Source organism: Chroicocephalus ridibundus, chromosome 6 (assembly GCF_963924245.1).
Source record: "Chroicocephalus ridibundus chromosome 6, bChrRid1.1, whole genome shotgun sequence".
Classification (NCBI taxonomy): domain Eukaryota; kingdom Metazoa; phylum Chordata; class Aves; order Charadriiformes; family Laridae; genus Chroicocephalus; species Chroicocephalus ridibundus.
The window spans coordinates 55,334,595-55,475,836 of NC_086289.1; the positions used below are offsets into that span (position 1 = coordinate 55,334,595).

Sequence of the window (141,242 nt, forward strand, 5' to 3'; positions counted from 1 at the left end):
AGCATCAGGGGCAAAACCCAAACCATCTCTTTCAACTGCGTTTAGGAAAAAACATTTGTGAAAGAAGAAAACAAAAGCAGATCCCCAGTTATTGTTTATTCAGAGCAGACAGGACGAGGCTGGGAGAAATATCAGTCGTTACCTTCCAAATGTTTATTTAGAACTTTTAGTTACAAACAAAAAAAATAATCCCTAAATTTAACTATATGTAAGATACATATATACACGTAGGTCACTAGTTTAACAGCCGCGTCAGGATGTCCTGGCGGCTGGGAACAGCACAGCCACCAAGTCTCTCCCTTTCTCTCTTTTTTTTTTTCTAACCACTGCAGCATTTTTACAAGAATCTGAACTGGAATCTCCGACAGCTGCACAGGGATAATGATAAAAATAAAAAGCAGAAGGGATCGGCCATTTTTCCAACGAAGTGATCTCAGTGGCATACGTGAGATCTGGGAGGTAAGCTTGATGCCAGAGAGAGTCACTGCTTGTTGCCTTGCATTTTTATTAATAGGAAGTTAATTATTTTAAGAATGTAAGACAAGAAAGCTACATAATTAATATACACTAAAGAGCATGAGAGGTGTCTATACAATAATTTAGATGTATTAAATAAATAAAAAATAATAGCAGCCTTCTACAATGCAGGCTACACATAGGTTTACTTCGGCTTGAAGTACCCTGGTCTTTAGTACACCTACAGGAACAGACTTGCTCCACAAGTGTTTTAAAGAAACATATCTATAAGATACATACGTAAGAGTGTCTAAGGTTAGGATAAACATTTTAAAATACACTTTACCACGGTCTCCACATATCTAATGACCCCATTGTAGGGTTGTTATGGGAAAAATTTGGCTGCAGGACCTGTCTGGGAGGCGCAGCATCGACCTGGCTGAAAACTGCCAGCGACGGCAGCTGGAAGGAATTTTTCAAAGCCTGCTTGTTCTCCGCTGGGTAGAAGCGCTCCTGTGAGGGGTGTGTGCCCCGAGTGCTCCCCTTCGGGCTCAGGGGGCTCTTGGGGGTCAAGAGAGGCTGCTGAGATGGGCTTGAAGACCTCAATGCCGCTTTGCATGTGTCTTCTCCAGACCTGGGTAAGGATTTCAGCAGGTGGTTTAGCAGGCGCGCCCCGAGGGTCTTGTCCATCCACTCGCAGGTGAGGAGGAGGTTGTGCACCTCGTGCATGCACTGGATGTACCCGGTGCTGTACCTCTGCTGGGCTTCCAGACCCACTTTGGAGTCGGCTGTGTTGGAGAGGAGACGAGGGGAGTTGGTGAGCGAGTAAAAGCCACCCGGCACGTTCCTGCTGAAAAGCATTCACCAGGCATGGTCTCCCGGGGGGCTCGTTGACTGGGCTGACTATGGGCTGACTGGAGTTTACTATAAGGTGAATCCAACCAGGGGAGTGGTGGAATCCCCATCCCTGGAGGTATTTAAAAAATGGGTAGACATGGTGCTTAGGGACGTGGTTTAGTGGTGGCTTTGGCAGTGTCAGGTTGATGGTTGGATTCCACGATCTTAAAGGACCCTTCCAACCTAGATGATTCTATGATTCTATGAGTCGCCTGCAGGGCACAGGGGGAAGGTGGTGCAGGACATGAGCCACCCAGGCAGGCAGCCCCTGTGTCCTGCTGCCCACTGCCAAGGGCAAAACTAGACCAAAAATCAGAAAGCGGCTCCGGAAGGAAAAGAAAAGTCCTTCTGTGGGTTGAGCAGTGCCCAGCTCCATCTCCCCATCTAGTGGAGAAAGCCAAACCCCAGCAGCCCGGGCCTCAGCAGGTTTGAAAGATGCTTTTGCCAAGCTGCCAGTGGATTAAACCTGCTGTCAGCATCCTGCCCCGCTGTCAGCATCCTGCCCCGACCGGGCACTCACCCATCAGCTTGTTGCTCTGGATGTTCTGGAGGTGCTTCACCGTCATTTCGAGGATGTCTGCTTTTTCCAGTTTAGACTGCTGATAAGGAAAGAGGGCAGCGGTTAGAGGCAATGAAGGGTTTGTACCTTTTTCCCAAAAGAGAGAGACACACCCCTCAAAAAAAACCCAATCCCCCACCAGCAAAAGGACAAAAAGCAGCATAAAAATGAGCACTTACATCCAGGTGAAACGCACCCACAACGGTCTCCTTCAGCTGGTCCAAGCAGTTATTAATCCTTTCCCTTCGCTTCCGCTCAATGAGGGGTTTCCTTAACTGGCAGAGAAAAGAAAAAGAGGAGGAAAAATTGCAGCTGATTTTTTTTTTTTTTTTTTCCTTCCTCTCCCTGCTGCAGTTCAGCGAGGGCAGAGCGCCCCATCCCCTGCGGGAAGCCGGGGCAGGGTGAGGGGACGCTCGGCAGGGACAAGGCACGGCTGGAGAGTGCTCTGTCTCCAGCTCTGGTCATGGCCTGATGTCCCTTAGATGGTACCAGCTCCCAGTTCTCTCACTTCCACTCTATTTTAAGCAGAGCTTACCCCAACGAAACACAGAGAAGCCTTTCTAAGGCGGAGAAAAGAAGCAGAAAAACCACCCACACGGCTAAAATTCAGAGAAAGCACCTCTATATATATAGAAAAAAAATTGTCCCCTTTCTTTATCCCAGCATCAGCCAGCGCCCGTAGCCCTGGCACTCGGGGTTCAGGTGCCACGCGTGGGGCTGCCGTCGGAGGGGACCTACCTTTCTCTCCTCCTTGGTGCTGGCCAGCTTGTGGGTGGCTGTGGCCGTCATTGTAATCCAGGCCGCCCGCCCCACGCGCCGGGAGGATGGGTCGGGAAGGGAAGGAGGCACTCGGGCAGTGGGTCGCTCCCGTTGTTCCCCCACGGGCTCTTTGCTGCTCGGCTGCTCCTCTGCTGTATTTATAACCCAGAATTAGCATGTGAAAGGGGACTTTCCTTGGCGGGACTTCTTTTCCCACACGAGGGGTCGAGCCCGGAGGTTTGTGGCCATCAATCAAAGCTGACAGGTCACTGCTTCTTTTCAATGACCACGCCGGCCCCCCCAAACGGCGACAGATGTCCAGCCTCTGACGCCGGGCTTTGCAGGGATCTTTTGTTAGGGAAGAAGGGAAGGAAAATGGGCCCGCTCTGAGCAGCTTGCATGGCTCCTTGCTCAATTTGCACAGATTCCCAGGGAGGGAAACAATAGCCGGGAAGCGGTTGAGTTACACCTGGGAAAGTGCCTTCTACCCATCTTTTTTTCCCCTCTGTCTCCTCTTTTTACCTGCTAAACCCAAGCCCCGGCCATTTTGCATCTTTGAAGCAGCCTCTTAATTTAATAATAGTGTACTTGAGCGAGGAGTTCCTGCTCCCAGGAATTATTATTACAAGGTAATGATCATCGATTAAAAACTGTTGACAGCAGACGCCCGTAGGAGCATTGTTTCCATTGCAGAAATCCTCTAGGGAAAACACGGGAACTTTATTTACCTCTTGGGAACGCAAATGCTCTGTTGCACACAAATGGATGTAGGAAATATGCAACTCTTCTAGTTTTTGGCTGATATGTAGAATTTAATATTAAACTTAGAGGCTGTTGCAGATGCAAACGAACCTAGAGGTGAGTTAGTCCTATAGGTTTTTACTCCTTTGATTTCCCCCCTGCCCCGTGCTGCAGGGAGGCTTGGGTGGCTTCGGGGGGAAGGGTGTTTTTGTGTTGGCTCCTCTGAAATGCTGGTGCAGGAGGAGCCGGGCCTTTGGAGGAGACTTGGCACAGGATGAGAATGCACTTTTATGCTTCCTCACTTCTGCCTGGTCTGGGGGGGTCTGGAGGGGGAGAGCACGAGGGCGTTTTTCATGACCGTGCTTTTGCTTTCTGACGGTCGCTTTGCTAATGAGCAGGATTTGGCAGTGGCCTGTTGAGCGCCCCAGGTGAAGCCCTTTGGGTTGGTGTCGAATGTGTCACCTTATTGAAGTGGAGAGGAAGCGGCTGCAGCGGTTCAGAAGCACCGCGAGCCGGCCCGATCTCTGTCAGTGGGATTTCCCAGCACCGCGGCTGCGGAGCCCTCTCCCCCCCTCCCCGGCCGTGGGTGGGGATGTACCCCGGAGATAAAAGCGAGGACATTGCGTCCCTTGCTTCAACGACGCGTGGGTGGGTGTTTGCCTGCGTGTAAATGCAAACATACTTGCAGCATGTCTGTACGCCCCGTTGCCGGGGCTCGCTGTGAAGTGGTGTCCACAGACGTGGCATCTTGCAGGCGGAGGTGGTTTTGGGGTGCAGTTACCTGGTTTTATAAGCGCCCTACTTGGCCAGGGCCTGATTCGGGCTGGTGTGGTTGTTGCACTGGGAGAGGAGGGTTTGGGAGGGGAAGGTTAATAACGTGTCCTTTGTGCCAGGAAAAGGGAGCAGGGATGGGCTCCCCGGCTCAGGTGTGTTCCCTGCCCAGGCAGCGAAAGGAGGTCCCACTGCTCCATGCAGGAGCCCCTCGTGCTGGCCAGCCCTGGCTGCGCACAAGCGAAGACTCCTTTGGTTTTTCAAGCTTTTTCCAGCCCAGCCGGGGAAGTAGAGTGTTGCTGGTATTTGAGGAAGGCGTAGCTGAGGCATCCGTATTGCCACTGACTCCATCAGCTTGGGGCGCAGGAGGCAGTGGGGGGCTGGGGCAGGGCTCTGCCCCGCACAGGGTAGGGGGGCACAGAGTGGGCGCACCCCCGGCTCTGGGCACTTTGCTGGTGCTGGAAACGTCTGCCCATCACCTGGGCACACAGCTTCTAGCCGGGTTTGGCTTGGGCGGTGGGTGGGGAAGAGAAGTCCACCGTTCCCCTGCAAACACCACTCCACCAGCACCTTGCGCAGGAAGAGGCACCTTCCCAAGGCAGGCAGGGCAGCAGGGGGAAGCCTGAGACTTCTCCTGGCCCAACCCAGCATGGCAGAGGTGTCAGCAAATGCAGAACTGCCTAAAAGATCTGAAAAACACCTCCTGTGCCCGTTGGCATCCCTCCCCAGCCGGGCACGGCTGCAGGGTGCTGTGTGTGTCCCCCATGTTGGTGGCCCAGGGGCTGGCCGGCCCCAGCTCCAGCAGGAAAGGTCTCTCTGGTCTCTGTGGTGGTGGCACCTCCTCCCTCACCCTCCTTTTCTTCCTTGGCCTGGACTTGCTGCTTCTGCCTTACCCTCCCTCCGGCTTTTCTTGCTCTGTGAGGCGCTGCCAAGCTCCCTGGCGAGGGGGATGCTCAGCAAGAGGGTCATGCACAGGCTCCCCCAGCAAAGCGGCTTCCATGGAGCAAGCAGGCAGGGGGGGCTGGTGGGGAGGCAGTGGACGGCCAGGTGTGATGGGGGGCCAAGAACAGCATGGTGGCCCCCAGTTCCCAGCCAGGGTCCATCGTGCCCAACCCACCCAGGGCAGCTGAGCCCCCGGGCTCGGGGGGCGAGAGCCTTGGCTTGCGCACTGGCGTCTGCTCTGGGCGAGCTCATTTCAAGGTTCATTTGTAAGACAGCACGGCCGTGAAAAAGAAGAGCAGCTTTTGCTGTAAACAGTTATTTTACACCTCTCAGTCAGGGCAAAGGCCTTTATTTTGGAGGCGGCGGGGGGGTGGGCGGGAGAGCTGCCCTGGCTTTGGGGGAAGGCTGACATCTGTGCTGGGGATTGTCGGGACCCAACAGGCCAATGCAAATGAGCATTAAAGGGAGCTTTCTGCAAATTCCCGCTTTCCTTTTGCATTGCCCACTGCCAGGTTTCATTGAAAAGGGGATTCTCCTTCATAAACAAAGCCTCCCTTTTTCACTGGGCTTTCCAAAAAAAAAAAAAAAGGGAAAGAGAAAGGGGTTAGCGCTGCTTGGAGTTCTCTTTTTTGCTATTTGTCTACACTTCACACCCTGGAGAAAGAAAACAACTTTTAACATCTGTTCCTGCACTTTTTAAGAGGGAAAGAAAGGCTCTTGAAAAGGGGGAAAGTGTGGCAGATGTTGGCAGGTTCCCTCCGACGCAGATGTCTTGCTCCGAAGAAAACTTTCTTTGGGGACTGGCAGCCAGGGCTCCTCTTTGACTCGGGACACGCGACTGCCTGGCGAACGAAGGGACGTGGGAAAGCACCAGCGAACAAAAGGGCTTATTCAAACAAACCTGAGAGCCGTGAACAATCTAATAACCAGCAGAGAAATGGTCAGTGGCCCCCGGCCCCGCCGGGGAGGGGTTCAGGGCAGCTGGGGGCCACGGGACCGGGGAATTTCCCCGCGTCCCCACGGCTGTGAGCAGGGGTGTCCCCTCCTTGCCCCCCGCCTGCTCCCTCTGGGGCATCCATCGTGGCGCTTTGGCCAGGGACCGTCCTTCTGGAGGTGTAAATGGTCTCAGCTGGCCGGCAGCCCCAGCTGTGCAGGAGCTGGCTGCCCCATGGCGGCAGCAGAGGAGGTGGAGGGCAGGTACCGGCCAGGCTGGGCTGGGCTGGGCTGTCCCACACCCCTGGCCAGGGCACCCGCGAGCCCCTCACCGGCCAAGGCAGCAGGAGAGGAGCAACCAGGGGACAGCAGGGATGTCTTTAATTAAGCTTTTAAAGAAAAGATTCTGCCAAGGTAATGATAAAAAAACCCAAACAACCCCACCCAACCCTATTGATTAGGGCCAGTTGAAAGATCTTTGCGAAACTGGTTTTGAGGAAAGAAGATTTTTTTTTTAATGGAGAGAAAAAATTTTGAGAGAAAAAAGTATATTTTCTGCGAACCTCTTGTTCACCCTTTCCCCTTCTCTCGGGCTGTTGAAATAAAAAGATTTAAAATAAGTTTTTGCCATGAAAGCTGGTAATATTTCTGTCTAGGCACTTCATAGGAACAAAGTGAAAAGCCTAGAGAAAAGGGAGCAGAGCCAAGAAAATTCCCATAAGAAAGTAACTAATTCTGGGTAGCCGTTAAAGCTGAGGAACTCTGTGATTATTCGTCTAATTCCCCCAAGTTTTGTTCTGCCTTATCTCTATCCCAGTCCATTTTGTCCAGGCTGTGGGCAGGGCAGAGCTGCTCCTGCCGGCGAGGGCAGCCTTGTGCTGGAGGAGAAAGCCTGGTGAGATGGAACTGTGTTGCCTCTTTGGAGGTCGAGCACTGGTGCGAGCACCCCAAACCCTTGCTGTGGGTGTCCCCCATGTTTCTCCTATCAGCAGAGCCCTCCCTGGATGGCGGCTGGAAGCCTCGGTGGGGCTGAGGAGCCCCATGCTGCAGGAAGGGTGCTGCGTGTCCCCAGAGACCCGTGCACCTGCCCAGGCTCGTCCCTCTTGCGACTTGGGGTGATGCTGTGGGCACCAGTTCACAACCTGGCAGGACTCACCAGGAGGGCTGTGCAGCGCTGGGGTGGCCTCTGGGTCCAACCCAGGCCCCTGGCTGGTTAATGAAACTGCCTCATTAACACAGCTGGGCCTTTTGCAGGGATGGATTTGCCATGGGAGACTGGGAGGAGGGATGCCACCTGCTCTGGTGCACGTGCGGTTCACAGCAGGACCATTCCGTCCCCTCTCCTGTCCGGGCTGAGGGTGCATCAGGACTGGATTTGTCCCCAGTTAAGTGCTTGCCCCTCTTCTGAGGTGCCTCTGCTGGCTGGGGGTGGGAGCGTGGGTCCCTGGCCCGCAGGAGGTGCCGGCAGGCAGGGATGCTCGGGGTGTCCTGCCCCATCCAGCACTCCCAAGCTGTGTGTGGGTTTGCTGGCTCTGCTTTTATTATAGCAGCTTGGCTTTCCGCACAGGCGGTACCGCGGGGTTTGCGTGGCCAGGAGCAAAGTGCAGGCTGGGGAGCGGCGGGAGCGGGCAGGGTAAGGCGGGGGCATGGGCACGGGGAGCAGGTCGGCCCCAACGTGCAGCCTCCGCACCCACGCTGCCTCCCTCAGGGACGGGCTCCCCACCCGCCCCGCCGTAAGCAAACACTCACCGAGGAGAGGCTGTTTTTACAGGGGCTTTAGTCATTATGAATAAAGAAAGAGGGGTTTGTCTGGGTTTTTCAGAAGGTCAGTTCGGGTCCAAGGTTGAGGTTTAAAAATGAGGGGTAAAGCTCTCCTTTAGAAGGTTTAAATCTGGAGGTTTCTCGAGAGCTGTAAATCCCGAGCAGCCCGTCCCGAAGCCCTGTGTCGCCCAGGGGTGGTTTTCTCCCAGAATGTTACAGCAGGAGAGGAATGCGCGGAGCAGCAGGACGTGCCAGCGCGGTGACTGGCTGCGCCGGGTCCAGGGGGTGCAGGCGGTGCCTGGGCGGGCAGGCTGGATCCCGGCACACAGGCACCTCGACCGCAGCTGCTCGGAGATTACTCATGGTTGGATTGCCCCGGGGGGACCAGGGCTACGTCTCCAGACTGGCCTCGGTTCGGGATGTTGTACCCGCCACGTCCCATCTCAGGCTGGTGCAGCGGGAGCCACGGCAGGACTGCATGTCCTGCAGCCCGGCCAGGACAGGAGAGCGCTGGAGATAAGCTGGGGCAGTAAAGCAAAGGATGATTTAGCTATGCTTGGGGCGTGGAGAAGAGCGTTTGGAGTCATTTGCTATTATAAGGAGAGCCGGCTGAGAGCACAGCCGCGATGCAACAGACGCCATCCACGATGGGACGCGGAACCGAAGGCACCAAACAGCTTGCGGCTGTGATGGGAAAGCTGCTCCAGACACCCTTTGCATTGGAAGGCTGTATCGGTTAAATCCTTGGGGCTGGGGTGACGCTGTCTGTACCAGGAAACCGTTTTTGGCGGAGAGCTGGGAGGCACTGGGGTTTGTGGCTGGGTGAGAGTTGTGTGGCAAGCGGGGAAGAGGCAGAGGGGATCTGGGAGATGAGTCTTGGTGTCTATGGTCAAGTGGTGGCCTGTCAAGGCAATGCCCTATGCAATTCAGCATGGTGTAGACAGGGCTAGGAGCATAGCTGGAGGCTCACGTGCTCCAAAGACATTTCCAGGTGGAGAGAGAAAGGACATATATGGCATTGGACAGTGCTACCTGCCGTATTTTTGCCGTAGGGGAAGTCCAGCTCCAGAAGCAGCATTGGGTGTCTTCTGGAAATTCTATTGAGGTTTCTCCATCTGGCTCCTTTACTGCGTGCACCAAACCTCGCTAGACCCCATTCAGCTTCCTCGGTACCAGCTGGCTCTACCATCTTTGGGAGTGGACTCCTGGGATAGGAAATAATTACAAGGCTGGCACCAGCTGAGTAATTCTCAGCTTTTCTTTCACACACCCCCATCTAGCCTTCATGTTAAGGATCAGCTGATGCTTAAGACGTCTCCTGTCTGGCGGGTTAGTAGCGCTCCCGGCCCCGGAGGAAGGCTTATCTGCTGCCTCGCAGCCAGAAAGCTGCTGCTTGCAACACAGCTCCTCGGCCAAGAGCACCTTATAGGAAGAAGAAAATCTGATAAGTCATGTGGGTGGTGACAGGCTGATAAAGGTTAGCCCCTTGCCTGTGCCGAAGTGGTGGTATGAGGGGTCGGAGAGATCCGAGCTTGATGAGGAGAGTGTAGGGGGCTTCGAGGGAGCATTCTGGGGGCATTCTTGAACTTTCCTCATGGGGCATTCCAGGAGTTGTTTCATTCAGGAGGGCAGCTCTGGGCTTTCTCACACTCCATGTGTGTATAATGTTACCAGATGTTCCCTGATAACAAGCCTCATTTATAATGCAGCAAGTGTTTAGTTTATTCAGTAAGCTTTACTTTCACAGCAACATGGGTCCCTGGCTCCCCAGGCATCGGAACCCAGGGCTCAGGACCTGTATCCCATCCCCTGCCCATCCCATATTGCAGCCCCTGCACACCCCATGTACCCAGCCCCTGCACAACCCGTATCCCACCCCCTGCCCCATCCTGCATCCCATCCCCTGCACACCCCATATACCCATCCCTTGCACATCCCATATCCCAGTCCCTGCCCATCCCATATTCCAGCCCCTGCCCATCCCATATTCCAGCCCCTGCACATCCCGTATCCCAGCCCCTGCCCATCCCATATCCCATCCCCTGCACACCCCATATACCCATTCCCTGCCCATCCCATATTCCAGCCCCTGCCCATCCCGTATCCCATCCCCTGCACACCCCATGTACCCAGCCCCTGCCTATCCCATATCCCAGCCTCTGCACATCCCGCACAGCCTGTTTCTTCTTAGCTTCTCATTTCTGGAGGCCACTGGAAGATCTTCAGTGTTTCACCTTTGTGAGACAAATACCTCTTCTGCAACTGTGAGTAAATGTGGCTTTCGTCACGGCATGGCCACGTGCCAGCAGCAACTTTCTTTTTATAGTAGGTGCGTATACGTGTGCTGCCACCACATCCTGACCCCGTGTCAGCACGAAGGAGGCCGGTCGTCGCTGATGCTGTGCAGGGAGAGCGACGGGCAGCCCTCCTGTGGCATGTTGTCCTGGCCCGTGGGTACTTCGGCTGCCGCTGCGGGGACAGCAGGATGGCTGGGAGGGCACCAGGCTTTTCAGCGGTGTTTCCCACGTGCTGCTGGTTTCTGGTGCTGCAGGGCTGGGGTTGCAGCACCCGAGGAAGTGGGGAAACACTCGCTCCATTTTTTTTGCGCTTGCTGGTTCGGTGTCGGCGCAGCCCGGCTGCTGCTGGGACAGCAGAAAACACAGGGGTTTAGGATGGGAGGGCACGAGCCGCAGGGGCTCTGCTCTTCGTGAGCCAAGTCTGGCCGGGATTGTACATCAAATCACACCCTGCTCTCCAAGCTAATTTTTCTGTATCCATATTGTTGTATCTAAATTCTTTAACAATTAAAGCAAAAAGTTTTATACTGATTTTTTGTTTTATAAATACTGCCTGGTTTTAAACATGTCTCTCTCCTCTTTAATTTATTCATATTTTTTTTCCCTTTCCAAATATATCCAGGAGACCATCCTTTTTACAGGGATGAGGATTTCTTATTCCTTTGGAGGGCGTAGGAAGTCCTGCTAGCTCTTGGGTCGCAGCCACTCGGTGGAGGGATGCCCACAGCCCCTGCGGGGTGAGGAGCAGTCAGGAGCCACGAGAAGGTGGGTGATGCTCCACAAGAAGGTGGGTGATGCTCCACAAGCCAGTCTGGGATGGGGAAAAGCAGAGATTGCACTTGTTTCAGCTTCTCCATAATGAGGCATTTAAAAAATAACAACAAACCCCCACTGTCACAAGCCTCTTTTTCTTTCTTGTCTGTTTTTAACATCAGGAGTTGTGCCCTGGGTTTGCTCTTTTTTAAAAAGCAAAAAAGGCCACAACACACAGGAGGGAGCTCCCCAAGGAGTTTTCCAGAAGAATATCTGTGATCAGATGGGTGTTTTGTTGTGCTTTAAAGGTGACGTTTCCTCCCATTTCCCTGTTCCTGGTTTGTACGTATACACACGTGCAGACAGCGACTCATTTGTACACCTGAACACGTGAGATTTTCAGAAGATACAAATTTCGCCATAGAATTGAGTAGATGATGTTGTTTTCGAGGGTGCCCAGTGAATCCAGCTGAGCTGGGGAGAGGGGGCTCAGCCCTTCCCTGAACCAGCGCCTGACTTTGAAGGTGGGGGACAGGCAGAGCTCTGGAGTGTCCCCCTCCACATGAGCCAGGGTTCCCGTTGGGAGGAGGAGGAAGAGGAGGAGGAGTGGCACAGAAAACCTTTGGAGAGTCTCGGGGAACGTATTTGCTAGAGTTGCTCAACACAGATTTAAGTGTCGAGCGGCGTTGCAATGGCTCCTGTGTTAAGTCAGCCCTGAGACGGAACCTGGCTGAAGAGCAGCACCCAGCCCGTGCCATTCGCTGCAGCAGTTTTCTGCTGCAAGAGCCGGTAGTCTGATTTCTGCAAAGTCCTTTGAAGGGGTAAAGCGCCAAGTAAGTGCCTAGCAGCGTTATCCAGGGGCTGTGGGCTTCCAAGCTTAAGGGGCGCTACTTAAGTATGAACTGGGTTAGTAAACTTGGTTCATAATTTCTTTAAAATGTAAAAGAACAGGGAAAGCATCGGAAAAACCCCTCCACCAGTCGTTTTGGTAATGCTGAGCCTGAGGAAGAGTCACTGAAAGAAGGCAGCTCCCCGGAGGATGAGCAATTGGCTTCCAGTTCCCCGGCTTTCAACCTTAACCTGCCACATAACCAGGGAACACCTTTCTCCTTCAACAATTTTCTGGTTTAGAACTGATTTGGTAAAAGCAGGAGAATAAAAGTGCTGAGAAATAAGAGAAGAAAAGCAGTCCTTTCGGAGAGATCAGTGGGTAAATGCAGGCCGGTAGAGAAAGCTCTTCTTCAGCGTCTCTTCTCCCAGCGCCTCGGGAGGGGGTTAGGTGGCAGCTGGCCCTTGTGGGGACACGTGGAGGGAGGCCGGCTGGCGGGGATGATGGCCATGCACCCGTGTCGGGTGACCGTCGCCCACCGAGAGCACCCGCGTGGGCTGCTGGCCTGGGGGCACACGCGTGGGTTCCTGGAGCGGGGCTGGCTCCTGCCATTGCTCACAGCGCACGTGTTACAAGGGTGAAAACTAAAGGCTCCTGCCAATAAATCGAATATCCTTTTTTAATCCTTTCACCAGTGTTCACAGCCTCATGTCTTTCTTGCATGATTTGGGATTCGTAGATGTATTTGCTGCCAGTTTTATTGAACATAAATAATATATATTGAATATATATAACCAGTTCTTAGCCTTTTTTTTTTTAACTCAGAAAGTACATTATTTTACAGCTCTGTTTTTCAGGGTGACTTCTGTTATTTCCTTTGTTGTTTACCATACTGATGGAAATCTAGTTTTAGCTTTACTAGTAGAAGCTGGCTGGAATGGATGCTGCGCTTTACAGATAACTTTCAATGGCTCCACACTAATAAAAAGTTTATTAAAAGGACGTGGTTCTGCAGAATGACACGCTGCTCTTCTTGCTGTCTAGGAAAGGAATTTGCAACAGATTTTTTTTTCCTTATGATTCTTCTGGCAATTGTTTTTCTTTTCTGGTAATTGTTACATGCTACCCTTAGTTCTTCTGATTTGCAACAGTATTTTTTAAATGTGTTTTAAATCTGACATGGCACCTTGAATTGAGGATAAATCATAGCATCCCTGTGAGAAAAAAGGAAAAACAACCCTGAAGCTGGTATGGATGACATTTGCATTTACTTGTACTTTCTACTGTAAATAGGATTGGGGTGGGGGGTAGAGTTTGTTCATTACGTATTAATTGAATGAACTGAAAGGTAACAAAATGCTCACAAAGACGTTTCTTTGAGGGAAGCTTCCAGAGCCTGCAACGCACATCCCCAGCCAGTAACGGGTGAAAGGCAGTTTCAGGAGCCGTCACGGGCACTTGTGAAACCCGGGTGATTAAATTCAGCCACTTCAGCTCGGTCCAAAGTCCGTGGAAAGACTCGGGGTTCTCATTCTTACAAACTTTAAGTAGAAGATATTCGGCTTAATTTAGAAGTTACTAGTCCTAATATTTCCTCCCTAAAGCTTTATCCCTGAAACACTTTCTCAGGGACCAGGAACACGGGCTCCAGGCTCTGAATCGCACCAATTCACGCCCAATTTAAACATAAGCTGGATGGTGTTATGTTCTTTCCTCTTTGTGTGTTTGTAAAGGCAGCTGACAAGAAGACCCAGATTATTTTTTCAGATGGTCTGTGTCGTGCTGATTGAGCTGGCAGGAACACCTCCATCCCACCCCATGGCCAGGTGGTGAGATGCCCGAGGTCCGGGCAGTTATTTCTGCCTCTCTGCTCCCTGACCCCCTTTCCTAGGATGATTTGGGCTCTTTGTGCAAATTGGGGTTCGGCCGGGGAGCTCTCACGTGTTGCGCCATTGCCAGGAAAAGGCGGCGTGGGGCTTTTTCGTAGGAGGGACATTTGCCTTGCATGGGATTGTGCCCGTTTGGGTGGTGACTTCCAAAAGCACGTGGCGGGCTGCAAAACCTGGGGGGATGCCGTGCGAGACATGACGAGGGGCACCAGGACCTGCCCCGAGGGTAGTGTAGTGGGAGAGATGAGGAAACATCCTTCAAAGGGAAAGGGTGTTTCTATCTACTTCGTTGCAGCCCTGGAAAAGAGATAAACTAGGTGATGAGTTACTTCCCCTGTGCAAAGTGGTGAGGAAGAGGAGGGTGCAACAGACGGATTTAAGAAATAAGCCTCGAATCCCCGGCAGTGAGGTGGGACAGAGTCCCCCGGGGTTGCTGGGGACCTACTTTGAAATCACATTTGAATCGCCGATCTCTGGAGGAAACCAGCCCACCGTGAGTGACATCCTGCGGGCGGGATGCTGTCGCAGGGATGTCTGGGCCCCACCTGGATTTTGGCTGAGCCTCAGGAGCCCGTGGTGCTCTCGGCAGCCTCCATCGGCTCTTGGGATCCAGGACAGGGGAGGGATGCCGGCCTGGGAGATCCGCCGCTGCCATGCAGGGGCCAGCATCCCCCACGGGGCACCGCGGCCCTGCGTGGGGTACGGGCAAGGGAAGAGAAGGGGTGGGCAAAACAGAGCTGCTCAAAGGAGGATTAGTTTCTCAGGGTGGCGTATTATTTTTCCCCACCATTCGCTGGTGTGGGATGGTGGTTAGGGGAGCTGCACGCGGGTTGCAGAGCTCACTGGGAGCCCAAACCAGCAGCAAAAAGCCCTGGGATCCCCCCATTCAGCTGGCCGTCCCTCCTGAGCACAGTGCCCCAGGACTTGCCTTTCCAACTGCCTTTTTTTTTTCCAGTGAAGCAACTGGGATTTTTTGATCCTGTTTATTCACTTCCTAATTTGCAAGAATTAATTAATTCACGATGGATGTCTCAGTCATGGCTGTGATTTACCGAATTGCTAGTGTACTAAGAGCTCTCTCACATGTTGAATTGAATTCCTGCTTCTAAGAGCTTAGGAAAATCACACTCTCTCTGCTCGGGGATTTCCTTGCGGTATACTACACAGGGATGATAATTACACTGAACTTGCATGAATTATTTTTTTCCAATGGTCATTTGTGAAGCAGTAGTATCTATTTTCCAGGAGCTGGTGTTGAATCCCTGTATACCGGCGCCTGCCTTTAATTCTTTCCTCTCACTAGTCAGTACCCTGAGTATTATCTGTTTAAACTTGAATGTTTTTAGCATAATTAGTGGTTAACAATTTGAACTCAGACGTACACACCCTTTCCACGTTGGCTTTGGAAACAATTATTCCCAGCTGACAAGCGGGATATACAAATGCCCAGCGTTTCGCCGGCCGCGTGCCCTGGGCCCAGGCTAGCAGGGAGAACCATTCCCCTCTGTCACCCTGCACAGGCAGCGCGTCCCCCTGCCCGCTCTGGGTCCAGAGCCGCTTCGTCTCCTATGTCTTGATGTAAGAGCAAGTATACATTTGGGGGATATAAGCAAGGATATATAAATATATATATATAAAATTTTCTCTTATATCTATGCTGTCTTCAGCTAAAGATAGAAAAGGAGGAGTATATACATATATAAAAAATATATATATATAACTTTCTCTTATATCTATGCTGCCTCTAGATAAAGATATGAGGAAGAGTATATCTATATATAACGTTCTCTTATGTCTCTGCTCTCTCTAGATAAAGATATAAGACGAAGAGTGTATATATATATAAAATATATATGTTTCTCTTAAATCTCTGCTCTCTTTAGATAAAGATATAAGAGGGAGAGTGTATAAATATAAAAAATACATATAAAACTTTCTCTTATGTCTCTGCTTTCTCTAGTTAAAGATATAAGATGAAAAGTGTATAAATATAAAATATATATATGTATAAAACTTTCTCTTATGTCTCTGCTCTCCCCAGATAAAGATATAAGAGGAAGAGTGTATATATATATATAATATATATATTATATATATAAAATATATATATAACTTTTTCTTAAATCTCTACTCTCTCTAGATAAAGATATAAGAGGAAGAGTGTATATATATATATATATACATATTTTATTTTTTTTTATATACTTGCTTATACCCTGCCCGGTGAGGTGCTGAGCGCGGTGGGGCTGGCGGGGGTAGCCCCATCACGCTGCTGGGCTGGACCTGGAGCCCACGGGAGCTCCCAGGGTGGAAACTGGAGAACAGGGGGACTTTGTGCAGGGAAGCCGAGGGGATGTTGCAGGCGGTGATGTGCACAGGGGCCAGGAATGAGAATGCTTCTCACAGGGGTGAGAAGAGGGACTGTGAAATACTGGAGGTTGCTGTCAGGCTGCTAAAAGACACAGCTAGCCCGGAGTATGGGGGATATGCATTAAAAAATATAGCCACAAATACAGGTCAGGCAGAGAATGGCTTGAGAGCAGCCCTGAGGAGAAGGACTTGGGGGTGCTGGTGGATGAGAAGCTCAACATGAGCCGGCAATGTGCGCTTGCAGCCCAGAAAGCCAACTGCATCCTGGGCGGCATCAAAAGCAGCGTGGCCAGCAGGGCGAGGGAGGGGATTCTGCCCCTCTGCTCTGCTCTGGTGAGACCCCACCTGGAGTACTGTGTCCAGCTCTGGAGTCCTCAGCACAAAAAGGACATGGACCTGTTGGAGTGGGTCCAGAGGAGGCCACGAAGGTGATCAGAGGCTGGAGCACCTCTGCTATGAGGACAGGCTGAGAGAGTTGGGGTTGTTCAGCCTGGACAAGAGAAGGCTCCGGGGAGAACTTATAACAGCCTTCCAGTACCTGGAGGGGGCCTACAGGAAAGATGGGGAGGGACTCTTTGTCAGGGATTGTAATGATAGGATGAGGGGCAATGGTTTCAAACTGTAAGAGGGGAGATTTAGATTAGATATTAGGAAGAAATTCTTTCCTGTGAGGGTGGTGAGGCACTGGAACAGGTTGCCCAGAGAAGCTGTGGCTGCCCCATCCCTGGAGATGTTCAATGCCAGGTTGGACGGGGCTTTGAGCAGCCTGGTCTAGTGGGAGGTGTCCCTGCCCAGGGCAGGGGGTTGGAACTAGAGGATCTTTAAGGTCCCTTCCAACCTGAACCATTCTGTGATTCTATAAAAATGCAATGCACAGGGCGGCGCAATGGCCCAGCACGCTGCTCGGGCACGGCAGCTGCTGTGTTTTCTGGGATGGCTGGGGATGGCATTTATTGTCTGTGTATGGGACTAATTTTGCTTTTGCTTGACTTTGTTTTTTAAATTATTTTTAATTTCGTAAACTTCCAGCTTGGGGGAAGGGAATGCCTGCCAGGCATGGGGGGAGAGGTGAGACCCTGCCGTCCCCAGGGGGGTGTGACGGGGAAGGGCAGGAAAGGGACATGGGGACGCGATTTTAAGGAGATGGAGAGGGGAGCCTTTGGCTGGAGCTGTACGGTGCAGCAGAGCATGAGGATCTTGTTCCATAAAAACATCTTTTTCCGCTTTAAAATCACACTGTGCATTATACAGCACTAATGGACGATATCAGCTTCATCTACGCGGGGCGAGATGTGGTGTTTTTTTGCGATTCGGGCGTTTTTCACGGCGAGACTAATTTATGAGTATGACCTGCCAGGGACACAGAAAGAGCCTGAAGCCTTTCCACGCCACGATGGGAACGAGCAGAAAACCTTTGGACTGCAATTCACCCGCAACCCGGGGCGTGGGACCGGCTGAAGTCCGAGCCCAAGGCGGACGTGCGGCACAGCCCCATGGCCGAGCCCTCGGGTCGGGGGGAGAAGGGGTTTTCTGACCGTGCGGAGGGTGCAGGAGGTCAGGGAAAAGGAGAGTGGGGTGGGTAATAATAAGAAAAAATAAAAATTTTAAAGCAACGAATAGAAATAATGAATAATAGAAGCTGAATAATAAAGAAAATTGAATGATAATAAAGAATTAATGATAAGTAATAAAGAATAAAAATAATAAAGAACAAAAGGAGTAACGAATAATAAAAATTAAATAATAATAAAGGGAATAATAATAAATGTTAAATATTAATGGCATTGACAGCTCCGCCCCCCGCCCGCTGCGTGGGTCCCGCCTGGGCGCCGCCCTGGGTCCTCCGCTCCCGCAGGGGGCGCTGTCGTGCGGCGGCGGGCGGAAGCGTCGCCGCGCTCCGCCGCCCGCTGCCTCCGCCGCGCTCCGCCGCCGCCGGGCTGAGGGAAGGGCCGCTGCGCCGCCGCCGAGCGCGGGGCGGGGGGGGGGAGGGGGCCGGGCCAGCCGGGGCAGCGCCGCAGCCTCTGCCTTGTAGCCGTCGGAGCCGCGCCGACAGCCGCCGGAGCCGGGGCGGTCGGGCCGCTCGCCGGGACACGCCGCCGAAGAGGCGCCAGGCCGCGCTCCGCACCGAGGTACCGCGGCGGGGGAAGCGGGAGGCCGGCGGCGGGTCGGGTCGAGGTGAGGCGGGGGAGGGGGGTGGCGGCGGCGGCGGCTGCCGGGCGCGACGCGCATTGTCCGCCGCTGTCCCCGGCGCGGGGCCGGGAGGCGGCGCCGCCACGGCCGCTCGGGGCAGGGCCGGGCCGCGGAGGCCGCTGGGCCCCGGTCGGTGCCCGCCGCGTTCCGGCCCCGTCTCGGCGGCGCTGGGAGGGCCCGGTCAGATCGGCCTCCTGCCTCCCCGGCGGCCTGGGGAGTGGGCAGCTCCCGGCCGGGACCGGCTTCCCCGCGGTCTGGAGAAGCGGTCGGCGGGAGGGGGGAGACGCGGACCGGCGTTCCGCTGGTGGGCAGCGCTTTTTGCCCCGGAGTTCCTCAAATTGACGTACGCGGGTCACGAATGAACGTGGGGTTCACCTCAGCGGGGCCGGGCCAGGGTGTGTGTGGGGGGGGGCTGCACGGCAGCCCCGGGGCGGCGGGGAGCGGGGTGTCGCGGGGGAGGGGGCGGCGGGCACCGGGCAGCCCTCGCCTGCTGCCTGAAGCCCTCCTCTTTGTTGTGTCCTCCGTTACGCGGGGCGGCCGGGGGTGTGGGGCCGGCACTGCCTCCCGCAGCCCTCCCGGTGTCCAGCTCTGAGGCCTCTTCCTACTATTGTTATTATTCGTGTTCCTAACAGGCCTCTGTGCAGAAATAACTGCATCTGGGGGCTCTTAAGATCCACCCCCCCCTCCTTTTTTTTTTTTTTTTTTTTTTTGGCGAACTACCCCCCAGAAAACTAGTACAGCTCAGCGTTCCATAAAGGAAAAAAGTTTTTTCGTTGCTTTTTCCTACAATTCTGTGAAATACTACTACTAGTATTGAAACTGGGAAGTATTCATTATTTTGCCGCTTTAAAAATAATTTTCTTTTTTTAAAGGAAATTTAATTGTTGGTAGGTGATCCTGTAGGTGCATAGGATTTATTTAAAACCTATATGCTCTCTTAGGAGAATGGTGTGATTTAATTTGCATGATGAGTCAAAGATTAAATTACATGACCTAGGTTCTTTAGTTTCAGGGAGGGAAGTGACAATGCTTGGAAGAACAGTTTAAAAGTAGATCAGGAATGATACTTGGTTAGCGTCAAAATATTGTAAAGTTTTGTGTGTGTGGTTTTTTAAGCTTACCTGTCAGAAACTCTAATTCAAGGCCCTGTGTTTTCTTTCAGCAGCAGGAAATGTGTCTTCCTTTTTAATGCAAAGAGCTCATGAAATCGTATACTGTCAGAGGAAATTTAACATTCTGAGCTTGCGCCTTGGCATCTAGGCCTTTAAATAATAGATTTTTACTATTTAAAACACTGTGTATCTTTAGTTAAGACCTATTACCTAATACCTGTTGATGTGGCACATGCCTTTAACTGCAAAGAAAAAAAAAAAAGGCCAAGAATATTCTGTGAATTAGAATAACCATGGTACCTGTTTCGGGGTCAGAAATAACTTGCTTTTTTTGTTCAGTTGTCCTGTACGAAATGGCAGCTTACCTGGTCTGTAAGGGTGGCATGATGCCCCATGGCACTGTTGTCTTGGTAGGATTTTGTCTGTCGTTGACTAGCGGTTGGGAGAATATTGTATTTTACAATTAGCTTCATGGTTGTCTCGTGACGTGAGAAACTATTGAGTCAGCCAGCTTGTATACGCTTGGCTTACTTGTATTTAAACTGTAATCTCGACGGTAGTGTGATATACGTGTCGGTGGGGACTTTCCTCGATCAGACAGAAGAAATACCATAGTACAGGAGGAGATTTTTGTCTTGCGGTGTTGGGAGCGAGCAGAAAAAGGGTCTTGTAATGTAAGTTTGTATGTATGGACCAACACGCTGCTGAATATTTCTAAATGCTGATAGCATTGATTTTTTTCAAGTTAATTGCGGCCTCGCATTTACGTTGATGTGGAGTTCTGAAACTTTGATGCGTTCTGTAGTGCATGATTGTAGATGGAGAGTTATAAAACAATTTCTGTTTTTTTTTTTTTTAAGATCTATGTATTTATACAAATAAAGTAGACTAAATAAAAGCACCAGTTAAGTGATACTTTGTGACAATATGTCTTTGAAAGATAATTATGCTCTTTGGGTATTATCAAGTACAGGCAAATGTGTATTCCCAGTGGGGTGTGATAATAAGAAAACTCCACCTCTTGGAATTCCTTGATTGCTTTTATGAAACATTTATTCAGGAGGGAATGGTGTCTCTTTTGCATTCTATCGTGGAAGTTAATGCGTTAGTGTCTTATTAATTAATGGACGGTCTTCGAATGAGACCTTACTGTTGCGCTGTACATGCTGCTCTTACTAGGTTTTTGTGGCATTTTTGTGAACGCTAGAATTACTGACCAACGTTCTCACTTCTGAATCAATTCTCTATGGAGTTTTTGCAGTTTTTTTTTTTTAATAAGATGTTTGCAGCCTTAATTTTTGTGTAAAATCTTTCTGAAAGCTTTGATAATCTCCGCTATGTGCTTAGGGGCTTTACGAGTCCTGCTAAAATGATGTCTTTTTTTGTACTGAAGGTAGAGTTTTGGCATGGCGCACTAATAGTTGGAGCTGGTTTGAAGCAGGGGGCAGGAAGGAGCCTAGATGACCTTTGGAATTCCCTTCTGGCCCTGCTTTTCTCTACTTCTGACACTTTATAATATGCTTTAATTATAAAAGCAGCTATTAAAGTATGATTACCTTTGTGTAATTGGAGGCATCTTGCAGCTTCCTATCAAAAATAAGATTTGACTCATCTGCTCCTCCAAAATTACTGGTACCACAACAGCCTGCAGCTATTTTATGTGAATAATTTGCAAAGCAAAAGTATGAGTTGAAGTTAGAATATCATATTTTCTGCGTTGTACAGTTGAAATCTTGTCAATGTGGCAATTCTTGGTAAGGAAATAGTGGGCTATGTGCACTTCTACCACTTCTTCTTAGCTGCAAGTTGAAGCCAGATATTAATCCCATTGGACAAAAACATTTTAAGTTGTTCAGTGATCCTAAGTCATAGCGTTCACTGTAACTGTAATTTTGTAGCGGTAGATAAGCCTCAGGCAAGGTGAAAAATTCTTTTTGCTATTAGTGCTCAAGATTGCGCTGTTCTACCAGGAGGAGAGCTTTTAAAATGTTACTTCCCCAATTTGTTGTCTAATTTAGGGTGGTTGGTTAGTCTGAATTGTTCGGCAGTTCAGCTCTCATTCCCTTCTGTCTGGGCTCTCTCTTTCCCTGTGTTTTCTCTCAATATTGTGCTTCTTGCAGTGCAAGATGTAGAGGTGTGAGCCAGAAGGAAACAGAATGTCTTCAGTTAGAAGGTGAAACTTTACGCTGAGGTCCCTCCCCACCCCCCCCACTCCCCCCACAAGTGCAAACACAAAGGCTAAATTAGAAGATGATGCTGTCTTGAATTATTTTAACGAACTTGAGCTAGGCTTTTAACTGCGTGCTTCAGGAGTACCTAAGGCTTAAACTGGTGTCATGTGAGTTTGGTCTTTCTTAAGCCTGAGCAGATTTATGCGCTTTTGTTATTCCACCTGATGATAAAATGACATGTTCATTTGTCCCTATTTAAATACTCCTTATAGAGGATTGAATTTGGGACTGACCCAAACTGGAAGCAGCCAAAATACTGTGTGTTAACAGGAATAACTGGGGGCTTCCTCAGCAGCCTTCATGGCCTGTCTTTTTTTTTTTTTTTTCTGGAGAACGTTAATTTAGGAAATAAAATGCTTAGGTTTAAATAAACAACTGCAATTTGCTTTCTAACTCCCTTGTTTTGAGTATTCTAGCTAATACTTCATATAGTCAAAAGACAGTATGAAAAGTTTCTGTCTGTAGACCTCCAATTACGCTAAAAGGAAGCAAGTTTTAAGCCTATCCACAGGGGCATAAAATTATGGGGGAAATCGCTGAATGTTGTAGCTAATTGTAGAATCATGGAATGGTTTTGTTTGGAAGGGACCTTAAAGATCATCCAGTTCCAACCCCCCTGCCCTGGGCAGGGACACCTCCCACTGGACCACGCTGCTCAAAGCCCCATCCAACCTGGTCTTGAACACCTCCAGGGATGGGGCATCCACAGCTTCTCTGGGCAGCCTGTTCCAGTGTCTGACCACCCTTCCTGTTTATTGGAAATCTGCTGCTTCTAATGAAATACCTAGATCCATTATAAAGATCCGTTTGCTCTCCAATTCTTCCCTTTCCTTCAAACCCTCAGATAATTCATCACTAAAAGGTTAAAAATAGCAAGAAGGTTCAAATATTGGGAAGTTATAATTAGTAAAGAACTGTATTATTAGTGCAACATGTATTTTCTAAGTTCAGAAACATCTTTGGATGAAGTTATTTAGGAGTTACTACTTAGAGTTCTTTAGAATGTTCAGGTATACTGTCAAGTGTTTCACAGTGAAATGGCTGCGTCAGTGAAAAATTGCTGAGTGCTGCTTTTGATCCTTACCCTGTTGTGTATTTTTTAAAAAAATCTATTTGTATTGACAACAAATTCATTTTTCTTACTAGAAGAATGTAACTAAAAGTTTTAACTGGAAACCCTACAAGATTTGAAATGTGACCCTTAAAAATAGCCAAGATAGAACTTGGCTATAAATTAAATTGAATTAATATGTCAACTTTTCAGGGAGTTGAATATGCATGGTTGTGAGACAAGTACTTATGTTCAGTCATTCGTGTGTGTGAAATGCCTGGTCTCCTTTGAAGTTACCTGTGCTAAAACATATAATGAAAAAATTGAGAAGCATTCCCAGAAATGCGGAAGGCGTAATCTTTTTCTGGCTGCCGGGGTGCCCAGGCAGACAGCTGACATCTGAAGAAGCACCTTTCTGAAAAGTTTTTATTGTTTTATTTACTGACTTTTAAGTAAAATATACTAGCACATAGAGATATGAAGGAAGCCTTTTGAACAGGCAGCTGTGGAGGGTCCCCCCGGTCCCTCCAGCCAGCTTTCGTGTCTGGTGCTGCTTTGGGTTTTGCAGACTGTGCCATTTTCACTACTATTTTTCTCTTTACTCCCTGACCAAGAGCTCACCTGAGAAGGCTGGTGATCCACCATGGGTGGATACCTTTTTTTTTTTTTCTCCTTTCCTTCCTCCCACTGTTCATTCAGAGCCATGCTAGTTGATCTGCTGAGGCGGTTGCTTTAAAAAAAAATATCTGTAGACATTGAATTATCAGTAACATCTTGGTGTGGTGTGGTAGATGTGTGTGCTGATAGCAGGCATTCAGAGCATCCTGCTGCAGTGAAGTCTCTGATCTCTTCCTCCGGGTAAGCAGTTTCAAGAGTTTTTGCTACAGTTGTAGAAATCGGGTGAAATTCACTTGTGTCATTATATTTTACTTTGACTATTACGTGTAAACTATGCACTTTACTGCTTCAGCAGATCATACTCCTTTTAATATAAGTCAAAAGATATTTTTGCCTGATGTATCGTAGCAGTTTATAAAATCAACCAGCATATAACATTTTGACTTAGTTAAACATTGTGCTTGGACAAAGAAAAAGCAAAAGAAAAGTTTGTTCACAGAGAAGTAAGATTTTAGGAAAGAAAATGTAGGGGATTTTAGTCTACCTAAATGAGACCTCAGTGATACAGACATGCAGGGAGCGTAACGCAGGTGAGCACTGAGAAGTCTCTCCCACACAGTTTATGAAGGCATCGTTCTTCTAACCTGTAACACCTGCTATTCAAGTCCTAAGTTTCTTCTGACCGGAGGTTGGTAGCGATGGAGAAACTTTACAGGGAAATTTAAAGAGATACCGTGTAGCGGAAAGAGTTGAGGCACAGTTCTTGATAAAGGCTTTGTGTGTGCTTGGTACTATATTAGAAAAATGTTGAGAAAGCAAAGTTAACCTTTCAAAAGTTAACAAATACTCAGAACCTCCCTTTGTTTATACCGATTTCATACAAAAAGTTGCATTACGTGATTGTTTTTGGGTTTTCTTTTTTTTTTTTCAGCAGGACCTTTTGTTCAGTGAGTGCACAAGAGAATGCTCAGGAAGGGGCATCCTTTGCATATTCTCGTTTGGTCTTTTGCCTTATTGCATAAAACTGAGTTTCCTGAAGACAGGAGGATTCAGGTCATTGTGGGTTTTTCATTGGCTCACAGATACTGATGAACATGCATTTCACAGTGTTCTTCAGCAGCATGGTGGTTCTCCCCCTTTTTTTCAGCTAGCGATGCTTAAGCACAGAGAAATTTCTCCTGTGTTTGAGTGTGTGATGATGTGTGTGTCATCCGGTGGAGCACTTGTGAGCTTACACTTGCAGAGGTTTTTTTGCAGTGGCATTCATTCGTAGTGTGAGATTCAGTTGCCTAAACATAGGTACCTAGTATTAATTTTAGATGCTCCAAGGCATCTGCCCAAGACAGGTAGGAGATTTGTGATTTTTCTGAAGGGCCAGCTGGAGACCAGCTGTGCTGTTGTAGTGCATTCGCAGTTGCATTTGTCATTTCGGCACCTGAATTGCTGCCATGGTATTAGTTGTTAGCCTCAGAATCTCATTTTGGGCTCCCAGAAGGGAAAAGATACTTAAATAGTGACCACTTGGTAGGCACTTGGTTTATGTGTTGCCTAATGAGAAAGGAAGATTCGGGGTAGAATTCTGCTGTCTGGGGCAGTACGTGAGAGTCTCGACTGAGGGACCTTGTTTTGCATCCTCTGCTTTGTTGCATGCTTTCTGACTTCAAAATCAAGTAAGGAAAAGTTCCTATGGAAAATTACTCTTTTTTGAGTCTGGTATAGTTTGTCAGTGGAATGAATGAAGGCTTCTCTTAAAAAAAGTACAATTGAGGAAATCTAAAATAATCAAGATAATCAGAAAACCATAAATCTCGATGTGTTGGACTTGAGGGCCTTGCGACTTGAACATGAGAATTTCAGCTTGTTTTAAAACATGGTCTGAAGGCAAACACAAGCTCCAGAGACCAGGTGAAATGGTCTTTTTCCATGGAATTCACAGATAATGATCAACAATGAAGGACGCTTCTTGAAAATATTCTAAGTGCTGTTCTGGATGTTATTGTTTAGGTTTTTAATCTCTAAGAAAAGCAGTGTATTGACTCATCAGTATTGACTAACATAGTTCCGCTTTACATCTGTAATTGACATTGAGCAATATTTAAACTCTGTAATAGGGTGGAGCTGGAGTAAACAGTTTTTCTGTTAGGAACTGCATCCATTCACAGAGAATTTGGGCAGTCCTGGCATAGCTGTGCAGTCTGACTGGTGTTACTCTTAACCCACGTGTTGTGGTGAGTGGATTAACGTCCTTAGATCCAAAAGAGTCTCTTTATTTCGGGGTTATGGATTATTTTCCAAAAAAAATTCGCAAAAAGCTTCAGGGTGCCTGTGCATGATAACAAACTTAGGAATGCATTGAAGTTTTAAATTCTGTGGAAGAATTGCCTGTCAGTTTTCTTCATCACTTCAACTTGGAAAAAACAAACATTGTAGTTATTCCTTCCTAACTGTATATATATAAGTTTATCTGTCTTGTAGAGAAATGAAGTCTGTTTAGTGAGCTTTCATTCTTGTTTGTGAACTTATATGTATATATGGGGCTGTGCATATATATAAATAAAAAAATGTTAGCAGCCGTATAAGTATGGATTTACAGTGTACATCCAACAGAAGGTGGATTACGTTTTTTCCTTTGAGACTGACCATGCAAGGCTTTTTGCTTCCCTTAGGAATCGCACTGAAGAAGGTCTCAGCGTTGCTGCAGTTGAGCTGGTGGAGTGGAGTGTGAAGAGTAGCTCTGCTCTCCCCCTGGCATTGGCGGTTACCCGTGTGTGTTTACGCAGGTTGAGGGCTTAACAGTATCAAATCTAGGAAGAAATGTTAAATCTGTTTTTCAGAATTAGCTGTTCTTGAGCTCCTTAGCGAACAAGGAGAAGGATTGCTGGCCAGAAATACAGCATCTTTCCTCTCTAAATGGGCTATTTTTAACTTTCAGAATTACTTACAAACATTGAAAAGTCTTAGTAAGTACAGCAGAAGTTTCTGTAACTTGTCATTTCTGTTTATTATGGTACTCTAACTTTCAGTGTTGTGGATTCATACCTCCGAGACTTATAAAAAAACTGAGAAAATCTGGCCTTTCATCAAGTCCCTAAATTAGGGAACCAAACTAAACTAATTTAAAAATGGTGTTGAATGGGAAAATTAAAATCTTTATTTTAGGAGCTGTAAGGGAAATCTGGATAGTTTGAAAAGCAATGAAGTATAGTGTCTTTCACATTGTTTATTTAAGTCTTGTTTGACTTTGTAGCGGAAAAAAAAAATATTTTAACAGATACTTGATTTCTGTGAAGTCCCCTAATTTACTTCTGTATCTAATGAGTGGTTGGTCAGATTCCATAATTCACTGCATGGATTTTATTTTTGTTATTTTCAGAAATTTTAAAGATGCCATTACAGGTTATTTTACAGAATTTATAACCACTAATACATTTTGACTGCAGTCAAACCTTAGGTTATAGTTTTACACCGGAGTCTTGAAAGCATAACCTTACCTGCTCCTTCTTAAATTTAGCATTTTCCTAATATGTTGATTACTTTTGTTGTTGAAAATGGAACTGCAGTACAGAAAAAGTTTTTGAGAATTATGATTTCTTTTGGCTTGCCTTCGTGATTAGAACAAGTCTTTTAGCATAGAAGATATTTTCTTTTGAAATAGTTAAAGCTTTAGAATGACTTCAGAGTTTACCAAGGCTGTGAATTTTGATAGTTGCAAATTTTTATTTCTAGAGTATTTGATTGTTTGATTTAAGGGCTCCTGTTTGATTGAAGCCTATTGGTGATGCAGAAAGCAATGACGTTATAGTGTTGTAAACTCCTATCAAAGTAATTTTTATAATTCTGTATTTAAATAAAACTAGCATTAAGCTGGTGCACCAGTAACAATTTTAAAGGTTGGGTTTGGTGAGGTGTTTTTTTTCCACATAGCCCTAACGAAGAGAAGGGGTTGACAGGATACTGATGTAGCTGGAATAATTAATACTGTACAATGTAGGAGTGTAAGTATCAGCTATTATAATGCAAGCATTTCCACCTTAGCTTGGTGTCAGCCTTTTGGAAGATCTGCTGTCCTTTGAAATTATTTTTTTCAGTAGTTACAGAGATGGCGTCTGATCATTTGTTGGGTAAACTTGTAGAGGTGATAACATCTTCTGGTAGTGTTCAAGTTTGGTTTGGTAGCCTTAGACAGTAATTGCATTAGAGGAAACTTGGGAGCTCTTATTTTAGTATTACGAAACAATTTCATAGTTCCTTTTTCCAGTCCAACTCTTGTTAGCAGATCAGATAAGGGAACTCTGTCCCTCAGAGATGCTTCAGTTCTTCCACTATGTTAGTTGGCCTAATATTAGCCACTTCTTGTTAAAAGCCTCATTTTTTACTCGCTGTCTCTAGACAGGTAGCTCTGGGACATTTTTGGTTTGTGGACCTATAGATGTGTTGCAGGAGAGATGCTGACTCCTATATAGACAATATCAGCAGCGCTGGTTTTAGTTGCATTTTGTGAAACCCCTGGACTGTTCTGCCTTGGAGAATCACATCTACAGCAGCTATTGCTAGCTGCTTTGAAGTAAAATCAGTTGGAAAGCTTTCCTTTTAGAAAGGTACCTTCTGCTGTGGTATCCCCTCCCCTTCCCTGCCCCCCTCCTTTTTTTTTTTAATGCAAAAATGCTCTTTGAAACTTTGGGGCAACTTGTCTTATTTCTAATAAGCAGGAAATGTAAAGTATTTTGCTCTGAGTATTGGCTGGAATAAATTTAAATGCTCAACTTTTTATGAGGACTTTCTACCCGTCTGTCCCAAGGTTATTTTCTTGTATTTGTTATTCTGATTGAAGCAGAGAAGTTCGCTTGCCGTGATGTCATCTACCTGGAAAAATACCTCAAGTGTCCCCAGAAGGGAAAGCCAGATGAAATGTAGCGTGTATGTATATCCGATGGGTCACCACAGGCATCTGCCACGTTGTTTCTATTCTATTTCCGTTTAATGTACAAGTAACTTGCCGTAACTGGAACCCTCAGCTCTTGTCAGGAGGGAAAAGGGCTTCCACGTGGGTTTTTCAGGAATATCTGGCTTTTCAGAGTGTGCATGCTGACACTTCCTGCTGTATCTTAGATCTTTGGACTGATGTCTTGTGAGTCATCAGAATGACTCTTAGGTTGGCATGGCAAGAGGTTAGACGCATTTTGCGGGACAGTCTAGATCATTCCCCCATCTTGATTCCGATGCTGCAGAGCATTTCATAGCGTGAAGTGGATTTCGGGGTTGAGTTGGAACTTCTCTCCCTCTGCCTCAAAAAGAAAATACAATGGCATGGTGTTAAAAGTTCTGGCTCTCACCTCATCTCTCTTGAAGATTTGTGCCGTGGATAGTTCTCCCAATCCTGGTATGCATCATCTCTGCCTTTAAATATATCTTTCTGTGATCTGCCTTGCCCCAAAGGAACACACCTGTCTTGGCGGTTGAGGTGCGATGTGGTTTATGTATCAGAAATTGAATCCATTAGTGACTTTGAAGATTTGAACCAAACGTGTGAACTGGCAGGAGAAATGGAGCTGGTTAGAGGGAACTGTGTAAATAGTTTTTATAGCCACTTTAGATGTATTGTGATCTTGAAATTATTTATGCAGAATTCCTATATCACTGTGGCTGGTTCTTTTCTTGGGAGAATGGAGCGAATTATCCTTTAGGGTTTAGTTTTGTTTGCTTGTTTGTTTTTTATTATCATGGCACACAGTTTGATCATCAATTCAGTAATGAGTTCTGGACTTAGTTGAAAAGGGAGATAATATTATCAATGTATTTTCTCTTTCCTGAACCCATGGCTGTTCTGTTCGGGCTAAACTTCAGCCAACTAATTCTCATAAGTTCATTTCTTACAAACACAATGATGTCTTGGTAGCAATGAAATGTACATGTGAGTATTACAGATGTGTTCTAGCCTATAGTGTGTCTTGATTATTTTGCTGTTTTAGGTGATGCCCATGAATCTAATGCTTGATCCTGAGTATTCGGGGGAAAAGAGCAGTTCCTCTTAGTTAGCCCCTGTTTTTTGCCGATTTTGGTGCTGTTTTCCCATCTGCCACATTGTCCTTGGTACAGCGTACCCGAGAGGAAGCAGGGATTTTCATCTGAGGATAAGCTGGGTGAAGGTTCCATACTGAAAGATACCTCTGTACAGCTAACTTGGGAAAATCAGCCACGTGATTTATGGTGGTACCCACGCTGGTTAGCAGTGTAAAGGAAAGAACACTCTTACAAAGGTACCTAACCAGGAAAGCCCTAGCACGGTTGCACTTACCATGGTCAGAGATTGTGCTTTTTACTAATATTAGCTGTATCTGCACTAGTAGGATTTGCCAGCAGAGCTGTGTCAGTAAACCCTTTGTATTGTCATCCAAACTGTGTTTTAAGTGCTAGGGACCATGGCAAAAAAGTAGTTCTACAGAACGCAAAATTGTCAAATAGATAATGACCTTATGGATCAGCTCAAATAATTGCCTGTACATCAGCTCCTAGTACTAAGGGAAGAGATAATTAAAGGGAAAAAAAAATTAACTGAACAACTTTTTCCTTTTACTGAATGAGCATGTAATGAACTAGAAGGAAAGGATCCACAGTAATGGTGGGGTCATGATTCTGAGTCGTTTATTGATTGCCCTCTCCTGCTTTCGCTGTGACTCAGTACGTAACTCCCATAGGTTATTTGTCAGGAACTCCCTTTTGCAGAGGAGATATGTAATCATTGAATAATGTGCCAAGTTCCCTCGGTTTCGCGTAGCAAGAATCAGCTTGGATTTATGAGAGTTGATCTCCAAGTAATTTACATTTTAATCTTTGTGTCACGGCAATGAGATCTCTCAATAGAGTTGCAAATGGCAGAATTGAGGAGTCATCCGTGGTCTCAGAGTCACCTCTCAGGGTTTTGACCATCGATGTCTTTTTGTGGCGCAGCTTGCTGTGCCTGTTGGTTTTGGGTTTCTGCCCTAGTTAAGTGGAATTAATGCACAAAAGTAATCCCAGAGACATTAAGCTATGCTTGAATACGTGTCGTCTCAGCTAGTTTCTAAGGGGCTGTTGGCACTGAGGTGAATTGTACAGTAGTCTAACATAAATAGTCTTTAATTGTGAACTCTCAAATTGATTATTTTGGAAGGGAAGCCTTAACAGATGTAATATGTCAAAGCAGAGACTGATGTAGTTTATTATATTCTGCCTATGGCAGGGGCCAGTAGTAAGCAGTTAGGGAAGATGGATACTCCTTGATACGCATTCCAGTTCTTAAGCCAGTGTTTTTAGGATGTTCCTGAGCTACGTCAGGGTCATTGTTTAACAGCCTTTCAACTTCATGCTTTAATGTTGTCGTTCCTTAGGTGATCTTGTTCTTTTGTAGGTTATGTTTATTAAAGATCTGTTGTTCTTCAGATAAATTAGATGGAGAGCTATGATGTGTTGAACTTAGATAAACTTAGATTGAACATTAGAAATTCCTAGCAGGCCACAGAATTGGGTCTCCAAAGAGAGTAAAGGAACCATGGGAAAAATATTGGGTTTCTGAAACATTATTTTAAAAACGTAATAGTATGACATGGTTCTTATTGAAACTACATTTGGGTAAATATCCATTTTGAATTTTTTTTATGAGCTTTGTTACTTGTTCTTCAAGAGAATGGCTTTACTGAGTGCAGTTTTTTGTTTCTTGAGAGAATATTCTCTAAAGAAAATTACACCTTCGAGGATTGTACCTGGAGCGATCCCAGGACCATTCTCGCAGTCAATTGTTCTCAACTTCGCTTCAAAACAAAACGCTCAAAAAGCGCCCATGTGTTTCCCTTCCTATCTCATGCTAGTACTTCTGATTCTCATCCTCCTTCCTTATGTAACTAATTCATATTTTAGATAATCTGTTTTTCCTCTGTCCGTTGCACCGGCTTTCTGTTTAAAACTAAATGCTGATGTTGTGTTGCGAGTGGGGTTTCCTGTCCTTCTCCTGTGCAGTTTCTGATGTTCATACAGCTGTCTTTAGTTATTGGGACACATTAACTGTAGACCATATTGCACTATGCAAAATGAAGTCAGAGATTAAATTGCAGCGTATTTTCTGCCTCCCCTTTTGACACTTCTTCACTCTCAAAATTAACCCTTAGATGTGTATCAGAAATCTGATGCAAAGAGCAAAACTTGTGGAAAGGAATGGGAATAATACATACCAAGGAATAGAAATAGTTACGAAGGGGACTCTCTTGCTTTGCATTTTTGCTTCCAAGGGTGGGTAGAATGGCACATGTAATTGCAGCATTTTTTTGTCATGTAACAAATATTCTGGGTTTTGTGATGATGCGGTAAAGGCATCTGGGCCAACTGGGGATTGACTGTAATGCCAGGTTATGACAAAATTATTTGAGCTGCAACCTGGCCAGAAGTGGGCATATCGTCTGACAACATTTCTTGAAGCTTGAAGTAAGTTCACTTTTGTGCACAGTGTGTTAGATGTAGTAGCTACATTTTGTGGTGAAACTTGTGATTATTGTTTTTTAAAAACATATATTTACCAAGGAATGGGTGAGGCATTTACATGCTTGTCTGTATACCATATTGCAATATAGTAGTAAGGGTTGTGGGGAAATGAACGGGTGGGGTAACTCCAAACAGTACACCAGGGAAAGGAGCTGAGTCATAAGATTCCCTTGAATATGGAGAAAGAGGTGGGATCTCAGACACTGAGCATTAGGATTAACAAGCTTTTGTGCTTACGCTGGATCCCTGAAGCCCCTCAAAAGCAGCAGCCTTGTTTAAAACCAATTTCTACTTAAGTTCTGCAAAAGCTCTGTAGCTGTGTGTTAAACTGCAATGAATATAATAATGTACAAATCACAAAATATAACATAGTTTTAGGAAGCTGCAGTGAGCTAGTCAAGCCAAATGGCAGTAGCTGCCCCTCTCTTCCCCCAGCACAGTGCAGGTGCCTGCTGGAGGAGGAGGCTCTTGAAGAGGCAGAAGGATCAGTAAAGTAATTAAATGGCAAGAGAGAAGCCTGCTTAATGAAAGGAATCAACTGGCATTTGGTGCTAAAGAAACAAGCAGGGCTGTGGACTGCTGGGGACTTAATTGCTCTGAAATTTTCAGAAAGCAAGAAGCTATCTCATATTATGTGCTTCATTTTTACTTAGGAATTTTGTTTCCAGTTTTCCTTTTTTCTGAATCCATTGAATTAATCTCTTTTGTTCACTTGCTCACCTGTGTTACAGCAGAGAATTTTTTTCTTCATGATTTTAATTTTTCTCTGAATTAATTTACCATTCTTAGGTATGGGATATTTTTTTTTTTTCATTTTAATCTTGAAGTGGGTCACACCACAAATAATTCTGTGATGCAGAATTGTGAAACTCCCTTTGAATCGGATTAAAGCTTTTGTGTGCTGCAGACTTGATAGAACAAGCTTATAGTGAATTTTAAGGAAGAAGCTAGTGTTCAGTGGTGGGTGGGACGTGCCAGGTATGAGATGAACATGCCTGTCTTGGAAGTAAACTTATACATATAAGTTATGTTCCTCACCGAGTATCACAACAGATCCAAACAGATCATTGATTGCTTTAGCCATATACTATGTCGAAAGTTTTACTTCTTGTGTGTAAGACAGTTGATGCAGTCATCCTATCCAAGTTTTAAAGTTATCTGGAAATAAATGCTTGAAAGATGTGCAGAAATATTTAGAGGGTGGCAAAAACACCTTAGAGCTGGAGCATACTCTTCAATTTTGCCAGCTGGTAGTGCCAGTAATTACCGTTTACAACCATAGCTGTTCAGTTAATGGCATGCTTATGCAGGTAAATCCATGGTTCTACTAAATAGTTCATGCTGGAGCCCTGAAATAGATTGAGGTGTGGCTTCTGCTCTTTATCAGTCTCATTTCCTCCATGATAGGCAGGTTTTGCATGTGAGGTTGTATTAATAAACTGTGATATTTAGATGTGTATTTTGGCTGTCAGGATTTAGTTTGTTTAGCATATCAAAAAGAACATTGAAAAATTATTTTGATATGGTGCCAAGTCTCTAGAAAATTGTTTAATCTAGTAGGAAACCACATATCCAGAACCGGGGCACTGAAAGAAGTAGTAGGCAACAGCACATGAAAAATGTGGAAGATTGTTTTGATGATGAATGTGAGTACTCAAATAACATACAGAAGGAAATGATGGATGCTGCTGTTGGTCAACTGTACATCCGCAATTAGGAGCGGTGAGGCCTTTGAGGAGGGTGTTCTGTAGCCCAGAATTTGCAGTGACGAGCTGGCAGTGGTATTTTGGATGCTTCAGAGTGGCACCTGGCTGCCATCCTGCCGTGCCAGCTGCCGCACGTGCCCCGCTGCAGCACAGGGCACTGGCTGCTCTTCTCCCTCATGGCACTTACTGAAGTTACCAACTCTACTTCCTGTATGTTATTCCGAGATAACCAGCAAAATTCTATAATCTTGTACAAGAGGGCCGAATAGCTAATATGATGTCTGCTTCTGTCTTTGAAGTACCTGAATATTCTTTTCCCAAGGAGCATGGTAGCTTGCATAAAAAACAGTTCTTGGATCAAAGGACTGGCTGTCAGTCTTCCTTCCGGATGCTGGGCATGTCTGAGAGTAAGGCAGTGATTTTAAAAATGCATAATTCCTTGATCTATTTCTGGTTTTATCGCTCCAGCCTGCCTTCACAGCAGTGAATTCTGTTAGTTCTGAACTAACAGCCGCTTGTAACAATAAGACCTGATGAAAACTGATCTACGTTATTGTTTTCAATATTGGCTTAATGATCCTTGTTAATCCAAGAGGCATACGACAAAAGAGCAGATTCTGAGGGGAAATGAGTTCTATCAGCACAAACACATGCTCGCTGTGTTATATTTTTAACAGAAATATACCTCTATTTAGCAAGATGCAGCATGTTTTTTCAGTAATAGACTGATAAATTGTCAATTAAAAATCCATATACAGAGTAGACCCAACTGTTTATTGTGAGTCTGGGTAGACTTTGTAGACTCATTAACTTATTTAATTGTGTTTGCTTAAGTCAATCTCCCATGTGTTATTAACATTGTTGAATGTAATTGACACATGATAAGGATTTCAGGATAGGGGTTGGCAGCTTCCCTCTGCCCGGCGGAGGTGGTGCTGTGCCCTTCCCTCTCCTGCTCCAGCTGCCTCCGCTCCTCCTTCCTCCCTTGGGCTGGCTCTGGCTCCCTCCAAGAGTGCCTGGTACTGCTTTGTCTTAAGAACATTTCAGAAATATTTTTTTTTCTTCCTCATTTTTGTTGGGTTTGTCTTTTGACATTTTGGTGAGCTCAGTCAGCACGCTGGGCATTCAGACAAATATCAGGCCACTCGGAATAACTGATGGAGTGTGACCTTCCCCCTTCAGTCCTGCTGTTGGTTCAGCTCCAGCCTTACCGGTGAACCACCCCTATGGTGAGATCATGAGATGAGGGAGCTGATTCACAACTACTTGCTGGTCAAAGGGATGTTTCTTCTACGTTCCCTACACTACTCATCACTTACTTTTCTTTTGTGTGTGTGTTTTCTGATAGCTTAGTGAGTTGAATCAGCTTGCGGATGGGTCAGCTGGCTCTGGCGTAAAAGCAGGGGTAGGAGCGTGGTGCTGGGAGCAGAATGGGACCTCGCCATCGGCAGCAGACAGCTGTTGGGTTGGCTCATTCCTCTTGGGGAACCTTACCCTTAATTATTTGGCCTTATTAAAATTCTGTTGATTTTGTTTGGTTTTCAGCACTTTTCTTATGTGCACGTTAACTGGGTGGTACATATGCATTTTCGCTGGGCTTGGATGTTTTTAATGTGTGCGATTGTAGTCAGGAAGTGGCTGAAGGGGTTTTTCCTCCTCTTTTCCTCATTAGGAGCTTACTAAAAGCAATGACCTTAAACTCTTGGTGTGTAAACAAGGCAACAGGATCTAGCTGAAGACTTAATATAGTGCGATTAAACTGTGAGGCCTACAATAGAATAAGAAATTGAGTTTATTGTACCTGGTAGTTTCACAAGATTGGGAATGTAGGGTTTTTTGTACATTATTTAAGTAGCATTGTGCATGGGGGGAAAGGCAGACATTTGCTGTCCTGAGCTGGAATAGTGTGAATACTTGAATTCATTTGACACTTTATTTATGGATTGTACCTATATGCAGAGGAAAAAAAGTTACAACTTTTTTATGTTGTGGTAATTCATGGTGTGTCATAAGCAGAAAGGCTGAGTTTGCTTTTGTGTCTTTGCTTATACAGCTAGTATTTCTTTACCTTCATTATAGCTTTAAAAGCCTGCATCACTGAGATTTCAGTGCTGGTAATTCGTTTGTCTGGAATAACTCTTTGCCTGTGTCACTGCAGTCATAAGTGTTATTGTGCCATTTCTTGTACCAGTATTTTTCTTGAAAATAGTCATGCAGGCATCTTACAGTGTGCTTTATTTAAAAAACAAAACACGCCACCTACATCAAAAAAAACCCCTTCTACTGTTAAGTAAGCAGGTTTTAACCTGTAGCGCACACTTCTGTTAAGCAGATAGCACATTTTCTGACCCTTCAAATAAGAAAAAGTTAACCATTATAAGAGAGAGTATACGCCAGCCTAGTGAATCTATTCTTTAGAGAATTAAAATTTATTAAAAGAGAGGGATTTCTTTATCATGCTTCTGTGTTTGTTTTTTGCTGCAAGAGGGCCATCCTCACTGAAAAATGCTTTTAAGTGCTGTCTGGTTAGTTAAAAAAACAATCTTGTATATGGAAACCATTAGTTTTAAATTGGACATTAATTGATTGTGTGGTCAATGCAGTGAATAAAAAATATAAAGCCTTATACGTAAAGCAAACTGTGCACGGATGCATGTTGCATTGACAGGGCTGGGAATTATATGCTATCTGAAACAGTGGGACTACTATCTCTTGTTATCACAAAAGCCCAAATGTCCCAGCACGCCTGAGTATGTGTCAGTCGTGCTTAAATCTCTGGCTATTTGGCTGCATGCCATATTGTTGTTTGAGGGTCCATTTGGATTTATAAAGTCACTTAAGATTTCTAAATGTGGCCGTGACACCAATACTTTGAGGACTTTAATTTTGTTAGGTTTGGCATGCTTGAGTATTGGTGAAATAAAATGCCTATGTAAGAAAACCTGAGTTTTGTGTAATATCGTTCATGGTCTCTTTTAACAAATGGATAAAAGCAGTGAGGTTTCTGGAAGGGTAAGATAAAGCGAAGCAGAGCACAGAGCTGTCCGTGTACTTGTTGCAGTTTAACTCTTGAAGAGTCCTGTGATCCCTTCCTTAAGCCACAATCAAAACCTTATCAGGAATTTGCAAGGCAGCCTGGTGCTAGTAACGTGAAACAGTGATCATTTGACATGATGTAAGGTCTGTTCTTATTTACAGAAAATGTCATTTGATGTTGTTTCCTTTTTTTCCTCGGGTTGCAGATGTGGGTGGTTGCAGTTCTTTCCGATCTCACACAGATGTTGTCATTGTCTATTGTGCGCAGGGTGCTGCTTGGGGTGGTTTTGCTGGGCTGAGAAGGGAACAGCCTGTCTGTGTTCTCCTTACTGCACGAAGTACAGCGCTGAGAGACAAAGGACTGCTCCTGCTTTTTTTTTTTTTTTTTTTTTGACAGGATGTGGCACAGGTTCTTCAGTAATAGTTTTGCTTCAGGGTTGGTGGGGTCTTCAGTCTTGAGGCCCCAGATGATGTTCCTGGCAGTGCCACTGCATTCCTTCCAGTAATAAACCTGAAATAGCAGAAACAATGCGTTTATTCCATTTTATACAATAAATGAAATACCTCAAAGCAAAATGTCACCTTCAGTAATCAAGGATGTGTATTTCCTTCTTAGTGGTGCTGGCAGTCTTTCCTGATTTTTCTGACTTGCTTGTGAGAAACTCATACAAGAACTTACCTGAATTGGGAAAAAAATGTTTAGTATAAATATATACTAGTGAACTGTTATTGATTGATTATTTTCTATTAGGTATGCTAATAGCAATACATGCAATATGTACATACAAGGTATGCTAATAGAAATACATACAATAGATACAGTAAAACTTGTGTATGACCTGTGTATGCACATAGGTGTATCTGATTTATGCAGAACCTGGAAGGTTTTATAAATATGTCAAAGTAGTAGATGATTTTTAATTTAAAAAGAAGAAATTGAGCACTGTCTGGAGGGAAATCAAGTTTTGCAAACCTAGACATTGGGCACACCATGGGGACAGTTGTTTGTTATTATTCTATATTTCTCTGTTATATATGTTATCTGTATAGTCTTTTAGTTTAGAAGTAATTTAGTTGTGATTCAGAAAATGAGCAGAGATTTTCTTGGTTTTGATTTCTTTTCTTTCTATATTGCTGTAATACCAGATTTTGTGATTCTGTATAATATTTTTATTCTCGCAAAGGACTGTTTTGTTTCCTACTGGATTTTATTCTGTTTTAACACATAATCCAAGGATTTAAGACTAGCAAATTCTTGAGCCAGTCTTGCTCTGTTACATGGACATAGCCATCTTCCAGAATGAATATGCCGAGTAGTTGTTAAATACTATTATTATCAGTGATGATATGCAAGCGTGAAAGAATCCAGCTTTGTTTTCAAGGCTTATTTTAATTTGGCAGGAGTAGTAATCAAAGGGAGAGATAAAGGGAACATTTCAAATACGATGCTTGAGGTATGTCATCTGTGTTGTGGGAAAATGGTACTTATTTTCGCACCTGTCTCTTTCTAGGAAAAAAATTCCTGTGTGAAAATACTTTAATTTTCATTAAATGTTGTTTAAATGCCATGACATTTTTGTTAAATAACAATGAGTAGACATTTCGTAAAGGTAGGTTCCTGTTCCACTACAGGTGACAAAGTTGAGGCATAAAATTCTCTTGTCTAAGGAATGACCTGTGGGTCCATTTTTACCTCTTAGGGTACGAGTCCTGCGTTTGCAATTTCAGTGTTACAACCCCTTCTTTGTGCAGGTTATGAATGAGAGATTACTATGAGACAATTATTATACTAGAAAATAAAAGCAACAGAAAGTCCTTGTGATCTGTTAAAGAATGGAAGGGGCTGGTGCAAGGTCTTGTTTCAGCCTTCATGACGATACTTTTATCTGAAAGTAATTGATTAAAAACTATCTACCTTATGCTTTTTATCATCTGGGTTAGGTCAGTTGCGGGCATGGAACAGTGAAGGCATGACCTCTGTAGCTGGTTACTTGAAATACCTATTTATGGAAATTTTCTTGGCTAAAGATCAGAGTGCTTCTGTTCTTCACCTTTAGATTGTTGCCCTTGGGCCAGTCCAACTTGTTTGTGTTAAAAATCAAAATAACTCAAAAATAGCCTCAAATTGGTATTTTTTAATCCTTGATCAAAACACCATTGAATACGATCAGGATTAACATTTTGGAGTTCATGATGAATGAGCTGGTATTTTAATCAAGGATCAAATTGCATAGTATTAGATTAGAAACTGTAACATGTGCTGGTTATAGTTGACTAGTTACTAACTTCACGGACACTGTACGGAGGTAGAAATTACTAACTTTCAGGGTGATATCCCTTCTTTGTAATGACAGTGTGATCTCTGCTCTGTCAGCTCCGGCTGCCTTTTGTGTCTAGCAGAAGTAGCACTGTCAGCATTTTTAATGCAGGATTTCCTGTTCTTTTCTGTCTAGATTAGAGTTCTAGAAGTATGCTTTATGGAATTCACTTGTAAGACGTTTTTATTATTTAAATGGGGGTGTATGTGTTTAGTAACAAAAGCTTTTGTATAGTCATTTATACTAGTAATACTTTTCTATTTTGTACACAGAAGTGAATATATTTGTGTGTAAAAGCAAACACATGTAAATATACAGAGGAATGGCTGTATTTGGATCCAAGAGCCAAATATTCTTAGGGAAGGAAAACTGCTCCTGTAAGAGAAGTGTTACCTTTTTGAAAAAGATACATATCAGGTGTTTGGTTTTTATGTTTTCAAGTGCCTTATTCACGTCCCTGTTGTTGGTGATTAACTTTGTTTCCCATAAAATGAGTCGGTGTGAGACTGTATTTCAGTATGACGCTACAGCAATACTGATACGAAAAAGCCAGGGCATACCAAGTGTTTTGACATAGGTCTGTAGCCTTGTCTGCGTCGCGCTCGTAGCTCCTGCCCTAAGGCGCAGGCTTTGTGGTCTGCTTTGCATTTGTTATGGAATGAATATGGGTAAAAGCATGTACCTGGACAGTCATTGCAGTGCCACTGGGACATGATGACTTGTGTCTCAAAGACCTAATATAAGAAGGCGTTTTGTGTGACAGCATTAATTGGACTAATTTGTCCTTGTTAGTCTTGCCCATATGTGGCATTTCTACAGTATATGGCTTTGGATATATTTAATGTACGCCTTTAATTTGTTCCTGTAGCATAAGATAATGATCTTAATGTGAATTCTTAGATTACGTATCTTGTGTTTTAAAAGAATTAGATACACAAGCATTTAACTTTGTCATGGTGGGCTCTTGTTCAACTGTCAAGGATGGTTATTCTACATAGGAATACCTTTGCTACTCTCTCTTGATCATCATGTGTATTGTTATACTAACTTTGTGTTTCTATTTTTGACACGCTTTTTTTTTTTCCTCCTCCTTTTCCAGGTGAAGCAGGAGCTGTAAAAGGAAGACCTTGTGGCTCGCAATCATGCCATTCCCTTTTGGCAAGTCCCACAAGTCTCCTGCAGACATAGTGAAGAACCTGAAGGAAAGTATGGCAGTTCTAGAAAAGCAAGATATCTCTGACAAAAAGGCAGAAAAGGTACAGTTGGGACTTTCCAGTTGCTAAACAGTAATGGAAAGGGGGGAAAAAAATTTTACACCTGCACCTGTTGAAACTGAATAATTTAGGAATTACTTTTGGGTTTTATACTCTGATAAATGGTAAGTTATTATGTACCTTTGAACAGGTGTGTTTCACGTTGGTTGGATTTGCATTTTTATGCCACTGACAGGTGATATGATACGTAAAATAGTTTGGTTTGGAACTGTAGAATGTCGCATTCTTTAATGAGCAGCTCACAGCCATACAGTGTTCTGGTGCTTGTGTCCACTCTAGTGGCTTTGCTGCTGTACAGCAGTTCTGTCTGTGCTTGTCCATGCCAGTGTTCGCGGAGCAGAGCGTCTCTGTTATTGAAACCGAGGAACTTTGTGTCTCCATGGATGTCAGTAGAGGATATACTTTTACCTTTCCTTGCCTTTCCGTCAGCCCAGAGGAAGATGTGGTGAAAAGTCCCTGTGCTGGTGCAGTTTCCTTTAGATGGGATGCTTTGCTGCTTCAGGGTCTGTACCTGTTGACAGTTGTTTAGTTCTCAACTGGTAGTCTTGATGGCTTTACTGAAAGTTGGGCCTGTGTGCAGCTGCGTCCCATTGCAAGGATATTTACTTTTTTTGATTAAGTTTTTCATAATAAACTCAGCATAAGGGCACAGATTTCAATACTTCCAAAAAAAAACCCAAAGCCAAATAAAAAAAAAAACCAACCAAACAAAACATCTCCCTCTCCAATTTATCAGCTTTTGAAGCAGGCTGTGATACCCTCCTTGGCTCCTCTCCCAGCATTATTTACCTGTTCTGTGCCATTCTTGGCATCCTTACAGAGTCACGTGTAGGAGTTAGTCACAGTCTTTTCCATGTTCACTGGTGTTTTTAAGCATGGTGTGGCCAGCTTCTCCACATCCAGTTTCACCTAGATTTGGCGCTACTACTTTAAGTGCAGGAGAATCTGGGTCTTAACTGAATTGCCATCTTTATCCTGATACTCATTAGAATCAGCATCTTCTACCCTAGTACCATACACGGCACGTTCCATAGTATTTTCCCCTGATGCTTTTCCTCCCTTGCTGGAGAGAAAAATGTTATAGCCTGCTATGCAGGCCTGCGTGGAGGCTGGGTGGATTTTCCTTGCTGCTGCTTTTCTTCTTTCTCTAATAAATGACATCTGTCAGGAGAGGAGGGGTAGGTGCATTCTGAAGAGTCTGTGATGAGACATGGCCCTGCCTCCTTCATCTCAGCCTCATTATGAATTCCTGGAGATGTGGCTTGATCTTAAAATCCGTGCTCTTTTGTGTCATCTTTTTCTTTTTGCTTAGACCTCTAATGGGGAACAGACCAGCTTCATTCCATTGTGCATAGCTGTGCACTGTATCACGTGCCTGTGTTCTTGATGCTGTAGCTGAAGATTATTATGTACCATTTGCTTCTTGCTGGCCTTTAATCCCGTACCTCCATCTTCTTTAAAGACGTCGTTTATGTGAGGCGGCTGCTTTAACAAAAAATAATGTGCTAAGCCTGTAGAGCTGTTTCTGCTGTGTCATATAGAAAGCGAGACATTCTGCGTTAAGGAGAGAAGAAGGGAACCTGTGCTCACTAGATTAAACACCAGGAGGGTTGAATACTGGCATTCAAAGACTGAACTTGCTGTGGTAGTGCTGGCATCTGTCATCCTCGTTATTGAGAGGAAACCAGTTGATGAATCTGAACATTCACAACACCAGTGTCCGTGTCTCCATACAGAGAGTCTCCAGGAAACAGTCGTGTCATTGGCAAGCCAAGACTTCTATGAAGGTGACTGTGGCAGTTTATCTCAGATTCTCAGATTGTTTGCTGGCTTGATAGAGAAAATTCTTCAACATCTTACAGAGCAGTCATCACATCTTTGAGGGTACGGCTCTGATTTAACACCCTGAATTTGTGCCCTCTTCCTACCCGGTCTATAGAAATGACTGGAGTAACTTGTGAGTTAAAAGACAGCAAGGGTTTGAGCAGTAACTGCTATTAAAAAAGAAGAAAAATTTCTACACGCCCCTATCTCAATATTTAGGCATCTTTTTATCTTTCACTATGCCTTTTATTATTATGATTCTTTCTGCAACGTAAGTTTCCAGCTTCCTTTGGAGAAGAATTCTGTGACGATGAAAGGGTGAGTTCTGTGGCTGGTAGTGGAACAAAAATAGAAAAACTCACTGCACATAAAGACAAAAATTATTACCCCTTAGAAAAAGGGGAGAAGAATGGCAGAGTTTTTCTTTTTTTATAGCTCTACTTTATTACTGATTAGACTTGTATAAAATTCTCTCTGTCTCTTTGCATCTGCTTCATTGTTGCTGTTCCATCCAGGGGTGTGCTTTTGTAGCCTGCCAGATAACAACAATGAACTTCCAAGGGCTAATCAGCATGGTACATTATCAGTGTTGGTTACTATTTGTGGTAAAGACAGCCTTTTGCGTGCAGAGAATGCTTACTTTTCCTACACTACTTTGTTTCTTAAAGCTAAGTACAGACAGTTGCATGTTTTCTTTACTCTTGAATAGATGGAATTTGAAATGTGTATGTAGATCAGACTAAAAAAATTTCAGCACATGTTGAAGTGAACTGAACATTTCAAAATTTAATCATTTTAAATATTTCTTCCACAAAATGAAATTAATTGTAAATGCCCTTTTGTTTTATACCTTACGGCTGACTGAGGTTCCAAAGACAAACTAATGCCTTTTCTACTGCAGTGTTTTTAATATGTAGTTCCTACCATGCAGTAGCAGCACAACGCTGTTATGAAAAGATTTAGTTTGCTGTGTAAAGGATGCTTTTTGAAAGTTTCCTAACACACTTGGAAATACAGATTTGTAAGAAAACTAGACAAATAATTTTCCCTAGAAATGAAAAGTGTAATTAATTATGTTTCAACAGAATACTTCAGTCTTTTTCAGTGCTTAGACAGAAATTTAAAACCTTTAATATTTTGTGAGAGGAAGAAAAAGCAAAGTAAGTAAGAAAGATTTTTAAAGCTTGGACAGTGTGTGTTCCTGTACGTACTTTATAATCAAAATGTGAATTCTAGTTGCATGTTAATCTACTTTTTTTTTTTTTTTTTGATCTCTGTGAATACTGGAGAAAAATTAACCAGGTAATTCTCCAGGTCATTTTGAAATGTGGTTTAATTTCGTGGTACCCGCTTAGGAGCGGAGACCTGAAGTGGCTGTAGAAGCTGGGCTGTGTCTCGCTGCTGCCAGCCTGCCCCCTGTACCGCGGCACCGGTGGCTTGTTGGCTGCAGTCTTGGACTCAGGATAGAGGCGATAGCTTGCTGTCTGGTAGTATTTTGGAAGAGAAACTTGAAATAACAAGTGCTTTATAACTGAAAACGTGTTCATCACATATGCTATTAGCTTTCCGTTGCTTGTGTTTTTCAGAAAGGGGGGGCTAAAGGGAAGGAAAACTCCATTCATATAAGTGGGACGTACCCTTGGTCTAGCCCACTAGTTAGTCTTTTATTTGCATCTCTTCCTCCTCTTTGGCTGACATCAGCATTTATTTTTATACTACCAGTTCACTTGGTTTGTGGCACACATTTACTGTCGCGAAGGTAAATATTTACTCATGTAATAAACTTGTTCTTCCCTCCCCTCTGACCTTGGGTTAACCTGCTCAGAGCAGCTCCGGTTTTGGTTTTCGGATAATTGTTTCAACTATGTCGTTAACCCGTGTGGGTTGACTATTGCAGGCATGGTTGGTCTCTCTTCTTTAAGTTACCTGTTCTGTAAGATGGACAGTATACTGTATGTATGGGATAATGCAACACGCTGTTCTGATTCAGCTGTCAGAATGTGGTGGTATCGCGTCCTGTTGCCATAGGCGTAGATCAGATTTAATTCTGAGTTGAAATGAGTTAACGCTGTTATTTACAAAGCAGTAAAATTTTAAATTTGTTATGCACGTGCTTACAATTAATTCATGGTTGAAAGAAGGCAAAAGGTTAAGTAATCTGCCTTGCCTACTGCATGGGGCTGTTACTCGAGGGGTAAAGTTGGGGTTGCTTCTGGCAGTAGTGGGTGAGAAGACGTGCATCTCTTCTACTTGAACTTAGCTCTTTAGTGATACCTTCATGCTAGATGTCTGCTAAAAAATAATGTGATAATTTTTGGCCTTTATAATAAACTGGTGGCACTGATGTAGATAATCATATACTTACAGCATTGTATGTTTTTGTGTTTTGAAATCCAATAAATTTAAATAAGATTATTAAAATGGTGTTTTTATGATAGATACTGCTCTAGACTAGTAAACATATTCATCAAGACAGGCTTAAAACTAAAGCTAATTTATGTTTTTGATAGATGTTTTCATTAATAGTGCAGTTTATATCACTGCATTATCAATGTGGATAGAACCCTTAGCCATAGACCTGATGCTGAACGCATCTTAAATACTTCAGGATTCACCATGTGTTCTTAGCTTTTTCTACCATTTCTCTAAGTAAAGGCCAGTGTTGCTTCATAAAACTCAAATACTCCAGCTGTACAAATCTATTTGCACTGCTTAACATTTAAGGAAACAGTAAATTTTGGAAATACCCTAGACATTGGAATAAACTGTAGTGGTTCATCGCTATAAAGACATGCAGCTGATTCTGGTGGGACAATCATGCCTGTGACTTCATGATATCTGTTGATATTTTAAATAATATTTTCCTGTCTTTGATACAAATAGAGAAATAAATGCTTTCTTCGTTTTCCTTACTTTACATTTTACTTTTATAGTTTGACTTGTCCTCAAATGGTATTGATTGTCTGACACCATTGAATTTCAAATGTGACTTGTCACAGAAATTTTTCTCTAAAACTGCAGTTGCTCCAAGATTGCACCTTCTCAGTACTGAGAATAGATATATGATTTTAATATATATAAAAATATATTTTAGTATATTTTTAATATATAAACATATATTTATAGACCATAATATGTAGAAGAAATATATATATTCTGTATACATAATGTATGCTCTGCTTACGTTGTGCATTTTGATTTTTCTCTAGAGATTTTTTTTTTCCTGTTAAAAGAAAGCAGTGCATTAGGCAATTATTTAGAACTCAGTATCTCAGGAAATCTCGCACATAATGCGAGCTAGTCTTCTCTTATCTTTCTCAAATGTTTTTGGTACTTTTTCACTTAGCTCTTAACATCGATATTTAATGTAGCATTATATTTTTCAGTGTAGCTGTCTCAGTTCCATTCTGCATCTGCAATGGCAAAATTAGCTCTGTACATCATGTATTTGGAATATGTTTGAGAGTTCATGGAATATAGAAGAGTAGAGAGAGTCTAGAACAAGTTTGTAAGAGTTTATTTCTAGTCCTTTTGATGTTGAGTTTTAGAGTAGAAGAGGAGGGAATATAGCAATGTAATATTTTATAGAAGTGTAGTGTATAAAAAGACCTTGGTTATTGATAGAATACTATCAGAAGACCTCGTATTTCTGTATTTGTAGTATGTATCCAGAAGAGATAGTTTGGCCTAAGTTGAAGCGGTACGAGCAAGTCTCTTTCCATGATGGAGGTGGTCAGACATTGGTACGGGTTGCCTAGAGAGGTTGTGGAGTGTCCATCCGTGGCGGTTTTCAGAGCATGGCTGGCTATGAGCCTGATCAACCTGATGGATTCTGAGGTTGGCCTTGCCTTGAGCAGGTGGTTGGACCCGATGACCTCCTGAGGTACCTCCCAACCTAAGCTGTTCTACGTTTCTGTGTCTCTAACTGTTACCACTTCCAAGTTCAAGTGAAGCACATTCAGATGTCTTGACAGTTGTGAAGAGCATAATAAATAAATCTAAGTCCTGATGTCTCTTCTTGAAGTTACTGAGTTGTATGTTCATGTTAGGCCAGAAGGCTATTTTTTGCACTTGGTGTTTGGAAACTCTATTTTTTTTTTCTGTCTGGTTTGTAAGCATTTCCATTAGTAGCATCTTTCTTTGTGTGGTGGTGAGGGAAAGCCTTCAAGTGTGATTATTAAAGTTTTGGGAGGATTGTTCATTTTTCTGGGGTTTTGGTATGAAAAATTCTCCACTGGCATTCTTAATTGCAGGCACGCCCTCAATATTGCCATCATCTTACTTAAAATAGGTAGTTCCTTGAACCTCTGCCTTTCTTCCTCTTTCATCTTGCTTTCTAAATTAGTGTGCAGGGACAAACTGCAGTAGAATTTTTATTACTGCTTCCTCTTTTCTTGGTAGCCATACATCAGAGGCATCTCTTCATATCTCTGCATTTGACAGATGTTCCTCTTCTTTTCCTAGTAAAGAGATATTTCTTCTGAATTTTAAAGTAATAGAACAGTCGTGTGTGTAATACTACTACAATATGGTGAGCTGGCTTTCTCATTTTACGTCTTCAGGAGCTGTCATGAATCTAAGCAGTCATATTGAGCACCTGCTTCTTGCTGTCCTACTAACAGTGCACAGAAAATCCTTTGGAATTTCAATTAAGGTGGAGCCAACTGGGACTAGGAACTGCAATTAGCAAGGAGAGAGAGGGAGCGGGGAGTGGAAAGTTGTGGAGGAGCTAAAAATGATATGGAGCCTCCTTAAAGGTCATGGAATCCTTACTTGCATACCTAGCAAAGCTGGAATGGCTTTGGCTTGAATAGTGCATGGGTCATGCTGATCTTAAACCTCTCTAGATATAACGCACAAGCGAGAAATCTTTTTACATACCCCTTATAAGAAAAACAATATCCAGGAAGTGATAATTTTTTCACTTCGTTAGTTTTCCATATGCTACCAATCATAAATACTTTACATTAAAGTGTATGCATACCTCGTTGGCAGGTTCATCTAATTACTAAAAATTAGTGTACTTACTTTTTAGGCACGTTAAGAACTAATACAATATAATTAAACCAGCTATTTATGATGATTATTCTCAGCGTTTTGCCCTCAAGGTACGTAAACATATATATATATTGAAAGGAGTAGTTCTTTTTTTTCCAAGATAACTGTGTTTTATGATTCAGAAGTGGGTCTTCAGAAGTGTTCTTGTTGATTTCTTTTTTTTTTTTTAGCTTTACTCATGAGATAACTCTGCTTCCACTGCTACATCTAAGTGCTGCCCCAGCCCATCTGGCTTCCCTAAGTGAGACGTCAGACCTGTCTGTCTTCTGTAAGATGGACTTCAAATTAGAAGCATCTTAGGCTTTTAATTGTCTCCTGTATCACTGTGTTCTTTTGAGCGTACCTCTTTCTGGGTCTATTTGCCAGTTTGTTCTTCTATTCTGAAATAACCTGAAAATGGAAGGAGGTCCTCTTTGAGGTTTTGTTAGTTATGAAGGAAAAATTTCATCCCTGCTGCCCGGAATGGGAGCCTAGTATTTGACAAAACCTGACGAGTGCAAAATCTGTAGGAGGGGGTGCATCTGCAGTTCACTAGGACAGGCATGTGTCTCCGTGTCATGTTTTCCAACCTGATCCTGCGTACCTCCGTTTTACAGAACGGAAATTTTGTTGGGTTCTTTTCATCCCACTTCAGGGGATTTTTGAATGGGAAGTTTAAAGGCAGTAAAAAGGAAGAGATTTTTACTTTTGGTAACTTGTCAAATAAATTGCGTATGTCTTGCCTCTGCTTTTTTTTGTTTTTAATAACACATAACTGTCTCATTTGCAGAAAGATTATCTTTTTTTTTTTTAACAGGTTGTCATTTCCTGATTATTTTTTTTCCCCTTAATGGAAGCTCGCAGATTCTAAGAATAAGAGTGTGCAGTTACAGAAACAAATGACATTGTGCTCTAACTGTATTTTTTTTTTTCCCCCCATTTTCTTTAGGCCACTGAGGAGGTCTCAAAAAACCTTGTTGCCATGAAAGAAATCTTGTATGGCACAAATGAAAAAGAACCACAGACAGAAGCTGTGGCACAGCTTGCTCAAGAGCTGTACAACAGTGGTCTTCTTAGTACCCTAGTAGCCGACTTGCAGCTAATTGATTTTGAGGTAAGGAACGAAGTTTGGCATTTCTTATATTGCGTATGTTAAAATAAACACATCGGAATTCCTGCCACTTTAATTGGTTCAGACATCTTTTGATCTTCAGCTTTCTTTTTCTGGCAGGGACAAAACCATTAGAGAGAGAACTCATTCCAGACTACCTGGAAAATTAAGCAAATACAGAATATGAAATCTGTGAATTCAGGCACATAAACCACACAAAATTGAAGTAGATAAACCTCTAATCCTGATGATACGGTTCTCTTGAAACTATGGGATAATTCTTAATTGTTGTGTACCCAGGAGGGTTAATCTCTAAGCAGTAATACCATAGTGAACACAAACTATCATACTACAAGGTGTGTCTATATTCTCATCTCGTTAAATTAAATTACTTGGAAAAGTAAGAGAATTATTGCAACATTTATGAAGAATTTTAAATATTTAAGGTAAAGCTGTTATTTTTAATAACAGTCCACTATTTATCTCTCTCTTTAGAAACAAGTGATGCAATCTTTTTTCTATTTTCCTTGTGTTTTTTTTCTGTTTATTAAAAAAGCAACAAACCCAAGTTTTTATTGATTACTTCAAAATAGCAGTACTTATTTGTATTTAAACATATCTCTAGATAAACCTCTATCTGGCATTTGCAACATCACATAGAATAATTTAGCTTCACATTGCCATAGTGAAAAATCACCCTATTTAGTGATAAGAAATTGCAGTACAGTGGGATTTTCCTATTTTTGCTGAGGTCCCACAAGAAGAATGCGGTTGTCTAGGAAAGGAGCCAAACCCCACGTATCTCACTCCACAGCCATGACCATAAAGATCATCCCACTTAAGGTTGCTTAAAAATTGTATTGTTGATAAACAAGTTGTTCACAATGCAAACACAACAGTTTAAAGTCCTATTGTAGCATGACATTCCAAAAACAATGGCTTTCTTCCCTGTTCTTTCTTCTCTCCCCTCCACCCCACCCATAACTCCCTCTGATTTTTGTTTAATTATAATACAGTGGTATTTTTTCCCTACCCACACAACTGTTTATACCAACCATAAAACATTCAGGTTGTTAAATAAGCAAGGAGACCTGGGAAGGCTGAGAGGGAATGCTGAAATGTGATGGCCATTAATTGCTGAAGAAAGGAAATCATGAAACGTCATCTGGATTCTGCTGACCTCTAGATTCTTATCAGCTTGGTGTTTACTCAGCCCGGTTATTAGTGAAGGAAACCTTCATTATCTCCTGGTAATGAAGAATGATAACAATTTGTACAGGCTTGCTCTCATTAAGGAGAACTATTCATTTTATTCTAAGGGGACTTGAAAAGATTGCAAGTAGTTTCCTGCTTGTGGACTTTCTGCTGCTTTGTTACACGAGGATATGACGGTTCCCCCTTGAGAGAGAACGTCACTCACGCCGCTTTCTAGGCTGGACCATGTGTGCTTTTTAAGGATGGGATCTGGCAGACTGTCCAGCTATTGTTATTACCTAGAATTGATGTCAACACACCTATGCTCCAAACCTACACTAGCTTCCCAGCTGTTACAAAGTCAATCAGATGTTGGCTTTGATATCCCAAATCCCTATGGTTGGGTGTTACTGCATGGAGAGGATTTCTCCATTACCGGTGGAGATACGAACTTGGTTTCCTGTTGATTCTTCAACTTGAAGAGTAAGTCTAGCATTTATTCCTTCTGGTGCCTCACCACTGCTTGAGGTCATTCAGCGATGAAGTGAATCTCGTCTTTTTTGGTCAAGAACTTCACTCTCATTTCTGAAGAGGGTTTCCTTGTAGAACAGGAATAGACAGCTAATTAATAGACAGGGACTGTTCACTCTGACTCTTAAACTGTTTTAAATGTATTTGCATGTGAATAGTATGGTTAAAAAAAAAAAAACCAAAAAAACCCCAGAAAAGTAACAAATTTTATGTTTTAATTAAGAAATTGCCTGACTGTCCAGACCTTGCTGTTTGTAAAGGCCTGAATGAAACCCATATCTGGAAAATGAAACACGTATCTGGAAGCCTTCTTTCCAAGTAAAGTGGTCAACGCAACTATCTACTTACCAGTCTTATAAATTTACCAGTTATCTCCCTGCTGATTTTTGCCGGCATGTCTGTAGGAGAGATGGTATCCCTTGTGGAACTGTGGGGTTTTTTTTTCTTGGATTTTTTTTTTTTTTAATGAAGAAAAAACAAAACAAAAACGCCTTTTGCATAAGGGAGCCTGAATCCTTCTGCTGGGAAGACAATACTATCACAGTCTCCCCCTCACCTCTCGCAGTCGTGACTATTGGCACAGGGTTCGGTGTCTGTTTGCCCTTGTCAGGCCATGAGATCACTTAGTAATAACATCCTTCTAACAATAACTAGCCTTGGTATTACTGTGTACCACTATCAGTTCAATCATGTGCATAATAAGGAAACGCTGTTCTTGCTGGGGAATCCAAAGCAAATTGTGAGATCCAGCGCAAAATTGGCAATGTTACTGAATGAGAGTTGATGACTATATTATGTGGAGTTTGAGTAAAGCAATTTCTGGAAACACTGCTCTACTCATTTCGGAACAAAGAGTTCTGGTGTTGCTTTGGGCTGGCTTTCAATGGAATTGTAATTGAGAAAACAAGCATTTACAAACAAACTCTTATATCCTGAAAACAACACTCTAACAAAACTGTCCGTGGTAATTCACAAACATGCCATTTGTAAAACTACAGTCCTCCTACGTTTTTAGAAACATTCAATTTTTTTCTTATGCAGTATTCTCAATTAGAAAACGGAAATAATTCTGAATAATTGCTGCTGTTTTTAAAATTCTTCCTACTTAAATGTACCTTGCAGTTTAGACAACAGCTTGCTGATGTTACTCGGGGCATTTATAGTACAGCTCGAGATTGTCAAGAAACATTATTTGTGCGTAACATTCAGGGACCCTTCAGGTGGAGTTGCTTAACAGGCCTTTATTCGCAAGCCTGGGCTTAGCACAAGTTTGCCTGGGCTTTTTCTGGATTAGATCTGGTAACACGTCGTCCTGAAGTTGTCTTTATGGCAATCCAAAATGGCAAGTTAATTGCAGAAATCTGGGTTTTAAATAGTGCATGTGAATGACAGTAAAAAGTGCTTAGATTAATAACCGTTTTTTGTTAGATGTCAGTAGCTATGTCCTGACAGAAGATAAAAATAGGAAATGTTTATATATTCAACAAAGAGAACACTTCCAGCTGCTTTTATACTGTCTGGTGCTATCCTTGTGCATTTTCTGGTGTATAATCTGTGCTGAATTCCAGCATCCTGGTCTTATTTATACTTTTTTTGTCAATTAAAAAATGGGAGACGTGCATTTTAGGTCAGCGGATGATTTCCCTTTGTAGTTTTTATTTATTTATGTAGCTTCCGTAAGTTACAGTTCTAAGTTGGATGTTAACACTGCAGTCAGAAGTGCTCTTAATGGTGGCATTACGTGTTCCTAGACCAGGGGAGAGGAGAAGGGATTATTGAAGAAGCACACTTTCAGGCAAGAGCACAGTTAAAAACTGGTATGTTATTAGCAGAAACAAGTATAAAACAAGCCCAGGGGACTGATGCTACGTAGAAGTATCTGATGAAACATCAACTGGCTTTGCTTCTTAATGTAAATCACCCATGATCTGGCTGTGACGGGATGTTTTGAGTGCTTTGGCATATTTGAAATGGGCATAAAGAAAGAGAATGATCTGCAGAACTCACACGGTATGAATGTATGAAATGATAATGTTTAATTGTTATTCGTCAAGTGGACTTGAATATTATGTGTTTAACTCCTAATGTTTTTGACAGGGCAAAAAAGATGTTGCGCAAATTTTCAACAACATTCTCAGAAGGCAAATTGGTACAAGAACTCCCACAGTCGAATACATCTGCACTCAACAGAATATATTGTTCATGCTATTAAAAGGGTATGTACACATACATAAATACACTTTTACATGAAGTAAGAAGTTTTAAAATTCATGGAGAAGCAGTGAGCTCTGAAATGTTTTTTTTTTCTTCCTTTGCAGTATGCTTTTTTTTTATCTTAGGGCCTGTAATTCCCCTAAGTAAAGGAAAACTTGAGTAATAAACCACCAAAAATATACTTTTGTGTGAAATATGACTGAAAATTGACAACTGCTAGTGGCCTAAAATATTATTACTGGGGCAGCGCAGACGTTTTCCTTTCAGAATATTATTTGATCTTATTTAAACTATTCCCTTGTGAACTTACTCCTTCATCAAGAGTTAAAGGCTGGTTTTTTCCTTTAACCATTGGTCACTTCCAGTTCTCTGTCCTATCCCCTGCTCTTAGTTTGGTCTTAGACTTTTTATTCATAGTGACTTATATACCTGTAGTGACACAAATGCATCCATTCAAATTTGACCAAAGAAAGAATGATTTGGGGCATATGGTGCATACCAGATGGCTCTTTCTTCCTCTGTTCTTGTATTTGGTGTGCTGGATGTTGGAGAATCATGCCATACTGAATACGTGGTTGCACCTGTAGAGCTGTGGGTCTCAAACGTGAAAGCAGAGAGGTGTTATTAACATTTTCAGGTTAAAACAAGATTATTCTTTTTTTAAAAAAGAGAATTTAAAAAGAATTGCTGACGTTTCTAGTAATGTTAATTAGGAAAGTTCTAAAAATTGCTATTCCAAAGTGTTTGGGATAGAAAAGTTCGTCAAATACTAATAAACCATTTCAAAAATGCGGCTATTTCAAGTGCTAGTTTTATAATTTTTGTTAAAGCTGCTAAGTTAGGCTTACTGCAGTTGATGAGTATTTATTCCACCTCCTGGGACAGCCAGAGGATGTCCATACTTCTCAGTGACGTACTTACCTCTGTTCTGTTGGTAGTACTGAGATGTGGGAATAATCAAGTATATTTTTAATGTTTAAACAGGAAGCTTTATTGTGTTTTTCCTTTTCCCTCCTCCTACTTCGTAGTAGTAATTAGAGATGCTGACTAACCTGCCACATACGTGGCATATTAGGCTAATTCATTGTGACATCTCAATGTGTTTACCTAATCTTGGCCATTCGTGTAAGCCACTGGAAAGTGGATCATGCAAGAAACTTTCTCTGTGGAGAAAGCGGAGTTTTACATCTTTGAGTTTCATGCTGACTCCCAAGATTTCACACCAGAAGCGGTACGGAATGCTTGCTTCAATTCGTACGAATGTAAGGTGTACGCTTGTCTGCCAGAAGTGCTTTGTCGTTTTGGCTTTTTTTTTCCCCCGCATTACAGCCCTGATTTTGAGGGTGCAGAGAGATAAAACTACGTTCTCAGCATGCTCTCATTGATATGTGACTGAATGGGGGCTGTAACACATTCGTCCTAATTTTTAGTCTGTGTTGTCACTCTTCAGAGAGCATTATTTTGACAGGGATTGTTGAAACCCATATTCATAAGTCAGGATGTTTGAAATGGGCATTTAGTTAGCTTTAATGACTTTAATGTTACATCTGGTATCCAACTGAGGCAAATTTATGTAAATTTAAACTATGGGGTAAGTTGCAAAAAGTTCAGTAGTTTCCAAATCTCCATGACAGGTTAAATGGGAAAGTATTGCAGGATTTAACATGAAAATTAATTCGTAAGAAAATGCTTTTGTATGGTAATGTAGTTAGTACTTAGTATGCACAGTGATACTTTGCTCCTGAATTGTTCTGGTGAATTTGAATTAGCTTCCAATGGTATAGGACTAAAGATTGTTTAGATGGAAGGCAGGAAGGTTATACAAGAAGCGTTGACTGCTCCAGAACCAGGTAGGAACGACAGACATAACTTTTCTGTAGACTGGGATAGCTTATGTTGCAACATGCTGAGATGAGCTCTTGGTTTGGAAAGGCAGTCCCGTCTTCTTCCAGGGTTCTACTATTAGCTTGCTTGGGAAAGCAATACAAAGGTGTATTTCTATCACATGTGTCTTCAAACACACTATTGTGAGATTTTGACAGCTGCTGTTGGCATATGCTAAAATCAGCTGAGAGAACTCTGTAGTATTTGAGCAAGAAAGCCTGCCAAGGAAGTGTAACGACAATTTCTAAGCCATCAGGGATGGCTTCATCACTTCCATCAAATCGGTGATGGATGTGTTCCAGAGGCTTCTTGTAAGGAGGTGTGGATGCTTTGCTAGAAGCAATAACGACTTGGGCGCGGAGAAAGGTGTTCAATATTGTCCTTACAATCAGAGGACGCTGTTGCCAGCAGTTCAAGCTTGAAGCCTGGGATGTGTAGAGTAGCCAGTGATGCTGAAAAAGAGTTTAATGAAAGAGGAGACATGAATTTATGTTCAGTATTATTAACCCTTCATGCTCATATTATGCGTAGTCTTATGTAAATTGCGGTCATGTTTAAGCAAACCGCTTTCAAGACAGAAGTCACTTACTGCTTTTCCAGATGTCTGCAATCCCACCAATATGAAAAAAGAAAACTGATTTTGAGTATGAAGCAAGTATTTTTATTTAGTCTTGTTTCTTGGTTTGCGAAAGTCATTTGTATTGCCTAGAATTTGGCATTTAATTGGCAATGATTTCAGTAATATTTCATAGAAGTATTTAAAAGTGGAGTTTAATGCAGAAGTAAGCACCTCTAATTTTTTGAGTTTTTGTTTACTTGATAGCACTGAAAACCGTAATTAGTAGTATGGTGCGGCAAGGCTAACTTGTGAAAGTATTTATAAAGAATCTTCGTTTGTTTTTTTTTTTAAATAGGTACGAATCTCCAGAAATTGCTCTAAATTGTGGAATAATGCTTAGAGAATGCATCAGGCATGAACCACTTGCTAAAATAATCTTGTGGTCAGAACAATTCTATGATTTCTTCAGATACGTGGAAATGTCAACGTTTGACATTGCTTCAGATGCATTTGCCACATTCAAGGTAATTTACATACAACATTTGAATTATTATTTCTGTAGTTCTCTTCTATGTGAACCCAGATGTTGTGTGTTACATTTTGGGGCAAAACAAGCCTAGGGAGAAGGAAAAAAAATAGTTGTGATGCAAATGGGTAAGCTGGACACTGCTCTTCCTTATTTGTCAGAATGCAAGACGTTTCTTTAAATCTATATACTATGTTCCAAAGAACTTTTATTCTAGAAAGCAAGATTTAAACTATTATGCATTAGCTGAATGCACGTTCACTTCCATGCCAGGGGCTTTTAAATCTGTGTCTCTTAACTCCTCAAGTGAGCAAACTCCTTTTCCTTCTGCTACGAACCTGGGTATATTTGATGCTGATGCTTTGTTTGGGGAAACTTTTTTTGTTCTAAACCAACTGGTTATGGGGCTGTAAGGATAATATTGGTCAGCGTTAAATAGTGGATCTTAACCTTGGTTGTGTATAGTTCTGAGCAGAGTATAGCCTTGATCCATAAATGGCATTCTTCAGTGATAATTCCACAGGCTATTTACCTGTATGAATTAACATAACAATCATAGAAAACCTTTCCTAAGTGATGCCAAGATCCTTAGCAATGTCCATGTAACTGCATTTATGTCCTAAATCTCTTTGTTTAATGAAATAGCAAAATTGTCTATTGGATATCTTATGTGTGCTCACTGTTTAATGAGAATGTATATGTACTGTTTAAATATTTTAGTGAAAATATTGGGTTTGTGCTCTTTTTACAGGATTTGCTTACAAGACACAAGTTGCTAAGTGCAGAATTTTTGGAACAACATTATGATAGGGTGAGCAGATATGTTTTAATATTCAGAATTTTGTACTGCTGTGTATCTTATTTGAAAAAATCAGTATTTTCCTTCCTTGTTTAGATTCAGGTTTGGAAATTTACATACAACACTAAACCACATGAACTTACAGTAATTTCTGCCAAGCAGTAAAATTAAGATCAAAATCTTATTGTTGAATGTCGAAAGGCAAAAAAACAAGAGAAGGTGGGCAGAAGTCTATTTCTGTGAAAACTAGATCTGACTTTTCCGCTAGAGGGAACCCTTTCCTTGTCTTTTTCTTTTGTCTCTATTAACCCGTGGCAACCACAGAATACAAGATAGCCCTCCTCCACCTGCTGGGGACTCCTGAAACGAATTAACAGTGTTCAATACCGGGAACTATTATGCTTTAAGAAATAATGAGATAACTGCTTTCACCACGTTGCAATCTAAACATTAAGGGCTCCTGAACGAGTAAATAAAAAATTTTTAAAGCATATACAATGTTTAAACAGTAGTGACTTTCAGGAACCTACTGAGATTTCAGATTTTGTTTACATTTTTGTAATGGATTTGCATCTCCTCCGGTTTGTTGTAATCGTTTGGAAGAAGAGTGTGTATGACACTTGGAAAGGTCCTAACCATTCTCTTTGTTCTGTGTTTAGTTCTTCAGTGAATATGAGAAGTTACTTCATTCAGAAAATTATGTGACAAAGAGACAGTCACTTAAGGTAAGGCAATTTTATTTTCTTCTTAAATGCAAAGTTAGAGAATTCCTTCAATTTCAAGGTGGGTTGACTTTAGTTGAAATGGCTTCAGTCGCTACCTTGGGTAGTGTGTATTTTAATTTTTCATCTGTTTTAATTCTTGGGATCAGCTAGTTTTTTTTAGTCCAGTCCTTCCATTATTTAGTGTCCAGCACGCACCAAGTCGTTTCTCTCCCTATGCAGAAATGGCTGTATGCAGGTATGTTTATTTTTTGGGGGGGGGGGGGGGGGGGGGTGTCCTTCAACAAATCAGGACACATTTAAATAATTTAATAAAGGTTCACACGGTGTGACTAGAGCAATACTAATCCTAAAATCACTATTTCTAGCCTACTTGAATGTAAATATAATGCATAACTTGTAGCAATGGTGGTACTTGTAGGGAATATCCTTTTACTCCCTTCTGGACAAAGAAGGTAGCAAAGTATTTCTCATTTGAGGTGTACTAACTCTTTTTGTTATTGTTGGGGTTTTTTTCTTTTGTTTTTTAAAACCACATTCTTATTGGTGATGTATAGCTTCTGTATAAATGAAAAAAATATGAAATCATGGGGAAAAAAGAATGAAAAAGACTTTTCTTTCAATTTCAGCCCTTAGTAAGGGGGAAACAAAAGGCCATTTTTTTCACTTGTTGAGAAAAAGGAAAATCACATCATCAAAATAAGAGGAAAATGCACCCTGCACGTAGAAATTCAGGGCGTTTGACTTCTGTTGTTACTATATTTACAGACTGGTGTCAACTACTCAGTATATTTGAAAGCACTTATGAAAAAGTTGTTTCTTATGTCTGATATCAGTCATTTTTTCATTTGGGCATTTTTTCCGCTTTTAGCTTCTTGGTGAATTGTTATTGGACAGACACAACTTCACAATTATGACGAAGTACATCAGTAAACCTGAAAATCTCAAACTAATGATGAACCTTCTACGAGACAAGAGTCGTAACATTCAGTTTGAGGCCTTTCATGTGTTTAAGGTATGTTTAAAAAAAAAAAAAAGACAATAAAACAAACAACAAAAGAACCCCACCAGAAGTTGTTTATTGAGTAAACTACTTAGCTGAGCCCTAATGAAGCTTATCTTAATGTCTGCTAAGTGGTTAAATAAAGGGAAGGCTAATGTTTGGCTTTATTATGATCCATCTTTACTAATGGCTATCTTTGTATCTTTTGAAAATGGTTTAGAAACCACTGAGGGACTTTCGTATGACTGTCAGTATAATCTCCCTCAGAAAACTTTAGAATTAAGAAAGATGAAGTGCAGTAAGATAAGGAGGAATGCATGGTTTCATGTGAAATCATGAAGCATCTTGGAGTTCAAAAGTGTTTTCATCAAGCTGCGTGATCTATGAAGGTTAGCAGTATTTTAGTCGTCACCTAAATTTCAAAGCCTAAATTGTAGTTTGCCTATTGTAACAGATACCTTCTGACTTTGCAGCAGACAAGCAAATAGCTAAGAGCTTGGAGATACAATTTGAGGTATAAAAGTTTTCTGTGAACTTTAAGATACCCATCTGATGCTGTATATAATATGAAACCGTGCATTTGCTGCAGAATGTAATCATGAGGTGTCTTCAGCCACAACACCCTCTGCAGAAACCTCTAATCACCTCCCACAAATTGAATTTACCTTGGTACTGGTGTTTAGCTTCTATTCTAATACAAAAAGTGGAGTGATTTTATTCTAAAACTGGTATTTACTCTATTATTTGTTCTGTAGAGATACTGGAATTCAGAATAATTAAAACATCATGTTCAGTTATTGTCATCGCTGTTTTGTTGGCTAGGTTTGTTTTTTAACTTAGCCTTCTGTTTCCTACTATTATGCTAAATGCCTTTTGTTTTCTTGCAGGTGTTTGTAGCCAATCCTAACAAGACACAGCCTATATTAGACATCCTTCTAAAGAACCAGACCAAACTTATTGAGTTCCTCAGCAAGTTTCAGAATGACAGGACCGAGGATGAACAATTTAATGATGAGAAGACCTATTTAGTTAAACAGATCAGGGATTTGAAGAGACCAGCACAGCAAGAAGCTTAACCTCCAATAAACCCTTAAAATATTAAACCCAAATTCAGCATTTGCTGTTAGATATTCAGCATCAGGCACTCTTATCGATTCATGAGGAACATTACTGCTAATCTGCTGTTCAGTGAACGGTTTTTGTTTTTCTCTTTTCTTTTTTAGTCCAAGTTGAAAAACATAGCTGCTGCTTTCTTGCACAATGTGGACTTTCTTGATATTTGTGTCATTTCAGAATTCAAAGACACTGCTTGTTTTAGGAGTCCTGAAAAGAAAGATTCTAGGTTCGTGAAAGCAAACATATAGATACTAGTTTGGTTTAGGAGAGAAGGTATTAATGTAGTTAAGTAACAGGTTGCATGCTTGCAAATCTGAATAAATCTGTATGTTTGCACTTACCTTGTTTGAGATATGAGCACAATGTGACCTGTGCATACCTGGCACCATACTATAAGATTATATGCCTTGATTAAAAAAAAAAAATGTGCAGTGCTTTATTTGTAATCAAAGGGGAAATGTATCTAAGATGTGAGCTTATTGGGATAAACAGTTGTCTTGCAAATAAACTGATATTGAAACTCAGCAACTTTTAAAAGAGTGAAATCTCAAGGTTCATAAGGAAATTGTATATATGCCTTTCACTGCTTTATAGAATTTTTTTTTGACATGATTTGATTTTTCAGAGAATTGACTTGTAAACTTGGAAATATGTTCTAAGGGTTTTTGTTAATTTTACTTTAAAGGTATTTCAGACAGTAGACCTAGCAGTGACATTTTGCATTTCATTTCAACAATGCTTGCTGGTTTCTTTTGTATATAACTCCTAGGCTGCTCATTTCTTTAAAATATGATTTAATTTGTACAGCAGAGGAATGTTATTGTATTAGTCTGTAACTATTACCTAATATTGAGTTTTGCAAAATGAATGCTCATATGTAATTGAATACTTCAGATCACATGGAAATGCTGATTTAACAATCTTAAGTACTGCAGCATTAAAAGGAAACAAAACCCCATGTAAATTCTTTGTATTCACTTATCTAATGGGGTGCCATCAATTAGGGTAGGCTGAAATAGAGAACTGGAACCCTTTATACTACATTCTTACTGGATAATATTGGCCTTATTCAATTAAACTAGCATTGTGCTCGCCAGCTCTGCAAATGGCAAAAGTCATGCTAAATTAATATCGATTCCTCGTAGTCCTGGGGAGCCTGCAGTGCATCGTTTCTTTCTTACAGTAAATAACTCAGTACAGTAGTTGTGGAAGTGAACGATTTAATTCCCTCCGACTTCAAGAAACAATTTCATAGATGTCCTAGGGTAACAAAATGATTTAATTTTGTTGATTTTGTTCTTTAATGCTGCAAACTATCAGTATTTATAAAAACAAGGAACCCAACTGATTTTGCACCATGTTTTTGTTACTGTGACCATACAAAAGGAATCTACTAAGTATAGCTAAATGATGTTATTAAAATTGTATCTATCCATCATATAGTAATGCTAAGATCACAACCAAGCAAACGTATGGATTGGAGTCTGAAAGTTCAAATTCTGCATGGCTGAATCTGATTGAGAATCCTATAGAAAATGTTTGTTGCTTCCTGTCCTCTTCCTAATTAAAATACTACGCAATCAGCAAGATGAAACTCCTAAGTGGTGTTTAAGCTGATTTGAAAGCCTTTGCGAGGGAAGTCAGATAGCTCAGAAAATTGAGTGTTTTCACTCGTTGCTTAAAATTGTTCTTAAGATTATAATTGGTCTTTTAAAGGTTCTTAACGAGTCCTTTGCAAACCGATTCGTTTTGCCTGCAGGAAAGAAAATAGCTTACTCTTCCCGAATATCACAGGGGCAGGCGGACTTGGCCATGAGGTGGTATTATAGTTCAGTACTAACTGTCTGTTATATTTTGGTTTGTCATAGCTGAGTGGAGGAAAACATCATTCGCCAGGTTACTCACCATAACATATAAGGCTTCCTCTTTAGAAAAATGTAGACATGCTAAAGATTTCTATATGTAAAGAAGTGAAAACATTTGGACTGGGGTAGAGGTTACTTTATATTAGGCCTTGGAAACAATGGCTATGGTGACTTTTTTAATATGTGGAAACATTTGAATGTTGGCTTTTGAAAAGAAGTTGTATTTAAATTAAAGCTCATTTGACGTGCTCTTCGTATTAAAAATCTATCGTTCTGGAAGTGGTTTCTTATCTGCTTGAAGGCGTAAGGGTATTACTAAAAGTTATTTAAATGTGAGCTTTTTTTTTTTTTAAATAAGAGATGTATACAATTGTAATTCTACTTCTGTGGTAGCATTTCATTTCTCCTGAGGAAAATGCGTTTCTTATCCAAAAAATCTGGCTGGCCCCATAATTTAAATTGCAATAAAATTTTGAAGAAAAACGTGTGTTCTTTACTGTGTTACTGAAAAGGATGAGTTTTGTGTGGATGTGTGTTTGACCTCCTTTGTTGCCTTAGAGGGGTTCCACTTTCTCCCTTTTTAAATGTGAAATAATGGTAAATCATTAAAAACTCTGGCTTGCAAAAACACTTTTAAGGAATTAAAGTGCTGTATTAGAGATGTAATCAATTTTAATTAATTGTTGGTAGCCTCTCTTGCCTATTTGTAGCGTTATTTCCTGATATTTTTTTTTCCTTTTTTTGCATGACCAAGGGCAAAGAGAGGAGATGCCGTTTCCTGCGTCACAGCCAGAGACAGGACCTGATAGGATTAGTGGAAGTGGATCCGTGATAATTTTTGGCCTCTCTAAATTTCAGGAGGTGAAAGTCTGTGCAATTGGTAGCTCTTTCATTAGGAAATCCTGTGTTCTCTTTGCCTTTGACGGTGTCTGCCTCTGTTTTTCACAGGTAACACCCCAGGTTATGCAGGGTGGCAAACATCAAGAGAGTGTGTTACATTAAAAAAAAAAAAAAAAAAAAAAACAACAAAAAAAAAAACATTCAGGAGTTTTTGATGCAGATTCTTCAGATGGTTTTGTTTAGCAAAATTATTGAAAAATCTTTCCTGCCAGCAACATGCTTGCCTTGCAGACAGAAATATTTGATCTTTTATAGCCCCCACTAGAGGCTACGCCTGTTTGAGCCTTTATATAAAATATTAGTATTTTTCTCCCTCACTGACAGTAAGATCACAGGTTATAAGGGGAAGGAGTAATTTATACTTGTAGTCAAACAAATGGCACATTTTAAATAAAAGAAGGAGTGGTGAGGTTGGGTACTTGACTGGCGGTTTGGATGAAACAGCCCCGGTGGGAGGAGGCGTCGGAAAAGCATGGAGATGTTGCACTGACTTCTTCAATTTTTTTTTCCCCACAGAGTTACGAGCAGGACCTGCCTTAGGAGCTACCGTCTCCGGGAACCAGAGGAAGAGTTGCCCTCGGAGCCCCTGGGAGCCGGTCATGGAGAAAACTGCTTTCAGTAGGTTTGCTTCCGTTTGTGGCCTGCTAAGTCCTTCCTAGCAGGCAACTCCATTGGTTTTCCTTTTGCTGCTGCCCTTTTTTCCCCTCTTTATTCCAGACCTTTGCCGACTGCTTTGTTGAATAATTTTCCTGTCTGTATTGCTTTCCCTTACGTGGTTCTTCACTTGATCTGGTGCCATCTCGTTGGGTCCAGTACCGTTATTTTCTGTTGTCATTTTGGTTATTTCTCATGATCCATCTGTGTTCCCTTTCTCCAAAGGTTTTGGCATTTTAAGGGTGCTTTAAGTGCTGTTTCTTTTAGCTTTTCAGCATATTGTAATTCAAGTTGATGGTTAGTATCATAATGTGGAAAAAAAAAGCCCTATTCTTTTGCATGTTATCTCTTTGAATCAATGTTCATGTTAATCTGAGTGCGTTGAGTGTGAGAGTTGTTTTGAAGGTATGTAATCCATATTTACAAGTGTACCTGGGTACATCCAATTTAAATCCCATGTGACTGGAGGCAGCTCAAAATATTAAAAAAACATACAGAAAGAAGTTAAAAGGTGGGAGGAGAGGGACACTTAAATATATTGCATTCTTTGAAGGAAATTGGCTGTTTCATTTGAGAAGAGACCTGTTCTGCTTCCCACTTAAAGATACCTGCTGGCTTGTCTCTATTTAAGAAAAACCACCACCACTAAACTCTTGAGTTATGCAGCCAAGAGATAATTAGATGTTTATGTGTTGTATTCACAACAAAATATAGACAAGGTCTTTCTTAGAGGGCTCGTACTAGAGATTCTGGTGTACACAATAAGAGTATGGATATTTTGTTTTCTTGCTCAGAAATATCCTGGCAAGAACTGGGTTTCTGTCAGTTATTGTAAATGGACCCTTTCTGCTAAAGGTTTCCCCACCGTCTGTAGCAGGAGAGTTTTCCAGCTGTGGTGTGGGGGGGCTGAGTGTAACTCCGGTGCGCAGGATTACATCTGCCAAGGGAGAGCGTCATGGGTCTGGAGGTGAAACTACCCGAATTGCCCTATGTGTTCCTAGTACAGATAATACGCGTTTCTGGGGACTGATTGAGAGGCGATTGTACAGAGGGAATGAAGATAAAGAATATGCTGTAATATAAAGATACAGTTTTTGGGGAGTATCTGTTTGGGGAAAAAAGAAGTGATAAATATATATGCTACTTTTTACATCTGTTGGAACAGCTATGTATGTGCTATTTAAGATAAATAATTACGACTGAAGTTGCCTGCTTTCTTTGCCTAAAATGAATTCAACAGTAGGTCTTTTTCCATTTCTTCCCCAGCAAGTGCCTTTTACTGAGCTGTTGTGGAGGATCCTTTTACAGTTCTTGTTTCTTCCTCTTGTGGCCTTTGGGAATGCCTCACATCCTATCATGGAGAAACTCAGGGTGATAAAAACGTGAGTGTTGCTTAACAAGGGTTCTACTATTAAAACAGATGTTGAACTGAATTTAATATTGCTTAGTGTTCCTTAGAGACTTGCAGGAGAAGACTAGGTATGCATTTAATTTGAGAAAAAAACAAGAATTAGAAGCTGTATCGATTTTTAGGGCTGTTTGGCAAGTTTAAGAATTTTGTGTATTCTAACATTAACAAATAAGCCTTTGTAACTATAATTTGGGGCATCTAAATACGGCATGCAGTACGTGTAGCACAGTGTTAAACAACTGAGGTGTAAGCATGCCAATTTTTTGGCCTCAGCTCTTTAACAGCCTCTACAGATTGTATGGAATTAAAAGAAAATATGTCACTAAGAGAAATCAGACTGTATTGCAGGCTTCTAGGCATCTAGACAGGTTGAGAAATATAGTCTGGAGAGACTAAAAGGTGCAAAGATTCACCTGGCTGTAAAACTTAGTTTGCAGCAGCTTAATTTCTTCATCTTTTTCCCTTTTTGGAATTAAAGGATGCCGAGTCATGCCAGCTAATATCCAATTACATGAGAACAGCATTTAAGGATTTACAATAATACTATATTTTTACATAAAACATTTTTGCCTTAGCATAGCGTTTCTTAAAGAAGTAGAACAGTCTCACAAACAAACCCAGTACGTAGGCAGAGCTAGGTTTTCGTAACATTTCTTCAGGGTATTAGAACAGTAGGGAGATCCTTTAGGCTGAACTTTGGTTGCTGCACATGTTTAATGTCTGAGGGGCCCTTACGAAACACAGGCATTAGGGTTAAATCTTACTTGGAAGTCACATCAGAGCCATGTTCTGGAAAAGAAAAAAGCACAGATAAACCCAACGTAGGAGGAGCAGTTCCAAACCTACAGAGAAGCGTAAGATGAGTTCATTGCAGGCTGTGAATACCTCGTCCATATCTGTTACTTAATTTAAAAGATGAAATGGTTTGCCATAGTAGGTTGTAGGCCATCAGCACGCAATATATGTGATACTGTACACACTATACAGACAGGATTGGAATTTTGGCTTCAGTTTATCTTATGTGAGAAACAGGTATTTTATAAAGACAAAAGAGCTATGATGCACAGTGGCTGAAAGTATTCTTGCTTCTTGGTGTTGCTTGGGAAGCTGGAGCCCAGCTCTCAATTTTCTAACGCCAGTCTTCCCTTCTCCTGGGTATTCACCCAGTTTGGGTAAAACCTGCAGGTGGAAGAAGGGAGAGGGATGGCAACAAAAACTGAAATTATTAAAATATCAGTGAAAAGCACATGTCTCTCTCCTTACTGCTACTTTACAGTCTCACAGGGTTTCCCCTTTATATCTTTGATACAAAAATAAACTGAAAGCTACCACGGGGTAATTTAAACTTTTGTACAGGAACTTTTAAAAGACTGTTAAATTGTGAGTTAATTTCTGTTAGCTGAATGCTTCCTCTGAGCTATGTTTTTTTTTCTTTAAGCCTTGACTGGTGTAAATTAAATTTCCCTTGGCTACACATTGCACTTTTGGTAATTAGTAACACTGACAGCTGTGCACAGGTGGTTTTATAGTTTGTAGTGTGCTCTGGTATAAGGTTCATTGTGAGAAAACCAAGCAGGCTAAATTCTTGGGGACAGTGAGTTATTGACAGTTCTAGATGCCCCAGTGCCAAAAAGAAAATCCTTCTTATTTTACTAATAAAGATGGGCAAAACCTAGGAATTGTTAATAATTGTTTTGATGTTTATGTTGGCTGGTGGCTCTTCAGGACGAGTGCTAAACTGCAATCTAGTTTTGAAAAACATCTGCTAGGAAGGTAACACCCAAGGTGAAGTATTACCCTGTGGCTTGTGGTTTCAGCTCGTTTCCCCCAGCTGTGGAGGCTCTGCTGCCAGCTCCCAGGCATGAGAGAGCCGGCACTGCTGCCGGTACAGCTGTCCCTTGCCATGGAGTCAGCTTTCTGCAGTCTCCTGGCTGACCTGGCTGTGCCTTGTCCTGCAGACTTCTTCCACTTTGGATAAAAACCTCCAGGAAAAAAAACATGGAGTGTGAGATAAGGCGATGAAGCAAAGGGTCAGAAAAGACCCTGTGTTGCAGCATTCTCGTAACACCGCACTGCAAACAGCAGTTTTGCATTACCTGGATTCCACTCTGATAACTGTGTTTAGTCAGCCACACGAGCCGGACTGTTTCTGGTCTGGGGATAGGATGGTTTGTAAATCTTTCTCTCTTCTGGTGCTCCCACTCCTTGCCTCTGAATTTCCAAGTCCAGAAAGGGTATCTTCTGCAGCTCTGTTTTCCGTTAGTGAATCTCTTTCTTGCCAAGTCTGATTCCTCACTTAGAAAATCACAATCCTCTTGGCGAATCATTTCAGTCTTGCCCTTCCCTTCCAATTTCTGCCGTTTGTCTTTTCCGTTCTTTTTCCAAGGGGCTCTTTTGGATATTTTGGGAAATGTTCTGTAATAGCTGAACCTCATGTAAGAAGTGCAGTTATTTATGTCTAATCATTTTTCCTTCAGTTGTGAAGTGTTGTATCATTGCTGTGGGCAATGTATGGTTTCCTATAAGCCACTATTTGTACATCATTAGAAAGTAGCAAATAGGTAAAAGGAGCGTAGATGGTGAGTACAGCACTTGTGGGCTCACAGCACTGTGTCAGGCACACAGAATTTTGATGGTGGTGTGGAGAGGGATAGGAGCAGCACTACCCCGGTTTGACCAGGGTGAACGTTACTAATGGTTGAGGTGGCACAGGTTTGGCATGGGGCTTGGTTGACCAGATAATGTTAGGAAGCCGGCTGCTATTGACGCCCACACGCAGCTGTGAGAGGCACTGAATACCTGGAGTTGATTTATAAAGCAGCCGGTGTTTTACTTCAGCTTTCAAAATGCTGCCCTGTTTGTATAAACCCTTGTTTGACATCAGTTTGACAACAGCTTGGAACAGGTTGGAAGGGACCTTTCAGATCGTGTGGTCCAACCATCAACCCAACACTGACAAACCCCGACTACCCCATGTCCTTGTATTTGGGTTTCTGGTGGTGATGGGCTCTGCCAGCGAGTGAGCTTTTGCAGTCTTTCCTGTCGCTTCTGTGCTGTAGGTGGGTGTCTGGGACCGCTTCCCTTGTGATCTCAAGCTGGCTGTCAGGGTGTTATTACAGGTGAACCTTGCTCTCCAAACAGTCAAATGGTGTCTGTGTCATCCTGTGGCTAGACAGCAGTCTGCCCTGAATCTTCTGAACTCAGCAGAGGAGATCAGATCTTTGATTTCCTATTCTCTTGGTCCATTAGTCCAAAAAAGACTGTTTCTGCTGCAGCAGTTTGATTTTCTGTGCTGCTAGCAGAAGTGGCAGGTTTAAGGACTAATTAATCTATGCCCACAGTGCCCAGGTTCAGACTGACCCTTGCAGTTTGCATGCAGTGTCAACACCTCAACCAGACCCTGTTTCCTTCCACTGCTGTCTGTCTGTCTTGTTAGAACTCTTGGGATTACAAAAGACAATTGCAAATCAAACAGCATTTAAATTGGTACACCAAAGGGACGGACGAGCTCGAAACATTGCCCAGACAACAGCTTCGTGGCCTGACATGAAGGCTGTTCTCAGGACGGGCTGTTCTGTAGCCTCTCCTGGAGAGCGCTGGGTGATGATACCCGTCACTGTTACTTGTTGCTTGTGTGAAACTGCTTTTTGTGCCAACATTTCCACACCTTTCCAACCTTATTCTCTGGCACAGTTTATAGCTGTGTTAAGGCTGCTGGAAATAATGCTGTCGAGCACGCTGCTGGTGTAAGGTTCTTCAGCCTGTAGCTGCTGAACTTCTGGACGTATGTGGTCTGCAGTGTCCACAGGTTTACGTTCATTGTACAGGGAGGTTTTGGGTTATTTGGAGGGGGAAAAAAAAAGAAGTAGTAGTCCACAGATCAAGGCTCAAAAGTCCTGTGACAGCCAGGAGGTGGTTTTAATTTCATTGTCCTTATCTTACAGGGTGGCCTTCAACTTCAGGAGGCAGAAGGTAAGTGAGAAGGTATCTCTACCCAGACAGACTACTGGCAGCTCTGATCTGAGGTTCTCCACACCTCAAAGAAAACTCCTTTGCCAAAGTGGGTAGTTTTCGGTCCCTTTTTGCCTCCACAGCAGCAGAGGGCACAGAAGCAGATCTGGGCTTTAGAGCTGGCCTCGAGGACAGTGCAGGTCTCAGGGCATTCCTGATCAGTACTTCGTGGGCAGAGGAGGGCCTCCTTTTAGCCAAGTACGAGAGGTGAGGTGTTTTTGTTTATAATGCAAACAGAAATGCATGAAAACCAAGCCTTGGGAGCATGCCCAGCTGTAGGAGAAGCTCTTGCTCTATAAGCAAAGGACTGGAGGGAGCCTGCTTTCCAATGGATCTGTCTCCCATTCGTGTTCCCTGTGACAGGCTTATACGGGAAGCAGCATGGAGGTGGCCACTGTGGCTCTACATGTGTGCGTTGCCCAGTTTACTGGTGCCAGGCAGAGCGTGTGCCTCTTCGTGGGGTGAAGGCAGCCGGGAAAGGAAGTGGGATGAGGAGGGGGAGACAGCTACAACTACTCCCAGTGACAATGTGGAGCTGCTGAGCGGCAGCAGCCAGCAGGTATGTTCCTCTGGAGTGGGAGTCGGGGTGCGAGGGGTGAGGGAACAGGGATGGGAGAGATGAGGATGTTCTCCTGCAGGATGGCTCCGGGCTGAGGAGGACTGAGGAGGAGGAGGTGGTTCCAGCAGGGAGAAGAGGACATGGAGGTAGAAATGCTAGTTCAGAAGGCATCTGGGAATTAACTGGCAAGTGCCTCCTCCCTCACTGGAAAACTAGTGTCTGGGCCTGTGTCTTGCAGGTGGTGAAATTGTAGCTGCAGCTCTCACTTTGTCTGAGGCTGGGCTCTCTGCCTGGGCTGTCTCTATCTGAGAGTACCCCAAATTGATGTGGATCCTCTGGGGCATTGCGCAGTTGGGTTAGTCCAAGTCAATTCAAAATTAAATACTGTGTTTCGATCTTCTTTACAAACCAACCTTTTTAAATTTTTTTTTGGCAGAAACAACCTTTTTCCCCTCATGGAAAATTTCTTTTTTTCTCAGAAACAGAATTCTCTTTCAGAATATCTCCACTATGGAAAATTCCCAACCAGCTCCAATTCTAAAACTTGATGCCAGAAAACATCTAGCTGGCAGTAGCAGAGGGTGACTCGGGGTGTAATGTATCATTTAATCCTAACTAGGGCAACATAGCCACATGAATTTGAGAACACGAGCAGGGGCTCAGCATCCCTAGCTCAACATGCAGTAGGCAATCCACCAAAAACACACATGCAGAACAGGGAAAACGAGTTATAGTCATTTTTCAGTTTTGAAAGCTCAGTTCTACCCTGAGAAAGAACTGGCAAAATGTCATCACGTGTGCCATATCTGCTTCCTCTTACTGACTTCCAAAACCAAAGTGTTCACTTTACAAAGAAGAAGATGGTTGGGTTTTTTTTTTTATGTTTGTGGTTTTTTTTAAAGCAGATAGTTTCATCAACAACCAGTCTGAGAGAGATAAAGGTTTCCTCCTCCTATAAGAAGTATGCAGGGGAGAAAATTATATGGCATGTTTGCAGGCGCAGCAGGCCTAAATGTTGAAGTTGGTTATCTTGATGCACAAGAAATAATAGTCTCCAGTCCTTCTCCCACAGCTTGATGCTGCTTTTCTGCTCAGAAAAGAGACCAGGCGACTGAGAAAGTGACATTCCCTTCATTTGGGATTCAAGCCTGTCTCAAAAGGTAACTTAAAGCCTATCCATGGAAGCATTGCCCAATTAAGCACATCCTGGGAAAAAAGTGGGCTTCTGGACAGCAAACATGGCTTGGCAGTGCAAGAGAATATCAGGTTGGGAAGGGAAAAGGAGGGAGAAAGGCAGGTGAGGTGCTTCAAAATGTGGTAGTCCCAATAGCACAGGAACTCTGCCGGGATGAACAAATTGATTACTCCTTTTCCTTAAGAGGGACTTCTTCCAGACACACCTAGAGAGACTATCTACAGGCCAAATTGCAATAAATATCCAGCTACAGATCCATCAATATGAATTATTGTCAAAGGCAATGAAAAGGTGTTTTATTTATTACTACTTTCACTCCAGGTATCAAGGACAAGTTTCCTCTGTCCAAAGATAGCTGTGAATTTTTGGAGGGCCTTTTTTTTTTTTTTTTTTAAAGCTAAATCTTTAGCAATTTAGAGATATTTTATTTTTTTCCCTTTTGAAAACATTTGTTGCAGCTGAACTAGATTTAGTTTGGTTTTTGAATCCTCAGATTGGTTGACTTCCGTCTGGAGCCTTGAGAATCCAGTGCAGGATGGGCACTAACCAAATGTCCTTGCCAATGTGGCTTCATCCTGACTTGTGCAGGTCTTTGGTGTTGTTTGCCTCAGAGCCTTCAATTCTAGGCAAGACTTCAATTTTTAATGTAAAAGACAATCAGGGGCGAAAAATTCTTTTTAGAATAAGAAAGAACTGCTGAAAAAAATCCTTTCCTGTCCTCTATGCATTATAAAAAGGGGGAAAAAAAGTAGTGCAAATGTTCTGCGCCCCTTCCTTTGTAGGTCTCCTTTGATGATTTTGTTCAAGCAGTTTTATCCTGGGTTTTGGGTTTTCTCTAGTGTGAGTCTTCCCCACAAAGAAACATGAATAAAGTTTCTCTTGTTTGTCATTATATAAAATACGAAGTTTTACACTATGGCCTTTCAGGTGCCATCATGAGCTGCTCTTGCACTTCGAAACAACAGACGAATTCTTACTGGCTTTTCCTGTTGCATCGTGTTTTTGAGAGTGATAAAAATGAGAGGCAAAATGGGCTGACAGCATTTAGGACCCATTTTACTTCTTGCAGTTACGGAGTTGGGAGCACTCGGCATTTCACTGCTCCTGCAGGAAAGACCAACCAAACGCTTAATGAAGGAAGTCTTGTTTCTGAAGAGCTGAGCGTGGTTGCAATCTCGTAATGGCAAGATTTCCACCTGAGCAGCTGCTGGCATTTCTGAAATGTTCAGTTAGCCTGTTATCTTTTCTAAATATATAAATATAAATATGTATTTAAAAAGGAAAAGGTAGAAAGTAATAGGAAGTTAAGTCATGCAGGGTGATATGCAAACCCCAAATGTTCCTTGTTTATCTTGTATATTTGCTGAGTGCAGTATTGCATAGTGTCACAAGTGCTGAATATTTTCTCTAGTGAAGTGATGCATTTTAATTAAAATCATTGTTTAAAGTTCAGTTATTCATTAAACGTACCCAGTTGTCCAAAAAGACATGGTGACCTTGGATGTACAATCCTCTGAAGAGAACTGTTAGGGATATGAACTAGAAAAAACATTATTTCCTATAATTCACACACAAAAAGCCATGGAGAGTTCCTTGGCCAGGTGGCTCCATAGATGTATACCGTTCACCTCGACTAGTTCATCTGAAAATTTCAAAGTGACAGTGTTGACTGTCTGATATCAGCAAATCAGGGCGTGCGTGTCCTTTGGTTTCTCTCTCACGGAAGCTGGACTCTGCTGCTGTGGGTTGGCTCTGGCATCCGGGGCTGAGCCTCAGCCCCTCTGACAGCTCCAGCCTCTGCTTTCACCAGCGTGGAAGACCTTGGGCGTTCCTCCTTAGTGGCTCACCTCTGACAGGCCTTTTCATGATGGAAGCAAGCACATACAAAAGCTTTGTAAAATTCAAGCTGCAGTTATCCACAACAAAGAATATACAGTTCCATGCAAACAATAAAACATTTATTCATTTCCGTGCTCCTATTTTTTTGTTTTCTGCTGCTCAAGTGTTCTCTGTGTTGAGGTTGAATCTCTCAGGGCCCAGTAGCCCTCTGCGCGCAGATGTCTTCTTTCCCGAAACAGAGAGGCCCTGTTTTCTCCTAGCATCTTTTGCCCTTTTCTAGCCTTGTTGTAAATGTGTTTGTTGTAGAATTGTTGTAGAAATGTGTTTCTTATTTCTCTCATCTGCCCAAGGTTGCTTTCTCACTGAATTTTCTCTTCTCTTTTATCTTCTCAGATCCAACACTAGTTTGATCTTGTTTTCCTCTGCTGGTCTTATCCCATTGTCAGCTAGTGAGAGAGATGGACAAGAAACTGGCTTTATCAGGAGCAGAGTTCTTCTTTTGTTCTCCAGAATTCCGACGGGCTTGGCTTCTAATGGTCTTTGCTCAACCTGTGCGTGGATAAGCAGGTAAAAGGCACCATAGTCTTGACTCAGCATAGGAACATGGGGCAATAGGCAGTGGAAGATGTTAAAAGATAAGGAAGCAAGCACCTAGGTTCCAAACAAATAAATTTGATTCAAGGTTTCCCTACCTACCGAAGTGTCAGTGAAGCTGTAACAGCTCACTCTATTTGTGAAAACGTGGACTGCAGCACAAAATCCCCGTGTGCTTTGGTAAGGGTGTGCTTGATGAAAAGGTGTGGCGTATTTTTTTTGGTTCTGTCAAGACAATGTAATCTACTATCTAGGAAAGCGTGATCAAAGCAACGCTGTCTTTGAGGGTTGCACGTATCTGCTGGGCAAGTAAAATAAGTGATGTTTAAAGGTCAGAGCGCTCTGTTGATAAGAGAGATGTATTGAAAGGGCAAAAGAACCACAGAGGACTTCCTGTGTCATTACAGCAGGTGCCGTGTGAAGTTGAGAGAATAGCTGAACAGTCCAACCACAATGATGACAGGATATTTTAAGCAAAATGGGGAAATTATGAGTCATCCCCATTTATCAAAGTGTAAGGAAAGAGATTTCTGCCTCAGTTAATTTGTCTATGGGACATAAAGTTAGCCTTTAACAAAAGTGGGGGGGGGAAATCTCAGTTCCATTTCATTCCCTTTAACCCAACCAAACAAAATCCCTTTAGACTATGGAAGTTACCAATTATGTAATGTTGGTACCAAAAAAAAAAAAAAAATCAGTATTTTCCAGGAGTCTTGGGTTTAATCTTTCTTTGTAATCAAAGTGATGTGTTGCTTGCTTGTAAACAAACACGTCTGTGCTCCTGAGTGTTTCTCAGATATCCAGAGTTAAACAGCGTGAGTGAAACCACGTAGTTGAGGGCACGTCCTCAACCATATGCAGTGCCGTATGAAGACACCCAGACGCTCCCCGAGTTAGGTCACAAGTCTGATTACCTCGTGCAGCTCTGCTGGTCTGTCGGCCGGCTGGTGGTTCAGGGCAAGCTCATGAGCTGCTCTGCTGGGTTGTGAAGACTTGCTTGCAAGGCCTTAAACAGAGAGCACAGGTTTATTTGGGCCAGATCATCCCCGTGTAATAGATAATGTATTGATTTGGGAATTTATTTTATTGGATTTGGTGTTCCTCAGTGAAAGTTTGACTTCCCAAAAGGAATGCTTATTTGGGGGAAGACCTTGCCAGTGCATTTTCCAAGATTCCTGCCGTTTTGTACAGATTTATACTTCAGACCCTCTAGTATGTTGTGACCTCTTTGTCCATCAGAAGCTTTTCATAATAACTTTTATTGCAAGTTCTATCGCTGCTCATTAGTCTGGTAGTAAATCGGGTTGCACGTATTGGATGCCTGCGGTGCCCAGCTCTTACACAGGTGATGCCCTCCGAAATAGTCCTCCTTAACAAGGCAAGTTGATGCTGTCAGGAAAGCTCACGCCTCACGGAGACTGTCCATATGGTCTGTTACTATCCGTCTGTTGGTATGAAGATAAACATCTTGCAAGAAACGAAAGTCTGATAATGTGCACAGCGTGAGTGTGTGTGTAGGGCTAGATTAATGTTGACAACATCAGTGCTTGGTCACCTAGGCGATGGATCTTGCTGCTATAGTAACCTGGAGGCTGTATTACTCATCAAATACGAATTTTAACAAACAGGAATGTTTTAAGGTGTTTGTATCTTGTGTCCCCTGGGACTGTCTGCTGCCCTTTTAAATATTTACAGGAATTGTAAAATGAGACTCTTAAGTAAAGGTTTTATTCCCCATTTTTTTTTCTTGGAACTGTGTCCTCAAAAAGACCTGGTATTTCTGCCCAAGCATTGAATTTAGGATAGAGATTTTTGAAGAAAGGTTAATTCTTTTGCTTATTGCTTTCTGAACTCCTGCTTCTTAGGACCGTCCCTCACTAGGGAAGCTGTTATTTTGACTTGTATGCAGAGGAGTATGAGTCAACCCAGTATACATCTTTAGGCAGCCACATGGATTTTCCATATACTTGTGCCATTGTGTATATACCTGCAGCCGTGTGCTGTTCCAGGGTCATATCTGGAACATGGATATTCTGTGTATGGCTTGTGCTAGACTGTGGGACACTGTAGCTTCTCTTTATTGACCCAGAAGAGAAGTGATTGTAATACATTCAGCTCATTAACAACGTAGTATGTTCATTCAAGGAGGCAACCTTATACGCTGCTGAGTAAGAGATTTTCTTGGATTCAGGCAGCAGCATGTTTTGGTGTGTCTCACTGAGACCTGTGAGAGATGATTCAGAAGTCACAAGAGCACAGAGCGGCACATCACCTCATCAGACTACTGATTTTTCTTTTTGATGACTATATAACAATTGGCTGTGTGTTTTCCAGAGTCCCACAGTATATGCCCTCTATTATCCACAGCGTGTCATCTTTTTCACGTGGACAGTAAAGACAGTAGATTTTTTTAATTCCTGTATGGTGGTACTTAATGCATTGAGAGAGATTTTTAGGTTCCTCTTGGCAGAGCAGGATGGGACAAGGGGAATATGTCCTGATGACTTGTGGAGGGACAAACTGGTATATCCTTCACAGTCTGACCTGTCTAACTAGACTTTCTGCTTTTTGGAAAATTTTACGAGGGATCGATACAAATCTGGAAAAACACTTAATGAAATCAAAACCATGAGTGATTAAAAAGGAGACTGCCAACTTCCTGTCCCGCTTACGCAGAGCACTGTAGGCTTACCATGAAGATGGAGCAGGACCGGCACGTGCACCCAAGGACTTCACCAAGATTTCCACGTAAATGGGGAACCATAGAATAGGTTAGCCCATTCATCACAAGCAACTCTGTGGAAATACCCCAGAGGGTAACCCCCATCATGCTTGAAATGCCCAAGAGAGCGCTGTAATGTCCCACCCTACAGTGCTGAAGCTTTGCCTGCTCCTGGCTGTTGATGCAGCTGGTACATGATTTGAAAAAACCTGAAAAGAATTATTTGTTCATGGTGCTCCAGCTGTAATACAAACCTAAAAATACTGCCTTTGGGCATTAAGAAGACTCTTTAAATGCTCCACTGACCAGCATCTTCACTGTCAGAACAGGGACTAGCTGTGTCCACGTGATCTGCTAGCTGATGGTTTCTTAGATGTAGGATTAAAGCAGAATACACGTTCTTGGAAACAGGAGTAATTGGTGGGGAGGGATACAATTTAATAGGCCTTAAAGATAAACACAGGGAAATGGAGGCTGCCATTGGAGGATACCCTGTACATAAAGTCATCTGGATTTGCTGCCTCCATGCTACCAAGAGAGGGCGGATAGAGAAGGATTGCAGCGTAGTTTGGGCATCTACTCGTCATCATCTGGGTTGCTCTTGTGCCTGAGCAGAAAGGTGTGAAGCAGTGCCGGGGGACAGGAAGAGGATGTCTAGAGAGCTTGCTTTAGCTGCATGTAATTAGCTGGATTAGAGCTAATCTAATTACATATTTCATTGCTCGTCCATTGGCTCTGTTGGCTTCTATTTGTGGTGGAGTCCAGTTGACCCCATGAAGCAGTCTCTTCCAGTCAATGAGCAGCTGCCCTCTATGTCATGTGAGATTAGGCCAGTTTTCAAAGAAACAACAAACAGTGCAGTAAGTGCGTGTGTTTGAGAAAGAAAAACAAGCTTCTGCGAAACCTAAGTGTTTCACCATTAAATATTATTTCTTCCTCAGTCCCTTAGCAGGCAGAAACTGGCAGAAAGCATTTGCCTATGGCTGGCAAGCTGGGCGAAGAGGAAAGTCCTGGAAAAAGACCCTTCGTGACTGACTCCTGCAAGGGGCCCTGGTCTGTAAGATCACCAGGCGAAAGTGCTGCTGCCGTCTTTGTGAAGCCGGAGCCCTGTCATGTGAGTGTACCAGACACGGTCAATAGGAGCAAGTGGGTACAACCCTTTCTTTCCCCAAAGGAAAACTAGCTGCTTTTCCTCAGTCCCTTGGAAGACAAACACAATTTCCATGTCATCAGCGGAATTTCAGGTTCCACCTCTCATCTGAAAGTTGTCAAGGATAAATAGTAGTAATAAGTGAAGAGGGAGCAAATAGAGTAGGTGGGAATAGGTAATGCTTCTAGCCCTGTATTGAATTGCTTATACTTTTGTAGGGCTGAAGTAAAGAAAAGCTGAAGGCTCCTAGACCAGGTGTTTCCCTTCAGCTTCTTTAATGTTTGAACGTGTTTCAGCTGGTGAGTGCAAGGGGAAGTGGCGAAATTGTTCCTGTCGCTTAAGACTAAGAATAAATTTTGGTGCCTTTTTTCTTCTCGATGATTTTCCTCTCTTAGCATTGAGGAGCGGTGGCTCATGGGCAGATCTGCCTACAAAGCAGTTTTATTTGCTCACCAGAAAAGCTGGTGGGTGGGTGGGTGAGTGGGCCAAGCCAGCCAAATTGGTGGGAGCAGTTGAGGGTGAAGGTGGAGCTGATTAGACCATGCTCAGTGCTGTGTAAAGCTAGCTGGCCTCAGAGTAAAAGAGGCTTCTGAGGTTAGAGAGGTCAGCTATCCTAGATATAGATGCCTACGCTCAGGGTTTGAACAAAAACTATTTTTGGTGAAGGTCTTCTTAGATGTCGTCTTTGTTCCCTTGTCCCTGGGACCTCTGAACAGGAGCATGGCAGTTACTAGATGTGGTTGAATTTGCTTGCTTTGGCTTTTATTTCATTCGGGCTGCAAAGCAGAGGATACTTAGGTAGCAAAGGCTAGATTGATTTCTGCCAATTGCTGACTCTGAGCTTGCTTGGATTTGTGTAATATGTGCTGATGCTATAAATAAAAGCAGTTCTGTTCTTGCACTGAAAACTCTTTGTCAACCACGCAATACTGAGATTTTGTTAGGTATTAATTAAGTTACGGGTATGTATAGGATGCCATGTGTTGCTAGGAGGGATGGCAGATTCTTTCCATGTGACCCAATTTGCAGTTGGTTTGGGTATGACAAACACGGTGTCTTAACAAGAGAGTTGTTCACTGAGTCACCATCCCAAAAGGAAGGTGAAACTGAGGATGTCCAAGTAGTTGTTTGGCTTGGGTTCTCAGTGACACATGTTTGTCTGCATGTCTGTAAAACATGCTGGCCATGGTTTTGTTTGTTTTTTCGCATCTTTTTGGTGTGCCTTTTCGTTATTGCGTTCAAAGGCAAGGCATCAAAAAGAAGTACCAAATCTAAGGAACAGGGCAATAAGGATGATGCCTGCTGTGCAAGTATTTTGGGCAAGGCAGGCAAAAAGTTCAATAAAGACAGAAGAGACAAAAAGGGGGAGAAGAGATTCAGGCTCTTTCTTGCTCAGTCCTACAGCCAATTAACATTGAAATCTCCATCTCCTAATGATTATTAGTATTATTATGGTGTCCTGCGATACTTCATCCCTCTTGGCTTCGAGGTAATGGTAGTTTTCTAAGAGTGTAACATAAAAAACCCTGAGATGTTCATCAAGATCTGATAATTAAAGAGACAGAGAAGACTCATTTCTGAGGGTGTGGGTTTTCTGAGCAATTATCTCTGAGCTTTGAAAACCAGTTCTTCAACAGTCAAACTCCTGGAAAGGGACCACATTTTCTTTCCTCCTTGCCCTGCATAAAATCTGCTGGAGAACTGGTGCCCGGTATTCAGTGTCACGCTCCTTTCTCCTGCTCAGTGTGCTCTGCTCTTGCCAGAAGGTGTTTTATTGGGGCTGAGCATGCTCACTCACTCTTAGCAAGCCCTGAAGAAGAGGAAAACTGAGAGATATGAAAAAGATGGGGTGGCCTTTGCTCACAGAATTTTACTTGCGGGATGGATGGGCATGAGCTGGTGAAAACGGGGCTGCTGGTGTAAGCTAATACACACCTCTTGAAACTACCCAGCCTTTCTGTAGCTGACTAAAATATGCATTGCGCTCAGAACTGTAACTGCAGGCACATTTTTGTCGAGCCAGGCACCTGACACCATAGAAACTGGAGTCAATGGTGCTTCACTCCCCACACCTAAGACCGACACTGTGCTGTATCTGCACTAAGTCACTTCATGCGATCGATGAGCCTTTGGTTCAGACACTGCTTTGGCCGAGCTCATGACGAAGGAACACTCGCCTCCACCTGTCAGAAGATTGGTTCTTGCCAGGCCTAATGACTTCATGATATTCGTCTTCATGGTGAAGGGGGTATCAGCCAGCCTCCCAAAATCCCTTCCCACTCTTTTGGTTTGCAGGTCCCTGGCAGGAAGGAGGGGGCTTTGGTTCACTTGGTTGCTTCCAGAGAAGATGCATGCCCTGGGCTTTTCCACACCAATTGGCCTCTTTCAACGTCCGACAAGCAGAATGTTACAAGGTTGGTGGAGGTAGGGCAAAAAGTCCAGTTCTTGAATACGGAACTAGAAATGAGGTGTGAGAAGGGAAAGCAAGAGCTCAGGTTACGTCTTCTCTTGGACTTAGGGGTCCCACTTTTGGACTCTGGGAACTGGGGAAGGATGCAGATGAACTCTGTGGGGCTGAGACCTCCCACCCGCCTTCTCCCACAACTACTGAAGTCTAGTCCCATGCCTTTTATCTTCTTGAACCAGCATCTCCCCTACATTCCCTTTCTCCCGCTTTTGTTCCTAAGCTGTATTTTAACACTTGCATTCAGATGTAAAGGGGAGGAATAGGGTCATTCCCACTTCCTGGGCTTTCTTGGCTTTTGGGCTTGTGTCCCTTTCTTTTCACTAGTGCTTTCCCACCAACTCAAATGCCCTCCCTGCTGGTCACAGCCTTTCCAGAAGTGATACAAAGGTACTCTGTGCGGAGTTTTCCAAAGTATTTTGATTTGCGGAACCCCTAATGTGTTTCCAGGTAAACTGTGGATACCTCTATAGGAAAAACTCCCTCTAAATCATTAAAAAGTATAAACTTACTACAGTTCTGGTAATTTTGTTGGCTCTGGTATGCTCCCTGCTTATCCTATGACATAAAAATACAGATTGGGTATTTAGGGTGCTGTCTCCAAACCACCTTTTTTCCTTCCCTTTCTCACCATCCCTCCCCACTTTTTCGCACGTGCCTGTTAGGGGGTTTGGTGCCACAGCAGGCAGCCAAATGTTAACAAGCATCCTGGCGCTGGCTTACACCAGTTAACACAGTTAACCAGTGGTTAACTGAACGTAGTGGTACAGGTCAAATCCATTGTATGTCTGGTCTGTGCATACTTTTCGAAATGTATTGTCAATACATTTATTTTTTTTTTTTAATACTGACCGAAGGATGCAAAGGGTTAGCCTTTTACAGTCTAGTTTATAAAAGAGATGAGATACCTGGAGCTTGCTAGTATGCAGGAGGGAGACTAATCCAGGATAATTCTTACTATTAGGAGAAAACTACTCGCTTGTTATTTTTGAAGTACATAATGGTAATAGATTTCCATTTACCCTCCTAGGTGGCCCAGGGCTTCCTGCTGCTGCCTAACCATCAGTTTTGTTTCAAAGAAGGAACAAAAGGCTCGATCCATGATAGCAGCAGGCAGGGATTGACACGTTACCCCGGCTGGTGCGGCATGCACTCCGTGGAGTGACAAGAAATTTGGCTCAGTTCAGCTGCAGATGAATGCTGTAACTTTCCATGGAAACTACTGGATTGATCTCTACCTTTGGCTACAGGTAATTGCTCTGCCTCGTACAATTATGTGGGGTAATTAGAAGTAGATTACACAAGGAATAGCAAAAACCATCAATGCATCTTCTGCATTTGTCGTCTGTTCCTTTAAGAGTGATTATGAATTTATTGCAGTTTTTTTTTTTTACTTTTTAGCCCAGTCTGTCACTTGCTTTCTACCCAGCTGATCAGTATGGCATAGGAAGGGAAAATAAAAGTATACTTTCAGCACATTACTGAGTTCTGCTCGTTTTTACAGCATGTTATCTAGTACAAGCCCTTATTGGAACTGCAGTGGAAAAGCAGAATGATTTAAGGACTCTAAAATTCACGTTTTCTTCCAGCCTGATATAGTGAGGGATTATTAATACACTGGGCAGACCTCTGAAATTGATGCAGCTCAGTAAATGACAAACACATTTTGGTTGGCCCAGAATATGTTAACGCAGTTATCTTGTACTCTCTCTCTAATATTTTTTTTTTTCCTACATAAAGTGTTACTTTTTTGAAAGGTGAAAAGTGGCAAGGGTAGCGGACAGCTTCTCTAATAAAGGTTTATAAAGTTCCCCTGGATCCATTACTTGAGAAGTGCTATAGTGCTGCTCTGCTTAATGAAAGATCAGTCAAGTGAACTGTTCCTGGGATTCAACTTAATTACGTGCAAGCGATGGAAACTTTGTTATCAAGGACGAATAAAATATCAGGTGGCTTTAATTAAGTTAGTAAGGTGGCAGTTTTAAACGGAAACCTGCTTGCTTAATAATAGAAAAGACAGTAGATTTGAGCAAGATGTTTTATAAGCGGCATGTCACTTCTCCGCTGCAAGGCAAGGGACATGTTTTTTTTAAGCTGCATTAGCGAGAAATGTTAAGTTCATTGTCAGTGTTTATCCTCTAAGCCTCCGACTAAAGGGCCTATAGCTGGAGGAGATTTCTTATTGAAAAATTCTTTTAGTCTGAATCTCGGCATATGATGACTAGGGTGATTTTTCTTAATGCTTGCAAAACCATTTATCCAGATACGTAATTGAAATTGGGAGATGCCTCAGAATGACGTGGCTGGGACTGACACTAAATTTTGAAACGTTAAATGAGTAAATATGCTTAAAGTTTTAGACTGTTAATATTGACCCATTTTATAATCATTTGGATGTTTTTCTATAAATTTTTAAAAAACCTGTTTTGGGTTCATTGTGAAGCTGAGAATAACTTGCCTTCCCCGCCAGTCCTGCCAATTTTTTTTTGTGGTACGGTAAAATTAATACAAGTATTCCAGTTGTATTTACAAATACTGCGGACAAGTAGATTGCTCGAGGCACTTGTGCGTATTTCCATTAACGGAATTGCAAAAAAAAATAATTTTATTTTAAAATTATTTATTTAAAAGTGCATGTCAGAATCAACAGCATCCTACAGGACTCCTAACCTCACAGGGGACAGCCTTTGCTCTGGGGGTGCTTTTGGGGGCCAGTTGGTGTTTTACAGGGTGATTTCTAAGCTGTGCCTGGGCAGGAGTTGCAGAACCAGTGCCCGGGGAGGGCAGTGGGCTGCCAGGCGGGGCTTCCTGATGGGGAACAGCCAGACTGATCCGAGGAAGCTGCTTCTGAGCTGTGAACAGGGGACTCCCCCGCCACACATGCTCTGATGGCCGTCTCGCCTATCTGATCAATACTACTTTCCACTGAAAACAGGAAATTAATTGCTGTACTCCAGAGAAGACCCAGGCTGATGCAGTAGGTGACAGGCCGGTACCTGCCTTGCATGGAAAGGGCAGAGCCCCTGTCACTGCTGCCGGCTGCTCTGCTGCTGGTTTGGCATGCTGTGATGCCGCCTTTCAGCCTGTTTGCCTCTGTGGAAGTCAATAGACTAGTTCTGTCGGCAGCTCCGGTGAACATCTGGAGCCTTGTACTTATTTCTCTCAGTATCTTTCACAAATGACCCAAATATTAGAAGAGGATCCTTTGCTCTCCCGACTGCAGGCTTGTCCCACCCGTCCTGCAGGCTGACTGGTGGGGGGTGGCCTCATATTTGCCACAAATGGAAAGAACAACACCCCCCCCCCTTTTTTTTTTTTTTTTTTGCAACTTCTGGCTTCAAACTAAAGATTTTCGTGTCAAGCTTTCTCTACCATTTATCAGATGTACTGAGAGATTTCATATCGTTTTTCCCCAGCTGGTGTCACGGCTTTAGATTTCTCTTCTGTGATGAGAGCTGCTCAGTGGACCATTGCACTGGAGACAAAGGAGGTAACAGTGTCTCTTGTACAGAAAGCTTATGCCACAGAGGGTGTAACCAAATGAGCTTAAAAAAAAATAATAAATAAACAAAGCAGAGCCAAAGCCATGCATAAGAGCAAGGAACAGGGTAGAAGGCAGGATAACCTGGTGGATTTGAGTAGACTGGAGCACAGGGATTTCTGCCCCTCTGCTCCTGTTCTGGTCGTTTCCATGCCCTAAGGCGACATGTCATTTAGGATAAACTTTATTAGAGTAGTTAGCGATTGCCTTACAGCTTTTTGTCATGGAAGATCCTGATGGTGGCTCTTGGTTTGCATGTTGAGTGTGAGATGTTTGGATCTGGCTGTAGCTCCTCATGCCAGGAACTCGGGACCATCTTGTCTCAGTTTGGGCTCCTAAAATTAGGGGCTGTTTTGGAAATGCTGCCCCTTATCTCTGCGTACGATAAAACTTGCAATTCTGATGTAACTTTTACCCACACAGTGGGATGCCGGGAGGACTGAGCGGCTCTAAATATTGAACAATGGCAAGTCAGCACTATGAGCAATTGTTGTTGTGAGTCAACGCTGAATCCCTGCCAAAGATGCCTTTTGCAAATAAAATTTAGCACTAATTTATCAATGGGTTAGTTCATAACATGATGTAAAGCACTCAGTACATAATGAATCCTTCTGGATCGAAAGAAAATGCTCATAACGACTTTATTATAAATAAATACTATGTTTAAGTGGACCAAATCAATGTAAGGGTATCGCAGTGTTTCTCCACCCACAGTTTGCTGCTTTCCTTACTGCCCACATCTGGCAGAGGGTTTTGTTAATGTGTTTTTTTCCATTTTGTTACCTTAACAAAACTGTCAATGTGTTTTTTACTGATTGCTGTGCAAGTGCTTCAGTGAATCCTGCATACGGCCAGGTGCTGCCTTGCTGTCCCCACCCTTCAGACCGCCTTCGTGTCCCCAGCCCCTCGCAGGCGCCTTTGCTCCCTGCGGCTCCCAGCCACCGTCCAGTGGCACAGGAGCAGAATCAGTGGCACAAAAGCAACCCCCTCCCCCCCCCAGATTCTCCTCTGCATGCCACACTCTGCTTTTGTCGGGAAGGGCTTTTTACAGATTATTGTCCCCATGATGAAGGTAATCCATCCATTCTGCTGCCCAGAGCTGGTCCTGGTGGAGAGACCACCTTGGATGCTCTTGGTTCCTCCATGGATTCCGGTCTCGGGCACTGAAAGGAGCGGCAGCTGGGTTATTCCCAGAGTAACCTCTGCTCTCCGTGTGCATCTGCTCCAGACAGATGTGTCTCCAGCCTGGGTGGTGGGTTGTTTAGTTTTGTTTTATTTTGTTTTGCGGGGATTTTTCCCCCATTTGCTGTGACCCGATTTCAGCAGTGCCACTTGGCAGCACTGAAAAACGTAGGCAGTGCACCGGGCCGGGCTTTCCTGGGGCTGGGCTGCTCCCTCCCTGTCCTCACCCTTCGGGAGGGCTGGGGAGCTGCAGCCCCAGGCTGTCGGGGCAGGACCCGCTGGCGGCTGCTGGGGCAGCAGACCCCTTTCCGCGGGGTCGGGGGGGCAGCCGTGGGGTCTATCGGTGCAGTCGGTCCCCCGCCACAACTCCGAACCCCGCCGTTTGGCCCCCTGGGGAGCACCCCCACGGTCCCCGTTGCCGGCGGCGGGGCGCCCCGGGGCGGGGGCGGGGGCGGCGGCGGCCCCTCCCCGGGGCGGGGGCGGTGCCGGTGCCGGCGGCAGCTCGGGCGGCAGCGGCGGCGGCGGCTCGGGGCCATGGTGAAGATCGGCGTCCAGCAGCCGCCGGCGGTGCTGAAGCCGGAGAAGGAGAAGGCGGCGGGGGGCGATGGGGCGGCGGGCGCCGTGCTGCAGCCCCCGGGCGCCGTGAGTGCGGGGCCGGGGAGGGGGGGCGGGAGCGGAGCCCGGGCTGTGCCCGCCGGTCCCCGCCGGTGGAGGCCCTCGTCGCGCCGGGCTTTTCCCCCCCTTTTCTGCGAAGTAGGAGGTGGTGGGAGCTGAAGGGTGCGTGTGTGGGGCCGGGTGTCTGCTCGGAGCTGGCTCCCGTTGGGGGAGGCACCCCCGGAGAGATAAAAGTGGCCGGTTTTATGGCTGTGAGCTCATGTCCTAGAGGGTGCGTAGGCATCCGAAGTTTGGAGAAGTAGGGAAGGGGATGGGGAAGGGTAATTGCACCATTACGGGGAGCGGCATCCATGGGCAGCAAAGTAAATGACCAGCGCGGACAAGTGGCATCCGGATTCGTCCTTTTGGTCTGGGTGGTTTTGTCTGGGGGAGTGTAATCTGGGAGTGATTCAGGGTGGATTTCAAATTCGAACATCTCTGAAGGCTCAGGGTTGGCATGGAGAAGAGGCACGAGGAACGAAACGGCTGGTGCTGGAGCGAGATGAGAAGCAAGGGGATACAAGCACGCACAGCTCTCTGGGTGCTTTGCAGTTTTCAAGGTGGGAGTTGACATGCTGAAGTCAAATTGTTCTTCGGGCTTCAGGTGATGGGTATCGGAGGGAAACGAGCGCTCATGCCTGCGGAGGTTGGGACCCGGGCAGGCGCAAGGTGAATGAAGGCGTTGGGGCATCCTTAGTGCATGCAGAGCATGGCTGGGGCCCTGGGGTAGAGTTATGTCAAGTCCCATCCATACGGCGTGAGTCAGGGCAGGCGCTGGGAGGCAGTGCTGGGCACGTACCAGTGGTGGTGTGGCTGGTGGCCCTCTTGAGGAGGGTAAGGTGAAATGGGCACTGTTGTGTTTGGCCGGGAGCTGAGTGTTTCTGAAGTCTCTTGTGCTAGAGAACCCCCAGCTTGCAAGCCCTTCTGCGAGGATGGACCCACTGGGGTAAATATCCCACTGTGTAGTGGGAGGGTGTTGTCCAGAGAGGTGGGTCTGACCCACAGCATCAAGTCCACCGTGATACAGTGCTTCTGTATCAGAGCAGGGGACTTAAATGGCATTTCTGTCATGCTCGTGAATGCCTCGGACTGTGCATGCAGTTTGATCATTTATCAAACGCTGTTATCTCCCTGACTCAAAAAACTCTGGGGGAGCTGTGGTTTTTCGCCGTTCCTGCAGCAGTGCCGAGCGTCCCTCCGCACGTGCCTTACCGAGCGAGTGGGAATTTCCGAGCGAGCCCCCAGAGAGCTGCTCTGCAGCAGGGGCTTCAGGAGATTGCTCAGTCCTGCAGAGAGTTCAGGGAATCGCTTATATCCTAATGATCTCTCACATCACGCGCGGATGTGCTTGCAGCTCTCAGCTGTGCTGTCAGTGTCTGAATGTGCTCCGTCTGTCGTGATTGCATCTATTAATCTGATGCCTGGGAGCTGTACAGAAACCTGTAATGGGGGAACGTGGCCAACTGTCATCTCTTGATGATTTCCAGACTTCATCTTTCCTAATTATGAGCAAAAGAAGGTGGTAGGTTTCTTCCCACCTTTGATATCCAACCCTGAAAGTTGGACTGTGTTGGATCGGTCCAGTTCACACTGGACTTCCAGCTCACGCTGCCGTTAAACCAGCTTTCTGCAGCAGGGAAGTTGGTTGTTCTGCCGATCCTGCTCGAGCTCAGGCAGGATCCAGCTCCTTCTTACAACCACTGTGAGAAAAGGACTTCAAAAAAATAATAAAATAAAAAATAAAATTAGCAGAAGCTTATTTCCATGATTAGTGCTGCCAGATCCCAGCAATCAAAATTATTCCGATTCAGGTCCTGCCAGATGAATGAAATTGGCTTAGGTAGCAAATAATAAATTTTGGGTTCTTCATGTTGCCTTGGGCCTTTCTCTGACTCCTGGGGGGTGCGATACTGTTCTTTTAAGCCCACATTGAGCTACAAAGGAACTGAAAAACATGAATTTAGAACAAAGACTCTTCAACAGTCTCTTAATTCCAGCAGACAGGCATGTGAGAAGATCAGCGTAAGACTCACGACAGAAGGGCAGGAGCAGGCTGTGGTGAGTCAGTGCAGCATGAGGGTGCCCAGGGGGCAGCTCATCCACTGACAAGAAGGTGGCCTTTTCCTGATGCTGTTTTCCAGGGTATCTGTGACACTGGCTTCTTCGGCGTAGTTTGTAGTTAGCTGGACCAAGGCGGGTGCTGCTTTGTAAAACACACAACCTGTGGGTTTCCACAGCCAGGCTGTCTTGCCGTGCTCTCTCTCCTGCTGCCAAAAATTCCTGTCTGTGTGTGTCTTCCTCTCGCTGCCTTGCAGCAAAATGGCATTGGTGACATGCAAACAAGATGCTCTGCATTCCTTTCCTCTTTGATCTCGCAACTTCAATCCCAGCGATAGGAGCCAGAGCTGGGAAATGATTCAGCGGAGGCTTCCGCAGCCTGTGAATTTTGGCAGGTGCTCCATGAATGCAAAGATGTGGCAGGCAGGAAGATGTCTGTGATGCTAATGTGTCCTGAAAAGTAGTAGGTGAGGAGTCCTGACAGCGAGCTCGCATGTGCTGAGCCTTGTTTCTTCCCAGTTTGACTCGGAAAAGGATATGCAATTCAAACTCTGTCAGAAAAATCCACGTAATTTTGAGGCAATTGCAACATTTTAAAGGCTTGCAAAAGAAACAATCTCCTTGTCGTTAGTAGGAGCTGTGAGGACGTAGCAGCCTTCAGCAGAAGGCAGTTTAAGGTTACGCATCCAGTAAAATAATTTGTTGTGTTCATTGGAAAATACTTTCTCAGATGCAAAATAGTATTCAGTGAGTTTTAATTGAACTCCAGATTTACAGTCTGAAATAGAAATAAATACACATGCGGTGTCTTTAACTGCTCTAGGAAATACGCTCCTTGCGTTTGTGATGGACGTTGAAATCCACAGGAAAGGAGTAAAACTGATGGCTGGAGCTCTCCAGTCAAAATTTGGTTTGGTTTGTTTTTTTTTTTTTTTGTTGATTCCCTGTAAACCCCTCTAATAGTTGCAGCTAGCTGTTCTGCAGAGACAGCACAAGAACCGGAGGAGGAGGGGTTTCATTAAAATCTTCTGCTTCACGAGGGGTAAATGATAAGTATTGGAGGGAAGAGGTGCCTCATCCCCCTCGCTCTGTCCGTGGCGGAGACCGGCTGCTCAGCTGCCCTGGCCGAGGCTCTGCTGAACGCTCCTCCCTGACGGCCCGGGGTGAATCGAGCCTTACAGCAAACGCTGCAGCGCAGACAGGGTGTCTGTGGGGACTGGGATGGTTTGCAGAGGATGGGAAGATGCATCGGGGGATGCTGTCACAGAAACCTGTGGGAAGAGGAAGCAGAAAGCCAAACCCCTTGTTATACATCGAGGGAGGACAGTGTTTGCTCAGGCCGTGGCTGGGAGGTCTGGCTGGTGGGAGAGAGGGGTGTTATGGGCGGAGCAGGAGGACTGGGAGAGCTCTCCCCATCCCCGCAGGTGGTGGCAAGCCCACTGGAAACACGTTGGCAGTGGGTCAGAGGCCCAGGGGCTGTGAGAGGCTTTGCAGGGGGGACACGGTGGTGTCCTGTGGGTGCGACTGGTGTTTTGCTGTTGGTTGCAGTAATACCAGGCTTTGGTTTCATGCCTTTCACCTCATCTGCGTTCCCCGAGACTCCACAAGACTCTTCCTTTTGGTGGGCTTTCGATCACGCCCTTCCTGGTCATCTGGAAATGCTTCCTACGAGCAGTTGTTTGCTGTCCGGCACTGGATCCGTCCAACCCTTCTGTCTGTGTTTCTGTGTGATCTCTGTAGGCTGCACCTCATCACAACAGTCTGCTGGGGTGCCGCAGCCTCCTGGCTGTGGGGCTGCTGCTCCCCGGACAGCTGATGGCCGAGCTGCCCAGCCGCCTTGCTGCCAGCTTGGGATGGCCGGTGGCAGCTCGCGCACCAAGCATGGTTGCCCCATTTGTACAGAAATAGCAGGGAAAGCCCTGAAACCCTTGGGGAGCGTGTTCCCTGAGGAGGCGGCTGCCCCTCTGGTGCCCAGGAAGCTCCCTTTACCATGACTGCCACTGCGAAACTCCCCAGTGAGGAGCAGGTCCACTGCGGATGTGGAGCTCTTAGCAGACAGTGTCTCGCCGCTGCGGCTGTAGCTGTGCCCCCGCCCCCTGGCCTTTTCTTGTGCTCAGGCGGGGAAGGTGAGCTGTGACTGCTTTGTGTCCGCCTAAGCGAGCCCGAGAGGACGTGTGCTTCAGAGGAGGTCGAAGCAGGACAGGGAGCAATGCCACTCCTGGCTCTGCCGGAGGTACCGGTGCCTCGTGAGCAGTGATGCTCCAGAGCCGGGCTCCGGCGTGTGGGGCAGGTGGAGGAGCGGTGGCTCTTGCTGGCTGTGCAGGCATCTCTGCCGGCCCTGTAACGCAGAGTCATGCCAGCTTGGTGGAGAACTCCATGCCAAGGCAGCGACGGGTTTTGTGAGCGACTTCCTTGCAGGATGCTGTGAGGTGGAAGGCAGATGGCTGGGGAAGGGGACGTGAGGAAAAGTCTTTAAAACAGGCTTTTTCACAAAGCAAGCTGTACATCCAGAGAGAGGGATAAAAACTAGCTGGCAGCCATGGGGATTGATTATGCGTATTGACATGTTTGCGGGCTTGAGTCCAGGCTCAAAGCTCCTGAGCTGTGGGGGTTTTCACCACATTGAAGTCTTGATTTAGGAATCTAAACGTGGTAGATATTGACTTGAAGAACCTGCCTCCTGTAACAGAAGGTTATTCCTGGCCTTTTCCCAACCTTCCCATATCCATGTGGTCTGAAGTGATGACTTCTTTTTGTGTCCTGTATGGAGTCATCAGCTTAAAAAGAAGTGTTGTCACTGGTTCTTGGTTCTACGTGGTTTCGGGATGCTTTGGCAGTGGAGGAAAATGGCTGAATTGGAAAAAATGTCTCCAGACACTTACAGCATCCGCTGTAGTGAAATATTAGACTTGAGTATCTTATTGGGCACTGGCCATGAATATTTGATATTCCAGCTGAGCGTGACAAAGGATCTGGCTAAAACTGGCAGGGGGATTAGGAGAGAGAATGGCTATTTCTAGCGGAAGTGTTATAAATGTGACTGAATTTGGAAACAGGGAGCTCTCTTTCACCAAAGAGGTGTAGACTGAAGAGCTGGAGACGGAGAAACTTGGGTTTGTCTAAAGGTGTGCGTTCTCCCAAGCTGGAGGAGAGCTGAAGCCAACGCACCTTTGCACATAGGTGCTCTTTACCTGGGAAGAACCTGTTGACGTGGTGCCTTTACCTGCTTTAGGCACAACAATTTCTTTCGTAAAACAGAAAAGCAAGAAATATCTTTAAAAAGCAGCAGTTTTAAAGGGCACAAATGAAGCAAATGGAAGTACGAGGCAGAAGCTTTGCTGCATTAATGCTGCAGCGCCGTAAGTCCTGTCTGTAGGACACATAGGACAATGTGTAAGTCTTGATTTTCAGGGAAGAGGCAACTGTAGGACAGGAGCTCTCCTTGCTCTTCTGTAAGAAGCCCTGCGCTGTGCACTGATAAGCAGAACGCTGGTTTTCACCCCGTCGTTGCACCGTGCGGCTCGCCTGGCGGTTCGGGGAGAGGTGGCGGGTGTTGTGTATGGCTGGGAGCTCCCGCGCAGCAGAGCGCTGCTTCCAGGTCTGGAGAGACGGAGCGTCTAGAGAGGATGAGTTCTCCTTGTGCACAGTTTTGCAATTCCTGCTTTCACGCTATTAAATCTTTGCTCATTAACGGGTTTACAGGAGATGGAAGAGGCATTTTTACTTCTGGATGGGTATTTTCTTCCCAGGTGATATGTGGGAACCTAGACATGTTTTGTTATGTTTTTTAATGCCAGTGTTACCATTTGGGGGAGGACAGTGTGAGGGGGGTTGTTTTGGTTTTTTTTTTTTTAATTCATCTCTCTGCACTTGCTTTTCAGAGTTGTCTTTGTTTTTGCCGTGCCCTGCTGTTGAAGTCAGTTTGAACAATAAAGCTGAGAAGGGTAAATTTGCCTCCTGTCTCTTGCTGCTGTTAAACTACACGCCGTTTCTTTGTGGTGAATTTTTGAGTGTAGGCCTGACTGTCAGGGCTTTCCTACGCTGCTGCTGGGAGAAGAGATAATCATTGTCTGTTCTGAAAAGGAGTAATGACTTCATTTTATGGTGTGACAATGTGTAAGTCTTGATTTTCTGGGAAGAGGCAAACGTTATAACCTGAAGTCTAGTTCCTTGTAAAGATGCTTCAGCTTGAACTCCGGGAAGCGCTGGACTCTGACCCCTCTGCTCGGAGCAAACAGTACGGGTTTATGCCTCTGATGCCCCTTCTTGTCTGCAGAAGGCAGTACCTTGGCTGTTCCAGCCCCTAAGCGTCTTGGGCAGGACTGTGTCCTCCTTTCTACCAGCCTTTTGGGAATCAGTAGCCTTTAGTGGAAGAGTGAGGTGGGACAGCGATGGCTTAATTGGCCACAACCAGATCAGCAGTGCTTGGCTGGCCCTTGGCAACATCTAAAAGGGCTGATTTGCTCTTGACCGTCTCCGCCTGCCTGGCTGTAGAAGCTCAGGTGCTGCAGTTTTAGATTGTAGGTTTGTTTGGACCCCAAAACTATCCGGACGTGGAGGTTTCTGGGGGAAGCAGTGGCTAGAGCTGTGTTCATGTGAGTCCTCACGTGCTTCATCAGGATCCAAAGCCATCACTGGTGGTGAATAGCTTCAGGTGAAATCGTGTGAAACCTTTTGACGTGTGTGCAGGTCTTCTCCCTGCCACGTTCTCTGCTTTCAGATGTGTTGAGGCAGCACCTGATCCTTTCCACCTTTTGCAAAATCAGTCACTTGCTCTCTTGGCTTGTGCCTAGGACTCCCTGGGCCTCTTGCACAGGTTGGTAGGTGTGGGGGTTTTATATTGCAGCAATTGGATGGTTTTAGTCTGTGAAAAGGTGAGTGTGTGGCTGTCAGAAGGGAAGTCTGTCCAGCTCCTTCCCAAGTGTGTGGTCCCACTGTCCTGCCATGGGACAGCTCATCACTTTGGTGGGCAGTCGGGCTTGTGGCTTGCTTCTTCCTGAGCCGAACGTGGAGGTTACAGCAAGCAGGCTGCTTTTGTGGGTGGCTGGTAGCAGCTTCTCTTCACTTCACCTGGGAGGAGAAAGAAGACTCAGCTACAGGAAGAACAAGCTGAAAGCTGTTGGCATTTCCTTTCCTCATTTTCTCAATGTTCTTGAATATTTTTGTCATTGCTTAAAGGTCTTTCAAGGAGTCAGGTGTCTTGCCCACCTGCATGTGTCTCTGCCTTTGAATCTGGTCTCTCTCTTTAACTTTGCCAACCCCTCAATTTAAGAGTTTCCCCTATTCCTAGAGCAGCCACTCTCCTTCACTCTTGCTTGAGCTGCCTTTTGTCTCTAATTGCTCTAGATAGGTTTTGAGACTCAATGCCAAAGCTGCACCTTCGTTCTTCTTCTGGGGAAAATTCCTGTTCTTTTAATGCTGCCTCCCACTTCAGGGTTGCAAAAAAAACCAAAACCAAACCCTTGCTTTCACTTGGCTGTGTGCTTGCTCCTTCTCTCCCAGGTGGGGTCTGCCCTGGTGCTCCAGAGCCTTTTAGCTGTGGTGGTGGAGCTGCCCCAGGGCAGGGACTGATTTCCCCTGTCCTCGCAGTCAGTGGCTGCAGCTCCTGTTGATTTCTGGAAATGTGTTTATCAGACTCCGTATTTTGGCAGTCGGGCTGTTAAACAGCCAGGTTGGGACATTTTTTGTGTCTTTATCACAGCTGTTTATTTTCTCTTTGCCTGCCTGCCTGTTCAGCGTGACGCTCGGGGCTATAGCTATGTGCCTGGTAAGAATAGCCTCATTTTTACAAGGGGCTTTGTTGGCTCCGCTAATGCTCTGAATGGTTTTAGTCCTGGGAAAGAGGAGAGGGAGGCTGGAAAAACTCAGCTGGAAGTTGCTGTGCCTCTGCCAAAAAATAAAATAAAAAAATATATGGAAATGAATTCCTCACCCCTGTGCAAAGAAGGAGGAGAAATGGCCCCTTAATTCCAGAAAGGGATGGAAAAAGGAGAAAAGAGGGGGGTTTATATCTCTCTTGCTGACGAGGGAGAAGGAAAATATCATCACTGAGCGCTTAGGAGCTCCCACATGCTAGGCTGTGTTTTTGACATCCTGCTGTCTTTGTCGTCTATCAACAAAGCTGGGGCTTTTAATTAGCCAGTGGTTGTTTTTGATATTCTAATTTCCAGCGCTGCGAAGTACTTCCTGAGGCAGGTGGCTTTGTTGCTAGTCATGTGCCGTGGTGTCATTTAAAGATGTGATTAGATTCATTTATTGCAACCTTTTTGCCTTTGGCTGCGATAGTCTCTTAATTACAGGCTTTTTTTTCCTTTTTTTCTTTTTTTTTTTTTTTTTTTTTTTGCCTTCCAGGCATCTTTGAGTCCAAAAGCCGTAAGTTGTGTTCCGTGTGGAAACGCTGCTGCGTGCCCTGCACAAGCGCTGCTCAAGTACTGTGTGCGGGGAGTTCGGTTGCCTTGGAAACTGTGTGCCATATATATATGTATGTGTGTATATATATAGCTCTGTCTCTCTCTCCATGCATGCACATGTTATTTTCTTTTCTGACCTAAAGCATTGAAAATGCTCTTTGGGCTGGAAGGACTCTCCTTCCAGGTAACGGGCTCGTTCGGGGGCCTCTCATTGCTAGTGCTGGGCACCGACCCTGTGACTCTGCCAGAGCGATGGCCCAGGCACTGTTTCCCCCTTGGCGTCACCTGGTATTTCTCCTCATCTCACTCCCTCTCCTCCCTCCAAGCATAACTGCTCTTGAGGACAGGACTCATTTTTTTTGTTCATCTGGCAGAGGAGCCTTTTTTGGAGTGTGGGAGATGCTTTGGTGGATGCAAGGATGAACTGCCTTTGCTGCGATGGTTTATGTCTCTACGTTCCTCTCCTCCTTCTGGTCTGCCTTCGCCTGCCTTTTCCCCGTGAGTAGTCTCTCACTTTGCTTCTCCAGAGCTCTAGCTTGGCAAGTGCTCCGGTCTCAAACCCTGACTGACCACCCCGGCTTGCTCTGGCCATCCCTGGGCACTCTTCACCACTGAGCTCCCCTGGGTCTGAATGCCTAAACAGGGGACAGGTGGTCTCTGGGAGGCAGCTCTGGATCTCCTTGCCCTACAATTTATCCCACAAATTCCCCAGTGCTTTTTACCATACAGAGCAGCGTCAGTAAGTGCTGGCAATGCCCAGCACCTGCAGGCAGTAGGGATGCTGTCTGTGGGGTGGATGGATGAGAGAGCTTTGCTTCGTGTGCAGGAAGAGCAAGCTGCATCGGAGCGGACATGGGGGTCGCTTTGCTGAGAGGTGAGACTCAAAGCCAAGCCCAGAGCATCAGAGGAGAGGTTGGTCCATACCAGCTTACACCCACTGTGGTGGCACTACAATTTTCCAGCAGCCGCCTGTGGGATTTTTCCACCTGAAGTCAATGGCGGTGCTGCTATTGCAAGTCCTTGCGTTTTGTAAAGCAGTAACTGATTTTGACTGTGAATATGGGACTTGATTTGCTGGAGGTAGAGATGTTGAACTGATTTTTTTCTTTTCTCGTAGTCCATATTGGCCTTTGGTTACCAGAAATGAGTAAACGGTGAGATCAGTTAGATTTTCTGATGTGGGTTTCTTGGGTTTCGAGCCTGCGTGCTTTGAGGAAGCCATGGCTGGCTGTGGCAGTGTCTGTAGTTACATCAGTACATCTTTACATCAAGAGCTCAGGCTGCTCTCCCTTGAAACAAGCAACCTCCCAGAGAGGGGTGACATATTTTGCTGCCTTTCAGATAGCACTCCTCGCCAAACTGCGTCCCTTTGACTATTTACTCTGCACCGCATTTCTCTCCTTGCTTGTCAGTCGTCGAAATCACGTTTACTATTTTTAGTCGCCCCAAGATTCTTCGCCTGTTGGGGTGTATATTTAGACACTTGCTGAGCTGTGTCCCCTGTTTGTCAGGCCCTACTTTCACCTAAAACGAAGGATTTCAAACTTGGGTGTTTCAGAAATGCAGGAAAAACAGTTTGTGGAGAACTCAGAGCTGTTTCCAAAGCTGAAGAAGCAGGAAAAGGGTGTGAGCTGAGCCCATTTCTGCCGAGGTGTTGTGAGACTCAGGAGGGAACGAGGCCTGACATGACACCTTTAATTTCCTCATTTCTGTCATCTTCTGTAAGAGATTGATGATGAAGGAGCGATAGAATCAAGTATATATTTTTCGTAACCCTGTACTGTATTCATGAGAAATGTCAAAGGCAACACTGCACTGGCAGCTCCTGCTAGTGTTATGTGTCCAAAGGCTCAGTGCCATGAAACCAGGGGATTTGCTCAGCAGTAGATGCCCTCGGCAGTGCCTGGCAGGTGTTGATGGTTTCCCTGCCCTGTCTTACTCCGGCCTTTGGACTTGTTTTCCGTGCTGTAGACCGGACATTGTGCCTGTAAAGCACAGCCAGGCTTCTGTCCCCGACTCCCTTGTAGGAGAGGTGTTCCTCAGCCATTCAGTAACAACCAGGGATAACAGGACACCAGCCATTTTCATCACATCCTCAGCAAGACATGAAATCCTCAAAGGCTGAATTAGGACTTTTCCCCTCTCAGGCTAATTTCGAGCCAAATGGTCTGTATCATGACTTCATCCTCTCCTGTCTGGGTGTCTGCCGCCTGTGCTCTGTTCCTGCTCTGCAAGAAGGCAGGGCACTGGAGTGTAGTGAAGAGCCTGTTTTATCCAAGGAAAGGAATTCCTTTTTATATTCCAATATCCTGTCTGCTGCCGGGCGCTGGGTTGGGTATCTGCGAAGCAATCGCGCCTGCAAACTGGAGCTGAGTCAGCATGTCTGGTTATTGAGGCTTGTGTGTTGGAGCTGCCTCTGTCTCTCGCCCGGTGGGATGAAGTATTAGCAGGACAATGCCTGGCAGAAAACCAAGGCTTGCAGGTGCTCTCCTTGAGAGATGGATGCTTTCCCCCATTGCCCACGCAGAAGAAGAGGAGCTGTGCCTTCCCCTCGGGTTGCAGAGGGGAAGGAGCTCTGCCTCTTCCAGTTTTCCCACTGGAAAGGGAGCCTGCCTGGGATTTTCTGTCGGATCAGCAAAGTGGTGGCTTCTGCTGCCTGCACTGGCGCTGGAGCTTGTGGTGGTGCCAAGAAATATGAAGCAAAGAAAGGATCATCGTGTGGAGCGGGAAGGTTTTCCTGCCCTGAGATCGCAGTGGGATACTCTGCAGAGCTGTGGACCTGTCTGTGTGTCCTCCTCGTGGGCACATCCGTCGCGCCTGGACCGTGGACACTGTGGTCTGCTGCTGTCGCTTTTCCATCCATTCGTTCATGGAAAAGCCAATGAATGTTTGTCCTTTGCGCAGAGGGGAGGAAGGGCCTTATGTTGATTTTTTGTGTAAAACATGCCCATCTGTTGGAATATTGTGTTTAAAATGATGAAAAAAGAAAAGGAAAGCCCATGTGCTGAACTGAAATACCCATCCCTGCCTGTGACCTGGGATGGTTTTGTCCCCAGCCTTTCCCATTTCTCTTTGCCAAAACCCCCATAGTTGGTTGAGGCAGAAAATGAGTAGGATGGCTTGTTGCAAGAAGGGTGTCTGGTTAATAAATTCTTATGGAATATTGCTAAACATCTGGTGAACAAACAGCATTTTTGCATGTTAATATTTTGATTTTTGTCCTTGGTGGAAATGCACGTCTCGAAGGCATGATCTGCTCTTCAGGAGAACCCCACTGCCAAGTCTTAAGTCTTTTTCCCACTACTGAAATTCATGGAGCTCGGGAATGCTGCCAGATCTGCAAAGTCCGCTGTGCGGCACGAGCGCGGCGCGTGGTTTGGTGCGCCGTTGGTCCTGGAGGTCTTTCTGGTGGGGATGGCTTTCCTGCAGCTTCCCGCTGGGATCGCCTGGCTGTCTTTATGGTAAGGTTAGCTTAGGGGAAAACTGCTCCCTTGCTGGGGAAGCCGGGTGTTTCTATGGCAGGAACAGATGGAAATCAGCTGTGATGGATTTCCTGTTCTTTAAAATACCTGTGTTTCTACTGCAGGGAGTGACAGTCCTGGGGGAAGGAGGTACGTTGCGGCATGAGCGGGGCAGCAGCCTGTGGAAGAAGCTGCTTGGATTTTTCCAACCTGGTGAAGATTTGTTATCCTGGGCAAAATGCTGTTAAAGCAGGTTGCGCACTGCTCAGTCCTTGGGCTGGCAGCACTGAGAACGACTCCGGCCCAAAGCTCGGGTGCCCACTAACATGTGGTTGCTTTTTAAATTGTAATTCATTCATTGTGACACAGACTGGTGGCCTTTTAATCTGCTGGACCAGGGGAGAAGATGCATGTTTCAGTGAGGGTTAGCACAGGTGATTTTTATGCAATATTTTGCAGGACTGTGGTTAATTGTTTCCCTTGGGCTGCCTGGCAGCATTTTTAACCTTGCTGCCTTAATCACCTCTCCATCAGAGCGGTTGATGCTGAGTTTTTCTTTCCTCTCTGGGAACATGAGGGTTTTTTCATTTTTCCTGGTGTTCCGTAACTTCTCCCAGGGCAAAGCTCTGCTTTGCTTCCCCCACCTTCTCACAAAATGCAAAACTCAGGCATTTTTCCTGAAGCCAGGAATGCTTTGTAGGGAGCCGAACTCATCTGCTTTGATGGTGAGGGGTGGGTTGTCTCACTGTGTCTTTGGCTGTGCAAAGAGCACAGACCTGCTCTAGCAAATACCAAACCAGCGAGGGCTTATTTGCCTGTCCCTACTGTTCTTCCAACACAGTTTTTCTTTTTAGTGGGAGTCATTTTTTTTTCTCTTTGAGCTGGTGTGTCCTTCTGAACCCTCTCCCCAGGCCCTCCGTGCCCTCCATGGAGGTAGCACTTGCAGCTCACTGGGTGAGCGAGCAGTGCATTATCCATCACGGGAACCTGGCACCTTTCGGATGTAATTCACTGGCGGAGCGTTAAACATTTCCTCAGCCGTGCTTCAGTGTCAGTAGCCGGAGAGCTTTTCGTTCCTCTTCACCCCCACCATCTGCACTCTTCCTCTGAAGACAAGTGTCTCGGGAAATCTGTTATTGTGAAACACTTGACATATAGCATGACTTTCCTAACCTAGCAGCTCATGTCAGAGAGCCTTTGAACTTCCTCTGGTAATGTGATTTATTTTTTTTCTTTTTCTTTTCTTTTTGACTTGTCACAGTTGCTGCCCCTCGTCTGCAGAAGGAGAGGGAGGGAAAGATTGGAAGTGAACTTAAAATGTGGTATTTTTCAGTTTGTTCTTCCCTTTATTTGCTGGCAGAACAGCGACAAACTGATTACACTGATCCTTCACTATAGGGAGCTGGTGGTGAATAGAGGGGCTGCAGGTCCTTCAACAGCTGGGATCAAGGAGAAATAAATATGGATTATTTTCTCCTGGAGGCGTGCTGGAATTGCAGCTCTCCCAAAGCAATTTGGTCTTTGCAGTTATTAGTCTGAAGGTGGCTAGAAAAGAAAAAGTGGATAGCTGGAGCAATCAATAGATTGGAGCTTGGAGCAGGTAGCAGAGGGATTGCAGGATCCTGGCTCTTCCCCTGTTCTGCGCCTTGATGGAGCTCAGGTGCCAGGGATGTGGGGGGATCCCTGGCTAAGGGGCTCCCCGGGGATGCTGGGGTGCTCCAGTGCCAGGGCAGGAGCGTCCCGTTGCCTCCAAGCCTGGGACTGAACTGCTGCTCTGGTGAGGGCTGCTTCATGGCAGGGAAAGGGGAAAGAGGCGTTTGCTGCCAGCTTCGCTGTGCTGAGCGGTCTCATGCCACCGGAGGGTGGCAGGGACCGAGGGGCATCTCCCCTGGGGGCTTCAGCACCTGCACCCTGTGCGTTTTGGCCAAGTTACGCTGAAGAAACATCTCTTCCTTTAAAAAGCGATGCATTTTAGAAATGAGAGGCTGTTGTTTGCTTTTAAATCTGTTCCTCCAGTTCATACTGGTCTCTGGCTAGCCGTGGAGACGGTGTCTTTCTAATCAAACGCATCAGATCACGTACCGCAGAGAGGGAGTTAATCTGCAGGAGCCCTCCCTGGCGCCTCTCTCCCCTGCCTGCCTGCTCAGCGGAGGGCAGCTTTCAGCTCTTCTCTGTGGAAACTGGGGCATCTCTCACCGGCTTCTTTCATCTGCTTCTGAAAGGCCTTACATCCTCCTGCTTAACATTTCGGAGGGTTATTTTGGTAGTAAAAACAAGAGTGTGGTAGGCTGGGATGAGCGGTCCCCAGGAGGTAACCCAACCTTTGCGCTGCCCCCCTTTTCCAGGGCTGTAACGAGGTGAGCTGGCTACTGTCTGTACAGATTGGGCAGCACTCTAAAAATGACAGACATGTTTTCTTTTGATGCTCTGGCCGTATTCCTGGCAGATGCGCAGGAATCTGCTTGAAAATGAAGTTGAGATCAACACAGCTGCTTGGGTGGGTTCACCCCAGCAGGTACCCAGGAGGTACCTCTCTGGGACCGGTAATTTCCACCTCCAAAGATTTCCCCTGAAAAATTCTGCGAGAATGGCAGCATTTCAACTAAAATTTTTTAGTATAAATACGTAAATGCTGTTACGTTCAGTAGCCAGGAGCTGTTCGTTCCTGATTTCCTTTTTTTCAGTCAGTCCTTATCCCCTACTGAAACACAGCTTGACTTTGTTCTGAGCAGTTGGTAGGAGGCAGAGTATACACATATGTGTGTATGTTCACACACACGCTTTTTTTTTTTTATATATATATATATGTATGTATTTGGCGGGGGTGGGAGAGCAAAATGCACAGGAAGTGTTTTGCTCTTGCCAGATGCTATCAGATGTGAAGTATCTTTGCAGGACAGCGCCGGCCTTCTCTAGTCGCACACCACAAACCCCTGTGTGGCCTTTGCGTAAAATATCGTTGATTTTCTGATCCCTTTTAGCAGCAGCTGACTGATGCTCTTGGTTTTGTCTCACAGGAGGAGCCGGCTCCCGCGGTGCAGGGCCGGAGGACATCGCTCAGCGGGGTGTGCTACCTGACCATGGGTCTCCTCGTACTGCTCCTGGGCTTGGTCTTTGCATCGATGTATGTGTACAGATACTTCTTCATCACCCAGGTAGGGGCGAGTGGGGAAGGACTGCTGGCTCTTCAGCCGGAGCAGCCAGACAAGCTGCTTCAACCTTTGAAAGAGTTGGTGCTGTTATTTATTGCTTTGCACTGCAGTAACTCAGAAGCAAGCATGCCACGGCAGACGAGGCGTGTCTTAAGTAGTAGGCTCATGCTCACCTCCATCCCGACTGCCAGGCCTTCCAGAAACCCTCCTCCTCTCCTCCCCTGTGGCTTTGTTTTCCTTTTTTTTTTAACTCCATAGAAGTATCCTGCCAGTTCTACCTCTTAAACCCACCATCACCGCTGTCAAAGGGTAAGGCAGTCTGAAAACGCGGCTTGTTGCGAGGGGAGAGCAAGCCCTGGAGAGAGAGATCAGGGAGGTACAGGCAGGGAGTACAGGCAAGGGAACAGCTTCTTGCAGTAGGTCTTTTAGGCCCTAGCACAGCAAAACTCTGTAGGTGTAACAAAAATAGATGGTACTATTAATAAAGCAAGCGGAGAAGTGAAAAGTAAGTGGGAGATGGTATGGAAGGTGAGCCTTTGACCTCCGTTAAACTCAGCACCTTTTCTTCCACGTAGTCTTTGCACAGCCTGGCCTAGCAGAGGCGCTGGGCTAGCAGCGTTGTGGTGGGTCAGACCACAGGGAATGAGACAGGGCAGAGCTGCTTTTTAAGGAGGAAACTGCTGAGCTCTGTGGCTTGCTGAGCGTTTAGCCAAGAAACCTCAGAGCATCGATTTGCACAGAAGCCCTCGTTCTGCTGCGAAGCAGCTTTTAGGGAATGAGTTCTCCCAGGACCACCGGCTGCCTTCGTCTCTGCAGCCAGCACTTATCCACTCAGCAATATAGTCTTTTTATACACTCCCTTGCTCTATAGATTTTCTTGCTGTCACATTAATTTGCAATCTTTGTTTTAAGATACGTCAGAGCTTTATTACCCGTGGTCATTTGTACCTGACCTGGAAATGCTGTGACAACCGCAGGGCTGCCCATCCCTCCTGAACACCGCTGTGTCAGTGTGATGGCAGCCTGTCGCAGGGCTTTTGTGCAGACACTTGCTTACGAGAGGAAGCCCCCGGCACTGAGGGGAGGTTATCGACCAGGTTATGGACAGCATAACCTGTTAACATACCCTCGGTGCATGCCAAACGGCACCGGGAAATGCCCGCTGGTCCATTTGGGACCGCCCATTGTCACCCCCGCTGCCTGCCTGCCATACCAGATGATGGCTCATATCCAATTACACAGCAAAGCCCATTCAACATGGTCAGAGATGCTTTGGAGACCAAGGCAATGGGGCCTTTATTTCTCAGTCTCCAGTGGCTCCAGTTTGTCCCTGTGATCCTCGTGCTCAAACTTGATGGCTCACTCTGCGTTAGCTCTCTTGCCCATAGCTCGTGCTTCTGGAGCCCTGGAGAGCAGCAGCTCCTGTTTTGCAGTGAGGCAGAGCTGCTTTGTTTTGGTGCATTTGCCATATCCAGGCTACAAGTGCCTTTAGAAATGATGCTTATATGCCTTATGTAGAAAAACGCAGTTGCTGGAAGCCATATCTATGGAGGGATATGAAATTATGAAATTTAAGAGCCCATAGGCAGTCAGTTTGCCTTTCTGAATTACTCCTCGTGAAATCACACAGAGAATCCTTTATTCCCTTTGGACCTGGTTAGCAGGAAGGGAGATGTGGTCATTTCACAAGGGTGTTTTGCACTGCCTTGCTCAAGAACATTTTCTGGTGAAGAGACTAATCTTGAAATATCTTCACGCGTCTGTTTGAAAAGAGTGTTTTTTACCCAGTATGGGTGCATTTCTTCCTGCGTTTGCTGTAGCTGTTAATGGGGTGTGGGGTGTGTGAGTGTTGTACCTCCGTCTGGATCTTGTCCCCACAGCTGCCCCGCGAGAGCGTGTTTCACTGCGGCGTCCTTTACGAAGACTCGCTGTATTCGCCGTTCAAAGGGCAGCTGGAGTTGCATGAGGATGTCAAGATTTACCTTGAGGAGAACTACGAGCAAATCAACGTCCCAGTGCCCCAGTTTGGAGGGAGTGACCCTGCGGATATCATCCATGATTTCCAGCGAGTAAGGAGTTCTTGGGGCCTTTGGGAGCATAGCACAGGGCTGAGCTGGTATGCACCAAGCACGGTGCTCATGGTCTAGCGCTGGTGCTGTTGTCACATATGCCTACGATGATCTTATTACTGAGCCGTCCTCCTTCCCAAGGTCCTCTCTAAGACTTTCCAACCTGCTCGTCCTCCTTGGTAGGGAGGTCCCCAGACAGGTTTCTTGCTTAAAGCAACTTCCTGTCTTCCCTGAATTCCCTCTTTTCACCCATTTTCACAGCCACATTTCGTTGTGAAGGGCTCAATTCCTTAAATTCTGTGCTTGGAACGCAGGGTCTGACAGCTTATCATGACATAACGCTGGATAAATGCTACGTCATCGAGCTGAACACCACTATTGTGATGCCTCCTCGCAACCTGTGGGAGCTGCTGGTTAACGTGAAGGTACAGCTGCAATCCTGCTTATTTTGTATGCTTTTCTTGTGTTGGCTCAGGGGTGCCAGCTGGGAGTTCGTGGGAAATCAAAACTGCTGTGTCTGTGGAAGTAAGCCTTGGCCCTGACAGAGCTGAGCCTTCACGCAGAGCGAAGGCTTCAGTGGGTTCAGCTGAAATATTCATTTTGCAGACAGCACGGTAACACTGGCATGACGGATCAACCTGCCAAGGGTGACACAGAGAAGCAGCAGAGTCCTCTCTGGGGTTTACTGATTGTAGGAATCAAGGAAAAAAAGAATTTCCCTCCTTTTGCTCTTGCTGTGGTTACTGCTGCGGTTTGCCATTTGCAGACGTCTGTGTCCCTTCGGGAGTAGCAGGCCTTCAGCTTTCACCCTTTTGGGGAGGAATCTGTGCTGCCCCCCCCCACTGTGTTGTGGGCTGCAATATCAGACTCGGGCTCATGCAGTTTTGCTCACAACCGGCATTGATTGGGTTTAGTAGCAGCAGTTTTGTTCAGTTCAGAAGCCCATGCTGCTACTGCAGTGACTGAAAGCAGTCTTCTTAAAATAGAGTACTATTTAATCTTAACAGCAGGAAAAAAATCGAGGATTTTTAAGACTGCATATCTATTTCAGTCTTTTGCAGGTAAAGCAAAGCACCAAGCCTGGGTCTTTTACTCCCTTCTATGAGGGTCTATTTATAAGAAAAGAAAAAAAAGCAAAACCAATCTAAGTTTTACTCTTTATTCCCTCTGCTCACTTGCTGCTACATGCAGTGTGATGAACTTTGTAAGGGTTAAGCTCAGAGGCAAAAGGTTGGGCTTTGAGGGATGCTTGATCTCCAGTCCTTGTCAAAGTCCCAGTTTGTTTCCTAGCAGTCCTCGCAATTTCATGCACTGTGACCATCTGGCAAATGTACTGGGAACCCTGCTGGGGTACAACACACATTTGCTTACAGCTCGCTCCAAACCAGCCACAGCTTCTGACCATGGCAGGTGACCAGTCCCTGGGGCAGAGGGAAATGGAAAAGGCAGGATTGCACAAGCTGACAGCAGAGCCCCAGAAAAAAAACTGGTTGGGAATGCTGGTCACATCCTAGAATAATAGATATAAAATCACATTCCATGAAAACGATGCTTTGTCTTTATCAGAAATTGAATTTAAAAAGGGGATAAAATACAATTAAAATGGTCTTATGCATTTGAGTCTTTAAAGAGAGTACAAAGCAGATATGGGTTTAAATAACTTTCTGATGGATGGGTAAGTGGCCAATCTGTCTGTGGTGGTTTTAACAAGCACCTTAGAGACATTGTTCTAAAGCATTTAGCTTGGTCTTGAGCTCCAAAAAAGTTTTTCACCATGAGGACAATGAAGCAGTGGCACAGGTTGCCCAGGGAGGTTGTGCTGCCTCCTTGAAATCCTTGAAGGTTTCAGGACCAGACTGGATAAAGCCCTGAGGTCCCTCCCCAGCTGAATTATCCTGGAAGCCTGTGATCTTCATGTCCACAGGCGGGGCCTTCCTGGTGGCCTGTGTCAGGTAGAGAGGGCAAATTTCTTCCTGCTGCAGGGACCTTCACCACCTGATGACTTGCCCCCCTGCTCAGAAGTGCTCCTGTTTGGATGCTGGATGAGCTGTGTTGGTCCTTGGACTCGGAGACTTTTGCTTTCTCTGCATCTCTGAATCAGTCAAGTCCCTAAGGAATGAGACTAATTTCCAGCTGCAAGTCTAGTTTTGAAGATGTTCAGTGGCTTCCGTCCTGTTTCTAGGACAAAACCTCAGTCCAGCAAATAGCGTCAGCGGTTTGCTCCAGCAGACTGTGGCAACACGGGGAGTCAGTGAACCGCCTTTGCCCTTTTCTCCCCTGCCAGCCTGGTGCCGGGGTGCCCCTTTGCCATGTGGCTGACACGTGCCCTGTGCCTGTTCTGCAATCCCTGCTGTGTGCGGGCACAGCTGTGCCAGACCCTGCTCCAGTCTTGGCCGTGCTGTCCCCGCATACACATTACCAGAGCTCTTGTGTCTGATTTTTTGCTTGTAAATGGCAGCTCTTCTGCTTCTTGCGGGCTTTATTCTGCATAGGTGTGCCAGGTTAGTGAACAAGGCTGCCTAAGCATCTGAGAGAAAAGGATGGAGGGATGCTCCCCCCGCGCAGCAGCAGGAAGTTGGAGATGACCCAGTTAAATGATGGATGATCCACACCTTTTGCAGAACGCAAAATGCCCAAAGCTTTAGTTTTCTTAAAACTCTTGGCAGAGAATTGAAGGCATCATCCTTGTTGCACAGTCCTGCGATGGGGTAGGGATGATTCCTGACTACTTCAGCTGCCGTGGCTATTTAAATCTAGAACAGTGAAGAAACTGGATTCTGTGCATGTGTCTGTCTCTTCTAAGTCCTTTCGCCAGGTCAAGGATTTGGCAAATTCTGAGCCTCAGCCCCTGGTGTTAAGATGACAACTCCTGCCAATAACTGCGCGTATCGCATGCCCTCTCCTGCACTCTCCCACTGAGAATCAATAATTGCATTTCTTGCAGAAGTGTTGTGTTAGTGTAGTACAAACTTCCACTAATAGTCTAGTCCTCCAGCGTTAGAGGAGATCTTTATCGATCCAGTAGGCTATGCCAGCCCAACAGCACGGCATTAAGTTAAGACAGCATGTTTCCAGGTACATCTCTATGGAGATAACCAGTCCTGTGGTGGAAGCTGAAGAGGTGGTATTTCAAATTGTGCTGCTGTTGCTTGCTTTTCCGCTTGATTATATTTATATCGACCCCAGACTCTTCTTACGCAAAGGGGACCAGAAGTGAGTCTTTGCTTCGTGGCCTAGTTAGCATCTAGTCTGCTCATGAGTGCCCCCCAGCCCAAGCTGTACTTGTAACACAGCTGCTTATTGCCATAGCGGTGCCCAGCCAGCAGCGAGATTCCCCGAGCACCTAGGAATCAGCTTGCAGAGAGTCTTCAGTGCCGAGCAGATCTCTTTCCTGCAGAGAAAGAGGTGGCCTCCATCCCCGGGGTGCTCCCAGGTACCCCATTTTCTCTCCCTCCATGTTTTCCAGCCCCTGCTGGCTTTCTGCCATGTCCCCCCACCAGGCACCCCACTCTTCACCCTGCTCTTCATCTCTAGTCCCCGTTCCTGTGGGCTATAAGGACAACAGGTCGTTGCGGCTGTGCTGAGTGGACCAAGGAGGAGTGGGAAACGTGGAAAACTCAGGAAACTGAGAAATCGAAATCTTAGCAGGGCTCACGGGTTTGGGTTTTGCCTTTTGAGTAAATGTAAAATGCACGTTTTTCAGGGGAGTTCCTGGCATTTTGGTTGAGCCTTGATCCCTCTCCACGTGGCTGCTTATGGTTTCAGAGTTACAGCTTCACGTGCCTTCCTTTAAAACTGGGGTTAGTTTATAAGAGGGTTGATCCTACACTGGCTTCATCCACTACATGAACATTCAATTTCTGGATCTAATCGTTTTTGTGTGCCCTGTGTTAGTGGCATGGGGCAGTTTCCTCTGGGGACAGGGAAGCACGTTAACTGGCCTTGGTAAGTGGAATTTGCACCTTCGAACAGTGAATTTTCCACAGTTCGGCTGACAGTGGCGCTCTGTGTGAGACAGTTCTGTTCGAGGAGGACATCATGGCACCGTTTGTGCTTTATTTTGGTCGAAACTGTGTCATTTCAGAAAGGGACATACCTGCCTCAGACATACATAATCCAGGAGGAGATGATCGCCACCGAGCACGTCAGTGACATGGAGCAGCTCGGCTCCTTCATCTACCGCCTCTGCAGCGGCAAGGAGACCTACAGGCTGAAGCGGAGGAACGCAAGGAGACGTAAGAGCCTTGCCGTGTCCAGCTGTCCCAACTCGCTTTCCCCTCATGTCGCAGTCATTACTTAGAATCATAGAATCATTCAGGTTGGAAAAGACCCTTGGGATCATCGAGTCCAACCATCATCTCCACTCTACAAAGTTCGCCCTTACACCATATCCCTTAACACCACATCTAAACGACTCTTAAACACATTCAGAGATGGTGACTCCACCACCTCCCTGGGCAGCCTATTCCAGTGTCTGAGCACTCCTTCTGTGAAGAATTCCTTCCTAATGTCCAGCCTAAACCTACCCTGCTGCAGCTTGAAGCCATTCCCTCTTGTTCTGTCACTAATTACCTGTGAGAAGAGACCAGCACCAGACTCTCTACAGTGTCCTTTCAAGTAGTTGTAGAGAGTGATGAGGTCTCCCCTCAGCCTCCTCTTCCTCAAACTAAACAGTCCCAGCTCCTTCAATCGCTCCTCATGAGATTTATTCTGCAGGCCCTTCACCAGCTTCGTTGCCCTCCTCTGCACTCGCTCCAGCACCTCGATATCTCTCTCGTATTGAGGTGCCCAAAACTGGACACAATACTCAAGGTGTGGCCTCACCAGTGCTGAGTACAGGGGGGCAATCACCTCCCTCCTCCTGCTGGTCACGCTATTTCTAATGCAAGCCAGGATGCCATTGGCCCTCTTGGCCACCTGGGCACACTGCTGGCTCATGTTACTGGCTTCTTCTTGGTGAGAGGGGAGGTTTCCCTGTGGGTGTAAGCACACAGAAGATCTTTTTGAGGTGTTTCCCGTCTAATTCATCTCAACCCAGATCTGGGATGCTGCTGCTGCAACAAACGGGTGCTGGCTGCTGTGTTTCTGTCACTGTGTCTATCAGCCTAATAGAAACATTGAGAAAATGGTTGCAGGAGTCAGCAATTCATTTACATGTGGGCTCCTGGGGATCAACTAATAGCAGTGCTGTTGGGAACTGTTTGGAAGATTTCTCTAATGGAGACACCCGCTTCAGTGGCAGCTATTCAGAGCAGCTTAGATCTGCTAATTGCCTTTAATTAATTAAGTTCCTAATAATATGGAAAAAATTGTGAAGAGGGAACATTAGACTACCTGAAAATGATTTAATGAAAATCAGCGATATGTATCTTATATACAAATAGTAACATTGCTGAAAATTTCAGCATTTGTATTTGTTTGGTTTTAGATACTGGTGTATTTATGCTATGAGGACAGGCTGAGAGAGTTGGGGTTGTTCAGCCTGGAGAAGAGAAGGCTCCCAGGAGACCTTATAGCCCCTTCCAGTACCTGAAGGGGGCCTACAGGAAAGGTGGGGAGGGACTCTTTATCAGGGAGTGTAGTGATAAGAGGAGGGGTAACGGCCTCAAACTGAAAGATGGGAGATTTAGATTGGATATCAGGAAGAAACTCTTTACTATGAGGGTGGTGAGGCACTGGAACAAGTTGCCCAGGAAAGCTGTCCATGCTCCATCCCTGGAAGTGTTCAAGGCCAGGCTGGATGAGGCATTGAGCAACCTGGTCTAGTGGGAGGTGCTCAGGAACTAGATGGTCTTTAAGGTCCCTTCCAACCTGACCCATTCTGTGATTCTGTGATTTAAAGGTTTACCTGGAACGTGAACCTACCATCAGTTTGGGTTTGGATCTGTGGGGCAGCTGCAGGGTGCTGAGAGCATTTGGGTGCAGAAGTCACCATGGTTGTAGTTTGTGCTTGCTTTCCCAGCAGAAGATGGACAATTGTGCGCGGGGCTGCCGGCATGCTGCCTGCTGCTCTCCTGGAGCCCTGCCGTGGTCCTGCTTGTCAGCAGGGCACCACCGGGTTTGCCGTAAGAGGGGAGCAGCTGCCTGGCAGAGCTGCCCAAAGCTGAGGTCCTGCAGTGTAAGGGCGTGGGGAGCATTACTTGTTTCCCAGAAGGTCTGAGGCTATAGCAGGATCAGTGCATGCAGAGATACAAACAGAGGGGTGGTAATTTTAAGCCCTCCTTGGCTGCACCAGCCTGTGACTTCTGCTGGTTTCATGAGGCTTTCTGGTCTCTGAGATAAACTGAGATGCTGTCAGCTGAAACCAGCTGTTACCATGCGGCTTCCCCAGTTCATGGCAGCTCTTACTGCAGGACCATGGCCTAGAGAATATGGCTTTTCTTCCAAAGACCAGGTGATGCTGCTTTTCATATGGGCTGTGTTCTTCCTGCATTTCAGTGTTCAGCAGTTGCATCTCATCTGCTTTCCTTCCCCCACTTGCTGCAGCTCTTGTAGATTATATAGTTTGTTGAATTTCGCCTCTCCTCTCTTTCAATTGCTTCTAGGTATCAGTCGACGCGAGGCTGGAAACTGTCATCGTATTCGTCACTTTGAAAACACTTTTGTGGTCGAAACTGTTATCTGCAAAAAGTCATGAAGCCACTCTCCAGATGAAACCTTCCTTGGCTTTGCTTGCACACACATGCACACACATGCTCTCAGCCCTCTCTTTAGACATGGTAATCTGTCTTACTTTTTTTTACTTCCTCCCCTGCTTGTGCAGCTCCAAACCTCTAGGGTCCGTTGTGGCCTCCCGGTGGTTTCTCTTCTCTCCCTACTACCTATTTGAGACGTTTGCTGGGCTTAAATTTACACAGTGGTCAAAGATAACCTGTGAGTAGGTGCAGCTACAGGGTGGGAATCTCTTTTGGGAGCAGTTTTGGGGTAGAAGAGATGGCCGAGAAATAGAAGTGTTGGAAATAGGTGCTCTTTTCCTGGCTGAGCGATTTCAGGCTGGTATTAGTGCTTTGAGGCTGCCTTGGCACTGGGATAGAAGGTGTTTGTACAAGAGAAGGGTTACCATTTTGATGCTGATGTAGTGACCAGAAATACATGACCAGCTGCAATTAGGAAAAGAACAGTTGTGAGATTACAGACCGGATGATTCAGAAAGCTCAGCAGAGAGGGATGGTTTCTGCCAAACCATGCTGTGGTGGTCCCAGCCTGCTGTGTGCTGTCCCCCTGAAGACCGGATTTTCAGACACTGAAACCACCACTATGTGTTGTTTTTATGACTGGCTCTTGGACTCAGCCCTCACCGTGTCTCCTCCTGGGTGCATCAAAGTATCCTGATGGGTGTTCGGGGAGGGCAGGAGGCCAGGGCAAGGGGCAATGAGGTGGGCTGGGAATTACATGAATGACATAGCACATCGCTGCTCCCCAGCCACAAAGCAGAGGGTGAAGTGCAAGGCTGTGTAGCCTTTTCCCTAACACACAGTTGGCATCTGCTGTTGTTCCTGGGCAGATCCGCTGTCACTTTGCCCAACTAAATAAAGAGGTGAATCTTCAATGCAAAGTGCCAAAGCTCTACTGATGTCCCATCTATAGGATGTGGCTGCGGGTGGAGTCGGGTGGTTTAATCCAGCCCCGTGTCTGTCCTGGCCGGCTCTGCTTGCCTGGAAAGATGAGTTATGTTCACACAGGTCTTTCTTCCTGAGTTGTTGAGATCCCATCTGTGTGCAGATCGGGTGCCATGCCTCCATACGAAGTGGTGTCAGCAGCAGAACTGGTATTTACTGGCAAGTGCAGAAGCAGAATTTTTACATTTTTTCTTTCACAGAGTGTGTATTCTTGTATAACTCCTCTGATGAAAGCTGTTTTGATAGTAATTACTCTAGTCCAGCCATGTATCACGTTATCTGCAGGCACCATTGTAGTACAGATATTGATACAAGGCAAAATTCAGCTGATCAATATACTGCAGAGAAAATGCGTGAACAGAACTGCTTTTCTATTGATCATCCGACAGAAGAATTGCAGAGTAATTAAATATTCTTCCCTCTGTTCCATAAATATAGTTAAAACTAATTAGGTTCTTGAAATGCAGGCAGTTTTTTGGCTTGAAAGAATGGGGTGAGTTTCAACTTGGCACATTCTTGTTAACTGGTTTCCAGCAAATCTGGACTTGTTCACCATCTGTTGAAATGAGCTTGTTGTTTTAGAAGAGGAAGGATAAAGTAAATGCAAGTACAATCATTAACTCCACAGAACCAAAAAAAAAAGTAAATATATTTTAGAATAAAACTTTTAAGTAATAATACTGTGAGTTAATTGTGTAAAAACAAAACAGGATCTCAAAATGGTCATGTAATGCAATAGGAATTAGTATGTCCTTAGAGGCTGAGAATTTATTTTTTTGGTTTAAGTTTTAACAGGTAGAGGAGGACACTTTGGTTTTGTTCTGCTTTAAGCTTGATGTAAAATGAAGAATTATGTGTACTTCATGCAGGTTGGTAAGAAAAGTTTCCCGTTGCCAGAGGGATATTTGCCTTTCTAGCGCTGTGCTTTTCCAACGATAACTTGCTATTAGCCCTTACTTTTCATTGCGGGGTGGATGACAAGAAGGGTCAGAGAATTGGTTTCCTTAGTGGAAGTACTGCAAACTGGTAAATTTAAGCCCTGCGTTTCTCTTCATTTCTAGGAACCTAAGCCTGCACTCAGGTGAGCATACAGACCTTTTTCCCCTTTCCTTCTGATTCTGCATGAATTAACTGGTCATTGAATATGCTAACTGTGCAACCCCGCAGCTGTAAGGACAAACCTTGGTTCTTTAAGGTGAACTAACGTGGTCACTGTTTCATAGGATGAGAATGCAGTTGTCTAGAAAGAAAACATAAGATGCTTTGTATATTTTGTCTGGTAGGACTCTTACTTCTTAGGAGAAATCCATGGGATAATAAAATCTTTTACCTCTGATATGTAAAGCGTGTGTGTGTTTGGAATGAAAAGCACATGCCCTCCACGAAGCTGTTGCTTGGGGGAGGCAGCAGCCAGATCACCCTGGAGGGGCCAGGCCAGTGGCATCTTGGAGCTGGGAGGATGCTGTGGTGTGGAGACCCATCCCCATAGTGATGGGATAGCTGTGTGGGGACGTGGCTGAGCCCCCCGGTGTCAGAGCCTGCCTGTGCCTGCAGGCTCCGAGGGGCTTTTCCCCTGTCCCTGTGCCTTCCTGGGAGACCCAAGGGCAGCCCATGGTGGGGAAGTCACTGCCAAACGGAGGTCTGTGAAGCTGCAAGATGCCTCAGCTGGTTGGGTGGCTTGTGGGTGTCTGATCTTCACGCTCAGCCTTGTTTCTCCAGCTGCCCGACTTCTACGTAGAAATTTGTCTGTTTGCGTGTGGCCTAAGCCTGCAGTTGCTTTCTGGCCAGGTCTGAGGGACAGGCCTTCAGAGGGCTGCCCTTCTCTCCTCACTACATGCAGCGATATAGGTCCGTTAGCGTTCTTCCAACCTTTCTCTCCCCCTCTTTCATCCTTCTGGTAGGGAAGTGTCAGAATGTTGTTCCTGAACTCGCCTGTTCTTCCTTCCAAAATTAGTCAATCAGTGAGGAAGTTCACGTTTCTCTGGTTACATTCATTTTTGCTGCATTTAGCATTTACCTCTTCAGTATCTGGATGCTTTTTTCCGTTATTGGGGTTCTGCAGAAGAGATCTGCATCTTGCAATAATTGTGTTTGCCAGAGCTGCTTCTGTGGGCTGGGCCAGCCAGCTCTGCCCGATGACACTCCCCTTCCACCAGCACTGGAGGAAGCAACTCTGCGTCACCCCACGGGGAACCTGACTCCTTTGGACATTCCCACCTTTTGAAGGCTGAAATGCTGATATTAAGAACACAACTGGTGCATTTCAGCATTTCAGTAAATCTACTTACCTTTAAACATAGCCACCTTGAGACTTGTCCAGTGCGAAGAAAACCAGCTTGTATTGTGAAATTTTGCTTTTTCTTTTGAACATTCACTCTTTGCTCGGTTTTTCATTTCTTGAGGTTGTGTTAATCACCGCTTGCTCATAGGAGACTCGAAATAAATCAGTTCCACTTCCTAATCTCGCTCACCCTCTCGCAGAAGGCTGCTTTATTTCATTGAACGGTGGCACATATAAAACCTGGCAATAAAGCCTGCTTTAGGAGGACTGTGTGGCAGAGATGCAGTTGAAACCCTAAGGTATGGGTCACTGTGATAGCAGCTAGCACCTAATATAATTTACCTTTTATTTTTAGTACTTGCATATTGCAGTACGGCTCAGGGGTTGTTATGTGGCTTTGCCAGGCAGTGCTAAGTAAGTCAAACTTTTGCTTTGACTGCAGGAGCATCCGCTTCCAGACTCTGGTGGATTTAAAAAAAAATGTACTGGAAACCTATTAAAGTAGCAGTTGAGAAGAAGGGACCTCAGTGTATCTTCTAAAACATAAGTAAGCTCTTGATTTGTCACAAGTTTTTTACAGCTACGTGCACAGTCCAGCCCCATCCCATGATGTGCAGCCCATTGGCATTTCTGCAGACTTGGGACGAGGAATGTTTTGGCCGCCATGGATCACATAGGCTCCAGCAAGGAGGCTTGAAGGACCTTTTTTTTCACCAGTGTGATGGGGAGCCCATTTTTGGTGGGGGGAATGGCTGCATCTTGTTGATGTATTGCACATGCTTCTGGGCAGGTGGTGGGTGGGCTGCTAGGCCCTTTGGGAAGGGGCAGCCAAGCACGGGCAGTGGGCACATTTGTCCTCTGCCAGCCTGCTGATGCCACGAGGCAGGGGAAGCTCTGTTCCTGCAGGTATCCCATGCGGCAGCTCTGCTGGCGGTTGGCTCCCCACTGCCAGCATGGATGTGGGGTGGCTGGTCCAGAGGGTGTCCTGGGTGTCTGGGGAGCCGTGCTGCCCACCCTGGCTTGGTATGGGCAGCAGGAAGCTGCTCTCCACATATCACCTTTTGGTTTTGGGGATGAAGGGGGATTTTTGGGCCACTTTTATGCGGTGAAGAATGAAAATACCTGTCAAGTGTTACCCTGTGAAATGGCTCCCTGAAAATTGAGCAGTGCCCGTTTTGTTATGGTTTATAAGACTCAGTTGTCCTTACTGGGAATTGACTACAGCCCATTTAGCTCAACATGAACAGCTGTCTGATGTATTATGTTGGTGCCAAGCTAATGAAAGCCTGTTCTCACTCTTACACACACTTATGTATGTGCCTCAGGATGTACAAGTCGTTCCCCAGTATTTTGCTGCCATCGTTCTGATTTCCACCCAGGACATTATAAAAGTAAGTATTGCGGATGCTGTCACAGCTTCCCAGAGGAAAAAAAAAAGCAATATAATCTACCAAAAATAGCTTTCTAAGTTAGTGTCCCGCATCTCAGGGAAATGCCAGTTTCTCATCATTTTGGTAAGTACAATTCCTGATGCTGGCATTCATGTCCCAGTGAAATCAATGAGGTCCTGCAGGTCCGTTGGAAAGAATGTTTTCTGGATTAAATGAACAGAAAGCAGAGTTTGAGGGGAGAGAGTCGCTAACAAATACGGGTTGAGCTTTAGTGAGTATTTTCAGCTGGAAAAAAAAAGCATAAAAAGGTAGGTGGAAGCAGCTAAACTTCCTGATGTTGAGCCGAACATTTTTTTAATATTTTAGTAATTAAGTTATTGTTTCTTGTTTTGGAACAATTTTTATCTAAAAATGCTGAATTAAAATGGTCAAGTAACGTGGGAATAAAACAAACGCTGGTCATTTTGTGTAAAAAAACCCAAACCCCACAACATTCATGTTGACCACAATATCAACAAAACACTGCTATTTTTTTTTTGTGCTGTAAAAAACTGAGATAAAGAACCTAATTTTGATTCGATCTGAAATTTTTTTTCTCTCTGGGGTTTTTTTTTTCCCCTTTTAAATTTGCTTTATACCCCAACAGGAAAAGTCCCTTATTTTCTATCTGGTATCCAGCCTTACTGCCAGCAGAGCCCAATGCACCTGAAAGGGGAACTGGAGCTTGGAGCAATGTCTGGATCGTCCAACTTGTCATACGGAAATTAGGAGCCTTTGCTTCCTAGAGAGTAAGGACATCTCTAGAGGATGATTTTGAGTGCTCAGTTTTAGGAGTTTCTGCGTACATTAGTCTCCTAAATTAGACCATATGAACACCCTGTGTGTCAGATGTTTTCAGTGACTGGTATATTTAAAACAAGACTGACTTCAGGATGGGGTGATACTGGCCACTGTTTTTCCTGGCCGCTGTGTACATGGCCCCACGTACATAGGACATTTCTGCTTCTCTGCGTGAGGACTAGACCTGCTTGCTCTGAAATGCAGCTGGCGTTGACTTGCTGCATCTGCAGGTAAGGAGGTAAGTGCTGAGCAGCAATATCAGTTGGGTGTCCCTGTGTGCTGGCTTGTGGCTGCTGCTTTCACAGTCTCTGTTGTATTAAAGTTTGCCTTGATTTAACTTGGAGCCACCTCCACAGCAGCTTCAGCTAAGTGACCTTCCCCATCCACGTAGTCTCCTTTCATATAGTCCTTTTTCCATGGGGTCCTCCCAGCTCCCAGGTGGATCTTGTGGGGCAGAGCTCTCCCCAGCAGGGTGGTGTGGGGCGGTGCCCCATCGCAGGGGGTAGTCCGCAAGAGGCGTCTCCTGATGGGAGCGATGCAGCACAGCCCAGAGCCTCAGCCCCTCCATCACTGGGCTGTGACTAGTGACCTGCTGGAGACAATGAGAGGATACTGCGGAGATGACAGAACATGCAAGGCAGCCTTGCGACTGGGACTGATTATATACGCTTAGACACCTCTTCCATAGGTAGGTCACGTCAGAGGAAGGGCTGGAGCACTAGGCAGGCAGGAAGAGGACATGGTGCAGGGAATACTTGACAGTTCCCAGCACTTCAACTCCCTCACTCTTGCTAAAACCTTAAAAGAAATGGGTGGGTTGAAGAATAAGCAATCAGCTGTTTCCTTAAATTTGCTTGAGAATATTTGCTCTGGGAATATTATTATTCATAGTGAATGTGGAATGTGTTTGTGCGAGCTCTAATTAACCGTTCTCACTAGCACAAAGATGTTCTCCAGTGGAAGCCAGTATGTTATTCTATTCATTTGGATTAATTAATGTGAAAAGGCCAAGTGTGTAATTTCATACTTGAACTTTCAGTTCTGTATTTGAATTGAATTGAAATCACGTTATGCAATGATTGAAATATTCTTATGGTCTGACCGGGAAAAGAAGTTTCAAAAAAGAAGACAACTTAATGTTGAAGAAAACCTCTCAAAATTTGTTGTCTTTTAAAGAGATTTCTCTAGGATGTCGCTCTGTTCCCCCATTTGTTATTCATGGAGCAACTTGTTCTCAGTAAAGTAACAGTAAAGGCTTTGGATCGGGCCCCAACTTGTTTCTCACTCTTTTCAGATGGTGATCATGTGGTGCTAAAACAACAGTCAGTCCTCGTGAGCCGTTCTGCCTTCTCCAGGAATTGTTGCACGTGAAAACAACAAAGCAGCTGTACGCTGACTTGCTTTGGCACCTTGGCTACACGGGGCTGCTTTCTGAAAACGTCCCTGTGCCAGGAACGTTGTCCTCTGCAAAGTCTGCGGAGGTTTTGGGGGGCACAGCCTGCTGCTGCCCCCCACGTAGCTTCTCCTGTCAGCATGGCTGGGTCTGGCAGTACCGAGAGGCCTGGGAGGCACCTGTGGGCGAGTGGGCAGTGACTGAGCAATGCACGTCATTAAGAAATTTGGCAAGCAGGATTTGAGAAATTAAAGAAAATTACAGCTTTGTGTTTTTCAACGTATAGCGGCCTTCATGGTAATTAAACCAGCAGCACCATGTTAATGGTCTCTGTGGGGGAGTATTGGAAAATACAGACCAGTGGAGTTACCCTTTAGAGGAAGGTTTGGACCTGACACAGCTGTGGTTTTGGTTTTGAGTGCTCCAGGTAGGAACTTTAGGGCAGCATTTTATATGACTTGGCTGAGTTCAGTTTGATCTCCAAATGGACTGATCTTTTTGTAGGCCAAATATTTGGGAGCAGTCTAGTAGACTGGTGTGTTACACAGCTAAACACGAGGTCACTACAAAAATGTCCAAAAAAAAAAAAAAAAAAAAAAAGCCCAGAAAGGAGTAAACCATGTGCAGACACCTACATCTACAGGCTGGCTTTAAAATTAGCTGTGACTGGCTTTGCAAGGCCACCTGCAGCCCCGGCTCCCGGCGGGGGAAGCAGGGAAGGCTGTGTGGATTGGCAGCCCCATGCTGCCAGCTTGCTGGTGTCGCAGGTTGTGCTGCTGATTGCTTTTGGTTTTGCAATGATTTTAGCAAGATCTCCGAGTGGGTTAGGGCTGTTGGAATAGCTGAGGGGGAGTAGGGGGCTCAGTATGGGTGGCTGGATGCTGGCTCCAAACTTCAGAAAGCGCTCCCTGTCCACGGCCTTCAACAGTGCTACTGAAGACTCCCTGCGTTGTAAGGAGCTTTTAATATATATTTCAAACGCCCCTTTGGATGCGGCACACTATGCATGCAGCTTGCTGGGGGGCTCACGTCCCTTCGGAGGGCACATACCAGTGTGCTGCCCTCGAGGCTGCCAGCTGGGGTCTGAGGTGCTAACACTACCTCCTCCTTAAAAACTAACAGCACACCCAGTTATTGAGCAATGCTGGGAAAATCCCATGGCACCACACGCATCATCTGTTTGCGCACAGGTCCCCGCAGTGTAAATGAGGCAGGCACGGAGCAGGAGGGTTCACCTGCTCCTCCCTGGGGCAGTGAATGTGGCTGGGAACAGCAAACAGGTGATTTCCCACTCCACCGCTGGCAGTAACTCTGTTTAAATGTGTTGTGTTTCCCTTTGTGGGCAAGGTCGTTGCGAAAGTCTCCCCTAAGTCAGGAGTCTGGGGCAGGGCAATGCCGTTAGCTCCTGGGACCTGCTTAGATGGCCACGGTAATACGGCAGCCATTTTGGGGCAGACTCTATCATGAGTCTTTTGCCTCTGTCATGCCGGATGGCAACTGTTGGGAAGGAGCTCTGAGCCTCATCCAAGGTCCCCACGCCTTGGCTGGCTGTGTGCTCCTTCCCTGGCCCACCAGCCGCAGAGATGGCCCTGAAGTAGGTCTTTCCCTTTATCAGGCACTTAGTTGTGTTTTGGGGACAAGCTGCATGTTAGAGGGGTCACGGCTGTCAGTCTCGCCTCTGCTTGAGCCCGGGACCTGAGAAGGAAATGAGGGCCAATTAAACACATTCTGTCTCCTGCCCTATTTTGGTCACTTTTCTCTATTCAGTTGAAGACATCGAGGTCCCCTGCACTGCCAGCAGGGGCTCCTCTCTTGGCACAGCAGGCTGGGTTGGTGAGCAGTGGAAAAAGAATTGCCTGATAAAAGTGCTTTGAGAAGCATTTTGCAGTATTTGGAAAGGAGACGTTTAAACCTGATGCACTACAGAAATACGGACGGTTTGCAATGTGGCTTGGGCCCCTCTGAAATACGAGGCAGGTTTGCAATGGGCGTTTTGAACCATTTCTCTCTGAGCTTTATAACAGCTTTAAAAAATTGATTCAATTAAGATGTCATGGATATAAATGCTTTCTCTTTCTCCCCACCCCAGTATTTAAGTGTTAGCCCGTGAAATGCATGAGCGAACAACAAACAAACTCAAACCCAGTTGGCTTTATAACAGCAGGTACTGTATATTGAACTGGCGGGTTGAAATGTGAAGCGGGGAGAGGAAGGCATGTCAGTTCTGTAATGAGGTTTGCAAAGGAAATGCACTTTGCTTTCATTCAGTGCTTTTGATGAAGTTGTTTAATTGCACTAAAAGGTAAATATTTGGTATCAATCTCCTTGACAATTTGAATTCATCCAGCATAGCTGTTTCTGAAATGCCACCTCTGCCAGAGCAGTGCTTTGTACTTGTCTGTAGGGACTTGGTGGATCTTTAAATTTTCAGTTCACTTCTTTCCCCAAATTTTTCATTAACAGCAAGCGCTCGACTATTTTTGTGCTACAGCTGCTGGAATGGGCAGCTCCGTGTGGGGCTGTTTGCAGAAGCTGTAAAACGGATTAATGCCTTCTGATATTTGTACCTTGCATCCACCAGCTTTGGCCAAAAAGAGTGAATTTTTCGAGCACGGAGGAGGCTCTCCCCACCTAACACCTCCCTCTGGGGGCTCAGTGGCCGCCACCATCCCAGCTCCGGCCTCAGGCAGTGTGCAGGGCTGAGGGCCGCTCAGCGCCTGTGCCGTAGTGTATGGGGCTGCTCGCATAAATTAGCATGTCATTAGCTCATCAAATAGACCCCTCCTCACTCAACTGGTTTCCTGGCCGTGCTGGCCACAGCTCAGCTCAGCTGGCCGCCTCATGGCGGCAGCGCTGAGGGAGGGCAGGAGCTGCTGGCTTGGGCCTGCATGCCGCGTGCTTCGGTCCTCTTCACATTTGGTTTTATATCTACTTTTGTTAATGTCCTGGTGCTTACCCAAGCACGAAGTAAGCGGGGGAAGCTTAAACAAATAGCTGGCTGTTGAAAACCACATTGTTTCCTCACAGAAACGTGGCCCCATGGTCAGCGTTTTGTCACTGGAGCTGTGAGCATTTCTGTGCAAATCCTTCCTCTGTGCAGGAAACTTTTAAAAGTAATACTGCTTTTCTGACTGAAACTCTTTCCAAATTTGGCAAGTGGCTGTGAGGAGAAAGAAGTTAAATCATTTGCTGTCCGTATTTAAAAGAAACCCCCGGGCGCCCATGTCGAGGGGCAGTCTGCCTGCGGCTGGGCTTGCCCTCCTCGTCCCCTTGGTCTCTTGTTAGGGGCCATGGCAAAACCAGGATCCCCAGCTCATGTCAAATCCCAAATGTGGTGGTGTATTTAGGAAAATATTTGAGGGTGTTGGGGTTTTTTTGTTTGTTTTTTGTTTTTTGGTTTTTTTTAACAAAGCAAAGCAGCTGTGGCGGAGGGTGGCAGGAGGAGAGAGGGCTGGCGCTGCAGCCTGCTCTCAGGGGATGAGCGGCACCTCGAGGGGCGGCATTTCTTTGTCACTTGTCGTTGCTCTGTCATCTTTAAAAATGTGGTAAAAGAAGTATCTGGCATGGTCAAACGCTGGGCGGCAGCGAGCCCTTCCCAATGTGGGCATTGGAATGTGACTTGCTGTGCTCTGTCAATGGTGTAGTTTGCAAGGAAAAAAAAAAGAGGAAAAAAGCTGTCTTATGTCACCAGCGCTTAACTTGGAAAAAAATGCAAAACTGTTGAGAGAAATACATGCAAAATATATGATTTATTCAAAGACCTATCACTGTATATACCTTTTCTTGGCATTTCCCCTCTGTGGCAGTTTAAGGCTGGAGTTTTCCCCAGAGATGTGGCAGTGGCTTTAAATGCTCTCTGCCTTCTGCTGCGGGCGTTGTCGGCCGCTGTGCCACCACTTGTAGCTCGCTGCGCCTGCTCCGCGATGCTCCCTCAGCCCTCCATCCTCTCCCACCACCAGCCTTCCCCTGCACTTGCTTGTCTTGGGTCCAGGATGCTGTTGCCAAGATCTTCCAAAGGAGTTTTCACAGCCGGCACCTGCCGCAGAGAGCTGCTGTCGTTTGCCACCACTGCGTTTTCCTTTCCTTTCCTTCTTTTTTTTTTTTTGTTTTTATTCTTTCTTTCTTAAAGTTTCTTTCTCCTTTAAAAGTTTGGTAACAGATGCTGAAAATTGTTCCCATCTAAGGGTGTGAATAGGAGCTAAGTGACAAAAGGAAAGTTAAAGCAAATCGGACACTTGCTTTTGGTTGCATCTACCAACTCCCACCTAAGGATGCAAAAGCAAATCTAAAATCACTCTGAAATGTTGTTTACAGTTAAAAGAGCAGCTGATGCCTCTTGAAAAACCTCCAGCCTCGAAGGATTCTGCTGCTTTGTCTCTGACTTTTCTTTATTTCTCCCTTATTGTTCTTCCTAACGAGTGCTATTTGCATGAAAACGGGACCTTTTGTATCTCAAGAGCTGATCTATTCCTATTACTTATTCCTCATTTGGACATTGACCATTGGAGTCTGAGTCTGTCTGGGGAATGCAATTAAATCAGACCCTCCAGACTCTAATCCTCTGAGATACCGGGCTCATTTCCACAGCAACTGATTGTGATATAGAAAAGGGTTTGTAACTTCAGGTGGATTAAGTATGCAGCAGAAATCGAGCGAACATGGTTGTAACAGAGAGTGGGGTGCAGCAATACAGAAAACGTAAGTTACGTCGGCGAACTACCTTTCTGACAGGGATGCTTCCCCAGAGTCCTCCAAGGGGCAAACGTAGCTGTTAAAGAGCTGAAATGTGCATATGCTGTTTCCAGCCATGTTTGAAACCCTACTTCTTCCCCAGGGGCTGTGAATCCTGGAGCCACAGGTCCCTGATCTGCTGCCCCTTTGCTCCTATGGGCCACCAGCAACACAGCTCTGCTCCACGGCTGGTTTGTCACCTGCCATAGGCTTGTGGTGCTGCTTCTTCATCTTACTGCATTTGGGAAACTTGCCTAATGGTACTTTGTGCTGTATTCATTAATACTCAAAATGTCACAAGACTTTTCTAGGTGTCCTTGAACTGACCAGCAAAGTGCTTCCCTCATCTCGGCTCTCTGTCAGGTCGACCTTCAAGCTTTGCTGCTTTGACATTTTGTATTTATCCAAGAAAATAATAATTTGTACCCTGAAAAGTTTTACCAAAACTTTGGTAAGAGTGACCTATGTGGTTCTGTTTACACAGAACAGAACTGTGTTTAAAGGACATGTAAACACATGGGAGGTGGGAGCTGGATTGTAAACCTAATGTGACTATGTGGAAGAATGTTGAAAATAAGATTCTTCGATGCATGTAGCAGAGTTCTGGAAAAACAAACACTTCATCTGATGCAAGTGAAATAGTTTTTAGTATGGCTGCTGTGTTGTGCAAGTTAGACCTGATAGACTAAAAGTTAGAATGGGTCTATTTACCCATAGGATCAGATTTTTGAATGTGAAAGAGTGGGAGAGAGATTTGGGATGTCTTTTAAAGATGTTTTGTGAAAGGTGTATGTGGGCATCCCAAGGCAAGTGACACAGGCTGATTTGAGAGAGCAATAACCCATAATAGCGGGAAGTTTAATAATGATGTGAACGGTGTGATTATGTCCAGAAATGAAATCCAGGATAAGACTCACTGATACTGCTTGATTTCTGCCCTGTTGTTCCAAAACAAGGGAACATATTATTCTTGCCTCTGTATTTTGTGTTGCAAAGGTAGGGGACGTTAAAGGTCTCACTATTGCTACTTGAGTGTATGTAGGGTTAAGTTTTATCTTGCCATTGTAGCATGGAGTTGGTTACAAATGCAAATGTGTCCAGCCCATCGATTTACCTCCTCTCACTGCTGGTAGCGTAAATGTGTTTTTCTGAGGAATCATAAGACAAGGTGTGCCAGGCTGTGGGTAACATCCCGTCCTTTTGTATGATTTTTGCAGTGAGAGACAGGTAGAGGTGAGAAGGGCCCAGAATAGCCCATCCCTGTTTGATTTGGCAGTGGAGGCTGGGTGGGATACCCCAGGGCACCTCAAATGGGAGCAAACAGAGCATTTTATAGCTCAGGCTTTCTTTTATCTTACCACCACTCATATAAAATGGTCTACATAAACAAAAATATTATTAATATCAAGTTATTTTACTCTGCATGAGGGACACAAGTCTGTCTGCAGGTGTTTTACAGCCACGCTGACCTTGGTCTGTCAAAAGTCCCATTCCTTTATTTCTGCCCCCTTCCAGCTGCAACATTTTTGAGCCACTGCACTTGCTGTTAGCATGGATGAAGTCAGGCTGGTCTCTGCTGTCTGCAACTTCTCGTGCTTTCCTAAGCTCCTCTTTAAACTGAATAAAGCTATTTCAAGTAGTGCCCTTCATTGTCTCAGATACGATGGCTGACCGAGTGGGACCAGGTTAGATGCTGGTCTCTGGGAGATGGCTTTACTTGTAGTCACAAAGTTAATACTTAACAGGGAATGGTCGGGATCGTGTTGGTGTACTCTGAAGTGTAATCTAAACTGGATTTCCTGGGTTTGTAATGCTTTGGATTAACAATTGCCTGGCAGTGTTTATAACTCTAAACTGCTGATACTTGCTTTCAAGTATAATCCCAGTTTAATGCCTTTTTTTGTCTTGGAATAGAGGGAAGGATTAATAGGAATCTGCGGCATACAGCAGACGTGAGGTTTTACATCCTTTGGTGTCTGCAAATGGCACTGACTCAGCTTTTCTTCCTGGGAAATATTCCTGGTTCCTCATAGGTTTTTGGTTGTATCAGTATCCCACAGCCACTTTTTTATCATATTAGACAGTGTGGTAAATGTCATTCATATGGAGCGACCATGTATAAAAATCAGAATAAGAATCAATAAAATAAAATGAAGGATAAACAGAGGAGTTGTAGGTATCCTTTGCCTTTTGCAGTAGCTAAAGACACTAATTCATTAGGGTTTGTTGCTATGGTAGAAGTTTGTCAGTGAGCAAGAAAACAAATGGAGGGAAAAACCTCAGCTTTTGTAGAGAATTCAGTGCCTCCATAAAGCTGAAGACAGAGGCATGTGAAAGGGAAGGAAGGATGAAGACAGGACTGAGTAAGGCAAGCTGGAGCACTTGATTGAATTGTAGCTTTGCACTGGCCATTTGCAAATCTAGGAGCAAGCTGCACAGGTTGAGTTTGAGAGTCAGAGTATCCTCCCACCGCAACCGGACACATCAAGGACTCTGTGCATCTCTGTCACACCATGGTCAGCAATGGGAATGTTGTGACACTTAGGACTTTTTTGCTTCTTTGCAAGACTTCCATCTCATACCACCAGTAAATGCAGCAGATGAAAAGTGCACACAAACAGCTTTGCTGTGTGGGGAAATAACTGTGAAGTGAGCTGGGGTGTGATTCTGCATGTGCCTATCTGTAGTACTCCACTCACAGCAAAATTAACTATTTCATACTTCGTGTCTGTGAGAGTTTTCTCAGAGGGCTAGCATCTAGAGTGCTACAAATTCATCTTTACCTCACGGTGCTGTCTTTCTGCAGAGAAAACAAAGGACAATTTTAACCTTCTCTAGCGGCAATAGAAACGTTAAAACTACTTTGAGAGGAGTGTATGCATATGAAAATTTCTGTAAAAGCGTATACATTTCTCTTGAGACTTGCTTTTCTGAGTTTTTTTCCTCATTATCGCTGACTACAGATATGGCATTGCTCACGGTAAATATTTTCTTCAATTCGTTGCATGTCAACGTCTTTCATAAAATCTAAAAGACAATGGTTAAATCTGTAGGGGATACTGCATGCCTGGTACCTGTGCTGATTCTTTATTTTTGGGAGATGGGATCTTGGGCTGGCATTTCTGTGGTTATATATGTAAATATCATCAGTGATGTTTGCTTTTAAACCCGTTTCCTTCCCAATCCAAACAGATCCTTCCTGAGCCTGAAACACAAGCTAATGGCTGTTCTACAAGAAAAGAAATTTGGAAAGTAAAGGACAGATGTGCAGGTTTAGTGGATTCCTACATTTGAGCTTCACTGCTTTCCCAGGTGAGTGAGTCTGCAGGAAATAGGACATTTAGCGTGTTTAAGTGTGAAATATCAAAGCTGCTGAAACACATGCCCAGTTTTTTTTGTGAAACCTGCAAATAAGTGGAAAGTTACTATTGTGAATATGATACATGCATGAATGTCTGCAAGACAGGTCTTTCGGCAAGAAATCTGGCAGCCTCAGGGTGCATTTTGTGAAAGGCCTCTCAAACGAAATGGGTTGGTTGGCCTGGCAGAGCAGCTTCACCACCTCCCATGACCAGCTATGCATTCAGTGCTGGTTTAAACCCTTTCCCTATCCACATGCAAAACCAAGTGCAAGTGGAAAAAGTGGTCCATAGCAGCTCTCTAGTCTCCATTCTCATTCTTTCAGAATAACAATTTTTAGTGAAGAACTTTATGCGTTAGTCCTCAGTTCTTAGGGGTGAATCATTTCGAAACAAATCCTGAGTTTTGCTTTTTTTTTTTCCTCAGGTGAATCATTACCTGTATTCTGTAAAGCCTGTGATGGCTTTAAATTGCAGATTTTCAGATTTTTTTTTTCCTTTTATTTCTTAGCACTCTATGTCTTTAATATTCTCTTGGTGCAAACAGAAATCTCTGTAGTCTCACTCGATACCCAGTGTCATGATTTGGATATAAAGCCCTACAAAGGAAAAAGCTGTTACATCTGCCCACCTGAGCGAAGAGAATGGATCAGACCACCCCAGATTTGACCTGGAAAGTTGGATGTTCAGAGGCCTAAAAGCAATGAGATCCACCAGAAATATAGAATGAAAGTTGTTACCGTGCCCTGATAATTATTGCTCTCAGAGCTGGCAGAGGCACTGTGAGCCATGTGTAGAGGCAGGGAGCTCAGACAGTGGTTGGCTTTACCCTGTCTGTGGGGAGGTAGTAGCTTTTCCACGCCTCAGCCTGTCTGTTTCTAGAAAAAAATCAGTGGCCGGAAATGCTGGAGAAACCTAGGGGAGAGGCTTGGGAGAAGAAATGTCTCAAGTGCTTTTAACTTGTCCTTCATATAGTTTTAATGATGCTTAATTCGGTCAACATCCCTGCCTGTTCTAAGCAGTGTGTTATTGCTGAGAGAGGTAGTCAAGGCAAAAATTCCTAAATATGGTATTCATCTCGCTACTGTCTACCAGCACTCCAAATGAAATTATAGTGCAAGTTACTTTATGATCTGTGGGACCAAGGACAGCAGGATAGCAAACAAATAAGAACAGGCATACTTAAAAATGGGAAAAAAAGCTGAGCAACAGGAAGCATAAAGGTACAGGTAAGCTTCTGTTCTCAATTATAGCAGCGTAAGCCCTAAGTCGTGTCAGTAAAACTAATGAAGCTGCCTCGGGCTATAGAAGTGCAACTGAGATTAGTTTCCTCATATACTTTAGCATTTTCTGCCTCCTGAGGTGCTGACAAAATCTTTTCCCTGTGTTCAGGCGTTACCAGTTAAAGTAGAGGCCGCCTTGGCATGACCCACTGCTTTGAAATGTAAAATGAATCTTCTGCATCAACACTATTTTCTTCTATTATTTGTTAACTCTGCTTCCAAAAGGAATCTGAAATCTCAGTGGTAAAACTTTTGTGTCTATTGAAGTGCAGTTAGTTAAGGGATAAGTTGTGAACAGGGAGATGATGAGGATTCAGTACCTGCTGGCAGGAAAGCTGGTCCCGTATTCTGAATTTACTGAGGGAGTCAATTGAAATGGCAATTGATATGGAGAGAGAATTCTTGCTGTAATATCCTGGTGGCTTTTATTTTCATGCGCTTGGACATAAGCAGGACATGGCTAGTGTAAATGCACAGCCCTTGTGTCCTCAGAAGCACGGTTTATAGGCTGAACAGCAGAAGGACCCTGTAAACACCAGCACACACTTATATCTATATTGGGTCAGTGTTACCCTCCTCAGCAACTGAACTTCTGTGGTACAGTCTCATATAAGTGCCTTCAAAAAACTTCACTTTTACAGACTGAAGTCTCCACATGCAAAGTCACTAGCTCAGGGAAGAAATCAATACATGGTTTGCGTGTTATCGTTCTCAAAAGTGTACAGAGAAAAGATAGTTCAAAGGCTGGGATTGGTACCTCTGCATAGAAGATACACTGCAAAGATCCAGCTCAACTTGAATATGAGAACTAATTGCTTTTGTTGTCATCATCCTCATCACTCAGGAAAGTGGCAGCTGGCACCAGGGTAGCGGAGGGGGCAGAAATGGGGCCCCCAAGAGCTGTGAGCTGCCCCTCTCCAGGCTGGGAGCATGTTGTCATTCAGATTATCTAGATGCCTGTGAGCACTGACAAGAAGTAACTGACTGGCATGTTAGGGTCCTGCTGGTGGATTATTTTTTATTGCCTTGTTTGTTTGGGAAGTAGGAGGGCCAAAAGGTTGCTTTCCCCCTGGGATCCTATGTTGCTGGCTGCTGCTTTAGGTATCAGGGCTGCTCTTATCTTATACCCCAGTTAGGTGGGGGTTGTTCCTTCAGATTCATGTGTTTGCCACTACATTGGACCTCAGGCTTTTTATTTCATGCTCTTATTTGGTTTGGCTTTGTTCATGAAACTAGGTTTGTAACCAAGCAGGAAGGAACAGATATGTGAAAAGCCTGTGAACAGGAGAGGAGCTAGTGAGGAAGCCTGAAACTGGGATGGTCCGTTAATCTGAGCTATCCGGGGACTTGAGTTAGTGGCAATATTAGAAGTGCAATGTGGTAGGCACAAGACCTGTTGCTAAAACAAGCATTGGCATGCAGATCTTGCTATACCCATGTTAACTTCAAGCTGCCTTTGGACTCAGAGTTACAATCATTTCATTTTTTTTAAAATAGCATGGGCAAATCTAAACCTGACAAGTGTGCATGTACATGAGCACGAGCATACATGATCAGGGCAGGGGAGGCAACAGAATTTAGTCTGAAGCTTTCTACCGTAAACTTGGAGTCTCTGTTTCTCAGCAGCCCAAGTCTGTAGTGACTGAAGGCCTGGGGAGGTTTGCAGGTGCAATACGGACAAGGAGGCTGAAAGAAGCTACTGCATAGAATCATAGAATGTGTTGGGTTGGAAGGGACCTTTAAAGTCTAGTCCAACCCCCCTGCAGTAACCAGGGACATATATAAGCAGGGACGCGTATAAGTGAACATTTTTTTTTTTCCACAGTAAAGAGGAATCACATCTAAAGACATATGCATCACCATTTATAGGCAATAATTCAATTTCTTTTTACCCGTAAATGCTAACACAAAATGTTATGGAAGGAAATAAAGTTAAGAGCAGTCTCCTAGGAAAGAACTTAGTTTTGTTTTTTAGGGAATATTTTCAGATCTGAATATTTAAAATAAATTGCTTAGATAAGTAGTTCAGGACCCTGCACTTTCCACGAAAACATTTCCACACATCATCCCAAGAAACTAACATGCAGCATGTGGATCAAGGCTTTTGCATGGCTGTTTTTTGACTGTTTTCTAACAGGTCCTCCAAGGACTCCTTTAAAACAAAATAATAACACGCCCCATCAAGACAGCAGTTCAGGTTTGCCCAGCAAAGGGTGACCTGAATGATGTCTCGTAGCACTTGCTGAAAACTGGTATGAATGATGTTATTCTTCACCAAAAAGTACACAAAGTATACCACATGGTAAGGCATGAAACAGACCAAAAATGCCACAAAGTTTGCCACCACTATCTTCTCCGCTCTGGTGGTGTGTGTTTGGGGGTTGTCTGGTTTTCTGCGCTTTCTCAAACACCTGATGATCTGAACAGTGCAGAAGGTCGTGGCTGCCATGCTGCCAAAGAAGACAGTCTCCAAGGCGCTGAGCAGGCCTACGTTTTCCCACGTGCTCTTGGAGAAGTTATGGAAGCAGGACGAGATGTTGGGGCCCTCTCCATGCAGTTGGAAAGTAGAGATTGTCCCAACTGAGGTGCCCAGGCAGATGACAATACAGACCATAGCAGCTTTCTTGGTGGATCGCAGGGTGAGAGCTGTGAAAGGGTGCCGGATAGCAACATACCGGTCTACACAGATGCAGAGGGAGATGAGGATGCTGCCGTACATGTTTACGAAGTAAAGACTCTCTAAAGTGGAGCAAAACACAAGCCCCAAGCTCCACTTGTCCTGAAGGTGGTAGGAAATGATTTTAAAAGGAAGAGTAAACAGCAGCAAAGTATCCAGGAAAATAAGGGCTATCATGTAGACTGTAGATTCTGACAGCTTTTTGACCTTAAAAAACAGGAATGACAGAGCCATCACATTGAACAGCAGTCCCAGGGTGAACGTGGGAGCGTACACGATGAGCTGGAACAGTTTCACGGTATCGCTGATACTGTTCTTGGCATGGGTGTCGTTCATATCTCCAGGTATGCTGGAAGAGAAGAAAATCACCTTCCCCGCAAGGAAGGATGCAAATCACATTTAAGACCTGGTACAAAGGCCAGTGAGGTCTCTGTGTGTCCACAGACCTGGAGACATCTTTTCCTTTTGGGCTGCTGTGTGATGAATTGTAGGTCCCAGTAACATGGAGCTGCTCAGTGCCAAGGGATCTGGGGGCAAGGTTGTGCCTCAAGGACCAAAGCTTTCTGGGGGCCAAGCCTCACTTGCACTGTTACATGTTACCCCAAACGGTGCTGCACTATAATTTAGTCTAGGCAGAGTATAGCCATGACCGCACCCTCTCCTTGGAGTGAAGCAATCTCTTTGCAGAGCCAGAACAGCAGCCCCTGATTTTAGGGTTACTTGGATTGTGGGGATGAAGGCAATTAGTTGGATCAGATTTCCTGAATCAAGCTACCATAAGAGACCTTGGGGAGCCAAGAGCATGCGGGTCCCCCATATTTATTAATGTGAAGATCCCAAACAGTCGTTGCCATCCTGCATGCTCTCCCACCACAGCTGGGCAAAGAGGGGCTGCGATTACCTCTGGCCCTTCTGACAAGCTTGCTAGGAGGCAGGCAGGAAGTTTCAAACAGGCTATTTCTAGCAGAGGTTAAGTCGTTAGAAGAAGAATGAGATTTAAGAACCCAACGTTTTGCCTAAATGAGCCAGACTTACCACAGTGGATAAATTTATATCTGCAGAGACAGGAGTTGCAGAAAACATGCAGCGGTTTCTCCTCCACAAAGAGGGGACTAAAAATGCCGAGGTAGGCACTCCCTGAGCAGGGGTCATGAAGTAATTCTCTTCTTTAGAGGAGGAAGGGTGCTGGTTTGATCCTGCCCTCAGACTCTCCTGATAAGGACCAGGAAGGCTCTCATTGGTTTCTGCAATGCTGGTCTCAGCTGGAATCACTGACAAATGCAAACGCACAGGAATACCAGGTCCTTTCTTCCAGCCAGTTCTGTCACAGCAAATGTAACCTGTAAATAAAGCCTTTTGGGGATCTTTATGTCAGCGCCCAGAAATTACTTTAATCTACTGTTCTGTCATTGTTACTACTTCAACCTAGTGCCTTTCCTACGTGAGTTACTGATCTTGATGCTGTTTCATTTCAGATTTGTCAACTGGTTTCAACTGTGCAGTAAAAGTTCCTGTTCTGCAGATCAAGTCACTCTCCCACTGTTTCAGAGGTAAGCTCTCCCGTGCTGCGATTGACAGAGATTACGATCATTTTGAGAGGGTTTAGGATCAGCAAAAAGGAAATTTATTTCTTACTTAAAACCTAGCGATTATTGTTAGGAAGCAAAAGCAGGTTGGCTGTTAGCTCCTTAAGGACACACTGGTGCCAGGCAAATGATTCTCTAAGTTACCAGTTTACATTACGGAAGTGAGAAAACCAGCTTCAGAAACCCAGCCTGATGAGGAGAATGAGGTGGTGGCAGGGCTGTGGGTGCAGGAGAGCATACCTCTGGTGGTGTCAGGTGCAGGGATCAATCTGCAGCTTTTGTGCTGCTGTAGCAGGTACAGGTTTTATTCGGGTCCCCGCAGCAGGCAGTGCTGCTGACTGGGTAAAGCACCTAACAGCCTCCTTCCTTGCAGAGCACTGCTGCCTGTAAGGCATGGGGGGATATGGTTCAGTGGGGCAGCAACCCTGGCAGCTTTGCTGCCACCTGTGAGGGACTGAGGGAGGATTGAGGAGAAATAATGAAATTCCCTCGCTCAAATGAAAAAAGGACAGGAAAGCCTGAGTTTGTCAAGCGCTTGGGGATCTGAGTGGCTGGAGGGGAGAAGCACCCCTGATTAAGCTGCAGGTTTTTCACTGCCTGGGAGTTAAGCCCTCCCGCAGCCACGGGGCTGGAGAGTTTGTGGGGAGCTGAGTTGGGTCCCTGAACCTCCGGATTCATGGCAGATTAGGGGTTACACTCACAATCTAGGCAGAGCTACTATGCGGTACAAGAGGGTGGTCTAGGCTCGGCAGCCTAATATGTTCCTTTCCTGCTGAGTCCCGTTCATCAAGTGAAGTACTGTGAGTCTAAGGCTGGGAGGGAACCCATTACTGAGAGCCAAAGGGGTGAAAAGTTAATTAAGGAATTACTGAAAAGTAATAAATATTGACAAAGTTCTTTACTTCATTGCCTCTGTAGGAGATTTGATTAGTCCTTTTTTGTTTGGTTGGTTGGTTTTGTGTGATAGTGTGTCTAGGAAATTCTGGGTCTAGAGAAATAAAATTCCAGCTTCTTATCAAGAATTTTACCTGAGAAAAATCTAGTTATGATAAAAAGGCATCTTAGACTAGAATCTGTTGTGTAAATTTAAAAACAAAATAGAAAAAAACTTTTAAAGCATAAATGCAAGGGGTAGCTCTGCTCATTCTTAAAAAAAATATGTAGATATGCCGTAAACAGAACAAGTCACGTAAAATATTATTAATTTCTGGATCTTGTAGCAAGAAGAAAGCTTTTAAGGCAAGGTTTCACTACAGTGAAATATTCTCTCTTGTCATCTTACCTTTGGGCGCTCTGTAGCTCTGGTGGTTGACTTCTGCTTCTCAGCTTGTAGAATTCTCAAGTCCTGTGTTTTCTTTTAAGGTGGTGGAGTGAGCTGCATGCAAAGTAACTGCTGGTCAGGATGTCAGAAAGTATGAAGTGCTGCTGCTTTTTGTTCCATCACATATTTCTATTACAACGTCCATCTCCCCACACTGTGGCTGCGTGCACGCACTATGTACATAGTATGTCACACAGAGATCATTTAAGGATGTGTCTCTGTGAGTCACCAATTCAAAAGTCTCCAGTAACAAAGAAGGAAATTCTAGCCCTACAGATTTTTTTGATTTTTTTTTTTCTACAAGTTGTGATTTTATTCATTGTATGTAACATCTGTGGGTAGAGTTAGATGTCAAAACGTGCTTTAAGCTAAATCGTGAGCTACCACTGTCATTGTTGCCCTTAATTTTCATGATACCGAAAAGGAAAAAGAGATCATTGATTTTCAGCGGTGATCTGATATGTTCACTTCAAGTTGGTATTTTAATAAAAGACAAAGGTTACTCTTAAATTTGTTTATACTCCTAGGGAGCAGGGAATGTACCCATGGAGAGTGTCAGGTGCTGATTTTGTTCGTGGGGTAAAGGAAAAGAAAGACTTTTTTGCCCATTGTATGCATGTTTGCAATCTTCCTACCAAAAGGGGAAAGAAAGGCCAGAGGAGTAGTTTTGCTTGGTCCTCTGCATAGCCCTTAAATATAAAAACAGAATTATATTGGCTGAATTCAAATGGTGTGTCTGTGAAAGAGATGGGGGATAGGAGACAAGAGAAGAAACAGTACTTGGGGTTTCCCCATGGTATTTTAGTTGAAATGACTCTACTTAAGGAAAAAAAAAAAAGAAACACCACCAAGGGGGAAAAACATGATAGAAGGTCTGAGTGAACAATACCTCATCACATTCCTCAGCTAGGTTTCACTTCTGTGATACAGTGCTGGTCCTGTGACCGTGACTGCATTTTGGATATTAACAAAAAACGCCACAAAACACAGGCAGGCACCACTACTATCATGAGACCCGTGGGGCCTGAGCCAGCCTAGGTGGTGGGAACCAAGGCTGATGTAAGCATGGGATGCAAGCCCAGTTGCCAGGCCGCTCTCTGCTCCTGTCCTGGTCCAGGGTTTGCACATGCCAGTTCTGATACTGCCACCAATGCTCAGAGTGCGTGTTCTCTCTTCCCCGTTCAAGGTTTTCCCCTCATACACTTGGAGCTTTCTCTTCTTTCTCATTTTCTCTTTGATACTCATATTCTCATGACATCTAAACACTGCGCACCTCGCCAGAGGCTGCCCAGAAGCATGCCTCCCTGGGCGTGCTTGCTGCACAAAGCCCTGTGTGGCTACACGCCTGGAGAAAGACGCTTTGGAAAGAGGAGGATGAGGAAGCAACAATGCCGCAGTTCACGCGTCATAGTCTAGCCAGCACCAGTAGTTGGTCTGCTTTTGTTTTCTAGCAAACACCCTTGTGAATTTTTAGGGAGGGATCTGATGAGAAATGGCCAGGAAGGCACGCAGTGGGTACAAGGTGCACTTGGGACACGGTTTGAAGGCCTGCTCTTCCTTCAAAATCAAAAGGGTGAGAAAGGATGCTGCTGAGGGCTGATGGTGAGGGGAAAATGAAGCCAAGTGAGCAGTGTACTACTGGCAAGGCTGGGATAGTCCGTGAAGGATTCTCAGCCTGTTGATTAATACCTCAACTTGTGATGCAGAGGTGAGAAAGCTGTGGGCAGCTGAGATACATTTCTTTTCTCACTGCAGGCCCTACGTGTGCTAATGGGACGTGACTCTTCACAAAGTCCTCAAGACCAAGTGTGCGGTCCCTTTTCTTGCAGACCAGGGAGAAGAGGGCCACACCCCGCAAACTCTGCTCTATCCTTGGCGCCTCTGTGCGCGTCACCAATGCCACCAGTGTGTGAAGCACCTGCTGCTACTTGTGATTTCAGATGCTGAACGCATCATCTTGTTCCTTTTTTTTTTGTGAAACAAAGGAGCTGTTTCCCATGCATTTTTTTTGCTAGTATTCAGAACTTTGCCATATCGCCGCTGCCACACAGACCTCCCATTCAGGCTGTGTATGCATCCCTGGGTGGCAACCAGTGAAGGTCTGCTGATTTCCTGTGCTTGCCCTTGGGGCCAACCTTCTCCTTGCAGTGCTGGGCTGTGCCAGCCCTCCCAAGGTACTGCCAGTCCATTGCTGAGCCCTGACACCAGACCGCACTGCAGGCAGCAGTGCCATGGTCCTGGCTCTTCAGTATGGGGCTGGTGCTGCTGACATCCTTCCAGTTTAGGAGCTAAATCAGTAACCGTTGCACCATACATGATCATGCAGTGGAAACATGGTGCTTTTTTGTTGATCTAAATCAGAGTGTAACCAGTGAGAAAAAGATTTTCTCTGATTGAGAAGACAGAGCATCCAGTGCTGTGATCCCTTGCTTTCTTCCTTGATTTCCCCCAGATGCCCTTCAAGTCTTCTCCACTTTTCAGTTTTATTCACCTCCCCACTGCCCTCCCATGTCCCCAGGCCCCTGGATTTTCTCTTTTTTGAAGGGCTGGTCTATCTCTGTTCTGGGGAGGAGGGTCCGGAAGCTAGCCAAAAGGAAACAGCAGGAGGTTGGGCAGCACAGGCCACAACAGAGCAATGTGTGGAGCCTTGTGATGGTCCCAGAGAAGCTTTTACTGCTAGAGTGTGCTTGGTTGGGGTTGCCATGGGTGGCTGAGAGCATGTTTGAGCTCCTTGGTCCTGCTATGAGGCCTTGCTGGGTGGCACCCAGGAACACCAACCTCTCCCTGTGTCCCACATGGGACATGCGCCAGGAAGCTATTGGAGCTTGCTCCTGCCCACCATGGGCCACGTACTCACCTTGGGCTATTGCAGCATCCCACCAGGGCTGCCTGCAGCCTCCGGGTGAGCCAGAACTGGGATGAAATACCCAATCACCTAAATCCAGTCACTCTGCAGAGCCGTTTGTTATTGAATTGCACCATCTCGTGGCTGCAGGGGAAATGAGGAACACGACTTCAGCCTTGTGATGTCTCTGTCACTATCTGTGGTTGATCACCAGGAGGAACAAACATCTGTAGTTCAGATAGCTTATCCCACAACTTGCCTCCACCAGTCGAGCACTAAACTCCTTGTCTTCACCAGCCTCTGTGTTTGCTCCACTGTCCACACTGTGGACAGCCCGGGAGTGATGAGAAAACAGAGATCCAAAAGCTCTGATGGTGATGCGCGGAGAGGGCCAAAGCACAGAAGCAGCTGAAACGGAACTTTTCTGTAGAGATAGTGACCATAAGTGCTGCCTGTAGGTTGCCGGTGAGACTGGGGCCAGAGCCAGGAAGCTGCTGTGCTGGGATAGGGGTCTGACCCCAGTGATGGCCTTCTCACTGGCATTTAGTGTCCTCTGAAAGGACCCTACAGCTTGAGGGAGGCACCAGCAAACCTTGGGTGCACCAGGGCCAAGAGTGTCACGGTGGAAAAGGATCCTTTCAACTCTGGAGATGCTAAATCTGCTGCTTGGGAGAGCAGGTGAGCTGGTTTCTCTCTTTAAGCCCTGACATGTTTAGTTTTGAAGTGGTCTGGTATTTGTTGAGAGACATGTTTTGGTTTCCACAGACAAATCAGCTGGGGATGCTCCTGTAGGACTCAGCAGGGTGGGTATTTTCTGTGTCAGTGCTCTGAGGACTGGTGAAATGTGAATAGACCCAAAGGAACTACTGCCCTGTCAGCCTCACCTCTGTGCCTGGGAAGATCATGGAACAGATCCTCCTAGAAGCTATGCTAAGGCACATGGAAGACAGGGAGGTGATTCGAGACAGCCAGCATGGCTTCACCAGGGGCAAGTCCTGCCTGACCAACCTACTGGCTTTCTACAATGGAGTGACTGCATCAGTGGACAAGGGAAGAACTACAGATATTATCTATCTGGACTTCTGCGAGACCTTTGACACGGTCCCCCACAACATCCTTCTCTCTAAGTTGGAGAGATACAGATTTGATGGGTGGACGGTTTGGTGGATAAGGAACTGGCTGGATGGTCAAATCCAGAGGGTGGTGGTCAATGCCTTAATGTACAGATGGAGAGGGGTGACAAGTGGTGTCCCTCAGGGATCCATACTGGGACTGGTGCTGTTCAACATCTTCATCAATGACATAGTGGGATGAAGTACACCCTCAGCAAGTTTGCCATGACACTAAGCTGAGTGGTGCGGTTGATGTGCCAGAGGGACAGGATGTCATCCAGGGGGACCAGGAAGAGCTAGAGAGGTGGGCCCGAGCAAACCTTATGAAGTTCAACAAGGCCAAGTGCAAGATCCTACACTTGGGACGGGACAATCCTCATTATCAATATAGGCTGGCGGATGATGTGATAGAGAGCAGCCCTGTGGAAAAGGACTTGGGGGTACTGGTGGATGGAAAGCTGGACATGAGCCAACAATGTGTGCTTGCAGCCCAGAAGGCCAATCGCATCCTTGGCTGCATCAAAAGAACCATGGCCAGCAGATCCAGAGAGGTGATTCTGCCCCTGTACTCTGCTCTGGTGAGGCCGCACCTGGAGTACTGTGTCCAGCTCTGGAGCCCTCAGCACAAGAAGGACATGGACCTGTTGGAGTGAGTCCAGAGGAGGCCACGGAGATGATCAGAGGCTGGAGCACCTCTCCTACGAAGACAGACTGAGAGACCCGGGGTTATTCAGCCTGGAGAAAAGAAGGCTCCGGGGAGACCTTATAGCGGCCTTCCTTACCTGGAGGGGGCCTACAGGAGAGATGGGGAGGGGCTGTTTGCAAGGGCATGTAGCGATAGGACGAGGGGCAATGGTTTAAACCAGAGCAGGGCAGGTTTAGATTAGACATTAGGAAGAAGTTCTTTACACTGAGGGTGGTGAGACATTGGGACAGGTTGCCCAGAACAGTGGTGGAGGCCCCATTCCTGGAGACATTCAAGGCCAGGCTTGATGAGGCTCTGAGCAACCTGATGTAGTTGAAGATGTCCCTGCTTACTGCAGGGGGGTTGGACTAGATGGCCTTTGGAGGTCCCTTCCAACCCAACACATTCTATGATTCTATGAAAATAAACTCTTTTTTCCCAAGTATTCTACTACGTTCTGACCTAAGGCCCAGGCAATTCAGGCATTCATTCCCCTACATCCTTGTTCTGCTAACTCAAGCTGCAGCACCAACGGTAACAACTTGGTGGAGATCTGTCTCTTGCGTTGCAGCTTTTGCACTTTTAGTTATTCTCCGACTCCGCAGAGCAGACATTCAAGCAGGGCTTGCACACCCCGGCTGAGGGCCCTACATACCACATCACAGCGTGTGTCTCTTTCTAGCCTAATGACTGAGTCATTTTGACACTTCTAAGGTGTTTTTCTATTTTATTTTTTTTTTCCCTACTCAAACCATTAGCTACACTGGTCTTCAACTCATAATTACCTTTGAAAGACTTGAGACAGCATTTTCGTAAATCAGCTCTTTCCCAACAGGTCATACAAATCTCCAAACCATAAGACTCTGCCCTCCCCCAGCATGATGAGGTAGGCACTTCAACTGCAATTTTGCAAGGTGAGAAAAAAAAAAAAATCAGTTACTGAAGATGATCAAGGAGATCTCATTCTATTTTTCACAGTGCTGAAGTGCACGTACAACTCCAGCAAAGTAACTGCATAACAGGACCTCCTTTTGCCAAGGCACTTGTACACATTTTGAGCCAACTGGGCTGCTCGTATGGCCGAGGAACTGCGTCCTTCTGGGATTCACCCTGTGGTGACCGGGAGAATCTCGGTCAAACCCCACACGGCTCACGGCTCCATTTCTTCCTAATGGGAAAGGTCAGTTTTCCTTGCCTTGTTTCTGGGGCCTGTGTAATGGCACAGCATGTGTCTATGAGAAATCGTTAGGCATATTTACAGCAGCCTTCATAGCAGGGAGGGAATTTTGTTGAATGTCATTACGAGAAAATAATGAACTGAAGAAGAACATAAGAGTCATTTTAGGCGAGAGAAAGAGTGCGTCTAATATAGCATCCTGTCTTTGACTGAAGCCGGCAGTGGATGTATAGGGCAAGAGTGTAAGAGACTGAGTTCCTGTTGCTGACAGTGCTTCCAGAAATAAGAAGTTTAGAAAATAAGGAAAGATTGGTCATAAAGACTCCCTTATTTAGGTTCCAGACTTTCCTCTTCCCCTATTCCACAGTGTTTTTCTACTGAGGCCTTACAGATATATGCCATGTACTGAACACGATATGCCTGTGCATCTTTATGCTGAAATTACCAAAACGTTTTATCCATGTATCATCTGTTGTATTTTAGGGAACCAGTTGCATATCAATGACCTGTATTACCTGAAAATTGCTGCTTTGGGAACATTTCTTAAAAAAAAAAAAAACAAACAAATTGCATGATACTACAACTTAAAATTTTCCATTGTTTAGTAGAGGTAGTTTGTTTGTTAGAATTGCTTAACAGAAAAAACAGGTAGGTTGTCAGCTGAATCGTGGTTTCTGGTCTTTCTAATGTGGCAGAAATTGAAAGACAGCAGACCTCCAAATTTAGATAATTAGCGTGAAGAGATGAATTAGTTAGAAATGCAGTGACAGCAGTCAGAGTTTGGCAATGCTACTTTTTCCTGAATTTATATTAATAACATATTCCTCAAAGGAAATAGTTTTACAAAATGATATATTTTCAAAGGACTTGGGGGGGGGGAGAAAACTTTTTTAAAATTAATTTTTATTAAAATTTGGTTTGCTTTCTCTGTGTTCTATTCTATTTCTTCATTATACCATTATTGTGCCAATCATCAACTCATGGTCTACTATAACATTAACAGGCCAGCAGCAATGCATATGTTTATTATATCATGGCGTAAGATTTAACTTTGCTATCATTAGAGGTAGAGTGCACGGAGAATTTGTCTGTTGATGAAAATCCCTCTCTTGTTGTATGCATAGTTGGACATGTTTAGTGCTTCACTAGCCTTACAACCTGGTCATCAAATATTAGCTCTGCTGAGCGTTGTGCTGCTGAGGTGTGGTGTTTGCTGTGCCTAACCACACTGCTTTTAGGGTCATTTGGATGTCTTCACCGGACATTGCAATGCGAGCTTGCCTGCTTGACACTCTCAAGGTTGGGGTTTTCCATCCTCTCCTAAATGTATCTGCTCTGGTGTCGTCCTGGTGGCGTAGGTAGGATCTGTTACCTTTTCCATTTCACATGTGGGCAATCAAAGCGGAGATAAGCAAAAGGACTTTCCAAAGGTGACACAAGTCACCTGCAGTGGAGTGTGGTTTCCCAAATCCAGAAACCTCCCTTCCAATGCCAACGCTATTTTTAGCCTGTGCTTTCCTGGGGCCCAGCTCCCCTGTCTGCACCCCAGGAGAGACAGCATGGCATGAATCATGTCTGGATGCTCACACTCCTCCCAGAATTCCTGCATTTTTCATAAATATTTTTTATGTTTGCCCTTTTATATTCAGAAATAACAATTCTTGGTTGGTAAGTGCTGAAACTGTTGAAACTATGTAGTAACATGCAAAAGAAGTAATCAAGAATATGACAATGTGTATTTCGTGGCATTTTCTGTATATATGTGATTGCTAAATTAATTTTAATCTTTCAGTCTTTCTATTTAATTTCAGTAACGTTTTAGTTAGGGTGAGGCTGTATGTATGTGATAAAAGCATAGTGTCTCTGCAATTATACTCTCTGCAGATTTCAGCAAGGATTGAGAGAAGAGTATCTTTCCCTCCCTCCTTTTTTCTGTAGGTGAACTCAGGAAGTGGTGGCTTTCAAGCAGATCTTGCACTGTTGTGTGTGTGTTGATGGTATGATGTTTATTCAACTTATCATTTAGTCACCTAAATTATGTAAATTTGCTGAGCACTCATAATTCATCATTTCTTTTTCCATTATTAGTCCTTTGAAGACGATACCAGCTTACAGAAAGAATCTGTACTTCTAAATATTTGGTTTCTTTGGCCAAGTGTCTCTTGTGCATTTAGCAGAAGGATTTCTTCTTTTCGTGTCTTGCCTTGCCTTGCCAGCACAATTTTTCTCATAACAGGCACAGATGCTGAAACACCAGTTTGGTTACGCTAAAGCCTATTGTAGTGCTGCTGATGGTTTTTGAACTACTGTTATGCAGTGGTGTTAAGCATTTGCTTTCTCCTATATGAATCATGCGTGCGGCATCACACGTCTCTGAATCACAGAAAATAGTCTGCACATTTTTGTTTCCTTTTCACACATTTGTAGTTTTCTTACCTTTGATACAGTATTTTTTTTAGTTATTTTTTTTTCTGAGGCTCTGATTTTTATAGCTTTGGTTGCTAACAGCAAGAAGTTTATGCAGAAGGAAGCCCATTCTCTTATTCCTTTCAAGTTCAGATGAAAGGCAGAGGAAAAGGAAGACTTCTGAGAGCTTTGTGTCCCTTATCATTGCTACCGTTTGGCATTACTTATCTTTGCAAGAGCTACCTTCTGAGCTGCTCTCTCTTCTCGGAAGAGCTACTGTGCAATAACCACATTTGGGCACAGAAAGGGAACTCTGAATTTCCAGCCCTATTTTTAACACCCAATGCCTTTAAAAGCAGATGACTAATGGAATAGACTATTTCAGTTGGAAGGTACTACAGCGATTATCGAGTCCAACTGCCTGACCAATTCAGGGCTGACTAAGCTGAAGCATGTTGTTAAGGGCATTGTCCAAACGCCTCTTAAACACTGACGGGCTTGGGGCATCAACCACTTCTCTAGGAAGCCTGTTTCTGTTTGACCGCCCTCTCAGTAAAGAAGTGCTACCGAATGTCCAGTCTAAGCCTCCCCTGGCGCAGCTTTGAACGGTTCCCACATGTTCTCTCGCTGGATACCAGGGAGAAGAGCTCAGCACCTGCCTCTCCATTTCCCCTCTTCAGGAAGCTGCAGAGAGCAATGAGGTTGCCCCTTAGCCTCCTTTCCTCCAAACCAGACAAACCAAAAGCTCTTAGCTCCTCCTCATAGGACATTCCTCCCAACTCTTTCACCAGCTTTGTTTCCCTCCTCTGGACACATCCAAGGATCTTCACATCCTTCTTAAATTGTGGGGGCCAGATGGCACACAGTATTCAAGGTGAGGCTGCACCAATGCTGGGATAATCACCTCTGTTGACCAGCTGGTTATACTGTGTTCGGCGCACTCCAGAATGCGGTTTGCCCTCTTGGCTGCCGATGACCTCATGGGCATCTTCCCATTGCCTGGCATCGAGGCTGATGGAAGGAGAGCTCTTCATGGGATGGGGCAGAGAGGGGCTCTGCTGCGGGACAGGAGCCAGGGACCCTGGCGCATGCATCGGCTGGGACTTTGCACGGCAGGTTGAGCTGTGGTCACTGGCTTGTTTCTGTCCTGCAGGCTGGCAGCCGTGCTTGTTGTAAACCAAAGCAGCAGACCAAAGTGCCTGAAGAAGCTGGTCGACCAGCAGCCCTATAGCTCGACAGGGTGAATTAACCCCCTCAGTGTTGGTTTACCTGTAAAATGAGGAATGTACGAGGTTTAATGTTTGTGGGGCAATACGTACAGTTTAGTTTTGCCACCACGTTGCCCTTAAAAAAGGTTTGTTGAACCACATTCAGGACATAACTGATGGACTTGTTCAGAAAAGCAATCAGCAAGTGGCACGTTTAACCCTCTGAGCCCCTCATGCTGCAGAGGCTGGGGAGAGAAAAGTTCAAGCATTGTCTCAAGAAATAACCTGTAAATAACCTCATTTAAGGAAAGCAGGTCTCCCTAATATCCATTGTTTTGCATCTGTTTATTGTTCCATTGAATCGTACTAAATTCTTGGCTTTGAGACAAGAAGAAATGTGGTTTAATAGAATGTGGGTTGGCTTTTTCGTTGTTTTGTTGTTTTTGTTTGGTTTTTGATTTTGATTTTTTTTTTTACACTGTGGAAGTTGTGGGTTTTGATCATGTTTGCAAGTAAAGACTTTTCGTATTATTGCTTATGCTCATATTTCCATTATGCTTTCCTGTGCCCCTAATTGTTCAGTAAGGCCAAATGTAGGGTCAGTTTTTACTATTTGTTCTCTCCAAGAGAGAACCCTTAGAGGTGCAGGAGGCTGACGCAGACAGGAGTGATGAAGCCTCTGCTTGCTGTCTGTCTGCACATACTTGTGGGGAGAGACAGGACACAATGGGAGGGGGAGGAAAGATGGAGGAAAGGGGTTTGATGGCCTTTCCACCTTTTCACATGGATTCGGCTGAAATTGTGAGGGGGGTTTTTGTCCTTATGTGCTTTCTTTACATTTTTGCGTCTGTCCTTGCTGCAGGTGTGTGCAGGATGTTCCTGCCCTGCGGAACTAGGGTAGGGAGAGGTTCATGCCACCCATAATTCTAAGCTAGACTTTGTATCTATATGTAACTATATGCTATAGTGTTTATGCAGTTAGGGGTGTGTGTGTGTGTATATATATATATATATAAAGGGCCCCACATGGCACCACAGCCTGGGTTTCAAGCAAAGGAAGGGAGGGGCCCTGCTCCTGCCTTCCCCTTCATGCCATCTCTCTCCTCCTCCTTCCACTGGCCATCTCTTGGTTTCTTCAGAGGGCTGATGTGCAGGGGCTGAGGCTGCACCATCTTGTGCCGCCTCTTTTTTTTTTTTCTTTTTTTTTTTTTCCCCCCTACGCCTTCAGTGAAAGGTATAAAGGGCTTTTTTTTTTAGTGGACAGCATTTGCTGTGAGTTTAAAAATGTCTGTCTCTTCCTGCCTAAAAATGGAGCTTATTTAACTGCTAATTTTGTACCATGATAGGTGTACACTTCAGACTTCTTACATTTATTAATTCTTAGTGAAATCAAATTCATATGAGTAAATATAACACTGATTAAGTTGTTACAAGCGTTTATCAGGCCACATCCTTTTCCTGTTGTTTTCCTGGTAAGCAGTTCTAAAGTCAAGTATTTAAACATTTTAGCATAAAATTTCTCTGGTCTTGAACATTTCTTTCTAAATAACCACAACCACTGAAGAAAAAATAACTAGGGCTATAGCTTTGATGCTGATCTAGCAGTCAGGCTTGTGATCTGAATTAAGGGGGGAGGGGGAGAGGGGGAGAAAGTGTTAGAATACCTTTTTCTTTAACTACAGGCTTTTTTTTTTTTTTTTAATATTCCTACCATAGTTCAGTCATTTCAGAGTTGACACTTGGTTCATGTTTTGTAGTGTTGACACCTGTTTTTTCTGAGGAAATTATTCCTGGATACAGAATACTCTTTCTTCCGTTCCTTCTGTATCTCATAAATTTGTGAAAAGTTAGATCAAATTTGAGATCAAGGTGCGTCCAAGCTTTTAAAATTGCAGTTTAATAGCATATACGTAGTCCACCATATTTCAGCCAAATATCTTCCTGGAACTTTAACTAGTGGTTTAAAATTTGTGCCTCTTGTGTAGGAAAAATGAGTAACCACCCTAAATTAACTATTTGTTGTGCTTGCTTGCTTCTTCTTTTAACCTTATCTGGTTTATCAAACTAAGCAATATTGACCGTTTCTGTGTAGGGGAATTCTTTCTTATGATTCTGGATTGAGGAGAAGATACATGTTTGGAGGAAAACCCATGCACGCAAATTTAAGTGTAATTCCCCCACAAACAAATGGATGCACTATATAATTTTGGCTTACCACTCTTCTGCTCAATAGCATTTTCCACACCAGTGTCCAAATGATCCCTGGTAGAGGGAGCTGCTACTCAGCAAGACAGAGATTTATGGCCTGGTCCTAACAATGTGTAAGCAACAGGCTAGGAAAAAAAAAAAGAGGTCCGTGATGCTGTAAAACCATTTGTATTTGTTAACTTGGTGCTAGTTAAACCACAACGCTTCTTTTCGTACATACTGGAATCACAGCGCGAATGTGAGTGCTGGGTTTTGTTTTGCATTCAGCTGAGTTTCCACAGCCAGGTCGTGCATTGCTGTGGCGTGCAGGCATAGAGGAACCACAGCTTGCCTTTAGCCCCACCTCCAGCTTGCAGGGGGTCCAAGGCCCAGTTGCTACCCAACAGAAGGGCAGGAAAAGCAGGCCAGGCCCCCAGCACTGGCTCTGTGGGAGCCTAAATATTGCCACCTTGCACCTTCCTCCTCATGGGCCATGCTCAGAGATGGGCAATGTCCTCTTCAGAAATCTCGCTGCCTCTGGTAAAGGGCTGTGTTTTAAGATGTTTCCATTACTTAAAGGTGTTTCATATCACTTCAGATAGGTCTGTCTCCTATACCAAGATACAGAAGACACCCAGGCTGCGTCGTGCTGCTGAAGGCAAACCTGAGCGAGTGATTGAGAATGGCCTGGGTGCTGTGCAGTGAACCTCCCAGCAAGAAGGAAAC

The 141,242-nt window shown here is 44.8% G+C and overlaps 4 protein-coding genes and 1 long non-coding RNA gene across 11 annotated transcripts; 3 read left to right on the plus strand and 2 right to left on the minus strand.

Moving 5' to 3' along the window:
* Positions 1-798: 798 nt before the first annotated feature.
* LOC134517912 (transcription cofactor HES-6-like) lies at positions 799-2,870 on the minus strand. Its single transcript, XM_063339926.1, has 4 exons — positions 2,651-2,870; positions 2,092-2,187; positions 1,874-1,952; positions 799-1,244 (listed from the first exon to the last, which is right to left on the minus strand). The coding sequence occupies exons 1-4, from the start codon at positions 2,699-2,701 to the stop codon at positions 799-801; spliced, it is 672 nt and encodes a 223-aa protein (XP_063195996.1). The 5' UTR covers positions 2,702-2,870.
* Positions 2,871-17,853: 14,983 nt separating this feature from the next.
* On the plus strand, positions 17,854-60,668 carry CAB39 (calcium binding protein 39). Of its 5 annotated transcripts, none has more exons than XM_063339306.1 (9): positions 17,854-18,132; positions 39,830-39,986; positions 47,815-47,979; positions 51,799-51,917; positions 54,714-54,882; positions 55,636-55,695; positions 56,343-56,408; positions 57,277-57,420; positions 58,296-60,668. In XM_063339306.1, the coding sequence occupies exons 2-9, from the start codon at positions 39,873-39,875 to the stop codon at positions 58,482-58,484; spliced, it is 1,026 nt and encodes a 341-aa protein (XP_063195376.1). In that variant the 5' UTR covers positions 17,854-18,132; positions 39,830-39,872; the 3' UTR covers positions 58,485-60,668. The 5 variants fall into 5 exon arrangements, with proteins under 5 accessions (XP_063195376.1, XP_063195374.1, XP_063195375.1 ...); XM_063339304.1 differs by having other exon boundaries at positions 17,854-18,086; XM_063339305.1 differs by lacking the exon at positions 17,854-18,132 and adding an exon at positions 18,271-18,490.
* A 7,116-nt stretch (positions 60,669-67,784) lies between these two features.
* On the plus strand, positions 67,785-81,379 carry LOC134517052 (uncharacterized). 2 transcript variants are annotated; one of them, XR_010071541.1, is made up of 7 exons: positions 67,785-67,924; positions 68,997-69,084; positions 71,352-71,525; positions 75,216-75,388; positions 77,720-77,838; positions 78,919-79,138; positions 81,305-81,379. It is a non-coding gene; the product is annotated as an uncharacterized LOC134517052 (long non-coding RNA). The 2 variants fall into 2 exon arrangements; XR_010071542.1 differs by lacking the exon at positions 68,997-69,084.
* Positions 81,380-83,077: 1,698 nt separating this feature from the next.
* On the plus strand, positions 83,078-109,370 carry ITM2C (integral membrane protein 2C). 2 transcript variants are annotated; one of them, XM_063338113.1, is made up of 6 exons: positions 83,078-83,253; positions 98,212-98,349; positions 100,227-100,415; positions 100,730-100,840; positions 104,500-104,650; positions 106,961-109,370. In XM_063338113.1, the coding sequence occupies exons 1-6, from the start codon at positions 83,146-83,148 to the stop codon at positions 107,050-107,052; spliced, it is 789 nt and encodes a 262-aa protein (XP_063194183.1). In that variant the 5' UTR covers positions 83,078-83,145; the 3' UTR covers positions 107,053-109,370. The 2 variants fall into 2 exon arrangements, with proteins under 2 accessions (XP_063194183.1, XP_063194184.1); XM_063338114.1 differs by lacking the exon at positions 83,078-83,253 and adding an exon at positions 92,114-92,231.
* A 16,037-nt stretch (positions 109,371-125,407) lies between these two features.
* On the minus strand, positions 125,408-127,318 carry LOC134517980 (lysophosphatidic acid receptor 6-like). Its single transcript, XM_063340100.1, has 2 exons — positions 127,025-127,318; positions 125,408-126,358 (listed from the first exon to the last, which is right to left on the minus strand). Exons 1-2 carry the CDS (start codon positions 127,139-127,141, stop codon positions 125,408-125,410), a joined length of 1,068 nt encoding a protein of 355 aa, XP_063196170.1. The 5' UTR covers positions 127,142-127,318.
* Positions 127,319-141,242: the final 13,924 nt, after the last annotated feature.

Coding starts and splice junctions, on each gene's coding strand:
- ITM2C (XM_063338113.1), top strand. CDS start 83,146: ATGGTGAAGATCGGCGTCCAGCAGCCGCCGGCGGTGCTGAAGCCGGAG. Junction 83,254..98,211: donor TGCTGCAGCCCCCGGGCGCC/GTGAGTGCGGGG, acceptor TTTGTCTCACAG/GAGGAGCCGGCTCCCGCGGT. Junction 100,841..104,499: donor AGCTGCTGGTTAACGTGAAG/GTACAGCTGCAA, acceptor GTGTCATTTCAG/AAAGGGACATACCTGCCTCA.
- LOC134517912 (XM_063339926.1), bottom strand. CDS start 2,701: ATGACGGCCACAGCCACCCACAAGCTGGCCAGCACCAAGGAGGAGAGA. Junction 1,953..2,091: donor TGGGTGCGTTTCACCTGGAT/GTAAGTGCTCAT, acceptor TTTCCTTATCAG/CAGTCTAAACTGGAAAAAGC. Junction 1,245..1,873: donor CCAGAGCAACAAGCTGATGG/GTGAGTGCCCGG, acceptor TCTCCAACACAG/CCGACTCCAAAGTGGGTCTG.
- LOC134517980 (XM_063340100.1), bottom strand. CDS start 127,141: ATGACCCCTGCTCAGGGAGTGCCTACCTCGGCATTTTTAGTCCCCTCT. Junction 126,359..127,024: donor ATATAAATTTATCCACTGTG/GTAAGTCTGGCT, acceptor CTTGCGGGGAAG/GTGATTTTCTTCTCTTCCAG.
- CAB39 (XM_063339306.1), top strand. CDS start 39,873: ATGCCATTCCCTTTTGGCAAGTCCCACAAGTCTCCTGCAGACATAGTG. Junction 55,696..56,342: donor TGGAACAACATTATGATAGG/GTGAGCAGATAT, acceptor TTCTGTGTTTAG/TTCTTCAGTGAATATGAGAA. Junction 56,409..57,276: donor CAAAGAGACAGTCACTTAAG/GTAAGGCAATTT, acceptor TTCCGCTTTTAG/CTTCTTGGTGAATTGTTATT.